Here is a 128,494-nt window from a genome sequence, read left to right on the forward strand (position 1 = left end):
CCACATTATAGGACTAGTAGGAGGCAGCTAGGTGGCAAAGTGGATAGAATTGCTGGTCTGGAGTCAGAAAGATCTGAGTTAAAATTCAGCCTCACACGCTTACTGGCTTTGTGATCTTGAGCAAGTCACTTAACCTCTGTTTGCCTTAATTCACTGCAGAAGGAAATGGCAAACCAATTTATTATCTGCCAAGAAAAACCCATGGACAGTACTGGTATGCTAAGGTCCATGGGATCACAGAGTTGGACACAACTGAACAATAGAAAGGGTTAATGTCAGAGCCAAGACTAGAATCTGGACCTTCTGGCTCCCAAGGCCAGTGTTTTTTTCTATTACACTTCATTGCCTCCCCTACCTGGAATGACCTACCCAGGCATATTGAGAGTTGAACAGAGAGAGAACTAATGTATCTGAATTCCTGTGGCAGCTGGGTCCTACTGGTTTCCTAGTTTTAGGAAGAAGAAATCCTTTTCAGAAAGGAGATGTTTGGGGAAATACCCATGCAGTTCTAAAACTCAAATTGAATAGCTTACATTATATCCTATTGTAGTTATAGGAAAAATGTTCAACAAATCATAGTAGTACTTGTTTTTTTAGGTATCATTGCTTTGGAATCAAGGATCCTCCTGAATACATTTACTTCCCCTTCTTATCACTAGTAAGATATTTAAGGATATTTGCTTTGTGTATGCAAATTTAAAAAATATATATGTGTATAGTATATTTATCCCATGTATACCATAGCATTTGTGCTTCATTTTACTAAAACCCAAGCCTAGCAGTTTCATGATCTATCAAGATTATGAAAATTGGAGTTTACTTATTTATAGTACTACAGAGGATATTTTCAAAATTTCTTAGAAGGTCTATACTGACTATCTTTTGAGGATGCCATCTTGAAGCTACTAATTTGACCCAACTCCAGAGATGACATGGCAACTTTATAAGATCATGACTTGTAGATTTATAGCTGAAACGGACATCAGGGGGCATCAAGTATAAGACCCTTAGTTTATGGATGAGGAAACTGAGGCATAGAGATTTTAAGTGACTTGCTTAAAGTCGCACAGATAGCATCTGAGACAAGATTTGAACCATGGTCTTTCTAGCTACTAAATACAAGTACAGTATCCTCTCTACCATACTACTTGGATTGTAAGGAATCAAGGAATACATAAGTTAATTTTTTTAGTGGGAATGTGGAATATTCCATTACATCAGTGCTCTAGTTATTCTCCAAAAAGATGAATTTTTTTTGGATTAAATTTAAATTCCTAGGCAGACCTAATTTGACCTTCTGCAGTTTGTTGCAAACCTGCTTTCAACCTCATCTGAAATAGCTGAACTGAAATAGCTCTCTCCAAAGTTGTCAAAGATCTGGCCTTTTCTTAGCCCTTATCCCTCTTGATCTGTTGGCAGCATTTGGTGCTGCTGATTACCTTCTCTTTTTGTATATTTTTTTCTCTATGATTTTCTAACACTGCTTTCTTGGTTCTCCTCTTACATCTCCTCATCAATGTCATACTAACTCTTGTCCATCTTATCTTTTTCTCTATATACTCTCATTTCATTTTCTCAACAATTCCCTTGAGTTTAGTCTCTAAGCAGATGATTCCTAGATTTATAACTCCAACCCTAGTCTCCTGAACTCCATTCTCACATTACTGACTACCTATTTAGATGTCTTAGTAGATTTATTGTAGGCATCTCAATCACATGTCTAAAACAGAACTCAATTATTTTCTCTCCCACTCCCACCTCAACTCTCTGTTCTTCCAAACTTCCCTATTATTTTTAAAAATGCCACCATCTTCCCAGTTCTTGTTGGTTTTGCCTTATTACCTTGCCCTCACCCCTCTTATCCTGTCCATTGTCAAATCTTGTCATTACTATGTAACATCTCCTATATAAGTCTCCTTCTTTACTCACACAGTGATCACTAGGTTAGATCTTTATTACTTTTCTTGCTTAGATTATTGCAATAGGCTTCTAATTGGTCTTTCTAGATTGAGTTTCTCTCCCCATTCCAAGAATGATCCTTGTTCTGCTTCTTAGAATCTCTAGTTTTTCAATTTGGAACCATGCTCTAAAAGTTACTAAACTGTTATACACTCTGACCAAACAATACTGCTATAGACCTATACTTAATTTATTTTAAACCCTTACCTTCCTTCTTGGAGTCAATACTGTGTATTGGCTCCAAGGCAGAAGAGTGGTAAGGGCTAGGCAATGGGGGTCAAGTGATTTGCCCAGGGTCACACAGCTGGGAAGTGTCTGAGGCCAGATTTGAACCCAGGACTTCCCGTCTCTAGGCCTGGCTCTCAATCCACTGGGTTACCCAGCTGCCCCCAGACCTATACTTTAAAAAGATCAAAGTGGGACAAAAATGAGCCATATGCACAAAAACTTTGGAGGCTGAATGAACAAATTAAGAGTATATAAATGTAACGAGAACACTATTATTCTATAAGAAATGATAAAAAAGGTATGGTTTCAGAGTTACCTGGGAAGATGTGTAAGAATTGATGCAGAGTAAAATAAGCAGAACCAGTGGAATAATTTACAGAGTTATAAAGAGAAATATCTTTGGAAGACTTAAGAGCTTAGATAAACACACTAACCAATCATAGCTCCAAGAAGAATAGTGAAGCATGCCACTCACCTCTTGTCAGAGGAAGGGATGGACTTAGGGTAAGGGTTGAGATACATATTTTTTTGATGTGGCCAATGTGGGAATTTGTTTTGCTTTGACTATGATTATTCATTCCAAAGGTTTTGTTTTTATTTTTTTCCCAGTAGGAGAAAATGATAATAAGCATTTAATGAATGTTTCATTGATTAATTGATTTAATGATTTTCATTCTATAAAATCTGCATTCTTGTGTTAAACAAAGCTGTAACATTTCACATATTCTACATAAGTATGTAAACAAATCAGAGGGACACAGACTAAATTTTAAAAGGGTTTATTTCCACATTCAGTTAATTTGCAAATGTTCTACATCAGGAAACTGGTTATTTTATCTGTCAGTCAAGTGAAACAATTACTTATGAAGGCATGCGGGAATAAAATGTTTACATCCAGCACTTGTAATTATATGTAATTGTTTGCTCCACTTTGTTAGAGTAATGTTCACCAATCAAAACAACAGACATTAAGGTTGTTTTATTAACAACATTTTATCATATCACATATTACCAAGAATTGTATTAGGAAACTTAGGAAATATCTAATGAAGTGGAAAATAATATGTGCCAGGGAGAAAAGACTAAAAAAATGGGGCTTTTGCCTTAGAAAGATAAAGGGGCTGTGTATAATGGTAAAACAGTAAAATAAGTGTGAAGTGGGTGAATAGTTGCTTAGTCATCAAAAGCTAGGAGACAATGCTTGAATTAAAAGTAATCTTAAAGGTACTGAAAGGAAATCTTGTACTTTGAATGGTCAAGAATGTGGAGCTCATCCCAAGAAGTTGCAAGCTAACTTTAGAAACCAATGAATGAGATGCACATATTTTTTCAGAAAAGATTTTAGATATATTATGGGTTAAATTCCTGATCTATTTGGATAACATCTTAGGAGGCTAGATGGAAATTGTTCTGAGCCAGTTTGGAAATTTTTATGTTCTTTCTTTAATTTTAGGAAGATCCTGCTTTGCTTCGTTGGACTTATGCAAGAACAGCAAATATCTACCCCAATTTCAGACCCACCCCCAAGACCTCACTCTTAGGTGCTCTGTTTGGAATTGGCCCCCTTGTCTTCTGGTATTATGTTTTTAAAACTGATAGGGTAAGTCATAGAGTGTAATGTTACTTTAATAAATGCATGTTGAGTTGTTCAATAGTTAATTGAGTATGTTGTTAACCTCTAACAAGACTACATAAGCATATCAACCCAGAATGTGAAGTCTACCAGTCAACTGTGTGACTCACTCCACAACACAGCATCCAGATTATAAGCATAGTAAAAAAGTGATTGATTAACAAGCTCCTTTTCCCCCTTGAATTCTACTTTTATGAGAAATTATAAATTAGCTGATATTAGGGATTTAAAAAAAAAAATCAATAAGCAGCCCTTTGGGTATACATGGGGATAAATATGCACTTAGCTGAATGTCCATTGACTTTTAAATCTATAGACCAGGAAACCCCCAAATTTAATTCCTTTGCAGATCACTTGTTTAGAATTGAGAAATCATTTTCCTGTTGAATTGTTAAATATTACCTAACCCATAGTATAGCTGATTTTCTGAACCTTTTGTTCAGCTTTTTTTTTCCATTGTATCTAATTCTTTGTAACTCCATTTGGGGCCTTGGCAAAAATACTGGAGTAGTTTGCCCATTCCTTCTCCAGATAACTTGACAGACAGATAAGGAAACTGAAGCAGACAGGTTAAATGACTCTCAGGTCACACAACTAGTTAAGTGTCTAAAGCTGGATTTGAACCTGGGAAGGTGAGTCTTCCCAACTCCAGGGCCCACACTTTTTTCAACTTTGCCATCTGGCTGCCCAAAGAAAATAGCAGTATTGCAATATGAATGGTTAAACAAAACAAATAACATGAAGCATAATGATAGTTTTCTTGAGTGCCAATTTGTGAGGCTATGTGGATTCCCTCCTTTTCTGAGGCATCCTTGTTTTCCTGATCAGATTAAGGCAGTCTGTAATCTTGAGTTAGGGAAAAGTCAGGTCATTGAGCTTTAATTCTAGATTATTTTAGGACTTTGGTTTTGTTCTATTCCAGTTCCTTACTATTCCTCAATTTTTCCTCCTGACTCTTGCAGAAAGGAATTATGGAAAGGAATAATGTCAATCCCATTAGAAGAAAGTATTTCTTTTAGTTCTTTCCAGATCAGGAGAAGGAAGGAGATAGGAGGGCCTGTGTTCTGTACTCCTGTACTCCCAAACCATAGCTCCATTCACAGAGCTTACAAGCACCATCTTCTACATGAGGCCTTTTCTGATTTCCCCAGCTATGTGATCCCCTTCCCTCCCTCCCTTTGAAAGCAAAAATCTTTTCCTTGGTTGATGGATAAGAGAAGTCTATATGCCATTAATTAGATTCTTCTCTTAGCCATTGATAGGGTTATCTAATCCTGGAGGGGGCAAGTTGACAGGAGGATTAGTTTCGTCTTTGGTAGATATCAAGATGACCCTTAGGAAAGAAAGGCCATTAAATTAATAGAATACATTTGCCTGCAACTATCAGATATTTCTCTGTGATCACTTTACTTCTTTAAGATGTTTCTAATTCCTTATATATTTAATATATATAACTGTGTTAGTCACTCTTAAGAATCAATTAATTAATGGGGAAAGGAGGAGGGAGGGAGGGCAAAGCCAGAATGCTGACAGAGAGAGGCAGTTAGGCGTAATAAGAGCCCCTAAATGCTAGTACAAATCCAGGGTAGAAACTGCGTTTCTACCCTGGTGGGGGTGGGGGGATCTCAAAATTCAAGATCCGGGATCTCAAAATTCAAGATCCATACATCCCTGATCCCAGCATGTGTAAACCTTAAAATTTCTTAGACTTATAAATGTTGGAAATTTCACCATTGGGAAATTTCATACTTGAAAAATTTCCTATTGATAGTGGGTCTTGGCTATTGGAATGTGAACCCCATTGGCATGGGAGGTTCCTCCTCCTCCCTTCTTAAGATTACTTTAGGACAGAAACCTTTTGCTGAACAATGGAAAGGACTTTGACCTATGCTTAGGCATAGAACAGGAATTTCTTTGAGTCATGATTGATTTTAGAATTGATACAATGGAGATACTTGGAATGACAGAACCAAGTCTTGGAAATTGCAATCTCCACCCTACTCAGTCCTAGCAGGATTTAGGAAGGGCTGCAGCATAGATCAAAATTTAATTATTCCAATCTCTACCCTACTCAGGGTAACAGGATTTAGGAAGGGCTGCAGCAAAGGATCAAGATTTAATTATTTGAGAATATGACCTCCAACAGACATGTGCAAAGCCACAGACCTCTGGGCGGTCCTGGGTTAAGCTAGAGCCACCATTGGCACAGGGAAAATGATGGACAGTGATTGGTAGATGTGAGAACTGAGGGGAGGGAACTTGGATGTTTTCCTTAAAGATAGAGGGGTCTGAGGACTGAGGGGTGGTTGGAGAGGTGCTCTGAGAAGCTTGCTCTGAAGGAAGCTGAAGGTGGGGGCCCCGGAGACTGTTTCTCCATTTTGGTCACGTGAGTAATAGGGACTGATCTCCTTTCTTTGCCCCAGCTATCTAAGGGCTTGGGCCTAAACAGAGGGGGTATTTAAGCCCTATTCCTTTCTTTCCCCTTTCTCTCTCTCTCTCTCTCTCTCTCTCTCTAATTCCTTTCTTCCTCCTGTTTGTAATTAAACTCTATAAAAGGCTGACGGCTGACTTGAGTTTTCATTTAGGAATTACATAGCTGAATTCCTTGGCGACCTTAAATTAATATATATCAGTCTTTTAAAGTGATTTCCTTGTCACACATGATAGGTTTAACACTTTTGCTGCTGAATTCAGATATATTTCCCATAATTTTTTTTGTAATTAGTTGCTTTCATTATGCAGTGAATGGATTGAGAATAATGTATAGAAGGCTTATATTTTGAGGATTTCTTGTTCCATAAGATTTGAATTGATTTTCAGAATAATAGTTCAGTCATCAGAATGCCAATCATAGTGGATTTTTTTTTTTAAACCCTTACCTTCCTTCTTGGAGTCAATACTGTGTATTGGTTCCAAGGCAGAAGAGTGGTAAGGGCTAGGCAATGGGGGTCAAGTGATTTGCCCAGGGTCACACAGCTGGGAAGTATCTTGAGGCCAGATTTAAACCTAGTGCCTCCTGTCTTTAGGCCTGGCTCTCAATCCACTGAGCTACCCAGGTGTCCCCAATCATAGTGTTTTAAAGGTAAGAAATAGCATTTATAGGTTTAGACAAATTTTTGACAATTACCTAATTTTCCATATTAACAGAAACATCACTTTAATCAGGGTACCACATCCTCTAAATATCTAGTAATTCAGAATTTCATTCTGCTCTTTAACTCTTACAGATACCTTATTGTGACACCTCCCAAAATCTACTCTCCACCTAAGTGTAGCTCTGAAATTACTTCTCAAAATTTTTCATTACCCTTAATGAGTCCCAGGGGCTAGGAGAGCAAAATTTCTGTTCTGAAGGAAGGCTATTAGGTTTCATTAAATTCTGGTAATGTGATATATTAAAGTACCAATGATTTGGAGATCTAAAGGAAGATATGTAGATTTATCACTAAAAATTGTTTAGCTTCTTTTTTTGTGTGTCTAATGTTGTGGGTGGTAGGGATTGTTAAATCATTGCTACTAGTTGGTACAAATAGAGATATAATAAGACCAATGAGGAGAGAAGTTTCTGATTATCCCTTGCTGACTTTGTAATTGTCCTTCTGTTCCAGACCATTCTCAGGGTGTCTGAGATTAAGTTTATAAATTTTCAAACCTTAGTTTGTGGATTGAAATCTATATACCTATCTTTGAGATTAAAAAAAATTTTTTTAATTGTGTTTTGGTTTGTTTTAGGGTATATTTGTATGTTTGATTTACATTTTTTTCCCCTCTTTATAGGACAAGAAAGAAAAACTTATTCAAGAAGGAAAGTTGGAAAGACCACTGAGCATTGTTTCTTGAGTATGTGGGAATGTGGATAACATAAGGATTGTTATGTATTTAAATCACTGTATTGCACATCTTGTCAAAAGACGGATTCTTGCTTAAATAAATTTGATGATACTCATTTAGCAGTCTCTTTTTCTTAACAGTGCCTTATATTTTTCTTCAGAGCTTCCTTCTATATTTTCTCATTTGTTTTCCCTAATAGTAGCATAGATATTCCTATTTTATATTACTTTTGTGTTAAAGCCATATAAAAAGCAAAGAACAGAAAGTATACCACTCTTTTCTATACCTCTTCAGTTTGAGGGTATTCCAACACACCTTGGGAAACTCCCCCAATTCATACTGCATGGTCTTGTTGCTCACTCCCCAAGAATAATCTTTTTGCTCTCATACCTTTTATTCTCTTCCTCAAATTATCCTTTTCCCTGGTAACTGCTGGGCTGTTAAGTGTAGGTGGTGAGGAGGAGGAGCAAAAGCAGATTTACTGCCATTATGATAATTACCCTTCCCAGGAGAATGATGGGCTCTCCAGTAAGTATAGTTCAGATAATTTTTTACTTGAGAGAAAGCTATGGAACAAAATAACTACCTACTGTAGAAACATAAGATTATAGGGTTGGAAAGCAGTTGGTGTGGTCATCCAGGCCATTCTCATGACCCAATTTAGTAATAGTCCCTTTTATTACATCCCAATCAGGATGAATATTTTCAGGCACAGGGAGCTTACTACCTTCCATTTCCAGACAAGTTCTTTATATTGAACTAAAAGTAGCATTTTTGTAACTTCATTCATTGGTTCTGATTTTGCTTTTTGGAATTGTTTAGAACACATCTAATCTCATTTGTATGTAGTTATTTTTCAAATAGTTACAGAGTTCTTATATCTTCCCCAGCTCCTTTGTTTTCCCTTCATCAGCCTAGACATCCTCAGTTCCTTTAGGTGAACTCAAGATACAGTTTGAAGTTCTTGACATCATGGTTTCTTTCATCTGCCTTCCATTGTCATTTAAAAAAAAACTGTTTATAACTGTCAATTTTTAAAAATTAAATATGATCTGCCATGGCATTTAAGAAGTGGCCAACTAGGGGCAGCTAGGTAGCACAGTGGATAGAGTGCCAGACCTGGAATTGGAAAGACCCAAGTTGAAATCTGGTCTCAAACACTAACTCTCTGACCCTGAGCAAATCACTTAACCCTATTTGCTTAGCCCCTGCTCTTCTGTCTTTAGAGTTGTTACTAAGGCTGAAAATAAGAATTTAAGAAAGAAAAAGGAGACAACTTCTTTTGTGTCCTCTGCAGTCACCTTGGAGAGTTTGCCCCCTTTCTCTCACAAATCTTCACTTCCTCCCTGTCTGTTGGGTTTCTTTGCTGTCTACAAACACTCAAATCTATCCATACCTATTAAGCTTTCACTTTAACCTGCCATCCTTTTAAGTTAGTATCCTACGTCTTTCATATCCAAACTGAAGAAAAATAGTACATTCATTTCCTTTCCTACTGCTCATATCAGGCCTTGCACCAAAATCAGTCTTCAGAGCTCATCTCTCAACCAACAGCTCTCTAAATGGAGCAATCATCTTTTCTCTGGTGCATTGGCTAGTCTTTATTTAAGTCCTCTTGTTTCTTGATCCCTATACTCCCCACTGCTCCATATCACCTCCTCTCTGGATTTTTATGACATTACTTTCTCTTGGTTCTCCTTCCACCTGTATGACTGCACCTTCTTTGGTCCTCATGCATGTCTCTTGCCCATTGTGTGAGGATGTCCCCAAAGCTCTTTACTGGACCCTCTTCTCTCTATATACCTCCTCACTGCGAATTTCAAAACTATTCCACTCTAATCAGACCATTCTTTAGAAGATCTGATTTAGCTATTTCCTGATCAATAACAATAGAGATACTTGGAATAACAGAATCAGGTCTTGGAAACTACATTTCTCCTCCCTTCTTAGTTTAACAAGATTAGGAAGGGTCTGCATCAAACTCAAGATTTAATTATCTGAGAAAATGGCCTTCAACAGACATGTGCAAAAAAAAAGTCTTTGATAAGCCCAAAGATCCCAGCTTTTGGGACCAAAATCCACTATTTGATAAAAACTGCTGGGAAAATTGAAAGACAGTATGGAAGAGATTGTGTTTGGATCAACAGCTCACACCCTACACCAAGATAAACTCAGAATGGGTAAATGACTTGAATACAAAGAAGGAAACTAAGCAAATTAGGCGAACACAGAATAGTATACATGTCAGATCTTTGAGAAAGGAAAGACTTTAAAACCAAGCAAGAGCTAGAAAAAATTCCCAAAATGTAAAATCAATAATTTTGATTACATCAAATTAAAAAGGTTTTGTACAAACAAAACTAATGCATTCAAAATTAGAAGGGAAGCAACAAATTGGGAAACAATCTTCATAACAAAAACCTCCGACAAAGGTCTGATTACCCAAATTTATAAAGAACTAAACCAATTGTACAAAAAATCAAGTCATTCTCTAAAAAAATCAAGCCATGTCCCTTGCCATAAATGGGCAAAGGACATGAATAGGCAATTTTCAGTTAAAGAAATCAAAACTATTAATAAACACATGAAAAAGTATTCTAAATCTCTTATAATCAGAGAAATGCAAATCAAAACAACTCTGAGGTATCGCCTCACAACTAGCAGATTGGCTAACATGACAGCAAAGGGAAAGTAACGAATGCTGGAGAGGATGTGGCAAAGTTGGGACATTAATGCATTGCTGGTGGAGTTGTGAATGGATCCAACCATTCTGGAGGGCAATTTGGAACTATGCCCAAAGGGCGATAAAAGACTGTCTGCCCTTTGATCCAGCCATAGCACTGCTGGGTTTGTACCCCAAAGAGATAATAAGGAAAAGACTTGTACAAGAATATTCATAGCTGCGCTCTTTGTGGTGGCCAAAAATTGGAAAATGAGGGGATGCCCTTCAGTTGGAGAATGGCTGAACAAATTGTGGTATTTGTTGGTGATGGAATACTATTTTGCTAAAAGGAATAATGAACTGGAGGGATTCCATGTGAACTGGAACAACCTCCGGGAATTGATGCAGAGTGAGAGGAACAGAACCAGGAGAACACTGTACACAGAGACTGAAATACTGTGGTACAATCGAATATAATGGACTTCTCTACTAAAGGCAATGCAATGACCCAGGACAATTCTGAGGGACTTATGAGAAAGAACACTATCCACATTCAGAGAAAACACTGTGGGAGCAGAAACAGAAGAAAAACAACTGCTTGATTACATGGGTCGAGGGGACATGGCTGGGGATGTAGACTCTAAAAGATCATCCTAGTGCAAACATCAACAGCATGGAAATAGGTTCTGATTAAGGACACATGTAACACCCAGTGGAAGGGAAGGATGTGGGGAGGGAAGGGAAGGAAATAATGTGATTCTTGTAACCAAGGAATAATGTTCTAAATTGACTAAATAAATTTTTTTTTAAATGCTTCCTTAAAATCCTATGCAGGGGCAGCCAGGTGACACGGTAGATAGAGAAGTAGGTTTGGAGATGGGAGGTCTTGGGTTCAAAAACAATACTTCCTAACTGTGACTTTGGCCCCAATAGCCTAGCTCTTACAGATCTTCTGCTTTGGAACTGGTATTTAGTATCAATTCTAAGAAGGAAGGTAAGGGTTTAAAAAAAAAAACCCTGTGTAAATGTGACATGAACAATGGTTAAAAGCACTAACACTTTAAGAATGTATAGTTTTGACTTTTACCAAATATAGACGTCAACTTACCTTCCCCCCCTCCTTGAATGTATTAAGTTTTACTGTTTTTATTAATGTCCAGAGGCCAGTAACTGGGACCAGAGATAATTCCCATCATTTTCCTTTTGGCTGCCTTGTCTCTGCCCCCTCATTGGCCCAGACAGAACCTCTTCATGCTCCATGACTCTCCTGGTCCTGGAAAGACATGGCAATCTGTCTCTCTCCTTCATTGGTATTTCAGGGCCAGCCAGCCTAACCTTCATCTCTTATCACCTGAGAAGCACATGGTGCCTCTCCACACTGAGCTCCCAGCCTCCAGGGCTAAGGAAAACAAAATGAGAACTTCCAGCTCCCCAGGGCTCCTTGGGAGGGAGGTGGGGGCTGAGCTTCTGGAGCTGCAGAAAGAAGCCTGATATACCTCATGCGGCCAGCCCCCCAACTCTAGATGTTTCCAGAGAGTATCTCCTGATCAGTGGCTTCATTTTTCACCCAGCTGGGTCTGGTACAGGAAGGAAAAAAAATGGTGCCAGTGTATTATGTTTTTTCTAAAAAGTATATTTGATTTGCACATGTAAAACCCAGTGGAATTGGGTGTCAGCTGGGGGGGGGGGCCGGGGTGGAGGGGAGAGAAAGAAATGAGTCTTGTAACCATGGAAAAATATTCTTAATTAAATAAAAATTTCCAAATTAAAAAAAAAGTATATTTGACAGTTTTCCATTTTAGAAAAATCATTCACTTCTTACCAAATTTAGACATCTGCACATAACTTTGCATCCATGTAGTAGAGTTCTTAGCCCCGCTACTACTAGAACTGTGGTCTTAAGCCCCCTTAGCCTCTCTGTACCCCACTTGTGAAAAAAGGTGGGAGATTGGGTAGGGGGTTGGATTGAATAAAACTCTTAAGGTTTGTCCAGAGAGTTACATGGCACATTGGATAGAGCACTAGTCACTGGGAAGATCTCAGATACTAGCTGTAAGAACCTGGGCAAGTCATTTAACCTTTGCCTCAAGTTCATCACCTGTAAAATGGGGATAATAATAGCACCTCCCTCCCAGGGTTGTTGTGAGGATCAAATGAGATAATAATTGTAAAGTGCTTAGCCCAGTGCTGGGCACACTTTATAGATGCCTATTCCCTTCAGAGGTCCCTTCCAATGCTTATGTTCCCTGGTGTATTAGAGTAGGAAGAGCGCTGTATTTGGAATGGGAAGACCTGGGTTCAAGTGCCGGCTCCGATGCTTCATCTCCAAGCCTTCGTTTCTTCATCTGTAAGATGTGTACAATAACATTTGCACCACGTGATCAGGCCCCTTACCTCTGAAATCAGGGGCAGACCTCCTTCTCTCCCTTCTATAGACCTCTGGCCATTCTGCTCTTGCTCCTGGATATCCACAGGTTGGGCATTTCAGTGGTTGCAGAGGACTCATCTTGACATCCCTCAGCACCAGGCTTGAATCCTCTCTAACTAACCCCCCTCTAACAGCATTCTCGCCACACTCTCCCCGAGGGCATCCCATCACCCACCTCGCTTACCTGAAAAAGCCTTCCTGTAAGACCCTTGCAAACCACTACTCTGCCCGAGCCGCGCGTGCTCTCAGGTAAAGGCGAGGGCATGGCGGAGGGAGAAGCGTGGATACGGAATTCCGACATCCAGGTTCTAATCTTGCTTTTGCCACGACTTCATTAGGAGACCTCCAGCGAGTCCCAAGATTTTTCAATGCCTACATTTCCGCGTCTGTAAAATGAGGGCGTGAAATAGGAGTTGGACTGCATAGTCTCTGAAGCTCCCACCTAGCCCTGAAGCCCTGCCCTTCTCTGCTAGTCCCTCTGCTTGTTTTCTAAGGCGGCTTACACAGGTTTACTTATTTCATCGGTCCAGAAGAGGGTTTATTCTGAGCTTTTAAGTGGTTCACTGAGCAATCTGGCCTCCCTCTGGAGGGGTCAGATGGAAGGAAGGAACTCTCTCTCCAGTGAAATGACACGATCTGGGATTCAATTCCCAAGGTCACCGCGAGAGAACAAAGCATCGCCATCTTTGGTCCAATTCATTTCTCTTTCCAAAGACGGAGCCTCTTATGAATAGACTTTAACGGTTTCAAACTCAATGCATCTCCAACTGTTTTCATCGCCCGACCTCTGGCAGAATGGACTCCCCTTATGCCAACATAAACCCTTGAGGGGCATAGCTATTCCACTCTTCCTAGCTTGCCCCCCTACTGAGTTCTTTAGGTATATTATTGCATCTACAAAGGCTCCAGCCAAGCTTCATTTTACTCCCCAACCATGTTCTTACCAGATGTCTTTCTTCCTTGTGTGTGTCCTTGTCCACTCATTATTTTGCCCCACTTTCCATTTCTGGAATCATAATCGAATTAATACACAACCACTGCTACTAGAAATAATGTCTCAAGCTACTCTGCTATGGTTACACTTGCTATCCTGCAACTTTTGAGTCCATAATATCCCTCCTTGCCCACAACCCCATTATATGCCTTTTTTCTCCCATTAAAATATAAGCCTGATTGATGGAGATTATTTTCATTTTTGTATTTATACTCCCAGTGCTTAGCAGTTTGGGGCACAGAAAGCATAATAAGAAAAATATCCACTCATTCATTCACTTTTTCTAACCCACTGATCTAATTGCTACTTAAAAGACTGTGGGGAAGGGTGTCAAATAAGAGTAGGGACCAGAAGAAAGGCAGAAAATCTAGTTGGATTATAAAAATCACAACTTGAAATCATATGAGGAAAAATCCCAGATTCCAGGTTACCAAGCAAAGGAAAATATGACCCCAAGCTAGTATTTTTAAATACAGTTGTCGGTGAAATTTCTGCTTAATTTTAAATTACATCATATTAAATAAACTGATACTCTGTCTCAGAAATCAATGATTCTATTTTGTTTCATGAACCAGACACCCTGTTTCAGGGATAGGGTTAAGATGATCTATAGAGTTCAACTTTCCACTGAGTCAGAATTTACGTTATAACATCCCTGAAAGACACCTGACATCCACCTCATGTGTTTAATCACTTTTAGTGATTGGAAGGGAAGAGGGGAGGGGGATCAATCAACATCAGAAGGCAGCGTTTTCTATCATCAGAAAACTCTGGTTGTTGGATGGCAGTTTAGAAGAACATCAATATAAATACAACCCAAAAAGGAAGGAAGGAAAAAGAAGAAAAGAAAGAAAAAAATAAAAGAGAAAGATACAAATAGGGAAAGAGGAAGGAAGGAAAGCAAAGGGAAGGGAAGGGAGGAAAGCAGAAGAAAGAGAGAAGAAGGGAAAGGTAAAACATATCAGCACAAATTAAATATAATAATCCATGTCTGATCAGATACAGGCAGAATATAATAGGAATTCTTCCTGTGATATGGACACTACTTTGAAGACCCTAAAGTTGATGCATCTACATTCTGTTGTCTCTGATTAAACTTATAGTCAATGAAAACCCATCAGACTTTTTTTGATGAGCTGCCGTCAAGGTAGGTGTTTTTTTTTTCTTGTTCTTATGCATTTAATCATTTAAGCCTGCAGATGAGACTTCACACTTATCCCTGTGAAATTATGTTCTGTCGGTTTTTGCCTAGTGTTCTGGCCTGTCAGGATCACTTTATGCCTTGATTCTATCTTCTGTTGTATTAATGACCTCTCCTAGCTTCCTGACATCTACAAATTTGATAAGCATCCCTTCTGTCTTCATCCAAGTCATTGATTGTCCTGTTTGGCATTGTCCTATTCAGCCCACAGAGCCAAGTATAGATGCCTGTGGCACTTCAGGTTAATGTGGTCATTAATCAACAGTCTTTGGGTGAGGTTGTTTAACCATCCATGAATCCACATGACAGGACTGTCATCCAGCCCCATATTTCACCAGCTTAAAAGTAGCTATTTTAGTTTTGAACAATTTTAACTTCTCTGAACAATTACTTTCAATTTGTCCTTTCGCTTCTTCCACTTCTGCATTCTCAGGCAGGCCTCCTTTAGGATCTGGTAATCATTCATGTAGAAGTTCATCAAATCTTAACGGTGAGGATGGGGCAGCCCTACACGAGCAGGAGCCTAGAAGGTGACGTGATTCCAATCCAATGGAAGCCAGTAGTAAACTATCATCAGTGAGGCTATTGAAGGTTACTGAGAGTTCTAATTTGTGGTCCATTCTTGCTCCACTTACCTCTATAGTGATTTAATCCTCATGCAGATGCCCTCATATAACCCTAAAAGCCCAGATATGCATTAGAAGACTTCTCACTTTTGTGCCTTTTTGAACTCCTTAGAAAATGCATGACTTACAAAACTTAAAGAATGAACAAGTTTATTTACAAATGAGTGAAAACAAACAGTTCATTCCATGGGAAATAATGACTCTCCTATATGGACAACATTCTCCAAAAGACCTAAAAATCATCAGTAAGTCTTTGCCTTTGGTGGGATTTGCAGTGGCGACTGCCTCTAGTATGACTTTAAAAGATATATTTTTTTACTGAAGATCCTATCATCATTCCTTGTCTGTATTCTCATTCATGTGTCCTCTGACAGTGTCCCAGAATGGCCTGCCCACCCCTTTCTTCTGTTTTAAGCACATAGCATCAATTGTTCCTTTTTTCAGGGAATCATTTTATTATGAGCACCATAGTAAAAATACGTTAGAGCTTCTGCCTTAGATTGTTACACTTAAAAAAAAAATCCCTACCTTCTGTTTTATAATCAATACTGGGTATTGGTTATAAGGCAGAAGAGTGGTAAGAACTAGATAATGGGGGTTAAGTGACTTGCCCAGGGTCACACAGCTGGGAAGTGTCTGAGGTCAGACTGTTAGACTTTTAAACAAAGCTCCACACCAGAAGACCTCCCATTAAAACTATCCCTTATACTATAGATCCTTCAACCTTTATCCTTAGTCAAAAGTTCCTCCAAGGGTTAAGAATAAAATTCCCTTTGCCTCTTTTATGTGAATCTTCCTCTTTAATATCAGGTTAATTTAGGGCAAATTTTAATCTGATGTTCTTTTTCTCCTAGGGAAATGCTTCCTTCTCTCATTGGCTCCTTCCCCAAATCTAGAGCATTAGTGAAGTCCTTACTCCAATTTTGACCCTTCTAGGGTCAACTAGATTGGTTCAGATTCCTTCCTATTCATAATGAGGGGATGGGATAAAGGAGAGTCAAGCATTCTCAAGCATGGCTAGATATCCCAGGGGATAAAAATTGTACTGTCACCATTACACTGGGTTATCTTCAGATTTTCGAAAGGTAGGTGGATTATGAAATATTTGACTGCTCTTGTAAAAGATGGATCCTTTGGATATGAAATATAAAGTGAAATCTTTTACAATACTATGCAAATTGGCCATTCAAGCTTCACTTCATCCATTTATCTTGGTGCACTATGGGAATCTGAGGTTGTTCCTGGGACTTATTTATGCATAAATCTCATACATATAAGAAAGACTTTAGACACTTTGCCAAACCTCCAAGATAATTTGAGTTTGTGCAATGCCGAGGAAGTGACATGCATTGAAAGATTTGGAAAGGGAAGTTATGATGTTTAAGGGCCAACATGGCGTTACCAAAGGTAGATAATGCCAGGATAACTTAATTTATTTTTCTGACACATTTATAGATTAGGAATATGTGGTAAGTATAATTTGCCTGGATTTCAGCAAAGTATTCGACAAATTATCTCATTCTATTCCAGAAGTCAAAATAGGGAGAGATGTGGGCTAAGGGAGAGTATAAGTAGGTGGATGTGGAACTGATTGAATGTCCAGACTGATGAAGGTCAATTTCTGCTTAGATAAAGGTCTCTCTGAGTTCTGTAAGAGTGTATCTTTGGTCCAGGCTATTTAACATTTTGATTAATGATTTATAATGTAGCTATAGAAAGCATCCTTATTAAATGTGAGATTGCTCAAAGTTTGAAGGGATAATTAACATTTCAGATGCATACTACTTGTATGGTAATAGGGCAAAACACTTAATCTCCCTGGGGCTCAGTTTCCCCATCTGTAAAACGACTGGATGACCTCTGAGGTTCCTTCTTGCTCTAGATTTATGATTCTGTGAGCTATCATTTTAAATCCTCCAACCTCCCTGAGCCTCCATTTCCTCATCAGTAAAATGAAGTTTTTCTAATGTCTGATAAACTCAAAGATCTCAACTTCTGGGCTAAAGACCCATCATTCAAAATAACTATTAGATTTGGTACTATACCTCAAAAGCCATTAAACTGTGCTTGCCCATTGACCCAAATACATGGCTATTAGATCTATATTCCAAAGAGATCAAAGAAAGAGCCAAAGGTCCCATAGGTACAAAACATTCATTGCTGCTCTTTTTTGTGGAGGCAAAGAATTAGAAACCAAGAGAGTATCCATCAATTAGGGAATAGTTGAACAAGTTATAGGATATAAAGCAATGGAATACTATAATGCTATGAAAAGTGATGAAGGGGATGGTTTCAGGAAAAAAAAAAAAACTGAGACCAGTATTAACCAATGAAAGTGAAGTGAGCAGAGCTAGGACAATTAGTAGTAGTCTCTCGGTAACCGAGGATGATGATTGTCTTTGTGCGTTTTCATCTATGATAGGTGAGTGTGCACAAAGACACTTGTGCGTGAAGGAGATTTAAGTGGAAAAGTCGATGCAAAGAGACAGTCCTACTCTCTTGGTGTTGGAAGCCTGGGTCCAGTGGCATGAAAAATTGTTACACCCGGAGACTTCCTCAGCTGCATTGGATGATTGTGTTGTCTTTTGTGCTCCAACACGCCCTAAGCACTCCACAGTGCTTTTCTGCATTGCCATCTCAGCCGTTGAACCTTCTTGTTGGTTTCTTCCGTCTGTTCAGCTGAAGCAGTCTTCACATGCTGGGTGAGCAAAGCCCTAGTTCACCAGGGGTCTATGACCCGACAATAATGTATATAATAACAACAATATCGTAAAGATAAATAACTTTGAAAGAATTACAAACTCTGAGCTATACAATAACCAACTACAACATCTCAATATCTCAACATAGAGAACTGATAGGCTTAGAGTGCAGATTGAAACACATTTTCTTTTCTTTTTTGGACATGATCAACACAAGAATTTGTGTTACTTGAGTATATGTTTCTGTAATGGGTTTTTATTTTACTTTCCTTATCAATGGCTGGGGCAAGGTGGGAGGGAGAGAATTTGAAACTGAAAATAATATTGAATTAAAAAGTCAAAACAAAATAAATTCTGGGGAAACTGGAAAGCAATCTAACAGAAATGAGATTTAGACCAACAACTCACACCATATATCAAGGTGAGTTCCAAATGGATACATGACTTCAATATAAAAGAAATTAGAGGAACAAGGAAGAGAATACCTTTTGAGTCTATCAATAGGAGAAGAGATCATGACCAAACAGGAGATAGAGAGAATCACAGAAGATAAAATGGATAATTGTTATTTTATTGTTCAGTTGTTTTAAGCCGTTTCCAACTCTTTGGGACTCCATTTGGAGTTTTCTTGGAAAATATACTGGAATAGTTTGCCTTTTCTTTCTCCAGATCACTTACAGGTGATGAAACTGAGGCAAACAGGGTTAAGTGGGCACATGGGGTCCCAAAACTAAAGGCTAGATTTGAACTCATGAAGACTAATCTTCTTGATTCCAAGGCTTGTGTTCTATATACTGTGCCACCTAGTTGCCCTGACAGTTGTCATTACATGAATTTAAAAAGTTTTCACATAAATAAACCCAGTTGATCTAAGATTGGAAGTTAACTGAAGGGAAAGATATTTGCAGCAAAGTTCTCATTTCTTAGGTTTATAAGAAATTGATTCAAATTTATAAGAATAATACCCATTCCCCAGTCGGTAAATGGTCAAGGACATAATCAGGCATTTTTCAAGGTAAGAAAGCTATCAATAGATATATTTAAAAACCCTCCAACTTACTACTAATTAGGGAAATACACATTAAAGCAATTCTGAGGTTATAATTTAGACCCATCACACTGACCAAGTTGACCAAAAAAAGAAGATGGCAAATGTTGAAGAGGCTGTAGGAAAAAATGGAACATTGATTCAGTGTTGGTAGGGCTAACTTGTTCAGCCATTTATTACTATGCCCCCAAAGAAATAAAACTATATATATTCTTTATGCATCTATACCACTTTAAGATCTATACTCCAAAGACATTAAAGAAAGAGAAGGACCCACATGCACAGATATATTTATAGCAGCTATTTTTGTGATGATCAAGAACTGGAAACTAAGGAATAACCATCAATTTGGGGATGACTGTACCCCACTAAAGAATTCTTTCTGAATAGAACTTTGGGAATGAAATGTCCCAATATTCATTTGTAAAATGAGGGACTTAGACTCCATTTTCTGTAATATTATTTCTGATTCTACATTTATGATCCTATGATCCACCATTAAGACAAAAACAGTTATATTTGTTGATTATATCATTGATTATAATCTAATTATACTCTTGGGGGGGAAGACATAGACTACATGACGGTATATGAATATATTGGAATACTGCTAAGTTGTAAGAAATGATAAGACAGAGAAACCTGGGGAGAACTGAATGAACTGCTGCAGAGAGTTAAGTCAGTAAATCCAGGAAAACAATTTATATAACAACACTGCAGGAAAAAAAAAACAACCCCCAAACTTTGAACCTTTTCTATCTTGGCTTAATACCATCACCAGCAATGGTGCCAGGAGACTAACTATGGAGCCTTTTGCTGCCTTTTGTGGGAGAGGGATGATGAACTCTCAGTGCAGAATTAGACATTTTAAATGTTTATTATTAATGTGGGAATGTGCTCTGCTTGACTATGGATATTTGTTACAGATTTTTTTTTCCAGTAAGAGAAAAGATAAAGAAGAAAAAATGAAGACTTGTTCATTATAAAAAATAAACTACAAATCAAGTGAAATGAAGGAAATTGGACTAGATAGCCTCCGAAGTCTCTTCTGGTTCTAAATCTAAAATCTTGTGATCGTTTGATTAGTTGAGTCTGATAGTAGATGCAATGTCACTTGGTCAATTGATATTTATCAAACATCTACTATGTGCCATGCACATTGGCATTGGGAAACAAATACTGTACAAAGAAGTTGGTCCCTGCCCTTAGGGAGCTTATAATCTAGCAGACCCAGGGCATGATAGAGTCCATCCAGTCTGAAGGAAGTACAGCCAGATGGGAAATGGAGTGGATGACCTGGGGGTCATTTTAAAATGGAGATTTTTGGGGAGTTCTTCCTCTGTCTTCCAACCTTGCAATCAGACAGGCAGAGAGTATGAATACAGTGATGATCTGTGAATACCAAGGCAGATAGGATCTCACAGAATAATGTTGTCCTCCACCTTTGTAAATAAAAGGAGGGAAGGACACTTTCTGACTTCTTCTTTAGGGTCAAACTTGGTCATTATAATTAAAAACAGCAGCTAGGGTTTTCCTGCTTGTTTGTTCTTTCCAGTTACATTTTGGAATTATGAATTCATGGTTTAAGGTTTCAAATATGAGCCATCCTCCTGCTTTTAGAAGATTCTGAGACAGCTTTACTGTTCAAAGCAAACCAAGCAAGAGCTAAAGATGATTAACACTCAGTTGGAGATTTTGTTTTTATGAAATCAGAATTGAAAGAAATATCAGGAAAAGAAAATGCTTTGGGAGAAAAAACAGTAGTCATCTGATGCATTTTGTGTCAAGAACCAACATCAGTAGATTTGTCTATAATTGAGAGGATACCTTGTACTTTTATACTAAAAACTCTTTAATGAGTCAAGCTGATAAGCATTTTATTAAGGACCTACTATATGCCAGGCACTGAGCAACCTGCTAGGGATGCAAAGAAAGGCAAAAAAGCTTGAGACATATACGTTGACCTTCTATGCTATTTATACCCCCAGTAATAAAATATCTAACATTAGTGTTTCATTGTCATAACAATAATACTGCATAACTTAAATTGTACTTTACTGTCCCAAAGCACTTACGTACATTCATCTTATTTCATTCTTGCAACAAACCTCAGATGAGGAAACCTAATCTTTGATGTTAAATGACTTGTCTGCAATCATACAGAGAGTAAATTTTGAGATCTTGTTTTAGACCCAGATTATACTTACTGCTCTTTCTCCTACATCATGCTGCCTCTTTCTTGACAGTAATCAGAATTCATCCTATTTATTAACTGAGATTTATGGTGTATGTAATTATACACCTATTCCACAGATACCTATTTTAGTCTCATGCTCCAAAATGAAGGAAATGAATACAGTGGCTGGATCATAAGAAGGTTATTTGTTTAGTTTAAATTGTTTTCCATTGGATGAGATTAGGATGTATGCACATTTTGTATTTTACCAACTCCAGAGTGGCAATAATGCACTAACTTCTCAAGGACATTTCTTAGAAAAACATGAGCTATTTTCATTTGAGCCCCAAAGAACATTTTCAGGAAAGTCTCTATGGGTGGTCTTATGCTATCTCCATTTCTCATCTGTTTAAAATTTCTGTTTAATTTTGCTTTTCAAAAAATATCTTTCTTTGGAAGGCAGTTTCTTCCAATTTTTACTTGCTGTGCCCCTAAGAGAACACTCTATTTGCAGTTAGGAGGGCCGGGTTTGAGTTTGAGACTCTACTAATTTACTATGGGTCTTCTAGCAAGTTAAATCTATTCTCTGAACTCCATTTCCCTCATTTGGCAAATGAAGGCTTTGGTAAACTGAAGCACAAATCTTATGGGCCTAAGACCCTCTCCCCACCCCCCACCCCCAATAGAAGAAAACCAGAAAGATATCATGCCAAGCAAAGTCCCTATGGGACCCAAGTCCCTCTTTTCAGTCTAGGGGAGAAAACCAGAGAAGGACTGTGCCTAAAAAAGTCAAGAATAATCCTTATTAAGCAGGAACATGTGAAATTATCCCATTGCTAAACAGTTTGGCTCAGAGATAGGGGAGGATATAATCTCTCTCTCTCTCTCTCTCTCTCTCTCTCTCTCTCTCTCTCTCTCTCTCTCTCTCTTTTCTCTCTCTCTCTCTCTCTCTCTCTCTCTCTCTCTATATATATATATATATATATATATATATATATATATAAACACACACACATGTATTTTATTTATTTATTAACAAAGATGGGGAGGAAAATGGGCTGCTCCAAAGGGGATTGGGACATGCTATGGGCAGAGAGTTCCAGGAACAAGGTCAGGGATTTTCTTGATGGTAAGATAAGCAAAATATTTTATAGGGCCCTAAGGCTAGCTGATACCTTGCCTAGGTCAGTGATAGTGAACCTTTTAGGTAAGGAGTGCCTGACTCAACCCCCACTCCATCCACCAGATGGAGTACTGTGCCTGTCCCTGTCACCAAAATTCCAGGAGTGCCCTGTCCCCTCCCCTCTTATTCCACACAGGGGAAGGAGAAAGTGCTCCTGTTGGGCTGCTGGGTAGAGGGGCAGGTGAGTGAGGACTGACGTCAGCGAGTATAAAGAGGGGAAGGGAAATGGATCAAGCCCTCTGCTCCCCTCTAGCTCTGCCACCTAAGCCACCCACCTTATCCCCTGTGTACTCCCATTGAGCTATTAGGCAGAGGGGCATGCTAGAAAGGGGGAAGGGAACAGCTTTACCTGAATCCTCTGGCTTTCTAGTAATGAACTGGGGGGAGTGGGGTGAGCACATGCCCACCAAGAGTGTTCTGTGTGCCATCTTTGGCCCCTGTACCATACATTTGTCATTACTGGACTAGGGCTAGCTTATGCAGGAACACTTGCAGGGTCACTTCCAGGGCATGCATCCTTGTTTTTATCAAGTTAATCCTGATGTTCCTCATCAAGATATAGAAACCAAGGCAATTCTAAACAACATGAAACCATTAGAAATAGTGTCACTTTGATAGTTTGTACTGGCTTACAGGCAAATCTTGTTATAACCAGGTGGTGGCACTTTCTGGAAACGTTTGGAGGTTTAAGTTGGAAGGCAAAAGTGAAAGGCGAGGTATTTATTCCCTCTTCTGGCTCCTACTCTTGGGATATAGGCATGGGAATTATTCTCAGAGCATACCTCTTCTTTTCCTTAGTCTATATTCTTATTCCTTTAAGCATGAATGGATAAAAAAAAAAGGAAAGGACAACTTGGCTCCCCAACACCCATTCCTGATACCAATCAACATGGCTCCCTAGACGATGATTTTAGCTCAAAGGGAAATAAAATGTAGGATGCAGGATTGCTTAAATTTATCTGGAATTGGAAGTTTATGAGTTATTAATCAAATAAAAATCATGTAAATCCACATAGCTTGGAGTTCCCTGATTGGGAATATCTCTAGCATTTTAAAACAAGATTTGGACCTCTGTCCTGTTTGTCTCTGTGTACCACGAGACTTGGCTCACTATTGTACCTGTAATTTCATATACATGTACATACAAAGAAGTAATGGGCAGCTTAATTTTATACAACAAGCCAGGTAGCTTCAAAGGCCCTTCAAAGATCAGGAATCGTGAGTAACTTATGTAACAGAGAAATCTTGAAATAAAAGCTTGCCATCTTCAGGCAGAGGAGGGAGCCCGTGGGGGACTTAAGCACTTCACCGCCCTTTTGCAGATCTCAGTTCCATTCTGTTTCAATCACCTCCCTTCTTAGGAATCTGATAGGCAGAGGCAGTGAACTGAGAGGAAACTCAAGCCAACTTGACAGCCTAATCTTAGTCTTTCTAAAAACACTGCTTGAATTATGTCTCCCTCTCTCATTTGCCACCAGTCTGCAGCCTACCACCATGATGTTGCTTTCTTGTTCTCCATTCCCCATTCTTCCTCTGCCTGTAGGGAGCTTTTCCTTCCAGTCAAGAGCATCTTCTACTGTCTGTCTGGACTACAGTTTCCATGTAGCTAGACTCCGGAAGCCTTTACTCTCTTCTTGTACATTGGTTGTTTGCCTCAGGACCCTACTATACTTTGATCCTAGGATTTAATATTGCTGTTATCCTTCATTGGACACAAGAGAGGTTTTATAACTCGAAGATCTAAATTCGAATTAAATAAAATAACACATATTAAAAATACAATGAAATTTATGTGCGATAATGGCCATATGTTTACAATAATTAAAAGGTGTAATTATAATTATAATATCATTATGCAATTGTAAAATAACTTTCAAAAAAGGATGAAGCCCAGAAAACAAAAAACATGAATTATGGGACAAGCCCTCAGATTTTATGATAATGGATATTAACCCACCCACTAGGAGACATCATAATCTTGTTCAAACGTCCACACGAAAGGTCAATGTTGTCAATTCAATAGCAAAATGTTCAGCAGGGGGATAAAATTCCTTTTAGATACTGGGGCATGTTTCTCCACTCCGGCAAGTTACAGTACTTCTTGTAGTAAGTGCTGGAATATTTACTCCTTTCTCCATTCATTGCTATTTGATTAAATGAGGAAAATAAAGTGCTACCCCAAAGGATAAGTGTGGTGATGAGCTGGGCTGGTTATTGTGAAAAGCAGCAAAAACAAACAAGGAAACAAAACGGAAAGAAGAGATGGACTCTGGATGGATTATATTTTTCCCCCTTTTCTTGCAATAGGGAGATGGCAGAAAAAGACCAGAGGCCCCATCCTGATCTCAGCTGAGAAACTGGTGGACTGTGGGTTAAGGAATTATGAAGATCAGCAGAAAGTCAGAATGCAAAAGAGAGAGAGAGAGAGAGAGAGAGAGAGAGAGAGAGAGAGAGAGAGAGAGAGAGAGAGAGAGAGAGAGAGAGATGCTTCTATCCCATTGTACTTCCCTTTGAGCCACAGGGAATACTCTTGGGCAGGTGGAAAAGGCACCAGAGAAGGCATTGTACTTGTCAGTGACTGAGAATGTATATATATATATATTGGTGGGTGCTCATTCAAGAATTCTTCTTCGTATCTTCCTTTTAAAAAAAATCACCTGTATTTTTTATTTTTTGCATTTTGAGCCATATGCTCTGGGAAACAGATCTCACTGAGCTTGCAAGGAAAGCACTGCTCTTGTGTTTTCCCAGGTTTCCTGATTCAGGAGGATGAGCCAAAAAAAGAATAAATTCTTTCATATATATCTGGGCATTTTGTATCATGAGAAAAAATAGATACTATTTATATAATGCTTTAAGGTTTGTAAAGCTTTTTATGTATGTTATCACATTTGAGCCTAACAGCAACTTTATGGGATAGATGCTATGGTTACTTACATTTTACAAATATAGAAAGAGAGACTGAAAAAGTTCATGCTATTTGCTTCAGGTCACAGATCTAATAAATGCCAGAGGCACTATTTGAATTCAGGTCTTCATGACTCACAGGCCTAGTACTCTTCCTGCTATGCCAACCTAGCTGTGAGTCTCTGATAGTAGCTTTACAAAATTTTAACATTTGTCTTTGTGGGTCACAAACTTGAGTTTTCCTTCAGAAAAAATAGTGATGGCCACTTCTGCAGAGCCAGTATTATGTAGTGGTAAGAGAATCGGACTTGGAGTCAGAAGACCTGAATTCAACTCCTTGGCTTTGCTATTCATAGGCTATACAACTTTCTTCCCTTGGCATCAGTTATGACCAATAAGATATCTTCCAGTTCCTTCTTATACCTTCCCAGATCAGTTGATCAACCTTTAAGGCATTGGAAGAAGGTGCCCTGTCGCTAATGTCATTGTGGCTATGCTTTCCCAAGCCTCTCTCTGCTTGTCACAAGGTTAATAAATTCTTCACCCTCTTCCCAAATCCTACAAGATTCTTCTGTAGACCTTCAGTGACCCTGACTTTGGCTGAGGTCAGCAACCCACAATGTAATGGAAACTTAGGCAGTTTGTAAAAGAAGACATCGTAAACTGTTGCTAGTAGTAACAGGGTTGTTGGAGAAGTAACATTGTATGCACATCAAATAGGCAGCACTTTGTGGGGAAGTGAAGGAAGCATGGCTTTTCCATTTTTCTTATAAGAAAAACACAGAAAAATACTAGAATAAACTAAAAGAAAAACCATTCAACAATGGAGAGACGAGGGATATGTTGGTAAATGTTTACAACTGGGTCTCAGAAACGAGCAAACAAACTCAACAATATCTGCACATATCCTTTAAAGCTTAATCTGTATTACAAACATTCTCCATCATTTTTTTAATTCTAGACAATCAACAAAACAATAAAAACAACTCCAAATTGTGCAGAGGTGCCCAAACTTTTTACACAGGGGGCCAGTTCACTGTCCCTCAGACCACTGGAGGGCCGGATTATAAAAAACTATGAACAAATCTGTATACGCTGTCTGGGATAGCGGAGGCTACAGCGCTGGCTGTGATGGCCTGTCACACCTTGCACAGGCCCATCACTGCCACCACTATACCGGGCAGCAGGATACACAGGGTGGAATCCCCTCCCCCAGATCACCACTCACCATGCTGACGTCTTCCATTGTGCAGCCACATGATCCTTTGCATGGTGCCTCGTTCTCATTCAGTTACTCTTAGAACAAGGCGCCATGAAAAGGATTATGTCACCGGAAGTAGTACTGTGTGTGAGCAATGCCGCCACATACAGTACTCCAGGAGCACAGATACAGCCACATCCTCTTACTGACAACCAATGAAAGAAGTGCTCCTTCTGGAAATGTGGTAGGGGCCAGATAAATGGCCTCAGGGGGCTGCATGTGGCCCATGGGCTGTAGTTTGGGGACTCCTGCTGAAGTGTTTGTTCACTTCCAAGGTATAAATGCTCACACCAAAAACTGAACTGAACATGTACCTGGGAGGATCCCAAGTCTTAAAAAAATTTTTTTAAACCTTTTTAATGCTTCCCAAACATAGAGAAGCTTTATCTTTATAGAGAAAAAGAAAGCTAAAATATTTTAGGGAGAAACCTTAAAGGAGAGGGCTTTGAAGTACCAAAAATTGTTTTAGTTGCTCTCCTTTCTCAAATCAGCTTATTAGAATGTTGGGGTGCCTTTACGACTCAGCTTAAGCTACTTTCTTCAAGAGGAGAGCTTCCCCAGTTCCCCCAGCTGTTAACGCCTGCCCCTTGGAGTGTTTCTCCTCTGAATGGATTGTGCAGTACCTATTTAGATCCAGGTTGGCTTTCCTATTAAAATGGAAACTTCTTGAGGGAAGGACTATTTTTGGATTTTCCTTTGTATCCCCAGCACTTAACAAAGTGCCTGGCACATAGGAAGCTTTTAATAAATACTTGCTGAGGGGGCAGCTAGTAGCTTAGTGGATAGAGAGTAAAGCCTGGAGATGGAAGGTCTTGGGTTTGAATTTGACCTCAGTCACTTCCAAGTGGTGCAGTGTGCAAGTCACTTAACCCCTATTGCCTACCACTCTTCTGCCTATACTTTAGTATAGTATCAATTCTAAGAAAGATTGTAAAGGTTTGAAAAAAAAATAAAATAAATGCTTGTTGATTGATTGATTGGTAGTTCATCAGGGACAAAGAAAAACACACCAAAGCCTTTTCTTTGTCTAGTTTAAAGCAGCTTAGACAGGGAGGAAGGAAGGTGTGTGACTGAAATAGAGAGAAATCACAGCTGGCAGTTGAAAGATGACTTATAGTAAGTGAGCTTGAAACAAAGAGAGCTCCATAAACTCCAGGAAGGTTTTGATACCAAGCTTAGAATCAGTATTAGTTACCATCAAACATTTCAAACTATCTATATGTAAGATTCCTAAAGAGAAAGGATCAGATTGTGTGTATGTATGTACACACACACACACACACACATCTTGTTTAGTGGCATTCATCATGTCCAATTCTTTGTGCTCAATTTGGGGTTTTCTTGTCAAATATATAGAAGTGGTTTACCATTTCTTTCTCCAGCTCATTTTGCAGAGCAGGATATTAAGGCAAACAAGGTTAAAGGACTTTCCCGGGGTTACCTAGTATTAAGTAACTAAGGCTAGATTTGAACCAGGAAGATGAGTCAGTTGCTGATACTCCCTTCCCCATCCCCCAACTGCCTTGTATTTAATTCCTGTGAATAAGGATTGTTTCATTCTTTGTAGTAGAACCTTCAGTGCCTAGAAGAGGGTCTGGTAAATAGTAGGTGTTTAATAAATGTTTATTGAATGGCTAATGTGATGTGCTTTGTTTGTCTATATATATTTGTAATTTTTTTGGTCTTTTCAATGGGTAAAAGGGGAAGGGAAAGAATTTGGAACTAAAAATATAATAAAATTTAATTAAGAAATGAATATTTGTTGGTTGATTAACTGATACATCTGCAGTTTTTGTCTTATATCTTGGATCATGAGCCCATGGTAACTATCATCACCTATTGGCAATGCACCTACATTTTAAGAGAAAAGACCAACAAGGGGGGAAAACAACACCCTGCCCTGTTTGCTGCTGAAACTGCAAAACTGAAGTTGACAGCATATAGCCAGCACTAAATTAATATTTCTGTAATGATGTCAGCAGCTTTGGCAAAGCATCTGCAGAGAATGGAGAGGCCGCAGGATCCCAATTGTATAGCAAGGGGAGAGATACTTACTGGATGACAGGCCAATTATTGGGGATGGTGACAACCTTGCCCCAGGGACGACATAGAGGGAGTACTTGCTGGAATACATTCAGCCATGGAGACAAAGAGCAGTCATGTGTAAAGTCTGCCTAGCTAATGAAAGGAGTAGTTACTGAATGAAGTGAATTTGGAAGAGGATAACCATATTTTCATGCCATGCTTAGGAGCAAGGACCACAGGTCTCTTGGCAGACTCAACTACAGGTGGCAGGAGTAGCGATGCTTCTTTACAGACTCAATAGCATCAGGAATGTGGAGCTGGAAGGTGAGTACACAAATGGGGCAACTGTTTAGTCTGTTTCTGAGGCCAAATTATTTCCAAAGCAAATAGGAATCAGGGAGTGAAGGCAAATTTATTTTACATGGCATCAAAACCTCTGCTGATTCTGATGAATCTCTCACACACAGTCTCCTTGTCTTGGGCCCAGGAAAACTTTGGAGACAACAGTTGTTCGCTCATGTTTTCCATAAAAATCTCTCTGCTTTGTGCCTCCACTCATGAAAACCCTAGGAATTTCAGTACTGGTTCTATTTGGTTATCACCCAAAAAGCTTTCAGCTACCTTTGGAGCACCCAAGACAAACAGACATTAAATACAACACAGCTTGTGTTTAACCTGATGCAAAGCACAAAACAGGCTCAGTGATTAAGCTCCTCAATCTTAGGAAGATTTTCTATCCTTTTCTAGAGGTATCTAATAACCCTCCCCTCTAGTAGTTCCCACCTTCCTGTAGGACTCATTCCCTCTATGACTCCTAACATAAAAGGACAGGTCTTAGTTACTCCTTGGGCCTTCCCTGTATCTAAGGAATTATAGGATTAGAGATTTGGAACTGGAAGAAACTTAGAGATCATCTTTTCCAATCCTGTGCTTTTAATCAGAAGGGAGCAAATACACAGAAGGGTTGATGATATGATTAAAATCATACATGGCAGAGATTTAAACCTAGGTCCATTGATTCTAAATCCACTATATTCTGTGGCATCCTTCTTCCCCTTCAGGGATAGGCAGATGGTATAGCCTATAGACCTTTATCCAGCTCTAAATGAATCTGCTATCTCTATCCTCTTTCTTGCCTTCTCTCATTGAGGTTCCAGACCTCTTCCTTCTATTATCAAGGTTTTGAATTATTTGCCTTCGCTGGTTGAGCTTCCATCTCTCTTGCCTCTGCCTGATTTCTCTTTGGGGTCATTTCTATTTTTGCTTCTTTATTTATTGTATTCCTTTCTCTTTTTCTCTGTTTGTTCCTATTTTAAAGGCCAACTCTCTTTCCATTTTCTCTGGAAGACCTTCTCTGATTTTTCTTTAAACATCACACAACATTTTGTTTTAAATGCAATTGGAGAGAAACAGGGGTGTGATTTATTGGCAGGGTTCTGGGGAGGAAGAAAAGGAAAGAGAAAGAAAAAAGGTCATCAGCCTTTTTAGTCTTTTCCAACTAGTTCATCCCTTTCCCTTGTCATTTGCACAGAACAATGGAAGAGGGTTAAAAATGGTTCAGTTTGAGTAAATACATCCCTGGAACTATTTGCCTAGCCAAGGGATAATGAAATGACATAAAACTATAAGGGATCTCTGTCTAAAAAACATATGACAGACTGAGGGACCCTGAAGAGACAGTGGGAAAAAATAAGTCGAAGAAGATTTCAAAGAGTAGATGTTAGATGCCTGGGTATCTGTTATCCTCTATAAATAATCTGGATTAAGTAAAAAATTTATTGTCATTAACTGAGAGGATTTCATAGCCATCAGCTGAGGAATTTCATCTCTACTGAATGAGAAAACTTATTGAGGAGAGTTGTAGTACCACCTCTACCCTCCTTTGGTGGTGGGGGGAGGGTGGCTTATTAACTATAGCTCCCGAGAAGACCTTCACTGAAGCATAGGGTTTATGTATTGGGGTGAAATATGGTTGAAAATGTTGTATACCTTTTCTACAGGGAGAGGCTTACTAATCATAGTATTCCTAGTAAATGTTGAATAGGATATTAGATAACCCTGAAGATAACTAGATAAAGACCAGTTGGAGCAAAGATTTGATGTCTACCATGAGAGAAAACAATATCCAAAAAGGAGAAGACCTAGCAAAGAACATTCCTTTAATGATATCACCAGAAGAAACCAGTAGCTTTGCAGTGTTAGAGGCTCAGTTCTTCTCTGCCTGTGTTCTCTATCCACTGAATGTACACCCCCCAGAGGTGCCTTGATTACATGCATTCCCCATGTATGATGCCATAAATGAATTCTATTTAAACCCATTTTTTCCAGCTTAAAGTACATATGAGGGAGTAGAAGTTTTAGGCTTATAGGGGAATGTTCTGCTGTTGTATTGTTGCCATGCCATTGCAATAAACCTTTGCTTGGAACTAAATGTGTTCTTTAGCTGACTAAAAAGAGTAAAGATATAGGTGGGATTTTGGAGAGGATTTGGATTCACAATGTACTCCTAGAGCCTGGGAGAATTTTCTGGAGGACTAGGGAGCTTTGGGTGTCCCACAGTTAGGAGATGAGGACTGGACTGGTGATGTTGCCAGTTAATGAACTCATTGGTAAGCTAATTCCTTCTGTCCACGTAGGTTGGCACTTTCTCTTCAACTTAGAGTTTTAAAGAATTACCTGGGGCATCGAGGATCACATAACCATTATGTGTCAGAGGCAAGACTTGACTGAAAGTCTTCCTGACTCTGAGACCATCTTTCTCTCATGTGAATGTATGTTTATGTATGTGTGTACACACACAGAAATATATAGATATGTGTGCATATGTACATATATGTAATACATGTGTGTGTACATGTCCCTTTTACCTCCACTTGATTCTAAGCTCCACAAGAACAAGAACTTAGTCATAGCTCATTTTAGCTTCTCCCCTAATATCCTATTATACTGCTCTTCATTCAGTAGACACTTATAAGATGTTTGCTCTCTTTATTTTTTGGTAACATTGATAGAAACATCTTGTCCAGGGGGCCAGTGAAGTAGCTCAGTGGATTGAGAGCCAGACTTAGAGATAGGAAGTCCTGGGTTCAAAGTTGACCTCAGATTTTCCTAGCTGTGTTGGACAAGTCATTTATACTCCATTGCTTAGCCTTTACCATTCTTCTGCCCCGGAACTAATTTGAAGATGTAATATAAGGATTTTAAAAAAATAAAAAAAGAAACATCCTATCCAGAACAAAGTCCTGACTTGGCAATACCAAATTTGTATTCAATTCTGGGTATCACATTTTAATAATAATAATAGCTAATATTTATATAGCTCTTGTTATGTTCCCTGGCACTGTCCTAAGTTTTTTTTATTATATATAATTGTAATTATATATAATTATATTATAAATACAATAAATATATTTATTTAATGCATAAATAATATATATTTAATATATAAATAATAATAATAGCTAATATTTATATAGCTCTTGTTATGTTCCCTGGCACTGTCCTAAGTTTTTTTATTATATATAATTGTAATTATACATAATTATATTATAAATACAATAATAATGTATAAATAATATATATTTAATATATAAATAATAATAAATAAAAATAAAATATATAATTATATTATAAATATAAAATTTTTATAATTTTCTCATTTTTACTTCACAACAACTTTGAGAGAGAAGTACTATTATTATCCCCATTTCATACATATGGAAACTGAGAGAACAGAGGTTAAAGTGACTTGTCCAGGATCACTGAGCTCTAAGTATCTGAGGCCAGATTTTAGAAAGAGCATTGACAAGGTCCAGCTCACTGAAAGGGAGGCAACCAGAATGATGGGAGAACTGTGAAGTCATATCAAAGGAGGAGCCTTTGGGGTCCTGGGATGTTCAACTTCAAGAAAAAAAGACTGGATGGAGAAGAGGACAGAATGAAGGACAGTACAATACATTCTGACACTTTCTAAACTCTGAGGACCTGGGTTCAAATCCTTCTGATTCTTACCATTTGTATGATCCTAGGCAAGCCACTTAACATCTCTGGAGCTCAGCTTCCTCCTCTATAAGATGGAACACATGTCCTTTGATTTCAAATTCGGTGCTCTACAACAGTGAGGTCAACTTTAAATAGAAATGGGGACTACTAATCAATACATAAGGGTCACATATTGACTTTTAAATGCAACATTATCTATGCTTTCTTGTATTTTTAAGTTGTTATTCAGTTGTTTTTCAGACCTGTCCAAATCCTTATGACCCCATTTGGAGTTGTCTTGGCAAAGATACTAGAGGGATTTGTCATTTCCTTCTCCCATTTATCTGACAGATGAAGAAACTGAGGCAAACAAGGTTAAGTGACTTGCCCAAGATCACACAGCTAATAAGTGTCTGAGGCCAGATTTGAACTAAGAAAGAGAAGTTTTTTTGAGTCCAGGCCCAGCACTCTATCCTCTGTGCCACATTTATATTTTGTTAAATATTTTCTAATTACATAAAAAAAACCCCACCTCTTACCTTCCATCTTGGAATCAATACCATGTATTGGTTTCAAGGCAGAAGACTGATAAAGGCTAGGCTTAAAGCTATTGGGTTTAAGTAACTTGTCCAGAGGGTCACAGATCTAGGAAATGTCTGAGGACAGATTTGAACTCAGGACCTCTTGTCTATAGGCCTGGTTCTCAATCCAGTGAGCTACTTAGTTGCCCCTTCACCCCCAGATACATTTAAGTTTGGTTTAGACTGCACTTAGGAGTGCTGGGGCTTGGGGTCTGATACCCCACTTTATACTATATAGGGGCTGTTCTTAAAGAATCTTTCTGTGGTATTCTATTGGAACCATGGCTGAAGTCAAGAGCAGGTACCCTGTGACTTCATTAGAGAATGACCCTCAGTGATAGTTATTGCTTACATGGGCATGCACGAAATGGTGAATGAATCAAGGTAAATGAAACTTTGCAATGAATACTTATGCAGGGTTTCCCCAAAGTCTTTTTGCCATTTTAAGCTTCAATTAGCTTAAATCAAATGGCTTTAATTAGCTTAAATAAAATGTGAAAGACTTTCGGGATATCCTGCATATCAAGAATATTTTTTCAGAGTGGGCATTTTCTTCCCAGATATAGTTCACTACTCCTTGGTTCCCCTTGTGAAAACATGATTCCCTACGTGTGGGAGGGTTATCAGGAAAGAAAAGATCACCTAATGGCTAGCCTTCTTCTGATGAGCTCTAACAGATATGTCCATTGGTAGGTTTTTTATAAACCCTTACCTTCCACCTTAGAATCAACACTGGGTCTTGGTTCCAAGAACCCAGAAGAGCAGTAGGGGAGTTAAGTGACTTGCCCAGGGTCACTCAGCTGGGAAGTATCTGAGGCCAGATTTGAACCCAGGACCCCCCATCTCTAGGCCTGGCTCTCAATCCACTGAGCTACCTGGCTGTCCCCTCCATTGGTAGCTCTGATTTCTTTCTACTTTGATCTTATATATGTGTCATTTGCTGAGCATCATTCTCAAGAGTCTGAAGATATCATGGTCTTCCACTGGTGGGGACCTGTCCAGCTGTTACCAGTTGTGCTCCTCCTTTTGGATTTTTGCCTATCATTTAAAGTATCCTTGGCTGGATTGACCCCTGGATCACAGCTTGTGCTTTGGCCTCACATCCGTCACTGGGAGAATAACTTCCCAGCAAGGGCTGTACAGGAACTGACTTCTTAAATCTTCAGGGTGAGTATTTGTATCTTGGAAGTCTACAAATGCTACCAGTCAGAACTTGATTTCTGTTTTTGTTGATTGTCTAGATTGGAAGACACAGGGAATGTGTTAATAATTCTGATTAAACTGCAGTGTGTTGTGGATGTTTTTTTGCCCCTAGAGAATTGCTTATAAAATATTTCCCAGCACACCACTGCTCCTGAGGGTGCACCTAGGCTTGTGAATGGCTCCCGTCCTCCCCTCCACCCTTGCCCAGCCTTAAAGGATTCCTGCTAGACTTCCACTCCTCTCTTCAGAACAAACCTCCTGCCCTCCTGTGCCTGCCACACTCTGCCCATTAGGTCTGATATTTCCACACACTGCAGGTTAGTCTTTATTGAGTAATTAAGCTCACAATAACGGCACTTGCAATCACTTTTGCATTAAGCTCCATGGCTTACTTGGAGAAGGGAGAATGGATAATCGATTTAACCAACTACCCCTAGATTTGGCCAGAGGACAAAGGCTTGGACAACAATATGCCGAGATCCTGATTCTTCCAAGAAAGGCCCTGAACATCCACTCTTCAGGCTCATTTATGGCCGGTGGGGTTTCTGGACTTGGGCGTGAAGTGGCTCCTCAGGGTTTCCCAGCATTTGTAATAGTTCACATCCAAACAGTTGCACATCTTGAGACCCCACTTGGTGACAGCCAAACTGAGGGAGGTCTCAAACATAAATGCCTGGTGGAAATGAGGGGGAAAGGGGGTGGAAGGAGACAAGGGTAAGCATCAGCAATGGAAGGATAAGGTACAAGGTAAGTCATTTTTAAAAGCTAGCATTTATGTGGGAGTTTAAAGTTTGCAAAGTATATTACAACGATTATCTCATTTTTATCTTCAAAATTATTCTCAAAGATTACAGAAAACCGAGGTAAAGAATAAGTGACTTACCCAGAGTTGAGGAAGACTTTATTTATTTATTTTAATTTGGAAATTTTTATTTAATTAATTAATTTAGAATATTTTTCCATGGTTCCATGAATTATGTTCTTTCCCTCCCCTGCTCCCAACCTCCTCCAATAGCCAATGAGCAATTCCACTGGGTTTTACATGTCATTGATCAAGACCTATTTCCATATTATTGATATTTGCACCAGGGTGATCGTTTAGAGTTTGAGTAAGATTTGAACTGAGGTCTTCCCCTTTCCCAGATCAGCAGTTTCAAATCAAATAGAAATAAGTTCCATATAAAAGGACCCATGAGGGCTTCATTCTTTATATTCTCTATTTTAAAATGTAATTTGCTAAATATTTCCCCGTTACATTTTTCATCTGGTTCATGCTATCATTAAAGCCTCTGATGGTGTGTGTGTGTGTGTGTGTGTGTGTGACCTGTGCTCATCCAACTTGGTGTGTAAAATTGGGTTTCTTAACATGGACTTGGATGACCAAAAACAGCGCCATCTTTGTTTTCAATAACCTTTCACTGAAATTGAGCATCCCCTTTGATTTTGAATGGAGTAACAAGTCATTATTCTGAAAAGGAGTCCTCCAGCTTCACCAGAGAGCCAAAGGTGTCCAAAGACACAAAGTTTAAGAATTTTGGTACAGAAGGACATTTTATTGGCCGCTTCACTTTTCTACTGTTTTATGTGAAACCGCAGTGGGGAGAACTACAAATGACAACTCCAGCCTTGACCAAGCCCCGAATTCCAAAGCCAGGAGTTTGTTGTCATTCAGTTGTTTAAGTCAATCTGACTCTTTGTGACCTTTTTTTGGATTTTCTTGGTAAAGATAATGGAGTAATTTGCTGTTTCCTTCCCCAGCTCATTTTACAGATGAGGAAACTGAAGCAAACATGTGTAAGTGACTTTCTCAGGGTCACACAGCTAGTGTCTGAGCCTAGATTTGAATTTGGGAAGATGAGTCATCTTGATTCCAAGCCTGGTGCTCTATCCACTGTGCCATCTATCTGTCCTGAGGCTAGAAGAGCCTTAGACAAAATGTTGGCCATAGATCTCTACCCCTAACATACTCAATGCTCTCATGCTGACCCCTGGTTACCCAGGGTACTCTGTGGTGATGCCCTCCCTGAGCAAAGATGCCCTGTAAAAAATCTTTACTGTGACCTCTTCTTTTATCACCCTGATAGATGATAAATGACAGTTAACCAATTATAAAGCCAAAGGTGCTCATGATAATTCCCTTTCTTATGTATAGGCAGAGACTATCAAAAGGCAATAATTTAAACCAAAGGAGTGTCTTAATTGGTAAGAAGCTGAGATGTCCTTGTAGACTCGGGAATGGAGGTAGGGTATAAGCAGAAGTGTTCTAGAATCAGCTCAAAGGGGCTGAGCAAATTGTTAAATTTTCAGTGTGTGTTTAACACCTTGGAAATCAGCAGATGCTAAAAATTCAGGACTTGATTTACTGTTTTATTGGTTGTCTAGAATTAAGAAAATGATGGAAAAGATGTTACTGATGCAGATTAAATTTACATTGTTTACATCCCCAGCCCTTGCTGGTTGTTAAATATTTGCTGTTTTACTCCTGTATACCATGTTAGGTTCCCTTTGTGGCATCCTGGTCCAGAAATCCCTTGAGGCAGTATAAAGGAGAAGCACCGGATTAGGAATCATTTGGACCTTGGTTTGAATTCTGCCTCTAACACTATCTAGCAATGTCATCTTGGAAAAGTTACTTCCCCTTCTTGGGCCTTCTGGAAAGTGAAGCAGTACAGTTTAGTGGGCACTGGATTTGAAGTCACAAAGACTTGAGTTCAAATTCTGAATCAGATACTTAGCTGTTTGCCTGGGCAAGTCTCAGTTTCCTCATCCGTAAAATGAAAGGGATTGGACTTAATCGCCTCTAAAGGCCTTTACAACTTGATAGTTAATGAGTTGATGATGCTCATAGCAAGGTAGACACCAAGGTGACTAGGTGACCTCTAAGGTCCCACCCAAGTCTGACATTCGAGGACCTTATAACTAATCTACTCGAGTCTTGAGTGCTGAGTTTGGGTTTAGCTCAAATTCTAAATTCTAATGATGGTTTTCATGGCTCAGTTCAGTAGCGAAATACTCACTTGGTAGTCAATCAAGGCTAACTGTTGATTTTGAAAATTAGGTAGCATTTAACTTATTGTTCTGTTCTTTTTTAAAGCTAATTTGCATTTGATTTAGAATAAACTTGGATTTTATAATCAATGGACCCTGCCTGCAAACATATAATAAAACGTATAAAAAAAGATAGTCTATTACTGTAATTCTATTCCAGTTGCATATTCAGGGCAGGGAACACGGAAAATGCAGAACAGACTTTAAGAACCCATCAATTTCTTTCTATGTCAGATGCAAAAGAAAAGAAATACGGATGAAAATATGGTTCATTAGCTCAGGCTGCAATGCGGCAGGAATTCCTGAGCTCTTACTGGTTTGAGAATATGGCCAACAGGTGCCGTTTTACTATCACTGTAGCCCTGCTTTGGGGAGCTCACTTTGCCCTAAAAGAACACAGAGAAAGAGGAGAAATTTGGACAAACTGTGTGCTCAGGACTCTGGGGAGGGGGAAAGGGGTTCAAAAAGACCTCTAACCTAGAATTAGTTATCTTTCTCTGGGCCTTCAACAAATAAAAATGGGACAGTTGGTGGAACTCACAGTTAAGTTGGAAAAAGTTTCATATTCTTTCCAGCCTCAACCCTTTTTAAATGTTTGGATCACTTCTCCTACCCTTGTAGAGAAGAGGCTATATTTCTAGAGTCGGAGGTTTATTAAGCTGTGGCTGTGATGATAGAAGCTAGACCACCAGATTAACACAGCTATCTACCTTCTCTATTATTTATAGTATAATAGCTAACATTTGTGGGCAGCTAGGTGGTGTGATGCATAGATAGAGCACTTGGCTTGGAATCAGAAGGACTCATCTTCATGGGTTCAAATCCAGCCTCAGACATTTACAAGTTGTGTGACTTTGGGCAAATCATTTAACCATGTTTGCTTTGGTTCCTCATCTGACAAATGACCTGGAGAAGGAAATAGTAGACCACTCCAGTATCTCTGACAAGAAAACCCTAAATGGGTCCCCAAAGAGTTGAACATAACTGAATCAAATGAACAACATTTAACATTTATATCATTTATAAGCACTTTAAGGTTTACAATGATATGTATATGTGTATATATATACACACACGCACATGATTTGACCTTCATAACAGCTTTGACATGCAGGTGCTATTTTTATCTTCATTTTAAGGATGAGAAAACTGAGACCCAGAGTGTCTCAGAGTGGTTAAATGACTTGCCCAAGGTCAAAGAGGTAATGCATTCTGGAGGCAAGATTTGAACTGATGTCTTTTTAACTGTAATTCTAACTCCCCATCTACCACACCATCCAGCAGCGGTTTCCCAGTATGATGATTTCAAAATATTAACTGCATCTCTGAATCACTTGCTATTGCCCTACTCATGTCCCCATATGAATCCATCATCTATCTAATCTTAGTCTGTTAGGATTCTCAGCAGGAAGGGAGCCCCTCTCTTGACTGAGACTCTATAACCAATGACAATTCCTTTCCCTTCTCCACGTCACATCCTCCATCGCCATTTTTGAGAGTTTTGTTTTCTGGCTCTTCATTTTATTCTACTTTTCATTTATAATTTTTCCCCTTCTGTTCACTCCTCTCCCTCATTTAAAAGAAAAAAGGAAAAGAAAAGTATTGTAATAAACACATTTCCACATTGTTCATGTCTGAAAATTCATTTCTTGCTCCTCTCCTGTTAGGGAGCCAAGACCAAGGCAGGAAAAAATGAGACCTCACATAGCCTTGATTTCCTGTTTTGTTTCTACTCCATGTGAAAAAAAGAGGAGGTAGAAGTGTCTTCAACCCCTCACTTTGCACATATATGCACATATGTCATATGTATGTACATATAACTTTATATATGTATATATATCATAAAAATACTGCAAGTATCAATCAAACATTTATGAAATCCCTGCTATGTGCCAGACACTGTAAACTGCTGCAAGGGATACACAGAGGGACAAAAGACAGTCCCTGTTTTCAAGGAACTTACAATCTAATAGGAGAGGCAACATGCAAATAAATATATACAAAACAACTACATACAAGGTAAATAGGAAATATTTAACAGAAAGGAGACCCTGGAATTAAGAGAGGCTGGAGAAGGCTTTTAGGAAAAGATGAGGTTTTAGTGTGGACATAAAGGAAGCCAGGGAGGTCAGGAGGTAGAGATGAGGGGGAAGACTGTTCCAGGCATAGGGGACAGCCAGAGAAAATGCCTGGAGCCATGAAATGGAGGGTTTTGTTCATGGAATGAATAGCAGGTCAGTGTCACTGGATCAAGAGTACATGGTGGTGAGTGTGGTGTAAGGAGATGTGTGTGTGTGTATTCCAGTGGAATATAATCCTAAGAGTACATGATGGTGGGTATAAGAAGACATGTGTGTGTTTGAGTGTATGTGTATATATCAGTGTTGGTGAAGACGTGGCACATGTAGAGAGCCAGCCCTTGGGGAGCTTTTCCATTTTTCGAATGCCCCACCCCTCTGTCCAGCTGCCCAAAGCAAGTACTTCCTCCCTCAGCTCTCTCTGGTAATGTTGGGGCTCACACACAGCTGGAATTTGCCCTCTGGGCACTTGAACTTGGAAAAGATTTGCCAAGGCTGGTATGTATATACACATATATGCATGACTATACATATGCACATGCATTTATGTGTATGCATACATATATGTCCATCCATCCACATATGTGTCTAATAGATATTATATATTCTTGTATGTATGTCTGGATCTATAATTGTTTCCACCACTGGAATATCACCCCATAAACTAACTACTTGTGATTAGGTACTGTTTATTGGATGTATCTATATCCCCATTCCCTATTATAAGTTCTTATAGATTGATTAGAGATGAACGACAAAAGTTGGGGCTCACTGAATGGCAATACTGGGACGTAACCTGCTTACTTACCATGGTTCCATCTGCAATTCTCTCTGGCTCCAGCTTGGTCTTGCTTGCCTTCTCAAAACAATCCCCATCTGGTCCGTGAGGTGTCATGGCACTGTGTAGACTGCCTCCTCCAGGCTGGAATCCTTCTTGCTTTGCCTCATAGTGTCCTTTGATCAACCCCATGAATTCACTCATACAGTTCCCTAAGGGATTTGAAATTTGGTTTTAATAGCATAAAGGAAAATAGTTGTAGTGTTTGAAACTAGAGTCCCAAAAGGCTTAAGAGAAAAGCAGGTGAGCTTTAGAGAGTGATAGAATACAAAGGAGGAAAAACAAGAAGGCTCTAGCCCTGGAGTGAGAGGAATTAGGACCAATCCCTCCTCTGATGCTTTCTCTGTGTGTGGCTTTGGGCTAATCACTTAACCTCTCTTGTAGCCTCAGTTTACTGATCTGTAAAAAAAGAAATTGGTCTAGATGACCTCAGGATCTAGGATTCTATGATGATAGACGACAGGTCTTCAATCCTGTGACCCAACATTTTGCTAGAGTCGATGTGAACTTGCACAGGACTTGAAGACATGTGGCTAAGCCTAAAGGAAACCAGGCTGTGGCAAGAAATTTTGATAAAGCTGAAATTTGAGCTGTAACTGTACTTTTTATGCTAGTGGTCCTGAAACATTTAAAACTATACGTCTTGGAAACTTTCTTCTCACACTGACTCTTCCTTGTTCTGCCAAGACTTTTTAGTCTCCATCGCCCTTCTTCTCTTCTCCAGCTATCTAGGTTTTCACCTACCAACCCTTTGTCCTCAAGTCTCTGCAGTTTTATTTCCTCACTCAGTCACCACCTTTGCAAACTCATCTGCCTTTATAAGGCTTCAACTATCACCTCAGAGGGGATGACTCACAAATCTCCACCTCCACTCCTCCTCCTCCAGTCATATATTTCCAACTTCATACAAGATATAGCCACCAATCTCTCTTATCACAATGCTATCTTATTCCTTTCTGATTCTGACCCATCATCATTGGCCACCAACTTCCACAAATGGAGAAAAAAAGAAAAAACAAAAAGGAAAATTAATTTAAAAAACCTCCTAACAACATGTGATCTGTTATCTTCCCTCCCCTTCCCACCTCTCTACATACAAGAGGCTATAGAAAAGCAGCAAGGGTCAAGGAATGGCACAATAAATCATAAATGTACAGGAGGGGACATTTCACTCTCCAGGAGTTCGGGGATGTAGGGGTGGATGGGATGCTCCCTGATCTGTTCCAGATGGTCTCCTGAGATAGTACCTGATAGTCGCATTATCCAGCCTATAGTAACCTCCTTTTTGCCATGATTCTTTCATTTTTCTATCCTAGACTGTCTTGGTCTACATCTTGAGAGAGTCCCTTTGAGTCATAATTCTTTAATATATTTGACCTTAGATTTCATCTTTGTTCAACCCTGACTTACTGTTCCTTTTCAGCCTTAGCTGGCTCAAATCACTTTAGCCAGTTTTCATCAACTATTTGGAAAGTGTTTTCCTAGATTTTCTGTCACTTATGGATCGTCTATACAAGCCTTCCTCAAACCTTTTGGTTTAGGAATCCTTAATACACATAAAAATTATGATGTGGAGCAGCCAGGTGGCTTAGTTGATAGAGGGCCAGGCTTAGCATCAGGAGAACCTGGATTTAAATCAGACACTTCTCTGCATGACCCTGGGCAAGTCACTTAACTTCAATTTGATGATTTCTGAAATTCCTTTCCATCCAAGATCTATGAATCTATGAGTAAATTAGTATGGTTAAAGGTAGTAGGGTTCTTCTGTCTTAGAACTGATACTGAGTATCAATTCTAAGACAGTAAGGATTAAAACAATTAAAAATGGAAGACCTCCTTGGCTTTCATTTATGTGGATTGTATCTATTGACTTTCATTATATTAGAAATTCAAACATCTTAGTATTATTATGAAAATAATTTTGACCTCAAGGGCCTTTTGAAAGGGTCTCAGGGACCCTTGGGGGCCCTGGACCACTATTTGAGGACCTCTGTTTTACATGTGTGCTCTTTTCCCTGTGTCTACTGCTGTAGATAGAGACTGAAATCAACATTACCCTCAGAACTCCCTTCCCTTGCTCTCCTCAAACCCATTCCCAAAAGGCTATTAGCTGGAAATGAAAAAGGACAAATACGATTTCTCTTTTTATAACTGTAAGTAGATAATTAAAGGTTTCTTTTTCCAATGAGAATTAAAAGCTGGAGAAAAAACTATTTGCAAGGTCTTTTTGTTAGCAGGCTGTCCTGAAGTCTTAAACCTCTAAGAGAGCCAACGATATAGCTCTGGATACTTACTGGATGAGCTTCTAATTAGAAGAAAATGTTTGGGGTGAGTTTGAAGGCTGAGTTCTATTGAAACCTCTGTAAGAAGGTCTAACTTCTGACTTATTCTATGTGATTTTGGACAACTCCCTTAACCACTCTGGGCCTGTGTTTCCTTATATATTGAATGAAGAAATTCAACTGGATGATTTCTGAAATTCATTTCATTCCAAGATTTATGAACCTATGAATAAATTAGTAAGGTTAAAGGTAGTAGGGGTAGCTAGGCAGCTCAGTGGATTTAAATTTAAATTCAAATCTGACCTCAGACACTTCCTAGCTGGGTGACCCTGGGCAAGTCACTTAACCTCCATTGCCTATCTCTTACTGCTCTTCTATCTTGGAACCATTCACAGTATTGATTCTAAGATAGAAGGTATGGTTAAAAAAAAAAGATTAGTGAACCACGTTCCTAATTGTACTTAAGTGTATATATTTCCTCAACCTTTGCTTTAAATTCTGTGCTTTCATGATTTAATGGATCTATGATGTCATGAGTATGGGTACTACCCCCTTCCAGAGTATGCAACAACTTCTCTATGTCTTTTTAAAATTCTCCCTATAAGAACCACTAGATGAGTTGGAAGTCCTCTTTTGAATCTATTAATCTCTTAATGGCACTAACAAAGTGTTTTTATTGCTTTAATTCTAAGCCAAAGTTATGATCTATTTGCAGTGTCTACATACATGTACAAACTTATACATGCACACATATAGAATATATGTATACATATACATGAAAGGGAGAGAGAGATTGAAATAGAGAGAGTTTGAGAGAGAGATGAGAGATTGAAAGAGAGTTTGAGAGATGAGAGGTTGAGAGATGAAAGATTGAAAGAGAGATAGAGATGAAAGAGAGAGATAAGATTGAGAGACAGAGGAAGAAAGTGAGAGAGAGAGAGAGAAGGAGGGAAGGAGAGAGCCAGAGACAGGGAGGGAGGAGGGGAGGGAGAGAGAGAGAGAGAGACAGAGAGAGACAGAGACACAGAGACACAGAGAGAGACAAAGACAGAGAGAGACAGAGGAGACACAAAGAGATAGAGAAGAGAGCCAGAGAGCCAGAACCAGAGAGAGAAGAAAGAGGGAGGGTGTCTGCTTAGCACCTAGTACATAGCAGGCACTTAAGAGATGCTGGTGGGGTTGCATTCAGGCAATAAATGCTTTTTCATCAATCTGGTTTTTCTGTGTGGATGGGTCAACTGATTTCATTTGCATAACAATGGCCTTTCCCGAGGAGCCTTGGTACTATCCCAGAGCTTTACTGCAGTAGGTCCCCTGAGACTTCCAGAAAAGGACATTTGGAAAACCTCACCATGGACAGAGAACTCCTTCTCTACTGCCTTCTCGGGCCATTCTCCATGACCCTGGCACACAAGTCAGGTGAGCGTAGATTTCCAGGGCTTCTGCCTGGCTTGCTGTTCCCAGGCAGTGAGTTACTGCACAAAGTTATCCCCGTAGGTACATCTGTCACAGACTCTTGTATTATTTTAACACGTGCGTGGGAGATGTCTTATTTGAGGAGAGCCTTTAAAGCACTTGGATTGTATCTCATCTCCTCAAATGTCATGAGCAGCCTTTGTTCTGCTTTGCTTTGGGAGCAGAGCCCTGTTTTTAGAGTAGAGACATTGGGGGGATGCGGGGGGGGGGTTGGGGGGGGTGAACTTTGGCCCTTGCCGCGGTCCGTCCTGCCTGTGCTTGTTTGATGATGAGGCCATCCAGCTGGTGGCAGCTTATTCCTGCTTAAAGTCTCCAAAGGAGGAGGAAGCTACAAAGCGTGAAGTTGAGCTTTGCAAACCAAGCCTCTGAAATGGGAGCCAAAGTCACCTCCCCCTTCTCTCTGTGTGAGTCCTAGCAAAGTGCCAAGCCATTTTTTGTGCTTGGCTCCGCAGCAAATCTGCTGGAGGCCCTGAGGAGATGACTGTGGCAAAACTCGACAGGAGGCTGGGAGTGTGACAGCCCCAGTAGGGAAGGTGAGATTCTCATCATAGCTCCGCTCTTCTCCTTATCCCCCCCCCCCAAAGAGGGAATGGAGGAAAGGGGATGTTTCCCTATAAAATTCCAATGTCTAAAAGGCAGCCTGGGAGGTAGGTAGTGTACGTAAAGGTTGGAGAGCCAGCCTCAGAACCACTCTGACACTACTGCCTGTGTGACCTTGGGCAAACCCTTCCAGGGTCCTAGGGAGCTCTAGGAGCCTCCATGTTCTGACCTGCATGGGGTCTTCATCTTTGTGTTCCCAAGGATATTGAAATCCTTCTCCTTGTGAAAAAATATCGGCTTGTCATGGGAAGAGACCTCAGAGGTCATTTATTCTAAATCCTACAACAAAGTAGGGAGCTAGGTGGTTCAATCCACTGAGAGCCAGGTCTACAGACTGGACATCCTAGGTTCAAATCTGGTCTTCCTAGCCACTTCCTAGCTGTGTGATCCTGGACAAGTCACTTACCCTCCATTGCCTAGCCCTTCCCACTCTTCTGAACTAATAAAATACAAAGTAAAAGATAAAAAAAACACCAACAAAGTATATGTTCCTACAATGATATCTCCCCATAAGCAACTATCTAGCCTTTATGTGAATCCTTTCAGTGAACATGAATTCACTTTCTCCTTATTTGACCCATTTTACCTGTTTAATTCAAGTTGTTAGAAATTGCTCCTTTATTTTGAACCCAAACTTAGTGTGCTTTGTCTTCCATGCATTGGTTCTACTTTTGGACTAAACAGAACAACATAATGCTTCTATATGGCAACCCTTCAGACATTTGGAGACAGTGATATTGTTCCCCACACCCCCCTCCCACCTCCAGTTTTGCCTTCTCCAGGTTTAAATCAACAAATGCTCATTTGTCAAAGTGCCAAGGACCCTCGCCTCCTTGGGGTCCCTTCTCCTGGACCAGCTGCAGTTTGCCAATGTCCTTTCTGCAATGTGCCACTCAGGACTGGACACAAGATTCTAGATGTGGCCTGACTGGGCCACAGTGCCACTGGACTCCTGTCCTGCGCCTTTCGACTTCTATTAATACAGCCCAAGATTAAATTGGCTTTTTTTGGCTGCCACATCACTGTTGACTCATAAACAGGTTTGCTCCTGGCTCCAATGTGCTCGGTCTCACTCTTTGCTGTGCCAGTGAAGCCTGAAGGTCACCTTCATGGTTTATTGGGAGAGAAGAGCAAGGCAGAAGTCTGCTCTGTTCTGAATGCAAATGTATGTGTCAGTGGGTTCAGCATTGGCATTTTTACATCGCTTTTCACAGATAACAGGAGAACAGTCCTTGCCTGTCTGATTAATGCTGAATTCGGTTAGCTAAGGTGGTTTCAGGCTACCTAGAGGCAATATTTTTTATGAGAATAATTCCCTGCTTAACCCTTAAAATTAGATCAAAGTTGCAAAGCTTTTTGCTTATTGCTGTAGCAATATATTTTGACGTCTTGAGTAAAACTCACTTATAACTAGTAGTTCCACAAATTATTGATTTGGCTCAATGTAATCACCTATTTCTATGTTCGACCCATCTATAAAAAGGAATTGAAATCCATTAAAAATTATAGGAAAAATGTTTATTGAGCCAGCAAGATAGTGGATGAAAGATTCAGAATCAAGAAGGTCTGGGTTAGAATCCTTTCTCACATACTTACTAACAGTATAAGCCACTTAACTGCTCAGCCTCAGGTCCCTCACTGAATAATGAGCCTAATAATATCTCCTGTCTCACAGGGTTATTATAAGTACCAAACTAGATAATGCTAAGTGGACCAACGGATAGAGTGCTAGATCTGGAATCAGGAAGACTTGAATTCAAATCTGGCCTTAGATTGGCTGTGTAATCCTGAGCAGAGTCACTTAATCTCTATTTGCCTCAGTTTCCTCCTCTGTAAAACAGGGATAATAATAGCACCTACCTCTCAGGGTTGTTGTGAGGATCAACTGAGATAGTATTTATAATGTTCTTTGAGAATTTTAAAATGCTATAGAGGTAAACCAATATTATTTTGTTACAGAAGAGCCTACCCAAAGCCAAGCTTGATTTGTTTCTTATTACTTTTTAGTTGGGCACCAAATTTCATTAACTTCAGACCTATAAATTTTATAGGCCTATAAAATATACAAGTTTTGTATATTTTATGAATATCAACTATAAAATCAACAAGAGTTACTAGAGGACAAACAAGCAGACATGAAATGCTGAGACTTTATTGGGTCAAAGCTCACTAAGCCTCATTCAGATAAAGATGGTAGATTGATGGCCTCTACAACTAATGCCTTTTTGCTGATCATAATAGACTAGGAGCCACAGAATCAACTCCCCTCCTACCCTGCTCTGGCAAGTACAACCAGTGGATTTTAAAATATTAATTAATAATATTAAGATGTCAGCATAGATAATGAACACATGATAGGACAAATGAATGAGAGTGTTGCAAAATGAAATGCTGTATGAAGTCAAAGAGGTATGGTTACTATTGACTTAGGGAAGGGAAATCAGGGAAGACTTCATGGAGGTGATGGCATTTGAGTTGGGCTTTAAAAGGTTGTATAGAAATTCAACAGGTTGAGGGAGTGAGGAAGGAAAGGTAAGAGGCCAACATATCTCCTAGAGGTACCTAAGGTCTAACAACAACAAATCAAATCAATAGTCTTTTACTAAATGCCTACCATTTGCCTCACTTCGCCTTTTGTGTGGTAGGCATTGTAAAAGACATGACAAGAATTATCAAAAAGCAAGACAAGACTATCTCCAAAGGACTTTGAATCTAGGCAAGGAGAAAAGATTTGTATAAAAAGAACAATTATAAAACAATTGTTCACTTGTTTCAGTAGCTTCCAACTCTTTATGACTCCATTTGGGTTTTTCTTGACAGAGATACTGGCATGGTTTGCCATTTCCTTCTTTAGCTCATTTTGTAGATGAAGAAATTGAGGCACACTCTATCCACTGCACCACTTAGTTGTTCTTTATAATATAATACATATAATATAATGTAATATAATATGTAATAATAATAATTTAATACAAAACTGTATATGTCTAAGTATATCATACAAGTCCTATTTGGAAGTGAAGTTGGACTTCTGAACATTTTTCCCCATTAAAATCTTTCTTTTCTTTTTTCTTTTTTTTTTTTTTATAAACCCTTACCTTCCGTCTTGGAGTCAATTCCAAGGCAGAAGAGTGGTAAGGGCTAGGCAATGGGGGTCAAGTGACTTGCCCAGGGTCACACAGCTAGGAAGTGGCTGAGGCCAGATTTGAACCTAGGACCTCCCATCTCTAGGACTGGCTCTCAATTCACTGAGCTACCCAGCTGCCCCCAAAATCTTTCTTTTCTTTTAAGAACTCTGTTCAGTCTTTCCATCAGGCTCCTGGATGGCCACACCTTCCCAGGGAAAAGTGACCCTTCCCTCTTTCAAACTCTCAGGTCTCTCTGTTCAACCTTTCCTATGTCTGTCTTTATCTAATGTTAACTTCCATTGTAGTTATCTTTATACATTGTTTACCTACTCCTAGAAGAGATGATTATAAATTTCTGCAGGATAGAAACTATATCATTTGTCATCATTTTTCAATCATGTCTAATTCAATGTCCTGGTCTAATACAATATTAATAAATATTTAGTATACTACATGTATGTGGAATTGAATTGAATGGCAGTTGGTTCCACTGAAAGCAATGACTATAAGGATGGGAACAATTATTGTTAATTATGAGTCTTATGCTTTTAAAAATAGGCATACTTCATTATTATGGGTTCTCCATAAGTATTTTGTGATTGAATGAATTGAGTGAATGAAAAGATGGATGCTGTATTATTGCTTCATTTAGTCATTTTCCTATAGTCACTTAAAACATTTCCCCCTTTTAACTCTATTAACATCACTCATAAAATTATGCTATTGAATTATATAAAACCCCTTTCCTTCACACCGATCAATTTCCTATAAATCATAAACTTGTTTGGTTTTTCATTTGCTTCTGCTCTGGCTCTGCTCTGTGACCAAGTAGCATCCTTTTCTTTTGCTTAGGGAGCAGACACATGCATATAAAAACCTCAGAAGCAAAAGATCAGTCACTCTTAACTAAGCAATCTCTAGGCAACTGGAAATTTTACAGAGAACTCTATACAGACCACCTTGGTCTATTGCCATTGAATTTTTGCCAGCTGTAGCACAATAAAAGATGCTATCATTAAGAACTTCATTCATTCATTCATTTGATTAATATGTACTGAGTGCCTATTTATATGGCACTGCATTGGGTACTTTAGTTTCTAATATACTTGCCAGGACCTGTTCTTGACAATGACTATTCTATATGAAGTCTTTAAAAACTGTTTTCTAAACCCTTACCTTCTGTCTTAGAATCAATATTAAGTATTGGTTCCAAGTCAGGAGAACAGTAAAGGCTATGCAATATGGGTTAAGTGACTTGCCCAGGGTCACACAGCTTGTAAGTGTCTGAGGCTTAGTAAATGTTCAGTCTTATTAACTCCAAATCCAAAGTTCTATCCACTGCACCACTTCTTTGCCACAAGTCCTTGGAGAGGGAGGAGTATATGACCATCCAAGAGACCAGAGAGCAGGGATGAGAGCTCTGTGAGCTCAGATAATCTTCTGAGACAAGACCTGAATTCTCATGACTCTGGCATTTCCAGAAAATGACCAGGCTTTAATTCTAAGCCTTTCTGTTTTTGCTCCCAGAGCCTGACCACTTCATTTGGTTCATCCTTGTTTTTCCAATGCATTTTATTAAGCAAGAAGCTTACTGTGATAATAAGGAGGTCGGAAGGTGTGATCAGCGACTCCCCAGCGAGGTGGGAAGATGACAAAATCAGCAATGGCCACTCCAGGACGAACTGACTTAGCAGTTAACACGGTGAAAATGGATGGATCCTATGAAAATTGAAGGGAGAATTATGGACTCTGATGAGATCGTATTACAAGAAAACACCTGCTCTCTTCTGAGGTAGGTCCTTTGGTTGCAGTTCATGATTTTCCTGGAGATTCCAGTTTTCTGATTAAGCCTCATATCCTGTCCTTCCTGTGGTTACCCTTAGATGTCTAGACCTGTTGGTCCTGATGAAGCAATGATTAGGCCTCTCTGGCTTTCCCCCCTGCTATGTTCTGCAGCAAGGTGGATTAACACCCTGTGAGTGAACCATAAACTGATTTTCATCCCTGTTGTGGTTGTCTTATAGAACATATGGTACATAATATTCTACTGAGCTGAGAACCCGGGGTTCCTGTGGCCCTGCAAAATAAGGACATGGTAACTTTAAGTTAAATAGCAGAGGATTGCCGATAGCCTGAAGGGTCATTTGAGAGGCTCCTGATGAGAAAAGCTAAAATTAAAATCATATGACAATTCTGCATAGAAAAAAGTAATTTCTCTCCAAGATTTCCTAAGCACATCTCTGCTCTCTTCTGAGAGACATGTCTGAGGAGAGTCGTATTACATGTTTTCCTTCCATTTCTTTCTCCAGCCCACAATTTCTAAACTTGAATTCTGGGAACTTAAAAGAAAATTCCTCCCATAATTCTATTGCAATATAATTGGTTCTTTTGTAACTATGTGTATTTTAATGTATACATTTAAAAACATTGTTCTGGAAGCAGCTAGATGGCTCAGTGGATTGAGAGCCAGACCTAGAGACAGGAAGTCCTGGGTTCAAATGTGGCCCTAGACATTTCCTAGCTGGGTGACCCTGGGCAAGTCACTTAACCCTTATTAAATGATCACTCTTCTTCCCTGGAACCAATATATAGTATTGATTCTAAGAGAGAGGGTAAGGGTTTTTAATTAAAAAAACAAACAAACAAACAAACAAACAAACAAACACATTATTCTGTGGTGTCTCTAGGCTTTGCTAGAATGACAAAGGTTAGGAATCTCTGTTCTGTCCTTAAGAAGTACCCAAGATATCACAAACTACAGATTCATGCAAAAGGTGGATAAAAGGAGTTTATGCCCTCCCAGGGATAGAATTATTCAAAGATTGGGTTAAGAGACACATGCACAAGGCCTACAGGAGGGAGGGCTTGGGTTCAAATTTGGCCTCAAATACTTCCCAACTGTGTGATCCTGGGCAAGTCACTTAACCCTGATTGCCTAGCACTTGCTGCTGTTCTGTCTTAGAACTGATACTAAGACAGAAGGTAAGGGCTTAAAGAGAGAGACAGGGACAGAGGAAAGTGGGACAGAGAGAGAGTGAGAGACAAAGACAGAGGCAGAGAGAGACATGCACACTGAAAGGAAATTATAACAAGGGAACAGAAGGCAAAAGAGAAAGAGAGGAAGAAGGAAAGGGACAAAGGTCCAAAGGATGATAAAGGATTTTGAAATCTTTGGGCCACAAAAGATCTAGGCAAGTGCAAAATAGTGAGATAATTAAAAAATTAGCCAAAATGCCAATCCTCAGCCTTGTAATAGTTAACATTTCATAGGAGATGGCACTTAGAGTTGTACAGGATTGTAGAAGTCATTTAATCCAAATCCTTTATTTTCCAGAGTAGGAATCTGAAGCCCTGAGGGGAAATGATTGACTCAAGGACATGCAGGGAATTAGTGGCAGAGCCTGCATATAAGTATGGCTTCTTTGACTTGAAATCTAGCTCTTTTTCCATTACACATGAGAAGCCCATTAAAGGAAAAAGTCGTGCTACTCAATGCCTACTCAACTTTTAAAGCTCCTTTTAAAAAGGTTGCTTCTGGTTGTTATTTTCCCCTTTGGCATTTTTTAAGGAGTTGCTATTTCTCAGACTGATACTTAAGTATTGTAGAAATCAACTGAATTATTGCAAAATAATTCTTCTATCTGCCCTCCTGCCTTCTGCTTTAATTACCACACTGTATTATAGATTAAGTTAATCTAGTATGAAGTAGGCGGCAAATCTTATTACCTTAGTGTCTGGAAAGTTTCCTAACCCTTTCTATTTCTCAGATATTTATTATATGCTCTTAGTATTACAGTCATTTTAAACTTTTCCCCAATGTTAAGAGTGTAAGCTCAGGGAGGGCAGAGACTAATTCTTATTTCTTCTTTGTATCCCTCCAGTGCATAACATAGTGGTGGATGGATACATTGCAGGAGTTCAGAAATGGTTACAGAGGAATTAGGAAGAGAGAAGGAAGGAAAGGAGGGAGGAAATGAGAGGAGAGAGGGAGGAAGGAAGGAAGGAAGGAAGGAAGGAAGGAAGGAAGGAAGGAAGGAAGGAAGGAAGGAAGGAAGGGAGGGAGGGAGGGAGGGAGGGAGGGAAGATTATGAAGTGGTAGCCTTATGCTGTCTACTCTGGAGACCAGTGTCAGAGGTCAATGATCATTTCAATTTGACAAGCTTTATTTTGTTTACTATATAAACCTTGCACTTGGTACTGGTGATACAAAGACAAAAACAAAACAAAACCCCAAAAGCAAAACTCTACTTTGAAAGAGTTTAATTGTGGATGCTGGTTCATCAGAGCTGGAAGGAATCTGAGAGATCATTGAGTCCAATTCTCTCATTTTATGGATCTGCAACATCTTGTTCTTTTGGTTCAATGAGATGTTGACTTGATTTTGGTGAGATACCCCAAAGTTCAGGCTCTGCAATTTTCTTTGGAACTTACTATTAACCCAAAAGCTAAATTCTGTGGCTATCTTATGTTGTAGTTAAAACCACTCAAGTCCTTTTGCATTGCAAGAGGATGCCCAGGGGAAACTGTTTTCATTTCAAAGGCAAAAGATTACCCCCTTCCTCCCAATCCCAAAGACATCTCCCTTCTCAAGACCTACCGCATGGTCATAGGCAACACTGTTGATGACCATAAAGTTCTCCAGGTTGTATTTATAGGGAGTGTAGTTTCCATGCCAGGCAACAACGTTGAATGGAGAAACATCCTGTTTAATGAGAAAACAAAGATTAGCCTGCATCTCTCAGTTATTCAGCTACAGGCAAGCAGAGGTACCACATTCTAATCTGTAGCCTGCCTGCCTTCTTGCTGACCCTTCTTTCCTTCCTGGTTCCCTTGTTCCTTTTATCTCTCTCTTCTTCTCCCATTTTTATTTTGTTTCAGTAAATGAATTATTATTATTAGTTCAACTTTATATGATGCTTTGTTGTTGTTTCAGTTTTGTCTGACTCTTCTTGATTGCATTTGGGGTTTTCTTGGCAGGAATACTGGAGTGGTTTGCCATTACCTTCCCTAGATCATTTTACAAATGAGGAAACTGAGGCAAAAAGGATGAAATCATTTATCCAGGGTTATACAACTAACAAATGTCTGAGGCCAGATTTGAAGTTAGGTTGTCCTGATTCCAGTCTTGGTGCTTTATTTAACACGACACCTAGCTGACACTTTATGGGTTGTAAAAATGTCTTACATACATTGTCTGTTTGATCCTCATAATCTTGTAAGGTTGGTGCTATTATTATCCCCATATTACAAATGAGGAAACTGAGACTAAAAAGTTAATTGATTTTCCCAAGGTCACATGGCAAGTAACTGTCTGAGGCAAGATTTGAAACAAGGTTTTCCTGATGCCACACCCAGCATAAAGAATAATAAATAAATCATAGGTTGGGTATAAGATGCAGAATGATACTAAACAATAACTTAAACATAAAAAGTGACATAAAACATCAAATAGATATATGATATGCATATGTATGCTTATACCCACACATGTATGTGTACCAATAAGGAGATGTGATAAAGGAAATATATTTTAAATGGAAAGCTCAAGTATTAATCTTATATACCCCAAATTCTCAGATATTTTGGGCAGGTCTTTTATGGAGGATCCTTGGGGGGAAGGGCACACTTTTAAAAATTATTCATTATGAAGGATGACTCAATGGGCAAAGGGACAGGACAGGATATATTGGGAAATGAAGGTGATGTTAAAACAAAAAAAAGATAATTTTTCTAAAAAAGGAATGATATAAACAAGAATTGTACATGATGGAATGGCATAGATAAATTGAGGGTGGAGGGTGTACCTATATCTAGAGACCTATGGATCTATTGAAATATAAAAACAAAAAACTAAACCCAAGTTGGTTCAGAGAAAATACTATCATTCTTACCTATTTTACCAACTCATTTCTTTATCTATCTCTATTCCATCCCCCCCAAATAATCCACTCTATTGAGTGATTAAGAAGTATCTGACTATATTCCCACTTGTAGGTAGCATAACTCTGTTTACTAAACAGTTGACTTAGTGTGCTGCCTCTACTTGAATATCAGAGTTCTGTTTCCCCGTTTTCTCCTTTTATTCCAGCACTCTCTATCATACAACCATTGACAAAGAGTTGGAAAGGACTTCAGAATCCATCTAATCCAACCCTTCATTTTGTAGGTAAGGAAACTGAGACCCAAAGAGGATAAGTGAGTGTCTTGGGCAAGGATTCAAATTTAGGTCCTGTGATGCCAAGTTTTTCACTGTACATTACCCTAAGCTGCTTCATATACTCTCTTTCTTTGGACTAGTAAATGGTATTAAGTGACCTTGGGCAAGTCACTTAACCTCAATTACTGACCCCTTGCCACTCTTCTGTCTTGGAACAAATACTTAGTATTAATTCCAAGAAAAAAGGCAACGTTAAAAAATAAAAAAGTATCGAGACTTGACTAGGGAGGTCTCCTCTGTTGGTGAAATATCATGGATGATGGCCAATCCTAGGACCAAAGATCTTCAGGGCTTTAATATTCTGTTGAATGACTGGACTTTGCCAAGTGTCAGTGGTGAGCAAGGAGAAGAGAACAGGAGGGGTAGGTGTTCAGCTTTTAAAAATCTATCATTTTATCTACTTACCAGGAAGCCACTTCCTCATAGTCATCTTTTGAGTGTGTGTACCTCTGGGTGCCCAATAGGATAAAACCTGGAGCATCTGTGATGGTACCCAATAACTTGAACAACTGGGCCACAGGGTTTCAGGACACACCCAAAGTGCTTTGGTGAGTAAGCTTAGTTGTGGTGTTAGTTGGACATGCCTTCTGAATTTTGATCTTACTAGAGATCTTAGGAAGTCAGATCTCACATCTATCTTACATCAGCAAACATTTACTGAATGCTTACTCTGTGTGTGCCCAATTGTGTACATTGTACCAAATATTAAGGGACTCAAAGTATCTACTATGTGCAAGGCACTGGGGATACAAATATGAAGTGAAACAGCCCCAGCCCTTAAGAAGCTAATATTCTCCAGTACCAGAGATGGGAGGTCCTGGGTTCAAATCTGGACTCAGACACTTCCTAGCTGTGTGACCCTGGGCAAGTCATTTGATCCCCACTGCCTAGCACTTACCACTCTTCTGCCTTAGAACCAATCTACACATTGATTCTAAGAGGGAAGTTTTTTTAAAGATGCTAACATTCTCCTTGGATAATGCCACCTTTGGGTGAACTGACTCTTAAACTCTTAGTTAGGAATCGCCTTCAGATCTTTCAGCACATTCTTTTGAATCTTAGAATATTGTCCTGTCTTTGATTTTCCAAGATGGATTTGATTTTTTGCAATAGCCAAAAGTCAATTCAGAACCAAATCTGATGAATAGAAAATATAATTATGTTGAGAAATACAATTTTAAATTTAAAAGATAGGTATGACTCGTGGTTACAGAAGACAGATGATGAAACATACTCCATTTGGTAGAGAAGTGACATATATAGGTGCCAAGTGTTGTATATATTGACCTATGGAGACACTGCATTGGTTAATTGTTTTTTGTTATCAGTGAAAGTTATATGATGATAGACAAAAAGTTATTAGGGAATGAGTAAGAATTTTAAACATTAATAAAGCATTTTGAAATGAATTGGTACCCTAAAATGAGGTGTGTCATGGAAGCGATGAGACTGGTTTTTCCAAGAGGAATTGTAAAAATGTCCTGTGTAATGGCAGTTTCATTGGCATCCATATATCTATCACCTCCCAAGAGGACCTATTTAAGAGGATAATTTTTATTTGGATTTAAACTTATGCATTCTGAGGTGCTGGTTGAAAAACTAGCTATCTCCTTATTGTTACTGAGTGTTCAGTACCTCAGCACCCATAATTTACGAGTTAAATTTTGTGGATAGATGGTACACATTAAGAGGAGGAAGAAAGCAATGAAGATAGGTTAGTTAGCAAAGGAAATTGGATTAGGAGGAAAGACAGTCTGTTAAGATCCACAAGGGGAAAAGGCGTATATTTTAGGCCAAGAGAAAAACTTCAGCAAAGACAAAGAAGAAATATCGAGCATGGTTTATTTAACAGATAGTGGATGGTGATATTATGACAATCATGGTGGTGGAGAACTTAGAGCTGGGGAAGCCAGAAGTTACAAGTGGTAGTCAATGGCCCTAACAGAGCATTAGCTTCTCTCCCACTGCTTTAATGTCAAATGCATTTACTATTTATTCTCTCTGTCTAGTCCCTCTAAAGGCAGCTTCTCTGTATGGAAGCATAAAACCAGGAATAGGCCAAGCCTCTGGGTTGAGGTTTCTAAATTGGGTCTGATAGTATGGGCCTTGAGTTGGAAGGAGGGAGAGCAAAAAAAAAGCCAGGTCAAGCTTTTCGGTGGCAACGTATTAAGGATCTGAGGAGTCTTCTTACCTGGGTAATTTTCCCTCTGTATTTGTGTTTGTATTCCTCAGATATCTTTGAGAAAGTCTTTTTCAAGGCTACACTGATAGCTATTTGGGATCTTAGACACAGAATATACAAAAGAGCTGTACAATAATGATTTGTGTCACAGGGGAGCTCTTGGGTATGCTTATATCAAAGAAACTTGGAGAAGAAATTGCATATATATATATATAAACACACTTAGAATATTTTATTTCAAGGCAATTAAATAAGCATTTATTAAATACCTACTATATTCAAGGCAATGTTTATCTTGCATAGGATTAAAAGTTTGCTAGGATTAATAAATTAATATTAGAATAGTATAAATAGAATAGAATAAAAAGTTGCTAGAATTAAGTTTGTCATGGGCTCTTTTGGGTTTAAAGAGAAAGTTAGGTGGCACAGTAGATATAGTCAGGAAGATGAGTTCAAACCTGACTTCAGATATTTCTTAGTCTCATCTCTAAAATGGGGATAATATTAGCACCTGCCTCCCAAGGTTGTTGGGAGGATCAAATGAGATAATAATTATAAAGCACTTAGCACAGTTCCTGGAACATAGTAGGAACTATATAAAAGTTAGCTATTATTATTATTATTATTATTATTATTATTATTATTATTATTATTATTATTATTGAAAAGATCTTGATGGACCATCTTGGTCATTACAGACCAAGAATCCTCTCTGATAACATCACCAACAAGAAGTCACCCATCTACTCCCTACTGACCTCCAGAAGGGAAGAATCTACTCCCCCCCCCCACTTTGCTAAAGTTTTAGTAATTAGTTTAGTAATTAAACTTAGAAATTAGTAAAACTAAATTAGTAAACTAAACTTAGAAATTAGTAAAAATTTCCCCTTACATTGATCTCAAATTTACCTCAATTCAGCTTCTACATATTGTCCTAAGTTTTGTTTCTAGTGCTTCAAATTTACGTTTAGGCAGGAGACCTAAAATCTTTTTTTTTTTTTTAATAAGCCTCAGCAAAACTTCTTCAAAGGTATTCCCTAAGCTATCTCTTGCAAATAGAAAAAAAATAGCTTGAATGTCAGAAATGTTTATCCAGAGACAATAGTTTGGGGCTTTGGTGCCAAGAATAAGCATTTATTGTCTGAAGGAGTCTCTTGAGAAGGGAGGCCTAGGGAACTAGAATTGCCTCAACTTAAGGAAAGAGCCAGGCATAACCAGGCAGGAGAGGAAGTGTGATCAAACAAAACGAGCACCAAATTTGGAAACAGAAGCCTTCAGCTGTGTGACCCTGGGCAAGTTTCCAAACTTTTTCTGCTTGAGCACTGAGGGGAGAATTAATACCAGATGGGTAGATAGATATTACAGAAGTCAGTTCCAGCTAGGGAAATTTCTGTAATTTCTAGAGTTGTCCAAACAAAGGGATGGATTGCCTTGAGAAGAACATGCTAGAGGTCTTCTAATCGAGAATTGGGTGACCCATAATGGAGGCATTATTGGCAGGATTAATGATTTATTTAGGGGGTTGGATTAGATGATAGATGACCTCTAAGATCTCTTCTAAATGTTTTTAAGAATTCAATTAGACAATAAGGGGAGGTCACTGGAAACTTTTGAGAATGCCACTTTGATAGTTATTGGAGTTAGAAAGCATGTGCATGGGATTATGGAGAGAATGGATAGTGAGAAAATTAAGGCCATTATTCCAGAAGTTTAGTGGTGAAAGAAAATGCATAATTGGGATAATAGCAAGAAGCAAAATGTTACGTCAAGCAATGTTATTTTTTAATTGGAGAAGAGGAATCCTTCCCTGCTTGCAAGAGTCATAGGAAATTGAGAAACATAAAGGATGCTAGGGAGGGTAGGTTCCTCAAAATTGTTCAGCAGTCAAGCATTATCTAGATATTCCTAAAAGATAGGGTATGAATTTTATATGCTGTTTCCTCCTCCTCCTTCTTCTTTTTCTTCTTCTTCTTCTTCTTCTTCTTCTTCTTCTTCTTCTTCTTCTTCTTCTTCTTCTTCTTCTTCTTCTTCTTCTTCTTCTTCTTCTTCTTCTTCTTCTTCTTCTTCTTCTTCTTCTTCTTCTTCTTCTTCTTCTTCTTCTTCTTCTTCTTCTTCTTCTTCTTCTTCTTCTTCTTCTTCTTCTTCTTCTTCTTCTTCTTCTTCTTCTTCTTCTTCTTCTTCTTCCTCTTCTTCTTCTTCTTCTTCCTCTTCTTCTTCCTCCTCCTCCTCCTTCTCCTCCTCCTTCTCCTCCTCCTTCTCCTCCTCCTCCTCCTCTTCTTCTTCTTCTTCTTCTTCTTCTTCTTCTTCTTCTTCTTCTTCTTCTTCTTCTTCTTCTTCTTCTTCTTCTTCTTCTTCTTCTTCTTCTTCTTCTTCTTCTTCTTCTTCTTCTTCTTCTTCTTCTTCTTCTTCTTCTTTTCATCCCTTTTTTCTGTCTCTGTGTTTCTTCCTGTCTCTCTCTCTCCTCTTTTCTTTCTTCTTCTCTCCCTCCTCCCCTTTCTTTCCCTCTTCCCTCCTTCTACTTCTGTATCTCACAGGGAGTTTTAATTTCTAAATTTAAATTTGTTTTCAAAAATCTCCAATACTGCTTCCCCTCGAACTAAGAATAAAGTGATTTTTACCATGTCACTCAGGAGAGGATAGTTCATCTTTGGAGACCAGATAAACTGGTAGTAATGTAATTAATCTAGGAGCTGAAATACAGCAAAGGGAAAGCCAATGATAGCTATAGACATTGTTCCTTTCCTACCTGAGTTTTTTTCCTCGCTGGGAGGGTAGTTCACCACTAAGGCTCTGGTTTCTGCACTGTGAGAAACACATAGGGCAGCTAGGTCTCTATAAAATGTTGGGGTTTCAAGTCATGATATATGTGGGAGATACTGTGGTAGAGTGGGTTAAGTGGCCTTGGGTTCAGAACTCCTGGCTTTGATTCCTGGCTATACAACTCACTCACTCAGAAACTTTGAGGTCATTTACTTGTCCAAATTTCAGTTTCCTTATCTGTAAAATAGGTACAATAATATTGATGCTACCCACAGTGAACATTTATTGTAAAGATCAAGTGAAACAATGCCCTTTATAATTTTTTATATTTTATTATTATATATTATATATATATTATATATAAAAATAATTTAGGATACAAATGAAAGGCAAGTGACTTTGAATCCCACCTCAGACTAATACTAGTTTTGTGACAAGTCCTCCAAGAAGAAAATGCTTTGCAAATTTAAAAGTCAAATTTTAAAAATATATTATTATTACTTGTATTGTTATAATTGTATTGTATTGTTATAATTGCTTATTTATTATTGATGCAGCATCTATATCTGGACCTGATTAATGTATATGTTTTAGTTATATTACATACTAATTATTAATTTAGTATATACAACAATATATACAACACAGATAGGTGTATACAGTTAGAGAAATAAAGCTATTGTTATATATTAGAGAGATGGAGATATAGAAATATGATAGAAATATAGGCTGAGATAAAGACATAGGCATATGGAGATATAATAGGTATAGATGTAAAATCAATAGACAGAGATAAGACAGAAAGAGCTATAGCTAGATGAATAAAGAGATATTGAGATAGACATTAAGAGATATGATTGATAGTCAAGAGATAAAGAGATAGTCAATCTCAGCCCTTCATGACAGCTTCCAATCCTCTATACCACACTGTGCCTCTCAAAGCACACTGTATCAATCAACAATGCTAAGTACGTACTATGTATTGGGTACTTCTGGGTACTGGAAATACAAGTGTAGCATTAAGACAGTACCTCCTGGAGATGGGAGGTCTTAGGTTCAAATCTGGCCTCACATACTTCCTAGTTTTGTGACCCTGGGCAAGTCCCTTAACTCCCATTGTCTAGCTCTTACTGCTCTTCTGCCTGTTTTTTTTTTTTTTTAAAGATAGTCCCTGACCTCAAGGAGCTTATATTTTACAGCATCTTGGATGCTAATTTTAAGTCCCTGGTTTATCTCTACCACATCATTTTTTTTTGAGTCATTTTCCCCATCTGTCACTCCAGGAGAAAATGTCATGATAACATTAGCCTTGGTAAAGTGTAATTAAGAAGACTAATGTGTTATTAAAAAGCATATTATGAACCCCAAATTTAAACATAAACTCTTCTAAGAGTATATAACTCTTTGTATTATATGTGATGTTCTTCTCAACAGTAGAACTAGCCATTAGTTGACTGTAAGAATATTTTGCCAAATGTATTCAGGTGTTCTGATTCACAGAACAATAAAGATTGTTATATGTGGGCTCTCAAAATGTACCCTTAGTACCCTAATGTAATGGCATTTCAGAACAAGTGGTGCCCCCAAAAGACAGCTGAAGCTGTAACTGTAAAGCCTTCGTATCCAAGACTGAGACCTCAGAGATACAGTGTTTTTACATAAGGCCACACAGTGAGTTGATAGCAAAGCCTGAATCAGAAGCCAAATGCTCCATTCGCAAAGGAATAATTCAAAAATTTTTTGGTTATATGATTTAGCATCTCATCTATATGTTATGTTTCCTGCTATGTTCACAGACATTGAGAGTGCTAGAATTTACTTTGCTTCTGGGGGAGATATTTCTCATTACCTGTTTGGCAGCAAAAAGCTTGCCCTGGTACTTATTAATCACAGTGTAACCACTTGGCACTTGACGATCTTCATACCAGGCAACAGGCACCAAGAAATCTCTAGGGTTAGCCAGGCCATTGGCACCTGAAATGAAAAAATACAAATAGCAGTTACATCTTAAATTTCATCTAGATGTTTCCTTGAGTGGGTTACTTTAAAAATTATTTTGTTTTAAATATTTTGTTATATTTACTGTTGTCTAGCTTTTACTGCTTCATATATTTAAAATAAATTATTGCTATTTTCTGTTTCTTACTTACACTTCCATATTATCAATTAATCTTTTCCGTTTTCCTACCCAAGAGCCATCCTTTATGACAACTAGTAATTTTTTAGAGAAAAAAGGCAGTTCTACTGATCAATATATTGAAAATGTCCAAAAATATGTGAAATGTGTAACACCTGTGGACCTCCCATCTCCAGCAAGGGATAGGTAGGGGTATTGACATTCCTCTTGATCTTTATAATTTTGTTACCTTTACTTTTGCTTTTTTGGTGTTTTGTTTTTCTTTCAATTTATAGAGTTGTAGTTAACTACTGCATACATTGTATTCTTGGTTGTGCTTACTTCACTCTGTATCAATTCATATAGATATTCCTATGCTTTTCTGTATTCCTTATACATATCATTTCTTAGAGCACAGCAATATTCCATTACATTAATGCACCAAAATTTGTTTGGGCATTCCTCTTTTGATGGGCATTGACATTGTTTCCAATTCTTAGCTATCACAAAAAGGTGCTGCTATTTATATTTTGGAATATATAGAGACTTTGTTCTTTTTTACTTTACTTTTCTTAGGAATGGAATCTCTGGTTCAAAGAATATGAACACTTTACTCACATGTTATGGAAAATTCCTAACATTTCAAAAGTAATTGTACCATTCACAACACGACTAACGATGTACTAGTGTGCTCATCTTCCCTCTACCCCTTCAACATTGACTATTACTATTTTTGGTCATTTTTTTTTCAGTTTTCAGAATGTCTGATAAAACCTCAATGTTGTTTTTATTTGCATTTCTCTTATTTGTGATTTGGAGATTTTTTCCCCACATAGTTGTGAATAGTTGGCAGTATTTGAAGGACTATTTATTTATATCCTTTGACCATTTATCTAATGGAGAATGACTATTAGTTGTTTTTATTAATTGTTTAAATATCTTTGATACCAAACTTTTATCAGAGAAATTTGATACAGGGTTTTTTTTCTCATCTAATCATTTTTCTCCTTGTCCTAAACTCATTAATGTTACCTGTGAAGAAGCTTGCAGTTATCTCTTTTATCTTTGGTAACTGCTTCTATCTTTTATTTCATTAAGAATACATCTCTAATTCATTACTTTGAGAGGGATATGATCTGTTTTCTTTTCTAAATTTTAAAATTATGTTATTTTAAATATTAAGGGCATGTATCTATTTGGAATGTGATATAGGGTGTGGTGTAAGGTGTTAGTCTAAGTTTAATTTTTGTCAGACAGCTTTCCGTGTGGTGCAAAGTTGTATGTATATTCTTTTGATATCCCATTTAGAAGAATCCTTAAGTCTTTTAACTAGTTTCTCCAGAAATTTGTTCAGTTCTATATTTTCCCTTTTGTTTATCTTTTTGTTAGACTTATACAAAACTGATAGAGGGAAATTGAAGTCTCCTGTTATTATTCAGTTACTTTCTATGTCTTCTTGAAAATCATACTTTCCTTTATGAATTTGGATGCTAAGGCATTTGCAGCATATATGTTTATTAAGGATATTGGTTTATTATTCTAGTTCCTTTCAGCATATTATAGTTTTCTTGTTCATCTTTTATTTTTTAATAGATGTTTTTGCTTTGTATAATAGCAACTCCTATTTTCATGGATTCACTTGATGCAGAGTAAAATTTTTTCCCCATTCCCTGTTTCATTTTGTATGTCTTTATTTTTTAAATGTATTTCTTACAAGTAACAGATCATAGAATTTTGTTTTCTAATGCAATCTGTCCCTCTTTTTTGTTTCATTAGATAATTTAAACCATACTTTTAAGCAATAGGTTTGTATTTCCCTGCCTGTCTCTTAAAATTTTTTGTTATAATTTTTCCCTCTTGCTATAAATACAGTACAATGTCCCATTTTTTTAAAGGTGGTTTTGTTCCTACTGGCTCCCTTCCCCTTCTCCATCCCCGATTCTCATTTATTCCCTCTTTCAAGTTTTTGGTTATTAGTTCCTCTTTGCTACTTTTATCTAGTTATGTATTTCTTCTCCTTTTTTCCTTTCAGTTATTAAAATAATCCTTCTTTCTTTCCCCTTCAATTAGATCTATCCTTTAGTTTTTAATTTTTTATTTTGTGTACCCCTTTCTAAAAAGAATTTTTCTCACTGTCTTCATTGTCCACTTTCTCTTTCTATTTGTTTCATATGATCAAAGCCTCCAAGGTATCCATTCCAGCTCTATCTCTAGGTTCTTTTTGCTACTGCCTTGTAGAGCTTACCCTAAGGATTCCCTTTTCCCACAATTCCTCATTCTCAGAGCAATGTCAGTTTTCATAGATGTCACTATGTATACTGCCTCGTATTAGGACTCCCTTCCCTGCCCCTGCAATGATCTATACCTTCTCTTTTTGACTTTTTTCTCCAATATTTCTCTAGAAATCTCATCCCTGCATCAGTGCTCTTCCTCTCCTCCAGTTGCCATTTTCTCTCAGGGTTCCCAACTCCTCCTCATCTTCTAGGAGAAGTAGCTTTTTAGGTTTCAAATCCCAGAAGCCTCATCCAATGTAAGGTCCTCATCTCTCTTCACCCATAGTAGCATTCATTAGTGGAACCTCTTCCCACCTCCACAATAAGAAATCTTTCCTTTCCCCATTTTTCATTTTTACTCTTTTCTTCCTTGCCCATCTCCTCTGAGACCACAAAGGTCACTTTTCCCTCCCAGCTAGCCCTTGATTAGAAACCATTGCATCACTCACTCTTCTCTATTCCTTTGTTCTCCTCTCCTCCTTTCATATGTTTTCCTATGTTGCAATGTAGTTCCACAAAACAAACATTAACTTGTAGGCAAGGTGTCACCAGGTTTTTTAAATAAATTCCACCTCTTCACCTCTTCATCATTACCTCTTCCAGATTTCTGCCTTCATCCCTGTCTCCTTGTGCTCATTTAGAAAGGAATCTCTTTCTTTTTGTTGTCACTGATGCTGTCTGAATTTATTTACTCTTTCTGCCACTCTGATGCCTAGGGTTTTTGATAAGCAAATGATCCCTTCAGTTCTAAAAATGTTTCAAATTCTTCTGTATTATTGAATGCCCATCTTTTGTCCTATATGGTTAAGCTCAGATTTGCACATTTAAGCTCAGAGATAGACCATCCCAGGCTGCTCCAAAGCTCTTCAAAATATATTAGTCCATTCCCTCATCCTCTTTCTAGTAGGGGCAGAATAATCTTTAATCCTTCCTTCAAATTTTCTTTCCTATGTATTTGAAGGTTTTTCTCTTGATGGCTTGCAGAACTTTTTGTTTCTGAATTGAATTAAAAAAAAAAACCCTTACCTTATCAATACTAGGTATTTGTTCTAAGGCAAAAGAACAGTAAGGGCTAGGTAACGGGGGTGGGGGGGTGGGGTGGGGGGGTAGGTATTAAGCAACTTACCCAGGATCGTACAGCTAGGAAGAGTCTGAGACCAGATTTGAACTCAGGACATCTCTGGGCTTGGCTCTCTATCGACTAAACCATTTCATTGCCCTCTCTGAACTGAATTATTAACTTTAACATTGAAGTATCTTGGACTTTGTAGCCTTTTTCCTTTCTGGGATTGCTCTATGAATGCTTTCAATTGTAATTTCATTTTCCATGTTCAAAAATTCTGGAAAGTTCTCATTGCTTCCTACTTCACTGCTACATGTAATAGTATTTCTATCTATTGCTCCCTTTCCTGTTTATTTGCTGAGATTTGCCTTTGCAGACTCAAGTTTTTCATATTCTGCTTATTATTTCTGCTGTGCAGGACACAAATGCTGTTCTTATAATTCTCATTTCTCTTTTATTTGCTTATTTCTATTTTTTTCCTCATTTCTCTTTTAAACCATTCAGAAACAGCATGTTGTGGTTCTTTGTTCTCAAATTCCACAGGGTTCTCTATCTCACCAAGTTCTGGATCATTTTTTTTCATTTTGCAATATTTATTCATAGATACCCAAGTTCATTCACTAGCTCTAGAGACCTATTTATAAAAGTCTTTGAGAAGTCTTCTGAAATCACTGGTATTTTCATTTTCTCCCTTCCCCCTTCCGTATCTTTCATTCCTGACTCCCTCCCCTCTGATTTTGGTTTCCCTAGGGGATGAATCTCAAAATGTCTTGCCCTTCTCTGACACTGGGCAATTCACTATTCATCAGCCTAGGTCTCTGCCTCAACTGACTCCTGAGTGAACAGAACTGGTCTCAGATGGCGCTTGTGCTCTTTTCCTCAGGCTTGGGTGAAATCATGGGTGCAGACCAGAATAGGAGATAGGTCTGAAGCTCTGATTTCATTGCTATGTGGTCATGATGACAAACCTATGGCATACATGCTAAACAGGGCATACAGAGCCTTCTCTGTGGGCATGGGTGTTGTGGCCCACCAGAGTTATTTACTAGAAAAGCAGAGAGACTCCAGTGAAGCTGCTCCCTTCCCCCTCTCCATCATATCTGAGGATATTACTCACTTCCTCACTGCTCTTCTGCCCAATGGGAATGCCTACTCCATCCCCTCTCTGGGGTAAGGTGGGCAGCTCACAGGGGCAGAGCTGGAGGGGAAGTGGAGTGCTTGGGCCACTCCCTTTTCCCACTCCATGTGTGCCTGAGGACATTCCTTACTTCACCTGCCCTTCTGTCCAGCAGCCCAATGGGAGCACTTCCTCCCTCCTCTTTCTGGAGTAAGAGGAGTGTGGCACTTGGTCTGGGGGGTGGGTGGGACATGGCACACAGTCTCTAAAAGTTTTGCCATCACTGTTATAGGGAATGCTCATAAGAAGAAGCTCCCTCTTCCAATGCAGGTTGGAACCTTTCTATAACTTAGAGCAGGGGTCCCCAAAATTTTACACAGGGGGCCAGTTCACTGTTCCTCAGACCGCTGGAGGGCTGGACTATAAAACTCGAACCCGAACCCGAACCAGGCAGCAATATACACAGTGAGGAATCTCCTCCCCCAGATTGCCACTCTCCATGCTGATGTCTTCTATTGTGCAGCCACATAATCCTTTGACTATGTCACCAGAAATAGTACTGTATGTGAGTGATGCCATGCTTTGCAGTGCCACCACATACAGTGCACCTCTCACTGACCACCAATGAAAGAGGTGCCTCTTCCAGAAGTGTGGTGGGGGCTGAATACATGGCCTCAGGGGGTCACATGTGGCCCACAGGCTGTAGTTTGGGGACCCCTGACTTAGATCTTTGAAGAGTTGCCTGGGATATTGCAAGTCTAAATAACATGTTCAATGTCACAAAACCAGTATGTGTGTCAGAGGCAAGACTTGAACTTGAGTCTTCATGGATTCAAGGTTGGTTCTCTTTTTATTATGTCATGCTGTCACATAAGAATATACCTATGTATGTATGCATGCATAAATGTATATATGTGTAAATATATATATATCAATACTATTCTAGTCCTATGCCAAGCCTTATAGCAATAAATTCTCATGTCAAGCACCCATTTCTTTATCCTCTAATACCATTCCAGGCATTGTATGTAGTAGTTGAACATAAAGAACCTATATTCTAGCGAAGAATAAGGGAAATGGGAATTTAAATTACAAAGTGAAAGGTAAAGGGTATATAGTTTCTCTATTATCCTTAAGAGCCCATTGAGTGATATTTAGAGATAGGAAGTAAGGTTTTACCAATAGGTCCCAGGTCAGGCAACTCAAAGTGGACTCCATAGACCTCTAGGATGTAGCCTCTGGTCTCCTCAAATACATCCACGCTGAACCTCATTCCTCTCTGGAAAAGGAAGCAGACATTAGGGTCTCCTATAAAAGCCGTAGCCACTTTGACAGGGAGACCTCCAGCAGCCCCCACATTCAGAAATCAAAGGTCATGTTTATCAAATAGCTGCATCATGAACAAGAGAATAGAACTGAATTTGTGATCCCACTTGTATCTCCAGACAATCTTGGGATTAGAGGATTGTAGAGAAAGCACCTCAAATATACCTCACCCCTTGATAAGCAGCCCATCCAGAGCAGCTAGATAGCACAGTGAATAGTGCCAGCTCTGGTGTCAGGAGGTCCTAGGTTTGAATCTTCCCTCAGATACTTCCTAGTGGTATGACCCTATACAAATCTGCCAAACCCTTATCACATTTCTCTCTTGGAATTCATATTAAGGCAGAAGATAAGGGTTAAAAAAAATAACCAACCAATCCCCAGGCCTCTACTTTGCCCTGTCTTGATTGAGTCCCACAGACTCACCATCCGCCATGCCATAGAGTGTGTCACCTCCATTGCATCTCCTACTTCCTTTTCCATTTCTTGCTCAGGGAGAGATAATCAAGACAACATCGCCATGGCTACTGTAAAGTAGGTGACCCTCTACTCTCCTATGGCTCTACGAAGGATATCTGGGATTCTGAGCCTTAAAGGGCCACCCTGGCCAAAGCTCCAGTTCCAGGCTACCATTCTCTGGTGCCTCCTCCCATTAATGGCAGCCCCTGGTATCCTGATCCAATTCTATCCTAACCTTCCCTGGTTCCTTTTGGAACCCCTATTCTATTGTTACCAACTTGCCTTTCCTAGTGAATCGGTGGCTTCCCCCATTCACTTGGAATATATTTTTCATTGAATTTCCTATGCACATATTGTTTCCAGCCACCTCACTATAGTCTTTGTGGGCAAAGACTTTGCATTTTGTCTTTGTATCCCAGCACCTAGTACAGTGCCTGGCACACAGCAGAACTTTTCAAAAAATGCTTGTTTGGTTTAATTGAATCAACTCTAGTCCATTCTCTGCCTTGTTTAGACCTAGGTGAAGCCAAGACAGCTTCTTCAGGCTGGATTCAATGAGGTTTTACTCAAAATATCCAACTTCATTCCTCTCTGAATCTCAGTTTTCTCATCTGTAAAATGAAAGGCTTAGACCAGAAGCCTCCAAGGTTCTTTCCAGCCATTATATTCTATGGCCTTTATGGTCAGAATTGCTGAATTCTCCAGATAATCTAGTGTAAGGAAGGCTGCTGAAAGTTGTCAGAAGAAATAATCAATGTGACAAGAGGAAAAGATGACTAATGGGGTTCTGGTGAATTTACAGCTAGAACTTTGGTAGGGAAATAAACTTTAAAAGGACTGAAACACTTAACAGTTTTGCCAAGTTGAAAGTGTTATCAGTGTAGGTAGGTGACTCAGTGGATAGAAAGTCAGAACTAGAGTTGAAAGGTCCTGAGTTCAAATATGATGTTAGATAATTTCTAGCTGTGTGACCCTGGGCAAGTCACTCAACCCAAATTGTCTAGCCGTTACCACTTTTGTGCCTTGGAGTCAATTCTAAGACAGAATGTAAGGATTTATTTAAAAAAAAAAAGAAAGAAAAAGCTATGGTACCAAGATTTAGACCAATAATCTTGCCTAGATTGATCAAGTTAACCAACTTGGACAAAATCAAGATTGGGAGTTTCAGGAGAATGGGTTGGAAAGGAATTAAGGAGGAGCTAAGGCAGAGCAACCAATTAGGGCAGAACAAGCTTAATTCTATGTAAGTCTAATTATATTATCTGTATTGGACTGATCAGACTTCTGTAAACTCTATAACTTTCTCCTTTGGTTTGTTTGTACCTGTATTTTCCCCTGTAGTGCTTTATTTTTTAATTTAAAAAAATCTCTTACATTCTGTCTTAGAATCAATACTAAGTTATTGGTTCTAGGAAAGAGCAGTAAGGGCTAGGCAACTAGAGTTAAATGACTTGCCAAGGTCACCCAGCTAGGAAGTGTCTGAGGCCAGATTGGAACACAGAACCTCACATCTCCAGGCCTGGCACTCTGTCCACTGAGCCACCTAAGTGCCCCTCCTGTAGTGTCTTAAATAACTACTCATCAATTGGGAAGAATTTTGTTTTGTGACTCTATCCAATTTTGGTATGAAGTTGTAGGAATTGTGCTTGCATATGCATATGTGTTAAGAATCAAATGCCTCAGACACTTCCCAGCTGTGTGACCCTGGGCAAGTCACTTAACCCCCATTGCCTAGCCCTTACCACTCTTCTGCCTTGGAGCCAACACACAGTATTGACTTCAAGATGGAAGGTAAGGGTTTTAAAAAAAAAAAGAATCAAAAAGTTTTTTTTTTTCTTTCTCAGCAATGGTAAGAGGTGATGGGAGAGAAAGTAAATGTTTATTGTTTGATAGATTGATAAAAGCATTTATTAAGCAGGGATAGCAAAGATTGCTCAGTGGATAGAGACTCACACCAAGAGATAGGAGGTCCTGGGTTTAGATCTGACCTCAGAGAATTCCTAACTATGTGGCCCTGGGCGAGTCACTTATTGTTATGACTTGGAACCCAAACTTTGGTATTGATTCTAAGATGGAAGGTAAGGATTACAGGAAAAATTAAAAATAAATATTTATTAAGTGTTTTCTAAGTAGCAGTTATGAATATAAACACAAATAAGCCCTCAAGGAGCTTATGGTCTAAGGTAGATGGAGTCAGGGAAGACAAAATATAAAAGGAACCTGAAAAACTGTTAGGGAGAAGTGGAAAAGATTGGAGAGACAGGAGCAGAATGTAGAGAAAACAATTTTAGAATGCCAGACTTATAACAATAATAAATCAAGCTGGAGGCTGGAAAGAGTGGACCCTGCTTGCCCATAGACTTTTTGGCATCTCTTAGCCCCTCGCTCCAGCTCCCAGAGTTGGTGTCGAATCTTTGAAACAGTAAATGGAGAGCAACTAGGTAGCACAGTGGATAGAACTCCAGGACTCACACACACACACACACACACACACACATGCATTATAGAGAGGTTGATACTTAGTATATGAAGTCTAGTACACTATACTAAGTATATATGAATATGTATATGAGATGTAGACTATTTACATAGATGTATATATCTATATCCACGGAGAGAAATATGTATATCTCATATTTAGACACATGTATATTTATTATATTATATTATATGCCGCCACCACCTTTGAAGATGAGCGACGTTGACGTCTTGCTGCTGCACATGAACGCCGACACCAGGCCACAGCCGCACCTCCCATAACAACGGGCGTCCCAGGCCCCATGTGCCACAAACTGTGTGCCTCAGCCTTTGGACTCCAAAGCCACATGAGGGTACACCGTAGATGATAATGCACAAAGACAATGTCATTCTCGATCACTGAGAGACTACCGCTAACTATTATATTTCATATACTAAGTATCAATTCTAAGACAGAATGTAAGGGCTTTAAAAAATCCCAGTAAATGGTTAGGAGCCCTCATCAACTCATGAGTAGACTATAGTAATAGCCCGCTGGTTGTTCTGCCACTTTCAAGTCTCTCCTCACTCCAATCCGTCCTCCATTCATCCATGGAAGTGACGCCACATCTCTACTCAACAGACTTCCAGTGACTTCTAAATCTCTAGGAGCAAATACAAAATGCTCTGTTTGGCATTCAAAGTCCTTCCTAACCTGGTCCTCTGTTACCTTTCTGATTTCCACCTTCCTCTTAATTTCCGGGCCTTCCATCTGGTAATTATTTCCCATTTATCCTACATGTAGCTTGCTCTGTAAATATGTGTTTGCATGTTCTCTCCCCTAGTAGATTATAAACTCTTTGAAGGCAGGGACTGTCTTTTGTCTCTTTTTACATCCACAGTGTCTGGCACATAGTTCTTCCTTCCTTCCTTCCTTCCTTCCTTCCTTCCTTCCTTCCTTCCTTCCTTCCTTCCTTCCTTCCTTCCTTCCTTCCTTCTTTTCTCCCTTATATTCTTTCTTTCTTCCTTCCTTCCTTCCTCCTTCCCACTCTTTCTCTCTTCCTTCCTTCCTTCCTTCCTTCCTTCCTTCCTTCCTTCCTTCCTTCCTTCCTTCCTTTCTTCCTTTCTTTCTTCCTTTCTTTCTTTCTTTCTTTCTTCTTTCTTTCTTCCTTTCTTTCTTTCTTTCTTTCTTTCTTTCTTTCTTTCTTTCTTTCTTTCTTTCTTTCTTTCTTTCTTTCTTTCTTTCTTTCTTTCTTTCTTTCTTTCTTTCTTTCTTTCTTTCTTTCTTTCTTTCTTTCTTTCTTTCTCTCTTTCTTTCTCTCTTTCTTTCTCTCTTCTTTCTTTCCTTTCTCTCTTTCTTCCTTTCTTTCTTTCTCTCTTTCTTTCTTTCTCTCTTTCTTCCTTTCTTTCTTTCCTCTCTTCCTTCCTTCCTTCCTTCCTTCCTTCCTTCCTTCCTTCCTTCCTTCCTTCCTTCCTTCCTTCCTTCCTTCCTTCCTTCCTTCCTTCCTTCCTTCCTTCCTTCCTTTCTCTCTTTCTCTCTTTCTCTCTTTCTCCCTTCCTTCCTTCCTTCCTTCCTTCCTTTCTTTCTTTCTTTCTTTCTTTCTTTTCTTTCTTTCTTTCTTTCTTTCTTTCTTTCTTTCTTTCTTTCTTCTTTCTTTCTTTCTTTCTTCTTTCTTCTTCTTTCTTTCTTTCTTTCTTTCTTTCTTTCTTTCTTTCTTTCTTTCTTTCTTTCTTTCTTTCTTTCTTTCTTTCTTTCTCTCTCTCTCTCTCTCTCTCTCTCTCTCTCTCTCTCTTTCTTTCTTTCTTTCTTTCTTTCTTTCTTTCTTTCTTTCTTTCTTTCTTTCTTTCTTTCTTTCTTTCTTTCTTAGAATCAATACTGTATTTCCAAGGCAGTAGAGTGAGTAGCTAAGCAATGATGGTTAAGTGACTTGCCCAGGGTCATACAGCTAGGAAGTGTCTGAGACCAGATTTGAACCTAGGACCTCTTGTCTCTAGGCCTGGCTCTCAATCCACTGAGCTACACAGCTGCCCCAATAGTTGGTACTTTATGATTTTTTTTTATTAATTAGTTGATTTATCCAAATGCCTTCTTGCTTTTGCTAAATTTAACCTAAACCAGATGGAGGGGGGGATGGGTTGGGCTGGAAAGGATGGATATTTTCTTTACCTGAATGACACAGATCTCATTGGGCTCCACCAGCATCTTCCCAAACTCAGTGTAAATGAGAAGCTTCCCTAGCTGTGGAACTAAAGAGAAAGACACATTCAGGATTCCAAGAAGCAAGAGATCCTTCCATCTCTGCAAATACAGAAAACATAGCTAGGCTTAAGGGTGAACCTCTTGTTGATAAAAGGTGTTAGATTCAGAGCCCTGCAGGCTGACACCCAATCAAAGAAATGAACTGAACAGCCTTCCAGCAATACTAAGCACATTCTTGGAAATTCTTGGGTACAGTTTATCTTGAAGTTTAGTTATTGGCAGTGGAAAGGTGAGGAAAGAAGGAGAGTGAAGGATAAATCTGGCATTTATTTGTTCCCTACAGTAACCCTAGGAAATAAGTTTTATTATTATATCTGTTTTGAAGATGGGGGGGGGATGAGGCTCATAGAAGCTAAATGACTTGCATGGTTTATTGTCAAATGGGTAGTAAATCTGAGGCAGGATTTGAACTCAGGTCTTCCTGACTTCATATCCATCACTTTATCCAGTGAAGTGGAGACAATTCCCATTTGAGATAGTCCTGGAGAGGCTATCTTAGCCTTAGATTATGTCTGAACCTATAAATTCAGGGGAAGTCTAAAAAGTTCCCTAGGAATTTGATTTGCCACAAACAACAAGGGCAGAGGTTTGGTCTGGCATTGTTCTTTACCCACTCCTCACCTGCCCCAAGTCCATCTCTGATCTGTTCTCCCTTCAATGCTGGGCATTAGAAGGACTCTTTGAACCAGCAGAGAATCCACCAGTATAATTCAGACTCTGGAGTGCCTGACACAGGAGTGCTCTAATTCAGAATGGCTTGGGTCCAAATCTAAAGAGGTCAGCTATATCAAACGTTATGGCAATGACTTGGCTCACAATTCTCCTGGGATTGCTTCCAAGGCTAATCTGATTGGCAGAGGGTAGCTTTCCTGGAGAAAGTCATATATCTAGGTTTGAAATCTTGGTGTCATCCTAGACTCCTCTCTCATCCCATTTATGCAGTTGGCTTCCAAATCTTGTCATTTCTACCTTCTCTACATCTCTGGTCTAAGTTCTATTCTGCCTACTCACACAGTCATCACTCTAGTTTAAGTCTTCATCACCCCTCATCTGGACTGTTTCAAAAGCCTTCTAATCAGTGTCCCTTCTCGAAGTCTCTCAATATTCTACTCCATTCTCCACAGAGCTGCCAAGATGATTTTTACCTAATGTGAAAATCTGGCCATGTCATCAGTTTACTCAGTAAACTCCTCCCTATTCCTCCAGGATCAAATTCTTCTGTTTGTCATTTAAGGTCCTTCACAAGCTGGCCCTTGGCTACCTTTCCAGGCTCCTTATATACATTTCTACATACTCTATGATCCAGTAACAATGGCTTACTTACTGTTTCTCACTGACAACACTCCATCTTTAAGGCTTGGTGTTAATTATTCCCCAAGCCTAATATGTTCTGTCTTCTCACCTTAGGAACTCTGGCTTAGATTTAGTTCATACCACCTTTGGAGGAAGCTTTTCCCTATCTCCAAAGATGCTATATATCCTTCCTCTCAAAGGTGACTTCCACTGACTTTGTATGTATCTGGTATGTACTTAAAGGCAGCAAGTTGGTGCAGTAGATAGAACACTAGGTCTACTCATCTTTATGAGTTCAAATCTAGCCTTGGATATGTACTAGCTGTGTATCCCTAGCCAAGTCACTTAAACCTGTTTGCCTCAGGTTCCTTATCTGTAAAATGAGCTGAAAAAGGAAATGGCAAACCACTTCAATGTCTTTGCCAAGAACAACTCAAATAGGATCATGAAGAGTCTGATATGACTGAAACAACTGAGTCACAAGTATGTACCTAATTATTTACTTGCTACCCCTCCCCCCAACACTAGAATCTAAGCTCTTTGTGGACAGAGACTGTTTTTTCTTTCTTTATATTTCCAGCCCTTGCCAAAAAACAGGTACATAATAAATATCTGTTGATTGGAGTTATTTTTACAATCAGAAAATTTAGACCCATGTTGGTGAACCTATGGAACACATGTTAGAGGGTGCCAAAGGGGGCTGTTCCCTTCCCCCTCTCCACATACGCCTGAGGACATTTCTCTCATCACCTGTCCCTCTACTCAGCAGCCCAATGGGAGCATGTCCTCCCTCTCCTGTCTATAGTAAGATGGGGGTCGGGGGAGATGGGGTGGGAGCTCACATGTAGTGTGAGGGTTGAGGTTTGGGTACTTGGTCTCTAAAAGATTTACCATAACTGATCTAGACCATTCATGAAGAACAACCCTCAGTTCAAATCTGGAGGGAAGAGGATGGTGAATTCTACTCACTGAAAGAAAACCAAGGAGAAACCAGGTAGCACAGTGGATTGAGTGCCAGGCCTGAAGTTGGAGGAACTTGGGCTCAAATTTGGTCTCAAATACTTCCTAGTTGTGTGATCCTGGGCAAGTCACTTAGCTCTGTTTTCCTAGACTTGCTTCCTTTCTGTCTAGGAATTATTATTAAGACAGAGAGTAAGGGTTTAAAAAAAGAAAACCAGAAAGTACTCCAGTACTACCATGGGATCAAAGAGAATTCCACCAGAAGGCTTCATTTATGATATATGAATAAAATAAGGCTTGGAATTCTTTAAGTCTGTTGGTCGGCAGACAAGTTGCTCATAAATCAGGTCTATCCTTGTTTACCTTGACTCCTCCACCCATAGATGGCAAGATAAGGAACTTTTGAAATAGATGAATCTACTATTGTGGTAAATTCATAGCATACTATAAAAAAGAGGGAACAAGCTGGGTATAGTGGAGATTAGCAGCCCTCTTTTTTTAACCTTTTTACATGGGAAAGTTCATGTTCATAGTGTCTATCAAGTCCAGTGTAGCTAAAAATAAAGGTCTAATAACAGCATTTTGATCAAAACAGGCTGGAAGAAGAAGTCATGACTTTTTGGTAGGGAAAATAGGGAGTATACTTGGAGACATCTTCACAAATATACCAAAATCCTTAGTGTAGTGGAAAAAAGCAATGAATTTGTAAGTCAAAGGATTATGGGCTCAAATTCTGATCCTAGTTCTATGTGACCTTGGTAGTCAGTTAAGCTCTTTGGGCCTTGATTTTCCCATTTATAATTCCCTAAGGCCCCTTTCTGTTCTAATGCCTAGTTGTTGAAAGAAAACCTTAGAGGTGGCAGCTAGCTCACACAATGGATAGAGTTCCAGGCCTGTAGTTGGGGGGGACCTGGGTTCAAATTTGGCCTCAGTCACTTCCTAGCTAAGTGACTCAGGTTAAGTCACTGTATCCCATTGTCTAACCCTTGCCATTCTGCCTTAGAGTGGTTAAAAGGGCAGAAGGCAAAGGTTTAAAAAAAGGAAGGAAGAAAGGAAGAAAGGAAGAAAGGAAAGAAAAGAAGGAGGGAAGGAAGAAAGGAAGGAAAGAGGGAAGGAAAGAAGGAAGAAAGGAAAGAAGGAAGGAAGAAAAGAAAAAAGGAAGGAAGGAAGGAAGGAAGGAAGGAAGGAAGGAAGGAAGGAAGGAAGGAAGGAAGGAAGGAAGGAAGGAAGGAAGGAAGGAAGGAAGGAAGGAAGGAAGGAAGGAAGGAAGGAAACCTTAGAGATTCTATCAACTAAGAAAAAAAGGTTTGTTTTAGATTGTCTAAAGGTCAAATTCAGATGGATGTAATCATTCGGGTGATTGTATATACATGTTGGTGTGTATACAAATCATGTATATATTTGTTTGTATAAATACACATGCATATATATATGCATATAATATGCAGATTGTCCACCCCTTATTGTCCCATCTTTTCCTGGGTAGTGGTCAAGTTAAATTGTACTCTTGTACTAGTTTATCATATCTTGATCTTTTTCATCATGACTTTTTTTTCATCCATACATTGCACTGATCTCCTGAGCTAGGTCTCTTGTGAAAGAATAGCAGAGCCCAGTAGGGAAGACATATACATCAAAAGGAAATATAAGATGGATTTGTTGAGGAACATCAACCATTGTTTCTGGACCATTAATGGACTTCAGGCATCAGTTGACTATAAGATTAAAGAATTGAAAAATTCAAGAATGCAGGAAATGAGTTATTTATGAATTACTAGGAAACAGAAACAATAATTTGTGGCTAGAGACCACTAAAGAACCAGGAAAAGACCTCTCCATAACTCACCAATCAAGAAATCACCATCTGAATTGTAAAAGCATCTGGAAAGAAGGTAGAAAACAGTTTTTGAGAAGTTCAATATCATACACATAAAAGCACAGTAAGGGGCAATATGGTGTTCCTGAAACCAAAAGAGATTTGGAGTCAGAGATTTTAGGTTCTAGTCCTGGTTCTGCCACCTTGTTGCACCCATGAGATCTTCAACAAGACTCTTTCTGGGTCTCAATTGACTTATCTATAAAATGGGGGTGGGAGTTTACTAGATGACTTATAAAACCCCTTCTAGTTCTAAAATAGCTATATGACCCTAAATGTATCAAACATGACATATTAAATAAAGAGATGGCCTCATTGTCAAGAAGAACTGGATTCAATGCCGGTCTCTGACACAGACTGGTTTTATGACCCTGGATAAATCACTTACTCTCTTCATGCCATCAGACAACTCCAGTACTCTTTTTTTTTTAAATCCTTACCTTCCACCTTAGAATCAACCCTGCACATTGGTTCCAAGGCAGAAGAGTGGTAAGGGCTAGGCAATGATGGTTAAGTGACTTGCCCAAGGTCACACAGCTAGGAAGTGTGTTAGGCCACATTTGAACCTAGGACCTCTAGGTCTGACTCTCAATCCACTGAGCAACCCAGCTGTCCCCTCCAAGACTCTTAAAGTGGTTGGAGACAGATCTACATTAGTAGGAGGAGTTCTTAAATGAGAGTTTCCTACCTTATGAAATCACAGATCTGGTCTTTCCTCTAGGAAAGGCTGTGGGGTAACTTAAAAGGAGAGGACCATACCTTCTGATAAAACAAGTAGAAAAGAAGAAGAGCCAGGGGATTTTTTGAGGCACTAATAATGAGGGAGGGAATAAATCTATAGGATTACCTAAGAACATTTGCCAATTCTTTGCCTACATATAAGCATACTGCTAGCAGTGTAGCTATATCCTCAAAGTAAATCATTTTTATTTCCAGAATGCTTATTTGTTAAAGCCTGAAGGAGAATAAAGTAGGGTTGCTTCAAAAATTCCCTCTTACATCCCTCCTTCCTTCCTTCCTTCCTTCCTTCCTTCCTTCCTTCCTTCCTTCCTTCCTTCCTTCCTTCCTTCCTTCCTTCCTTCCTTCCTTCCTTCCTTCCTTCCTTCCTTCCTTCCTTCCTCTTATTGAGAATCACTTTTAATAAGTTAATATCATAGACTTATTTTAGGGAAGAGGATTTACAATGATTGCTGATTACCTACCTTATAGAATGAGAAGTATAAGGATTATGTAGGGAAATATGGGATGGATAAAATCAATACACCTGTATTCATGCCCAGATTCTGACTATACACAAAAATGGGAAAGTTACTTATCTGAAGCCCAATTGACTCATTTGTAGAACAGAGACAATAAACTCATATGCACTTCTTGCCTTGAGGGTTTTTTTTTTGGAGGAAGATACTTTAAAGTTTAAAACAGTATATAAGAATGAACTATTATTACCTAGGGGGATTTGTAACTGTTGACAAATTTAATTATTTAATTGGTCATCCTCAAGGACAAGCATGACTCAGTTTCTTCATTTGTAAAAAGCATAATTTGCTCTAGATAATCTCTAAGGTCCCTTCCAGGGGCAGCTGGTTGGCACAGTGGATAAGAGTGCTGAGCCTGGCCTAAGGAAGGCTTGCATTCAAATTTGGCCTGTCACTTACTAGCTGTGTGACCCCTAGGCAAGTCACTTAACCCTTTTTGCTCCAGTCAGTCATATAACCCACTATATGATCTGTCCTAATTGGAAATCTTAGTATAAGAACATCCTCTGGTATTCAACAGGGAGCTAGTTGCTTACCTGTTAACCATAGAAGTATTACAGATGAAAATGTGAATGGCAATCCCATTATTGGACTTAATATCTCCAGCTCCACACAAGGTATGAAGTCCCTAGGGAACAAAGGTCACCCCCACCAGAAAAGAAGGGTTAAAATTCAGGGCTTGTGGAAAATGTCAAGTCATTTGCATTAGGGATTGAGCAACTAGTTTCAACTTTGAGATAGGCAAAGACTCAAAAGCTGACTGAAGAACCCAAGATGTCTTATGTCCATACTCCTTCTTTAACCTCTAGCTATTATGTAATAGGTAGCTGGGTGGTGTAGTGGATAGAGCACCCAGCCTGGAGTCAGGAAGACTCATCTTTCTAAGTTCCAAACTATCCTGAGATACTTCCTAGTGTTACCTCGGGCAAGTTTATGCCCCAGTTTCTTCATCTCTAAAATGAGCTAGAGAAGGAAATGGCAAACCATTCCATAATATTCACCAAGAAAATCCTAAAGAGATCATGAAGGGCAGGACACAACAGCAAAATGACTGACCACACACTATTATGTCATATTTTTTTTAGAAAATATAGGCAGCTAGGTGGTACAACAGGTAGAGTGTCAGGCCTGGAGTTGGACGGAGCTCAGTTCAAATCTGGCCTCAGATACTTCCTAGCTAGTGACCCTGAACAAGTCACTCAACCTCATTTGCCCTCTGTGTTAGAGTTGTTACTAAAACAGATTAAAAAAAAAAAAAGATGACTAGGAATAGTGACACATAATCTGAGGACTGAGATATTCCCAGCAGTTGGGACCTTGTGATATTGCTCAAACTTCATTTTACTCCATTGTCAGGGTCCTGTTTATAAGTTAAATCCTGAGACAGGGCTCTTATGTATGATGTCTCTATACCACTGCCAAGGAAAGCAGCACAGAGAGTTGATTCCTGTAGCAAGACTCTACAGTGGGAAGCCCTGGGAAACTGAAAGAGGGATGGACTGACATAGAAAACTCCCCATCCCTGCAAGTACTGAAGCAGAGATTGAATATTCTGCTATAGAATGGAGTGCTGTAGAAGGAATTACAGAACTTGGTGAATGTTGAATTTGATGACCCTTAAATTTCCCTGAAATAATCAATTCATGGAAAACCTTCCCTAAACCTTAAAGCACCATACAAATGTAAGTTCTCATTGTTGTAATGATCAGTCCAACTCCAATGTTCTATGACTTTCTCCATGTGATCTTAGGTAGGTCATTTCAGGTCTCCAGGCTTCCTTTTCCTCTTTTCCATAAGGAGAGTATGAATTAGATGATTCCCTAATCTCTGTGGAGGATCATGAGATCACAAGTTTTAGAGCTAAAAGGGACCTTGGGATGATCTAGTTCAATGCCCTCACTTGTCATAAGGAAAATGGAATAATATAAATAATATAAACATGAATTGATAATAAGTGTTAGTGGCAAGCAAAGGATGAATGTGTGACTTTCTTTCAAAAAGGATGTATATTTTAACAGCTACTATCAGCTAAAGGAGAATACATAACACAGCGGCAGGCATGTGAGGGCCATATTTGGGTCAGAGAGAGGCTTTTGATGATTCTCTACTCCACCAAAAATGTGACTGCCTTCATGTCAGGCTGACCTTACTTGGTACCCAACCTGCCAATTGTTGGATTATCATTTACTGAAGGAATCTTCCCCACCAGAATGAAAGTTTCGTAAAAGTACAGACTATTTATTATTTTTTTTTTGTCTTTACATTTTCAGCCTCCATCTCCTACCCCTTGGAATATGGTAGATACTTAATAAATACTTGTTGGATGAATGGATATATGAATGAATAGAGCACAGAGCAGAGGAGGGCAGGAATAGGGACTTACGCTCACAAAATCCATTTTTTTCTGGGATGCTTTTGGAATCTCAAATGGCTTCCACCTAAGCTGTAAAAAAAAGAAAAAAGCATAGACAAGATAATTATTTCACTAAGGTGAGTTAAATGTTTTTAATAAATGGTGTCTACACCAAGGAAGATGAAGCATGGAACCCTGACTGCTGGTGATTCAGTTATTTTGAAATTGATCGTTATTAGCCACTTTATTTCAGAGGCACTAACATGATTCAGAAAAAAAAAAGGAAAAGAAGCCACTCGTTTTTCGAATGACTTGTGTGGTAGCTAGTGGCTTCCGTTCCTCCAAGTGGCAGAATGTGGCCCTTGATTCCCTTGCTTTCCCCTTCAGATGCTGGCTTTCCTTTTTGACATTCTGCTCAGGCAGATCAGAGAGTTTCAACTGATTCTATTTTTTATGCTATTTATAATCAGCTCCCCTTCCTGGCACACTAACTGCTCTGTGTGGGCTCCCAACACTGCAGAGGCTGCCTGGGGCTGCTTTTGCTTTCAGCCCTCGTAGTCCTGAATTATGACTTCAAAGGAGTGAAAAAAGCATTAAGTCTGGGTGACTAGGGGCAAGCCAGTGGCCCTCTCTGAGGCTCAGTCATATTTGTAAAATGAAGAGGTTGGACTAAGAGATCTCTAAGGGCCTTTCCAGTTCTGACATCCTTGTGATTCTGCAAATTGATAGGAGGTTTTATCAGTTATAGAACCTGTCGTTCTGTTCCTTCTCCAAGCTTAGGATTTGTCCCTTAGGCTACCTGGCAGTTTCATTTGAGTCATGACAATATTTGATTTGTTAATTAGGCAATATTTAACTTATTAATTAGACAATCGAAAGAATCAGAAGATGTCAGCAGGCTAGAGGCCCTGCCAGATGGGCCAGCCAGCCCAGCAGCCCAGAGCTTCATGATTTATTAATCAGCTCCGCATTTGGTTTAACAGAGCAAGGTGATAGCTGTCAGAGATCGATAAACACCAAGGTCTCTGGGCCCATCTGCTTCTAGAGTGACCCTTGTGCCTCAGCTCCCCTTGCACAACAGTTCAGATTGGCCTGGCAACCAGAATCCCTGCTCAGAGTGTCTCCATTAGTCCTGAACAGCGGGTGGTGCTCATACCCCGTCACTGCGTGCTACATAAAGTGAGTCAAAAAGGTGGAGAGAATATGGTTGGCAATTATTCTACCACCTACCCACAGTCATGTGGTAGTCCTGATTTTTACAAACAGAAAGAAGGTTATCATAATTGGGAAATATTCAACTGGGGAATTTAAATTATACAGCTGTTGAATTCCTCATCCCCTCTACTCCTGGCTTCTAGTGCCTGTCCTACCCAAAACTATGCTTTTTATTTTTAATACATACATATGTTTACATGATTTGAAAGAACATAAACTTCTTGAGGGTATGAGCTAATGTTTTTTATCTCCATGTTTCTAGTACTTCTCACTTTGTATGGTTTATATCATACAATTAATACATATGTGTTGATAGCTTGCTTGGGAACGACATATACCTAACACATATTTTTAAATGTATTTCAAGGATCCATAATTTCATTGGTGTAGATATTCTGCCCCACACAGATAGGAACTAGCCTTCTCTCTCCTTCCTCTCTCCCTATTCCACACCTCAGGAGAAAGTTTGTGAGTTATAGGACTATAAAAAAAAATCATCACCCAGTGACCAACCAGGAGAAGTGATGAGTCTCTTCAGTTAGCTAGGATGAGCCTTAATTGCCAGGCATGAAGGCTTTCCATGGGTTCAGATCTGAAGACTTTCCCTTTGAAGGGATCTGTCATAATTCACTCTCTTTTGCCACAGCCTTTGACAATCTGCACTCCATGATAAGGCTTGGGAATAAGATTTTGGTAAAGGGTTTTCTTTTTTAAATCAAAGGAAATGATGACAGCTCAAATCTCACCTTCTGAAGGAAGCCTTTCCTATCTTCCCCTACTACTAGTTCTTTCCCTGGTAGATTGTTTTGCCATTTCCTTCTCCATCCCATTTTATAGCTAAGGAAACTGAGGCATATAAGGTTAAGTGACTTGCCCAGGGTCACACAGCTAATAAGTATCTGAGACCAGATTTGAATCCAGGAAGATGAGTTTTCCTGACTCCTGGCCCAGAACTCAATTCACTGCACCACCTAGCTACCTAGGGAAGGTGAATAAATACAACAGATATATAGGTGAGGACTTCTAGCTTATAGTATTATAGCCTTATTTCTAAGAGGGCAGCTCTCAGGCAAGGGAAAAAAAAGATTTTAAGGGGAAAAAAGGGAATAGCTTGTGAGGAAGTAAATATACTCTTAATTGGGACTACTTCCCAAATGATACTTTATGATCCTCTGTCAGTGAAGGCATTTCCTCCAAGGAGAGAGATTTTCAGGAAGGATAGTGCAGGTTGGGGTTATGTGACCTTCCTCAATTAGACAAAGCAGAATTGGCCAAATGGAAAAAGATACACAAAAAATGCACTGAAGAGAAGTCCTTCTTAAAAGGTAGAATTGACAAAATGGAAAAAGAGGTACACCAAGTCACTGAGAAAAAAGAACTATTTACAAACTAAAATTGGCCAAATAGAAAAGGAGGTGTAAAAGCTCACTTGGGAAAATCATGTCTTAAAAATTTGAATTGGGCAAATGGAAGTTAATGACTCCATGAGACATCAAGAAACAATCAAAGTCAAAAAAGAATGAAAAAATAGAAGAAAATTTGAAATATCTAATTGGAAAAACAACTTATGTGGAAAATAAATCCAGGAGAAATCATCATTATTATTATTGAACTACCTGAGAGCTATGATTTTTTAAAAAGAGTTTAGACATTATCAAGAAATTATCAAGGAAAACTACCCTAATATTCTGCAACAATAGGGTAAAGTGGAAATTCAAAAATCCACTGATCACCTCCATAAAGAGATTCCAAAAGGATTACTCCTAGTAATATTATAGTCAAATTCCTGAACTCCCACAGAGAAAATATTGCAAGTAGTCAAAAAGAAACAGTTCAAATATTGTGGAGCCACAGTCAGAATGAGATAAGATTTAGTAGCTTCCATGTTAAAGGAAAGGAGGACCTAGAATATGATATTCCAGAGAGCAAAGGAGCTAGGACTTCAACTAAGAATCACTTACCCAGCAAAATTGAATATAATTCTTCAGGAAAAATAAAATGGTTATGTAATGAAATGGAGGACTTTCAAATATAATGAAAGGACTAGAGCCGAATGGAAAATTTTATTCTCAAATGCAAGACATAAGAGAAGAATATAAAAGCAAACAGGAAAGAGAAATGAAAATACATTTAATAAGGTTAAGGAAGGGGCACCTCAGCTGAGGTGGCTCAGTGGCTTGAGAGCCAGGCCTAGAGACGGGAGGTCCTACGTTCAAATCTGGCCTCAAATACTTTCTAGCTGTGTGACCCTATGCAAGACACTTAACCCCCATTATTGTACATCATTACATGGGGACATGATTCTTATAATTCCAAGGAACTTTTTTATTATTAGGAAAGTTAGGAGCATACATATAAAGGACAAAAGTATGACTTGAATATGACTGGATGATATTAAAAAGTAAAATTAAGACATGAGAAAGGGGAATGCATTGGGAGGAGGAGGAGGAGAGAAAAAGAATGGGGTAAAATACTTCACATAAAAAATGCATGAAAGAGCTTTTAGAGTGGAGGGGAAGATGAAGGATTTCTGGAGGGGAATACATGAACCTTACTCTCATCAGAATTAGCCTAATGAAAGAAGAATATACACAATAAATAATGGGGAATTTGGGGAAGGTGGTGGTCAGAAACTAAACAAGGGGAAATAAGAGGGAAAGTAATACACAGAAATCATAGTGATGCAATTTTTTTTATAAATTCTCTCTAATAAAGGTTTCATTTCTCAAATTCAAAGAGAAATGAGCCAAATATATAAGAATATGAGCCATTTCCCAATTGTTTAATGATCAAAGGATATGAACAGACAGTTCTCAAAGGAATTAAAAATCTCTTTAGTAATGCAAAAAAATTCCAAATCACTATTAGAGAAATGCCAATTAGCCATACACCTATCAGATTTGCTATTATAACAGAAAAGAAAAATGACAAAACTTGAAAAGGATGAGGGATATTGAGATAAGAGGGCACTGTTGGAAGTGTTGTGCACTAATTCAATCATTCTAGAGAGCAATTTGAACCTATGCCCAAAGGGGCAAAAACAGTACATATCCTTTGACCCAACAATCCCATTACTAGGTTTGTATCTCAAAGAGATAAAAAACAAAAGGAGAAGGAGCTATATATATACACAAAAATATTTAAACTACCTCTTTTTGTGGGGGTAAAGAAATGGAAAGTGAGGGGATACCCATCAATTGGGGAATGACTTAGCAAGTTATAGTAAGTTGTAATAGAATACTATTATGCTATAAGAAATGATGAGCAGTGGGGGCAGCTGGGTAGCTCAGTGGATTGAGAGTCAGGTTTAGAGATGGGAGGTCTTGGTTCAAATCTGGCCTCAGACACTTCCCAGTTGTGTGACCCTGGGAAAGTCTTTCCTAGCCTAAGTTTCTTCAACTATAAAACATCAGGCAGCTGGGTAGTACAGTGGCTAGAACATGGAGTTGAATCCAGGAAAATCTCAATTTGAATTGAGTTTAGGTACTATCTCCAGAGTGAGCATGAGCTCACCCAAGTCTTCCTTCCTGGCTTTAATACTAGTTCTCCATCCACTTCACCATGCTGCCTCCTTTAAAAGGTGAGGAATGGATAAGAACGGAAAAGCTACTTTAAGTTTTCAGATGGGAAGGGAGGTCTGAGACACAAGAACAAGCTCTTCACACCTCCTTGACTGAGGCTGGGGGGCATATTGCAGGCCATTGAAAGGTGGCAGATAAAAAGTGAACAGGAAAATGAACAGAATTGTTGAAGCATGAAGCATGAAAAGAATATCAACATATCAAGATGGCATCAATGGAGAGACGAGAGAATCATATGAGCAAGAACGCTGTATGTGTTTAGCAGGGCAAAGAATTCAGAATCATGGATGAGACTGGGTCACTGAGAGAGGATTACAAAACTATTGCTTTAGGGAGCAGCTGCATAGCTCAGTGGATTAAGATCCAGGCCCAGAGATAGGAGGTCCTGGGTTCAAATTTGTCCTCAGACACTTCCCAGCTGTGTGACCCTGGGCAAGTCACTTGACCCCCATTGCCTAGCCCTTACCACTCTTCTGCCTTGGAGCCAATACACAGTATTGACTCCAAGAGGGAAGGTAAGGGGTTAAAAAAAACAACCAAAAACTATTGCTTTGGAGCAGCAATCCTTAACAAAAGGGCATCTCACAGAACATATTTGTGACTGCAACGAGGACCAAAGAACAGGAAAAATCTGGGAGCAGAAATTCACTTGGTGGCTGCTAACATGTAAGTTAGCCAAAAATCTGAAAAATGGCAGAAATGAGAAGTAAAAAGGCCTTGGAGAAGGTCTATGGAAATGGCCTTCCCTCCTCTCATAGATGAAAACACACAAAGACAATCGTCATCCTCGGTTACCGAGAGACTACTACCACCTCTCCCTACAGATCTGGGGTGTCCTGTGGGACATGACTGACATGATCAATACTTTTTCTGGACTGCTCTTCTATTTTTAAAAAATCTTTTGAACAAAGGATAGCTCACTGAGTGAGAGAAAAGGAAGAAAGATATATTTAGAAATGAAGGTGAGATAAAAACAAAAAAAGTCAATATAAACATTTTTTTCAAGAAAAAAATATAAAACAAGATTAGATGAAGGGAAATGGACCAATGCAGCTCTTAGGGCCACTAGTAGCAGATAGCAAGCCTACACTTACTAGTTGTGTGACCCTGGATAAGTCACTTAACCTCAGTTTGCCTCAGTTTGTTTATTTGTAAAATGGGGATAATAGTAGCACCCACCTACTAGGGTTGTTGTGAGAAGCAAATGATATTATAATTATAAAGCTCTTAATAGTGCCTGACACATAGTAAGTACAATATAAATGCTAGTTATTATGATCATTATTATTACACTTGGGAGCAAAGACTAAAAAGAACTGGTCTCTTAGTCACCCAATAGAAGATAATAGTTTTCAAATTAGAGGAGGCTGGAGAAAGACTCCACCTGCCATAGGAAAAAAGGAGATTAAGAGTTCCTCCTTATAGAAATAATGTAATACCCTGAGAGCAACCACAAAGAGTCAGACACAACTAGAAAATAACTCAATGACAAAAACAAAAACAAAATGTAGAGGAAGAGTTGCATTGTGGCTAGAGAGCTAGCTTCTACCAAAAAGACCTTTGACATAGACTACCATGGGCAAGTCACTCAGTGCTCAAAGAAACCCTCTTAGGCTACAATGCAGCAAAAGGGCCAATTTACAATGGTAGAGGGAATTGCTTGGGTCAATTGCTTTCTTCCCTTCCCTTCCCTTCCCTTCTCTTCCCTTCCCTTCTCTTCCCTTCCCTTCCCTTCCCTTCCCTTCTCTTCCCTTCCCTTCCCTTCCCTTCCCTTCCCTTCCCTTCCCTTCCCTTCCCTTCCCTTCCCTTCCCTTCCCTTCTCTTCCCTTCCCTTCCCTTCCCTTCCCTTCCCTTCCCTTCCCTTCCCTTCCCTTCCCTTCCCTTCCCTTCCCTTCCCTTCCCTTCCCTTCCCTTCCCTTCCCTTCCCTTCCCTTCCCTTCCCTTCCCTTCCTTTCTCTTCTTTTTAAAAACACCCTTACCTTCTGTCTTGGAATTGATACTAAATATTGATTCCAAGGCAGAAGAGTGGTAAAGGTTAGGCAATGGGGTTAAGTGACTTGTCCAGAGTCACACAGCTAGGATAATTCTGAGGCAAATTTGAACCCAGGATCTTGCATCTCCAGGCTTGGCTCTTGGTGCACTGAGCCATCTAGCTGTCTTGGACAATTATTTTAGAAGTCCAGTGCTGGTTCGCTCTGAACATCCTGTGCTTTAATTAGCATGACTGAGTTACCTGATTAGGATCCGGTTCTACTTCATCCCAGTTATGAGTGAGCTGACCTTGGTCAATGGATTCAAAAGGCTTGTGAGAGACAGAAGGTAGAATTCTGTACAGCCAGCTAGGAGAGAAAAGAGAAAGTAAAAGATTTAGAGAACTTCATGAATGATGTAGAATCCTGTCCAAAAGCCATCTGGGTGAGTACACATGTGAGTAGCAACAATCAGATTTCTTGTGTCCATTTGTGGCTCCATGGTGGTCACCTACTTTCCCTACCTTTCTCTTTGCTTCCTCCCCCTGTCAAATGCTACAGTGTTTGGTGTACTGATTAAGGCAGTGAAATAGATTTATGAGTTGGCATGACATCTGATGACAGGCAGGAAGTGAAGAATTATATCAAACTTTAACTTCACGGTTGCCTCAGTTTTCTCATCTGTAAAATGAACATATTGACTCCCACTGTTCCCTCCAGCTATAAATCCTATAATATTGTGATTCCATTTTTGTTGTTCAGTCATTTCAGCTGTGTCTGACACCTCCTGACCTGTTTGGGGATTTTCTTCGTAAAGATACATTTCCTTCTCCAGCTCATTTTTTCAGATGAGGAAACTGAGGCAAACAGAGTTAGGTGACTTACCTAGGGTGACACAGTTATTGTCTGAAGCCAGGTTTGATTTCAGGAAGATGAATCTTCCTAACTGTAAGCTTAGCACTCTACTGTGCCACCTAGCTTCTGTGATGTCATTGAGGAAGCCTATTAAAACTGTTTTAGTTTGAATATTAAGAAACAAATGTTATTTTAGTCTTGAATTCTTCTCTCAAGTTTAATCCCTTTCTTTTAGGAAAGCATATAAACAGATCAAGACCAAATGGTAAGGTCCCAGAAAGTGAATTAAGGGAGATAACCAAACAGAGCTAGAACTACTTCCTCATTCTAGAATGGTCCCCAGCACATAGTAGACACTTAATACGGGTTTGCTGACTTGTCTGGTTAATATCCTTGCCTTTCCCCTTCCTTTAAGCAGAGAAAAATTGTGATCCATCTAAGGACAGTGACCTTTCCCTTTTCTTAGAGGTATTAAGGTATTGATCAGAGCAAAGAGATCCCCTTAATAATTTCAGGAGAGTCCTTGAGATGAGGAGTCAGGGACATGAGTGGTTTTTCTCCAAGTGCAGTTCTGAAAAGATTAAATGACTATTATCCTACTAGCTGGGTTAGAATGTTAACCCCGAACTCTGTTTTATCATATTGTGACATTTTCCTCATTCAAGATTTCTATAAATGTTATTTCAAAATGTTTTGATGTGTCTGATGGTATGCAGGAAAAATTCTGACAATCTGGACATTTCTCTACAAGCAGAACAATGCTTGAATTTAGAATAATGTTAAATTAATGTTTAAAATGTTTCTGGCAGATTTGTGCCTGAAATGCAGATTATGGCATTTTTTTTTACACCATGATCCCTCCCAACTAAAGCTATAATTGGAATTTGGGGATGGGAGAATCCTTTGTAGGGTTTCTGGTGACAGCATACCAACGTTCTGGGAAAAGTCACAAAAAAATTAGGGGTTGAACTCCTTATATTCTTGAACTAAATAACAATAATGAGAACTAGGGACAGCTAGGTGGTTCAGTAAATAGAGAGCTGGGCCTGGAGATGGGAAGTCCTGAGTTCAAATGTGACCTCAGACACTTCCCAGCTGTGTGACCCTGGGCAATTCACTTAATCCCCATTGCCTAGCCCTTACCACTCTTCTGCCTTGGAACCAATACACAGAATTGATTCTAAGAGAGACGGTAAGGATTGGGGGGGGGGGCAATAATAAGAACTGATATTTACATGATGCTTTAAGGTTGCAAAAACACTTTCTGAACATGACCTTATATGATTAATCTTCACCATGACCTTGTAAGGTAGGTTTTACAAGGTATTATAGCTCCATTTTAAAGATGAAAAAACTGAGACTTTGGTTAAAAGTGACTTATTTAATACCTAGAAAGGTTTGTTAAATGTTTTACAAATATTATTTTATTTTATCCTCACAACAAAGTGCTTTACAAATGGTATCTAACAATACCCTTAGTAGGTAAGTGCTATTATTATCCCATTTTACTGATGAGGAAACTGGAGCAGAGGTTGTCTCACTACTACTACTAATCACAATAATAATAGTCGTCATCATCATCATCATTCTCACAGCTAGCAAATAGCTGGGGCCAGACTGGGACTCTGGTCTTCTTGACTCCAGGTCCATCCATTATACCATCTAGCTCACTTTCCCATGGACACCCAGAAGGACAAACAAATGATGACCCTTGCTGGTAGGGCAGTGGGAATATGGTGGAGCATGTATGGTCTTTGAGGGAAAGTGCTATTTTGTTCTGTTTTGTCTGTGTGGCCATTGCCTCTAAGTGCCTCTTAAAGGCCAAAGTTGAGTCATTGATTGATTGATTGGACTTGGATTCAGAGACTTAGGCTCTAGTCTCAGCTCACCACTAATTAACTCTGTAGTTTGGGGCAAATCCCTTTTTCTTCTCTGTTCTATGGTTTAGACCATGTGATCAAGGAACTTTACAGCTTGGAATTTATGATACTCATTGATTACTTCTAGAAAGACCAGGCCAATTATCATTATAAAGTAATCAGAGATCTTGGACCACCAACACTGGACTGCCTTCCCTTCTTTTCATTTTCCTTTCCACTGTTCTTCATTTTTATTTGTCTTGCATTTTTTGTCTGACAGTTGTGTTTGTTTGTCTGTTTTTTAAGCATTTGGGAGGGGGGTTTGCTTGCCATCCCGTCTCCTAGTCCTCAGCACTCACCCATCCCATTCTGTGTCCTCTGACTTTAAGTGAGAGAGAGGAGTTTTTAGTTTTGTTTCTTTTTTCTCCTTCGCAGCAGAACTTGTTGTTTTCAGTGTTGGTAGGACTAAAAGATATTTGAGCCATATTTGAGCAGAGAGCATAAGTTATTATAAAGTCAATACCAGACAAAGGTAACAATGAGTCTTGTTTTCTCCATGATAGTGAGGGAAACACTAGACATCACCAATTAAGCGTACAGCGGTGTACATCTGTGGAATAATAAAACACTTCGAAATTCCAGGGGGATCACGGAATGATAGATTTGGTCGTAAGGGAACTTAGAGATCATTTGTTTTATACACAAGGAAATTAAAGTTCACAAATGAAGTGATTTGTTCCAAGCTAGGCTAGGAGAGCTGAAATCTGAAATCAGGTTCTTTGACTTCAGAGCCAGTATTCTTGCCACTGAATAACAAAGCACGGAAGCTGAACAGCTTATTAAAACAATTTGGGGCTGCTGTCTGAGCACCATTTTGGATGGATTGCTCAGCACCTAACGGGTCAAATAAATAGTTCCTTTAATAAAAACATATTCAAAAAACAGTCTCCAAAGCAGTTAAAATTAGACTAGAAAAATGGAAGCAAGTAAAGGCTGCCAGGAAGGAAATTAAAAGAAAAAAACAGTTGACAGAGAGGTTCCTTGGGAACCCCAAAATGTTTTAAAGAGTCTGGCAAACTCTCTGTTAAATTCCTAAAAACTGCTTTTATATTCTTTTTGCCCAGAGGACCTATGTCTGAGTTCCAAATCAATCTACCCAGAGGTAAAGTTCACTGAAATTGTCCATTACTTCTGTGCTGACAATAGTGCAGAAGAGTGTTTGGGAGAAAATATGGGTTTAAAATATATATAATTTATATCTGTGTGTGTGTGTGTGTGTGTGTGTGTGTGTGTGTGTGTACGTGTTCAACCCAGTGCCTTGAACTGGGTTCCAGACACTCAATAAATGTTTATTATATATTAGGTGTTTAAAAAGATATTTATTATATGTTGTTCAATTGTTTCAGTGGTTTCTGATTCTTCATGACCCTGTTTGGGTTTTCTTTTTTTCATTTCTGTGATGCTTTATTTTTATCAGTGAAAATGGAACCTCACAATTTGAAAACTAAGACCACCTCTCTGGCATGAATCATGAGACAGTAGTAATGACCCTCAAGAAGTACAGTGAGGTGACCCAGTGAATTTAGAACCCTGCATTTGGATCCAGGAGGATCTGAGCTCAGATATTTTTTTAAATGATCTTTTTTAAATTAAGTATATTTAGTTAATTAATTGATTTGAAATATTTTTCCATAGTTACATGATTCATGTTTTTTCCTTCCCCACCCTCAACCCCCTCCCATAGCCAACACTCAATTCCACTGGGTTTTACATTTGTCATTGATCAAGACCTATTTCTATATTATTGTTAATTGCGCCAGGGTGATCATTTAGGGTCTACATCCCCAATCATATTCCCCCATTGACCCATGTAATAAAGCAGTTGTTTTTCTTCTGCGTTTCTACTCCCACAGTTCTTTCTCTGGATGTGGATAGATTCTTTCTCATAAATCCCCCAGAATTGTCCTGAATCATTGCATTGCCACTAATGGAGAAGTCCATTACATTCAACAGTGTATCAGTCTCTGTGTATAATGGTCTCCTGGTTTTGCTCCTTTCACTCTGCATCACTTCCTGGAGGTCGTTCCAGTTCACATGGAATCCCTCCAGTTTATTATTCATTATTTTTAGTATTCCATAACCAATAGATACCACAATTTGTTCAGCCATTCCCCAATCGAAGGGCATACCCTCATTTTCCAGTTTTTTGCCACCACAAAGAGCACATCTATGAATATTTTTCTACAAGTCTTTTCCCTTATTATCTCTTTAGGGTATAAACCTGTTTTGCATTTTCTTGGCAAAGATACTGGAGTGGTTTGCCATTTTATTCAACTAATTTTACAGATGAGGAAACAGAGGAAAACTGGGTTAAGTGACTTGCCTAGAGTCACATAGCTAGTAAGTATCTGAGACCAGATTTGAACTCAGAAAGATGAGACTTCCTGACTCCAGGTCTGGTATTCTTTCCACTGGACCATCTAGCTCACCATTTTAATAATATAGCAGGTCCTTTATACATGTTTATTAAATAGTAGTAGATGTTTAATAAATGTTTATTACCCTCAAGACAACACACAACAGGAAATAGAAAACCAGGGAGTTACAAAGAGAGAAGATATTACGGAACATTGTGGAGAAAATCCAGAAAATCAGGAATGAAGCCTGGTTGCAAATAAAGACATGGCTGTCCTGAGTATTTTCCTTAAAATGGAGATTCTAGGATAGACCAATCAATTAGAGAAAGGAATAGCAGAGGCAGACTGTGTTTCTTGTGTGAACAAGTTATGGGTACAGTGAATATGCAGGGTGAGGAAAATACTAAGGAATGGTGGAAAATCTTGGAAGAATCAGGAGAAGAGACTGGAGAGGAATGTAGACTTCTGAAAGATAACCCCAGTCTTTGACTGTGGTGGTTAGTTGTCTAGTCATTTTTCAGTTGTGTCCAACTCTTTGTGGCTTCCTTTGGGTGGGGAGGGGGGAGGCAGTCTTCTTGGCAAAGATACTGAAGTGGTTTGCCATTTCCTTCTCTAGCTCATTTTACGGATGAGGAAACTGAGGCAAAAAAGTTGAACAACTTGCTCAGGGTCATACAGCTAGTAAGTGTCTGTGGCCAGATTTGAACTCAGGTCTTCCTGACTCCAGGTGATGCACTAAGCTGCTCTATAATATCCCTCATAGTTCAAATTCCAGGTTCTTGAGAGAGATTACTTCATGCAACTCAATCTATGCCTATGATGGTTTCCCCAGTAGGGATTTTTCTGTTTTAGCTTTGGTGTCCCCTGTTCCTCATTGGAGGGTTGCTAAAAAGGCAAGGGAGACATGCTTGGGTTTACGCAGTGGTTGAGTCAGTTCATAAAGCTCATTGGGCTGCTCCGCAGAGATTTAATTCTGTTTCAGGGAAGAATGCCAGCTCCTTAATGAAGCTCTGACAGCTCCTTTCCAGTTTTCTGGAAGAGACTGTGGCTTTGGCTACTGGTAATTACTGCTGAGTGATGTGAGCAACAAAATATTGAGCCCAATTCTCCCATTATTTTGATGGTTGCTAAGGCCAAATAAATGGTGTAGGTAGGTAGAGCCAAGCTCTATAAATTAGGGCATAATAGATATTGCCTGTATTTTTCAACCTTGACTTCCTAAATACTGTTCTTTTCTGTTTGTCCCCATCACAGGAGCCCAGGTTGGGGAATTTAACAATTGTGTCCGAGCAGGGTCCAAGATGAACTTTACCAAGGCTAGAGAAGATTAAACTATTCATTCATCATCTTCTCCCTCATTTATTCATTCATTCTTATTAAGTGTCTGCTATGTACAAAGCACTATGGGAAGGAATAGGAATACAAAAACAAAAATGAGGGGGCAGCTGGGTGGCTCAGTGGATTGAGAGCCAGGCCTAGAGATGGGAGGTCCTAGGTTCAAATCCGGCCTCAGCCACTTCCTAGCTGTGTGACCTTGGGCAAGTCACTTGACCCCCATTGCCTAGTCCTTACCACTCTTCTGCCTTGGAGCCAATACACAGTATTGACTCCAAGACAGAAGGTAAGGGTTTAAAAAAAAAAGAACATTCCCAGGCATGAAGGAATTTAAACAACACCCACAGATATGTAAACGAAAATTAAATCAGGGATCATTTCATGTAAAAGACATCACCTGAGTTGAGCTTTTAAGAGAGCTAGGGATTCCAAGAGGTAGATCACGGAAAGGAGGGAGAGCATTACAAGCAAAGACTTGGAGGCAAGAGATGGATTATTATATAATGGGTACAACTAGTGAGTCAATATAGCTGGGATATGGTGTATGTGAGGAAGGAAGGAAATAAGCATTTATTAAGCACCTACTATGTGCACCATACTAAATAATTTACAAATATTATCTAATGTTATCCTTTCAACAATTCTAAGAGGTAGGAGCTACTCACAGATGGGAAAACTGAGGCAGATGGAAGTTAAGTGATTGGCCCAAGGTCACACAGCTAGTGAGTATCTGAGGTTGGACTTGAACTCATATCTTTCTGACTCCAGTCCCAATGCTTTATCAGCTGCACCTTCTAACTGCCATGGAGGAGTGTAATGTATAGTAATCCTGGTGGTACACTGGAGCCAAAGTGCCAAGGACTGTAAATGCTAAAGAAAGAGATTTGTATCATCTCCTCTGGTGATATGGAAACACTGAAGTTTCTTGAGAAGGGGAGTACCATCCTCAAGCTCATGCTTTAAGAACATGCATTTGTGCCTGTCTAGGTAAAGGCAGACTCCCAGTGTGAATGTACCAAGAGCAAGAACCAATAAGTGCCATGGAATTCAAATGGCCAGCTCGGGTGAGATTCAGTGGCAAAGGCGAAAGCTGAGTCAAAACTAGGAATTAGGACAAAGCTTAATAGTAGCTCACTGAGAAGTGATGCTCAAGTTTCAGACTGTAATCATTTGTTAACAGAGTCCCAGTAACAGGGGGTCATTTGAGACTAAATCATCTCAATTTGCTTCACTTAGGAGGTCTGTAGACACATGCATGGGTTGGTGTCCTCCATTTTCTTGGGAAAACTCTTCAGCTTGAGAATTCAGACCACTACCTGCATGGACTGAGGCACTGAGCACATCCCTTTGTAGGTGAATTAAGTGACTTAGTGAAGAGAGTGCTGCCGAACCTGGAATCAGTTGGAACTGAGTTCAATCTGACCCCAGACCCTTACTAGTGATATGACCCTGGGAAAGTCACTTAACCTCTGCTCGCTTCAGTTTCTTCATTTGTAAAATGGTACCTCCCATACTGTAAGAATAGTACCTCGCAAGGTTGTTGTGAGGATTCAATGGCATAATAATTGTAAAGCTCTTGATACAGTGCCTGGCTCATAGAAAGCCAGATATAGATATAAATATAGATGTCAATATATCTTAGTTATTATATTATTTTGTTTTGGTTGTTTGTTTATTTTTACTCATGTCTGATTCTTTCTGACCCCATTTGGAGTTTTCTTGGCAAAGATACTGGAGTGGTTTGCCATTTCCTTCTCCAGCTTATTTTAAAGATGAGGAAACTGAGGCACACAAGATCAAATGGCTCTTGCAGGGTCACATAGCTAGTGAGGGTCTGAGGACAGATTTGAACTCAGGAAGATGAGTCCTCTTCACTTCAAGCCCAGCATTCTATTCACTGTGCCACCTATATGCCTCTATATTATTATTATTATTCACTTGCAAATTATCCATATTGAAAATATGTGATTAGGTTTTCAACACAGTAGCATTATTGATATTATTACAGTAACCACACCTCAACTAGCCTGTATCTTTACCCAAATGAAACATAATCTAAGAACCATAAAGGAAACAAAAAAGCCTCTGAAAAAATAAGATCAGTATCATAAAATCTATGAGGTAGAGCTCATACAGTTAACTCTCATAGGGAAATGTTTCAAAACACTCAGGAGACAGCTTAATAGTTCAGTGGATTGAGAGCCAGGCCTCAAAATGGGAGGTCCTGGGTTCAAATGTGGCCTCAGATACTTCCCAGCTGTGTGACCCTGGGCAAGTCACTTAACCCCGATTGCCTAGTCTTTACAATTCTTCTGCCTTGGAACCAATGCACAGTATTGATTCTAAGACAGAAAGTAAGAGTTTAAAAAAAACCAAACTCTCACTCAGAGTCTATTAATTTTTTATCCCTAATTCTTACTTATCTGGTTTATAAACCACAGATTAGAAGTAATAGATTAGGACAAGAGAAAAAGAATCTCACAAGCAGGCATAATGACAGCAAGAGATTGGGAGAGGCAGAAAAACTATAAAAACTAGATACAAGGACTCAAAAAGCACAGCAGTTTGGGGATAAATTTGTGTTTAAGCAAATAGTCCTATGTCTGTCTCCTCCATGAGCAGCATCACACTAGAATTGATTTTTACTGCAATAGAATCTATGACTGGAAGGAACCTTATTTGGCACTTCAGCCCTCTGCCCAATACCTAAAATCCTTTTAGAGGATCTTTGCCATTCTGTGACTTTGAGCCTGTATAGTGATAGGATGTGTGTATCCCATCAGGGAAGCACATTCTTTTTTTGGATAACTTTAATCATTATAAATTCCTCCTACTGAACTGAAATCTCCCTCTTTCATCCATTGGTTCCAGCTAGAGTTAGGGCTAGAGAGAACACTAATTCCTTGCCCACAAGACAGAGGGTCAGAGGTCTACATAGTGGTTATATTTACAAAAATTATACAGTTTTCCATCTTAGTCTTCTGAAAAAGCCCAAAGCTGAAATAGCTATAGTTGCTTCAACCCTTCTTCATATATATATGATTTTTGAGCATCTCACCATCCTGTTCACTCTCCTTAGGACATGCTCCTGCCTGTATATCCCTGGGTGGCTTGTCGATATCCCACATGTGGCCCCAGAAGAAAGCATAACACTGCAGAAGTGATCTGACAAGTGTATGCTGGAGAGGAACTATCACACTGGATCCTAACATCAAGAAAAAATGAATGATGTATATGACGCTCTGCTTAAGAAGGCAGACATGTATAGAATATATTTTCAAGGATTTTCTACCCTAATATGTGAAATTTTTAAATTATGATTTTAATATTTTATTATTGTCTTCGATTTATCCCTTCTACATCATTTATATATAATTGTTTGCATATTGTCTCCCACATTAAATTGTGAGCTCTTTAAGAACAGGGGCTGAGGTTGTTTGTTTTTGCCTTTTCCCCCTTAGCCTTACTGTTAAGCACAGTGCCTGGTACACAGCAGGCACTTAATAAATGTATCTTGACAGATCTAGAGATGGGAGGTCTTGGGTTCAAATTTAGCCTCAGACACTTCCCAGCTGTGTGCCCCTGGGCAAATCACTTAACTCCAATTGCCTATCCCTTACCAGTCTTCTGCCTTGGAACAAGTACTTAGTAGTATATAAGAGGAAAGATGGAGGCTTAAAAAAATACTTCATGACTTGAGTTGAGATTTATCTTCAACTGCCCAGAAAACTCATCTATCCAGAATGATTCATTCTATCAGGGTAGCTGAGATGCTTCATCTCATTAGCTTCTGTTCTTTTACTAGATTACTAAAACACAAACTATCTATTCTTTTGGCCAGAAGTTATTGGTCTCATTAGACTGTGAGTTCCATATTTCTTTTGGTGGCCACTTTCCAACATCTTTTTTGGTTCATCTTTATAATGATTATAAATATTAATCCCTTTGTTTATCACATTTTGAAGCTAATTGTTGTGGAACACCCTTGCCAACATTATTATGTCTGTTGGCATAACCCACAACAAATGAGGACATCTCACTTGCTGCCATTTTTATTAATAATAGCAGTGATGCTGATTACTGTTATTGCTTCAAATCATATGCTTTTTTTTCTCATATTATAGTATTGACCAAATGTTACAGAGTTGGAAAGAGCTCTGGAAATGGAATCAGAGAGCTGAATTTGAATTTTAACTTCAACTCAGTCTACATGAATCCTAGCTTTTCCCCCTGTAAACTGGGAACAACCTACTTGCATTCCCAACTTCACAATAATATTATGAAGAAAGTGCTTTGTAAACTTCAACGTTTTATATAAAGGTGAGGTAGTAGCAGCAGTATACAAATGTGAGGGGCAGGTGGAAAAAGAAAGAGGAAGAGGAGGAGGAGGAGGAAGAAGAAGAAGAAGGAGGAGGAGGAGGAGGAGGAGGAGGAGGAAGAGGAAGAGGAAGAGGAAGAAGAAGAAGAAGAAGAAGAAGAAGAAGAAGAAGAAGAAGAAGAAGAAGAAGAAGAAGAAGAAGAAGAAGAAGAAGAAGAAGAAGAAGAAGAAGAAGAAGAAGAAGAAGAAGAAGGAGAAGAAGAGGAGGAGGAGGAGGAAGAGGAAGAGGAAGAGGAAGAAGAAGAAGAAGAAGAAGAAGAAGAAGAAGAAGAAGAAGAAGAAGAAGAAGAAGAAGAAGAAGAAGAAGAAGAAGAAGAAGAAGAAGGAGAAGGAGAAGAAGAGGAGGAGGAGGAGGAGGAGGAGGAGGAGGAGGAGGAGGAGGGGAGGCAGGGAGAGAAGGAGGAGGGAGAGAAGAAAGAAGAGCTAAAATATACATGGTACCTTACAGTTTATAAAGTACTAACGTGCAAACTAATTTCTTTACATATTTAAACATACTGTTACATCTAATCCTCACAATTCTAAGAGGTAGGCATTATTATGATCATTATTTCTATTTTACAGATGAAGAAACTGAAGCATGCAGCAGTTATTTGCCCAGAGTCACACAGTAAGAATCTGAGGCCAGGTTTGAACTTGTCTTCCTGACTCCAAGCCCAGTACTCTATCAGTGCCACCTAATTGCCTAGGATAAAAATGTGAAGTGGTAATGGGGGTGGTGGTAATATGGGCATCCTGTATAAAAAGCAAAGTATTCTAGTTATATGCTATCTGACAATTATACCAACAGAGAGCCCTATGGCATAATGAAAAACAATGTGGCCCTAAGCTCAGGAAGACCCGACCTGAAATAGTACCTCTGATTATTTACTAGGTCTGTGACCATGGCCAAGCCCTTCTTATCTGTCAAATGAAGATGCTGGTTAAACCTGTACTATCAACTTCATGGTCCCATTATGAGGTTCAAATGAGATAATTTATATAAAGTGCTCTGTAAGCTTCTAATGGCCGGAAAAATGACCCAAAGATCTCAGTGAAGTTTTAGCTTAAATTAGGACTACTTAATTATTATTATTTTATATGTAAAATACAATTGTTATTCATCTTAAAACCTTGAAGTGCTGTGGCCCTTATGATTTCACTATAAGAAACTCATACTACCTCTCTAGCCTCAGTTTCTCCATCTGTAAAATAAAGAGATTGAACTTGATGAGCTTTGAGATTTCTCCTGCTCTGAGATTCTATGTTTGTGAGGCAACTTTGGCAGAGTAGATTTGAAGTCAAGAAGACCTGAGTTTAAATTATACATTAAACACTTACTATTTATGTGAGTCTGGATTAAACTCTTAAACTAAACACTTCAGTTTTCTCAGCCTCAGTTTCCTTATCTGCAAATGGAGATTAATAGTGCCTTTCTTGTGGAATTGGGGGGGGGTGATCAAATGAGATAATGTATGGTAAGTGTTTTGCAAACCTTAAAGTGCTAAAAAGAAATGTGAGCTATGATTATGATGATTCTGTGCTTCCGGTCCATCCAGCAAGCCTAGGATACTGAATGTGACCCATTTATTCAATGAACTATTCTGCTAGAACACTGACATTCCAAAGAGCTGCATATTTGGGAAGAGTGAAAAGGTTAATGCACTTTTGAGAAACAGGAGGTGTGAAACAGCCAAATGACCTGTGTCAAGGCTTTCTATGTCCATCCTCATTTCTTATTTCTTGCCAGCTACTGGATTTGTGAGGGATGGAAGCATGCCAGGCTTACAAGAGGACCATGAGTCAGACCGTAGCTTCTGTTTTGTCAGTATTGTTGCTAAAAGAGTCCAACTGTTTGTCAGAGAATGGGAAGATTACAGTCCTGAAATGAGCTGCAGTCTCTGCTCTATTACTAGGCCAACTCTGCTGAGTGAGGACCTTGCCCTTAGTGATATTAAATTTGTCCCATAGACTTGATAGTGGATCACAGATTGGGGGCAGCTGGGGAGGAGGAGTGGGAAAAGATGGAAGATACTAAGAGTGTGTGAGCATGTTTGGAGAAGGCACCAAGCTGGGGATGAAGGGATTTCAGGGGGGAGAGCTTAAGGTTCAGTAACAAGGTTCCTATTCAGGACAATCTTAGAATTTCTGGTTTGGGTTGGGCCATTTATCTGGTCTCTGCAACTCTGGCAGCTTCAGCTTGGTGCTGATTTGGATCATTTTCAACTACCAGACAAGGCTAACCTTGAGCAAAATTGGGTTTATCTCCACAGCCCAAAGTCTCTTCTTTTTCTGCCCTACTCAGACACTGCTTTGTGCTTTGTGGGGAATGGAAATACTGTCCACAAGTGGAAGTCATCCACAGTTAAATTTCACTTGGGCAAACAAGGAGGGTGGATTAGAATCAAATTTCAAAATCCTAGAATCCTAGAATTCAAGCTCGAAGGAACCTCAAGGCCCATTCAGTTCAGTCTCTCAATTTTGAAAATGAGGAAACTGAGGCAGAGAGATTGAGTGACATGTCCAAGGTCAAACAACAAGTAAATAAGCATCTGAGATGGAATTTGAACCCAGGTCAATCTGATTCCTGCCTTATGCTATACCTCAGTTCAATTCAATTCCCGTTACATTTACCAAGTACCACTCCATGCAAAGCATTCTGCTAGACTTCAATGAGTTATGCTTTGGTCAGTGCAACTGTTCCCTCAACAAGTGCAGATGAAAAACCCCTCCCTCTTTGACTCAGTAGAGAGTCCTGGAGATGATCTTCAAGAGTTTCTGTGACCGGAAGAAGAATCACCACATGGCCAACTTGATAACTAACTAGTCTCTACAAATTTAACTAACAGAATCTAATCTATATTGTCATGCACACTGAGAACCCAAGATCTAGAGGCAATGTTGCATGATAGGTGGAGAAATGGCCTGAGAAGGAAGAGTTTCTGCTTCTTACGGTACTGGTTCTGAGACCCTGGACAAATTATTTAACCTCTCAGTGCTTCAGGCAAGCCTTTAGGATTAAATATTACTTGCAGTGATCAAAGGGAACCTGTCACTGGGAGTTTCCTATCCAAATGAAATTTATTATGAATTCAGTGGATATGTTGAGGGGCGAGGAAGAAAGGAGGGAGGGAGGAAGGAAGAGACAGAAAAGGAGAGGGAAGGAAGAAGAGAGCAAAAGATGTAGGGAAGGTGGAGGAGGAGGAAAATAGGGCAAGAGGGAGAGAGATAGAAGCAGAACTCTGGAATAAAGATAGGTCTTGTTTGGTCTTTTTTTTTAATCCTAGCCTAAACCCAGGCTATTTCAGCTCCTTGGATCTTGTCACTGCCACATTTCTAACCTCTCCTATCTATCTCAGTTCCTAACTCTCCCCTGGCTCTTCCTCCCTTGGTTTGGTCCTATTAAATGCCAAGCACCATGCTATATGATCAGGATAAAAATGCAAAATCAAAGACTCTGCTACTTTCAAGATTACATTAGATTGCTGTAAACTCTCCCACCCTGAGCAAACCCAGCCCCACCATCATTGTACCTACATGACCATAACCTGTGTTGTCAAGGAGTCCATTGGTTCTCCCTCTTCCCTATCACTTACAAAAAGGAAATATCCAATTGTTATCGCTTAGAAAATGGTAAAAAAAAAGTCAAGTCTCAGAGACCATTGGCCTGCCAGTGGTGCTACTAACACGTAATTACCCCCTCACTCCTCCAACATCATCTCTAAAAGAAATAGATACAGCAACAGATCAGCAGGGCCTTACAATATGATCCTGATCCTTACGGGACACAGGCATGAAAATTGTTTCCTGGTCCAGGGACTGCTTGAAACCCCTGCCTGATCCTAGGTAAGATACATGAAATTCATACTCCTGGGGAAGTGGGATGAGTCATGCTCAGCTGCAGAGGCAGTAGCTCTCCTTTGGATATCCAGCAGTCTTGATAAATAATTGTATGGTAAACACAGTCCAGACTCAGAGCTGGCATACTAGATAACTTCAGAAAACTGAAACATCTCCTAAGTGGAGATGACAACCAGCAAAGGGCGGAGGCCATCTGCTGGTCCTTATAGCACCTGCTGTCAGCTGGGCAGGCAGTACTCAATGTCACTATGCTCATTAGTGGAGCTCTCCTTCTAATAGCCCTGGTGCCTTAGCACCAAAAGTATTGGTGGCCCCTTGATAGTCCCCCACTCTCTTAATGGCCAGGCATTCTGCATTTGTCAAGGCACTCAAAACAATGAATCAGCCATGCTTTTCTGGGTGATTTTCATCATATGGATTTGATGGTAGGGGTGAATAAGGAAGATGGCATCCTCAGGAACAAATAACAAAACAAAGGAAATAAAGCGAACTTCCTTTCCTAGTCTTCACCACGATTGAAGTAATACTATTTAGTATTTCTATCATGCTTTAAGGTTTGCAGGAGAATTTATAAATAGTATCTCATTTGATCTGCAGAACAATCCTGAAAGGAAAGTAATAACACTACCCCTATTTTATAAATGAGGAAATTGAGACACATAAGAGGCTAAGTGATTTGCTTAAGATCACATAACTAGGGGGCAGCTGGGTAGCTCAGTGGATTGAGAGCCAGGCCTAGAGATGGGAGGTCCTAGGTTCAAATCTGGCCTCAGACACTTCTCAGCTGTGTGACCCTGGGCAAGTCACTTGACCCCCATTGCCTAGCCCTTACCACTCTTCTGCCTTGTAGCCAATACACAGTATTGACTCCAAGATAAGATAAGGGTTTAAAAAAAAAAGATCACATAACTAGTAATGTCTAAGGCTGGATTTGAAATCAAGTCTTCTTTTATCCAGGTCCAATTGTGTCTACCTACTATCCTACTAGCTGCCTCTGAAGTCTTCCCAAGTCCCCTGAAAGTTTCCATGCCACCCTGATTTTACATGTTAGGGAATATTTTTCACATTTCCCAGGTTCTTAGAACTTGTTCCAGTTATGGAGGCTTTTGCAGATGTCAAAAGCCACTTGGGATGACTCCTAACTGAAAAATCTAGAATGTTCTGTCACTGACCTAAGCTTTGCAGTTGTGTGTGTCTTCTCCCATGGAGCAGCTCTACATGACTCAGGGGAATTCTCTTGGAACCTATAACACTAAGTTGCAGAGAAATCAATTTTGGCACAATATAAAGAAAGAACTTTCTAATTATTGGAACATTCTGAAAATTGAATAGGCTCCTTTGGGAGTAATGAGTTCTCCATCACTGGAGAATTTCAGGAAGAAGCTGGGTAACTTTCAGGATGGGTAGGTTCTTGCATCAGGTGGAATATTGAACAAGATAATAATAGCTCACATTTACACAACACTTTAAGGTTTTCAAACCCCTCCAATCCTACGACATAGTATCAGTATCATCTCCATTTTAAAGATGATGACACTAAAGGTCAGATATAAGAAGTTATTTTCCCAGTGTTATATATTAAGTGACATAATGGGAGTGGGGGAGACTTAAATTCAGATCTTTTGACTTTAGATACAGTGGTCTTTGCACTATTCACAGACCTTTAAAGTTCTTCCCAACTCTTAGATTCTGTAAATGTATGATTCTGAAAATATATATCACTCTGAGACTGCCATTTTTTATTGGCCATTTGACTCTGTCAAGCCTGAGGGTGAGTCAGGCCTAGGGGACTGGAAGAGTCAAGTTATTGTCAGAACCTTGGACAGAGGCTCTGGAAAGGCTGAAAATAGGGAGCAAAATTTGAAAGGGATAGTCCTGGGAGCTAATTTCTCTGTTGTGTGGCAATTTTGGATGTTCCCAGGCAATGAAAAGGGTGTGGGGGAAAATATTAAGGAGGAAGAGTGAACCTCTGCTCCTGTAGAGCTTGTAGCAGTTTTGCTTGCTTCCAATATCACTCAGACCCAGGATTCCCTAGCATTTATATTAGGATCTTTTTCAGGAGGTTATAGGTAGACTCTCCATTTCTATTTTCCCCTCTTGCTCAAGGATATCAGGGCAGTTTTCTCTGGTGATTTCTTGTAATGTGGTGTCCAGGCTCTTTTATTTTATCATAATTTTCAGGTATTCTGATGATTCTTAGATGGTCTCTCCTAGATCTATTTTCCAGGTCAGTTGTTTTTGTAGTGAGATAGTTCAGATTTTCTTTTATCTTTTCATTCTTTTGATTAGTTTTTACTGTTTCTCTATGCCTTATGGAGTCATTAGCTTCCATTTGCTCAACTCTAATCTTCTGAGAGTTATTTTGTTCCTTGAGCTTTCATGTTTCCTTTTCCATTTGGCCCATTCTAGTCTTTAGGAAATTGTTTTCTTCAGTGGTTTTTTATGGTCTCCATTTCCATTTGGTCTACTCTAATTTCCAAGTTGTTGGATCTTTCTATCATTTCTTTTATTATTTGATTATTAACTTCTTTTCAAGTTCTTCCAAGAGGCCTTTTAGGGTTTGACATCCTTTCTCACTTTCCTTTGAAGTTTCACATGTTTCCTTTTTGTTATTGTTGTCCTCTTCTGAGTTTATATTTTGATCTTCCCTGTCATGAAAGTAACTTTCTAAAGTTAAGTTTTTTTCATTGTCTTTTGCTCATTTTTCTAATAATTTTTTCTAACCCCCCCCCATGTATTGGGGTTCTGCTCTGCTCCTAGGGTGGAAGGAGTACTGTTCCAACCTTGTAGTGTAGCCTTCTCTGGTGCATTGGGTAGGTCCAGCTGTCTTTGGTTACCTCCAAGTGTGCTTCTAGGACTAGACAGGATGGTTTCTTGTAGGATAGTTTGCAGCAGAGTTTTCCAGGTAGACTCCACTCCCCTTGCTTTTTCCTGTTTCCCTATTGTCTCTTATGTACAGTAGTTCCCCATTCTGCTGTCTCATTGCCTCAGGCTATTTGTCAACTCCAATGGCTTCCCCGCACACAGACATTTTTCTTACTTTAGGCCACATGGAAATAGGTAGGGTTGGTGTTGAGCTGTTCCCCATCTCTGCCGGTTTTGTTTCCTCAGGCTGCATATAGGGCTGTTCCTGGCTCTGAAGTTTTCTTACCTCAAGCCTCCATAGGACTGGTCTTGGGCTGGTCCTGCCCTGCTACCACTCCCATTCCCTCATCGTTTTTATTGCCTTAGCCCCCCCCCCCCAGCTGTGAGTAGGGCTGTGCTGGGATGTACTCATCAAGGTCCCCCCAGGCACTCTACTCACTGGGCTATTCTCCCCTCTCACTCCAATGAGACATGTCCCTCCTGCTTTCCTTTGGTTTGAGGCACTTTATTTTATATTTTTATATGATTGAAGGGTTTGGGTGAGCCAAGCATCCTTTACTCTGCCATCTTAGCTCCCAGCATCTCTGGTTCTTTAGTATTTAGGATATGTATGATTGCATACTTGGGATTCCTGGGAAACTGACCAGAAATGGGCATGTCACTGTATGTCTCCACTAGTATACTGCTCTCTGGGAAGTAGCCAGGGGAGTCCCTCATGAGTGTGTGTAGAGTGTTTCCCACTGAACCCCTCCCTCCCACAGGCATTTTGTGTGCTTTAGCTATTCTTGACATATCCATTACTAGTCTTTAGGTATTAGATAAACCTAAGATAATAAAGCCTTTCTGAATTAGCCTAGGGTTACAGCTTTATCTTAGAGGTAATTTTCAGATAAAACCCAAGAGCTCTTGGAATCAGGTTTCCTTTATACTCTATCCCCTTTCCTCTCCCAGTATTGTGATCATAGATTTGAGGAGGTTACTTAACCTTTCTTTGCCTCAGTTCACACATCTGTAAAATGGGAGAACTGTACTGAATATCCTCCATGGTTCCTTTCAGCTTGAAATTAGATTCTGTCATTTCATGACTGGGAATGTATGCAACTGAAAATGTCTTGTTCTCTGAGGAGAGGAGGAAGCTGAGCTCTGACCTAGAATTTTCACTTAGTCTACACAGTGGAAGCAATAGTCAGGATTTCCATACCTTCTTTTGTTGCTACTTCGGGGACAAGTGAATGCTGATCCTGAGAGCTGCTCAGCATACAGGTTATATGGACAGACCTGAGGATTATTCTGAAATGTTAAAAGATAATAAGTAATTAACAAAAGTATTCCAGTCATTGAGCACTCTTACATTAAAATATAACAAAATCCAATTCAGGGAGACCCATATCCTCATAATATGGCTCACCGCCCCCAACCCCAGTCAAGTATAAATGTCTGTGATGGCTCAGGATTGTAGAGGACTGATTTCATGAACCCCTCAGCCCTACACCCATACAGGAAAGGCTACTTTGGGGTTAGATCAGCTATTAGTTTAGCGGACATGTTCTCGTCCCAACACCCACATACAGGGAGGCCCTACAATTAACTCATGCCATACATATGGAGCCCAGTGCACAGATTATGACAACCCCTATTTGCCCATTGTTCAGCCAATGGTCTACATGGTAAAACAATGCCAATCAATGAATTAACAATCATTATTAGTCTACTAGGTGAGAGGTATCTTTTCAGACATGAGGGATGTAAACAAAAATTAAAAAAAAACTCTCTACCTTCAAGGAACTTAAATCCGTCTGCAAAATTCTATATGGGTCCCACTTGTTTTAGTGACTAGCTAAGGATTACATGAGGATTTGGCCACATGATAATTAAGCCTCCTTTCTCCAATAGAGATGATCATCATCTATCCTGAATACTCAGTACCTGTCCCTCTGGCAAGGCTCCTGGGCAGCGCGGATCCTCTGAGGCAAACTCATTTCCAAATCCTGACATGTACTGCATTCAAAAAAGAAACAACATATCAGTGAATTAAAGAACCTGGATTTTTAAAAAGTGTTCTCTAATTCTGACAACTGTGTCCACATGAGAGCTAAAAAAAATTAGCTCCCAATGGTCCTTTGGGTGATGACTCACCATCTCTACTTCTCACCCGCTTTAGCACCCATGAGTCTTCACTGTCTCACCTATTATCTATTTCCCCACCCTTTCTGACATCTGCTAAGCTGTATTTTTTTCTCATCCAATAACTCATAGAGTTAGAAGGGACTGGCTAAATCATGTAGTCCAACCCCCTACCTGAAGTAAGAATTCCCTCTATCACACACCTGACAAGTAGTCGTTAGTCAAACTTCCTCTTGAATCCTTTATTATGGGCAACTCACTCTCTCCTATGATTTTATTTTCAGATGGCTCTTTTTGTTAGTAAGTTCTTGCAACGGTCTAAAACTTGCTTCTCTGTCACCTCTACTCCCCAGTTCAGTTTCCTGGAACAGCAATGGACATATCTAATTCCTTTTTAATAGCAATTCCCTTTTCAAAGACACACTCATCCTCAATCTTCTTTTCTTTCAGCTAAATTTCTACCATTTCCTTCAACCGATCTTACAGGACAGAATTTCAGGAGTGGCAGTAATATTTCAAGGGATGCTCAGCAGTCCACCAATGCAGGTGATTCAGCTACTGGTCTTTATCTTTGGAGCGTATTTTGGTATGGTCTCTATAGAGGACCATCTCTATATATGTGCATGCATTTGTCTGTCTTGGCATATTCTATGTTTATAAATCTTTTCTTATTTATCATGTAGGATATAATACTGTTCTTATCCTCTTAATGTCTTTTTAAACACTTACTGCATTTTTCAGGGCAGCTAGGTAGTACAGTAGATATAGTGTCAGGCCTGGAGTCAGGAAGACCTAGGTTCAAATCTGGCCATAGGTACTTCCCAGCTGTGTGGCCTTGGCCAAGTCTCTTAATTCTGATTATCTAACCCTTGCTATTCTTCTGGATGAAAAATGATACTAAGACAGAAGGTAAAGGTTTTTGGGGTAAAAATCTCTTGTATTTTTAAAATTAACGACCTTTTATTTTCTCTCCATCCCAATTTTCTTCCACTGGGGAAAAAAAAAGAACAAAACACTTGTAACTAATATGCACCACTAAGCAAATCTATGTTGGTCATATCCAAAACTGTATGGCTTATTCTGTATCATGAGCTCACTGTCTCTTTGTCAGGAAGTGGGGAGCATTCTTCATCTTTGCTCCTTTAGATTTATGGCTGGCCATTGCATTAAGCAGTGTTCTAGAGTCTTTCAGAGTTGTTCATCGTTTCTTAATATATATTTTTTAAACCTTACTTTCTGTCTTAGAATTGACACTAAGTATTGTACTAAGGCAGAAGAGCAGTAAGTTCTAGGCAATCAAGGTTAAGAGGCTTGGACTTATCCACGGTCATACAGTTAAGAAGTATCTGAGGCAAGATTTGAACCCAAGTCTTCCTGACTCCAGACCTGGAACTCTATCCACTGTGCAATGTAGTTTATCTTTTTCTTAATATCTTTTTAAAACTTCTCTTAGACCTTTGTCATTGTCCTGTTACCTAGATATCTATATTCCCCCAAATTCAATCTAGAATCATCCTACTCTCTTCTCGACACAGCTGATACTTTCACTGGGATAAATCATCTAATTTCATGGCTCAGAACCCTCCGTGGATCCCTACTGCCTGCTGATTAAAGTACAAATGCCTTAGCCTGGCATTTTAGACCTCTGCCATCTGGTATTTCTCTAACTTTACAAGCTTATTTACAATTCTCTTCAGTGCACACTAAACTCCACCAAACTAGACTATCTGCTCTCCCCTCTATGTATTCAGCACTTTCTTGTCTCTGAGCATGTGTTCATAAGGTTCCCTGGCTTGGAATGCCCTTTCCTTTCATTATCCTCTTACTCTACTTCCTTTGAAATCCTGCCTCTTCTTTAATGCTCAGCCTGAAAGCTTCTTCCTCCCCAAATCCCACTGATCCTCACCCTATGGCCTCTCCTTCCTCCGACCTCCAATAGTCATGTCCCTTTCTGTTGTTGCTGAGTTATTTTTCAACTGGACCTGACTCTTTGGGACTCCATTTGGAGTCTTCTTGGCAAAGATACCAGAACTGTTTGTCATTTCCTCCTCCGGCTCATTTTATAGATGAAAGAACTGAGGCAAACAGGATTAAGTGACTTGCCCAGAGTCAAACCGATAAGGGTTTGAGGTCAAATTTGAACTCAGGAAGAATTTTTCTGATTCCAGGCGCAGCATTCTTTCGTCTCTGCCACCTAGATGTATACCCCTTTCTTTGTCTTCTAATTCTCTCCAATGGCTTTTATTCAATTCTATTCCATCCTATCAGATTCTATGATGCAGTCATTATATTCCCTATTTGTGACTGTATTACGTGTTCCCAGAACTCCAAGAATTTGTAATATAATAGGAGAGGGATGGAAGGCACGCATATCGTATCTAGAGAATATGAAGTAGGATGTGGCTAGGACATCAGATATTCAGAGCTGAAAGAAATCATTGCTGGGTGGAGGAAACGGATCAGGTGACATCTGAACTGAGCCTGGAGATGGGTTATTTCAGAATTCTGTAAGAACTCCACTATTTCCTCTACTTCCTCAGCATTCATTCTTGTCTGGATATTTAAGTGGAGAGAAGGGGATGGACACAAGATATGTTACGGAGACATGTCCGAAATGACTTGATAAGTAGTAATATGTAAGGGCTGTGTAATCAACAAAATCTAAAATGTTTCAGGTGGTAAAAAGTTCAGTCCATATATCATTCCCTACATATTCTCAGAGAATATTGCCTTAACTCTGTTTCAGGCCCTTATCTGTAAAATGACCAGGAGAAGGAAATGGCAAGCCACTCCCATATCTTTGCCAAGAAATCCCCCAATACAGTCAAAAGAGTCAGCCATCACTACACCTCAACAACAACAACGATGGGCCAGACACTGTGCTGTGGATACAAAAAGGGGCAAAGAATAGTTCTGCCTTCTAGGAGCTCACTTAATGGGGAAGACAACAAGCAAACAAATACAGACAAACAAGTCAGATACAGGTTAAATCTGAAATAATTAAAAGAGAGGAGCAATAAGGAGATCAGCTAGGGCAGCTAGGTGGAGGTTTGGTGGATAGAACCCAGGCCTGGAGTCAGGAAGATTGATCTTGGGTTCAAATCTCACCTCTGACACTCACTGTGTGCCCCTAGTCAAGTCACTTAATCCTATTTGTCTCAGTTTCCTCATCTGTAAAATGAGCTGAAGAAGGAAATGGCAAACCACTCCAGTATCTTTGCCAAGAAAACCCCGAATGGGGTCACAAATAGTTGGCCATGAGTGAACAGCAATAAAGGGGATCAGTGTCACTGGATCAAATAATAGTCGCTGGAGAAGAAGGTGTAAGAAGACTAGATGGGGGTTATGAAGCACTTTGAATGCCAAACAAAGGATTTGGCTGAATGGAGATGGATTGGAACATGGAGAAAGTTGATGCAGGAAGCTAGGGTAGGAGCTAAGAACCCTGGGCTTAGGTTCCATCTCTGACCCATAATTGGGTGGAGGACTCATCCCACTGCACCTTAGACAGTAAGATCCCTAAAATGTTCCTCTTTCCTAAACTTCAAAGGAGACAAATTGAGAGTCAATGGCATGGTCTCATTTTCTCTCACATTCCCAATTAAACTTCTCTAAGAATTCTATCAATCACTTAGAGATCCAGGCAACTCCCCAAGCTGCAAAACAGTTGCCTCTCTACATTGGTAGAAGAAATTAATTCACCAGGAGTTCTCGACAATAATAAAATTGTAGATCTTCTTCCTCCCCTCCCTCCCAAGAGTTCTTTTCTAGGAGGGTAGGTGGATAGCTATGAGTAGATCTGTTTCCCTCCTTGCCTAGTGAGGCAGCATGAGATGGCATATAGGACACTGGATATAAGGACATGAAAACCTGGGTTCAAATCCTGCCACAGAAAGGGCAGCTAGGGAGCAGAGCACTTTAGATGTAGCACCAGATCTGGAGTCAAGAGGAGCTGGATTGCATTATGACCTCAGATACTTCCTAGCTTCCTGGGCAAGTCACTTATCCTCAATTGCCTCATCCCAGCCTCTCCTCTGTCTTAGAACTGATATTAAGACAGAGGATAAGTTTAAAAAAGTCTACCCCAGACACTCACTAACTGATCTCTCTGTTCCACAGTTTTCTCCTCTATAAAGTACAGGAGTTGGACTTCTTGTCCTGTAAGATAATTTCTAGCTCTCAATGTACCACCCCATGATTCCTTGCATTCCTTCAGTGATCACTAAGCATGAGTAGTCAATACGCCATATCCATGCTGGTGGCCCTAGTAAGTGCATTCTGCCTTCAGTTCCTTTTCAAATGGAAATGAACCCTAAGTTGATCAATTTGCAGAATCATTCCAATTTTTAAAAAAAAGCCTTTGAAAAGTAGTTTAGCAGGAGAGAAGGACTGAGGTATTTTTTTCCCCCAAGAGACGAAATGCACTAGCAATTGCTGCAGCCACAGACAGAAGATTATGTTTTCATTCGAAGGGCCTGGATGTGTGAATGCTGTTCAGGCAAATAACCCCCTCTATTTAGAAGGGCTGTCACATGCAAAATCTCTGCCCCGTCAACTGGTAAAAGTGAAGCAATTTGTCTGCTTTCAGACATGACTGCTCTCTCTATCTGCAAGTTTATCAGCCAGAGGAACACTGAGCTCCATCAGGTCCAGACTGGTTAAGGCCAGCAGCGTGGGTCTACACGGACTCATCTTTGAGGAAAGGACAAAGGACACAGCACAGTATTTGGTTCTCCTCTTCACACAGTGTCCTCCTCTCAAAGCTAATGGATGTGACATGAAGGGAACGACTTCGAGCTTTGCCTTAGCCATGAGTTGGATGGACTCTCAACTGGCTGGCCAAAGGGGGGAGCGGTGGAAAGTCATGTGAATGTGGTGAGATGGAGGGATCAGAGACCACCTCATGTCTGAAAGTGTGAGCATGGCATTCAAGACAAAGGTGCCACACTGCAGCCATAATAGGAGAGGAAAGGGGAACTGTGGTCTGTGGAAAGGGAAGAATGGAGATTGCCTTCTAGACTCAAAAGCCAACAACAGGAAGCTATAGATGCTCTGAACTCTTGGCCTCCCAGCAGACATGGCTCATAGGTCTAGAGCTGAGAAAGACCTCGGAGACCATCTAGTTCAGCCTCCTCATTCCTTTTAATGATTAGGAAACTGAAGCCCAGGAGGTGAAGTGACTTGCCCTGGTCACAGAAGTAAGTAGCAAAGGTGAGATTTGAATCCAGGTCATTTGACTCCTGATTCAGTGCTTTTTCCATCATACCACATTGCTGAATTGTACATATGTTGGAATGAGGAGGAAAAGATTGTCGCTAGAGAATTTGATTTGGATTGGAGGGTTTTTTTTAGGGGGGGGGGTATTTATTTCCTAAAGAAATAGCATAGTAGAAAGAGTTCTGGATTTAGAGCAGGAGGACCTGGCTTGAATTTTGATGATGACTCTTACTATCAGTATGACCTTGGACAAGTCCACTTCTTTTGACTTTAGTTTCCTCATTTTTTTAAAATTCGTATGGTTCTGTGTTAGAATTAATACTAAGTTGGGACAGCTAGGTGGCTTAGTGGTTGGAGAACCAAGCCTAGAGACAAGAAGTCCTGGGTTTAAATTTGGCCTCAGACATTTCTCAGCTATGTGACCCTGAGCAAGTCACTTAACCCCCATTGTCTAGCCCTTACTGCTCTTCTGCCTTGAAACCAATACAAACTATTGATTCTAAGATGGGTTTAAAAAAAAACACACATGCAAATACCAACAACATGGAAATGGGTTCGAATCAAGAATACTTGTGATACCCAGTGGAATCGCGTGTCGGCTAAGGGATAGGTGGAGGGGGAGGGGAGAAAATGATCTTTGTCTCCAATGAATAATGCTTGGAAATGACCAAATAAAATAATGTAAAAAAAAAAGTAAGCTACTGTAAAAACAAAACAAAACAAAACAAACAAACAAACAAACAAAAACCCACAAAAATCTAATACTACTTATCAGTTCCAAGGTAGAAGAGCAATAAGGGGTAAACAAATGGGATTGTGACTTGCCCAAGGTCACACATTTAGGAAATATCTGAATCCAGATTTGAACCTAGGACCTCCTGTCCTCTAAGTTGGCTCTCCTCATTTGTACGATGAGGCAATTAGACTTGAGCTCTATAAGGTCCTTTCCAGCTCTAAATCTGTGATCTGATAATCTTATGATCTTGTTTAGAGTCCTGGCTGTGCCACTTACTACTCCTGGTGACCTTAGGCAAGTTGCTCAGCCTCTCTGGACCTCAGTTTCCTCACTTGTAAAACAAAGAGGTTGGGGGAGCTGTCCTTGCAGTTCTAGGGTCTAGGAACCCTTGCACAGTTGGAGGGTTGGACAGCAGCCATATGGTGCCCAGGGAGATTCTGGTTCAGAGTTGGCCTCTCATGCTTAGCTGCATTGCTTTGGCAGCAGAGAGGGCTGGGAAGTTGCTGAGTCACTGTTTGCTAAATAAGTTAGTTATCCAAAGCCACTGTAATAAAAATAAAAATCTGAATTAAGTGTCTTTAGATTTGCCAGAGGGCTGCGTACTTCCCTTTTCCATTGCTTCAGAGGGAGGGGAGATGGTGCCCTGACTCTGCAGTCAAGGCCAGATTTTGAACTCTGGATTTATTTACTGCAGGTATTAGGGGACAGGACTTGGATCTTGGGCTCCTAGGTCTAGACCTATAAGGGACGCCACCCATCATCTAATGCAACTCCCTCATTTTACAGATGAGGAAAATGAGGCCCGAGGGCTTGCCCAACACCACGCTTCCACTGTCATGTTGCCACTCTCTTCATCTATGATAATTTCCCTCCCCTTTAAACCACTTCATCTGAATCATGCAAAAGCCTAATCACAGAGCTGAGCAAAAGGTCTGGGTTGCTTTCCAGTGAGATCTCTTAGCCATTTCATCCAACCCTTTTTTTTTTAAGGTGAATTATTTCCAAGAGAACTTCACAGGCACAGTATTCTCCGGATGATTTGGAGAACAAGTACCTGGACAGATTGTGTTGTGTGTTAATTCAGAATGCCGGCTCCTTGGCAGCTCCCAAGCATACTTTCTCATTCTCACCTACCCCCCAGGATATTTGTTTATGAACCAGAGTCGTTTGATGAGGCAGTTGCTTTTGGCTCTGTTCCTCAACATATCACCCCAGTAGAGGGAACAGATGGTCCATCTTCCTATCTTTTCATTGGGCATGAGGTAGAAATGGAGTGGGGTGGATGGGGGAGGTTGCAGATCTTAACTACCTTCTCATATTACTCTCTTGTACCTCTTATCCCCCAGCAAAACCAGGCTATTCTACAACTTTTTATCATGGCTCAAGCTTTTCTTCTTTTGTATCCTTACTCTTATTATTCTCTATCGCAATATCAAGGTTGTGATGGTAAATATTTAACAACCAGCCCTCTGAAAAACAAAATGTGCCCAGGACAAACATTTAAGTTTAGTTTACATCACCATTTTTCCCCTTCACTTAATTGAGTCCAGAAATCAGCAAAATAGTAAGTCAAGACCTATTTGAAGCCTTTGCCCCATCCTGGAGTATAAATTCCCACAATGAAAATTTAACCATCAGCTCTCTCTAACCCACACAAGCAGACTCCGGCATATCCCTTATAGTGTCTCATTTCTGAGTTCACTTGTTGAATTCCTACCTTTCCTCTATATCTCTAGAGATATTAGTAGCATCATGAATAGAGTCAGATTCAGAGAGGAAGACCTAGGAGCAAGTCCCACCTCTGACACAGACTGGCTGTGTGATTCTGGGCAAGCCACTTAACCTATCAGTGTCCAAGCAACTCTCATTTGCAGAGAAAGGGTCAACCTGAATTTGGCAGAAGGAATTTCCTCATCTGGGACTTTCTCATACCAGTGAAATCACAGATCTAGTTCCTATCTCTTGATAGCTCAAATAACTTTGCATCTCCTCTATGAAAACTTCCCTGCTCTCCTTCTGCACGGTAGTCCTCCCAAATCAATTAATCAATCAACAAACATTTATTAAGCCCAACCCATTTGCCAGCCACCATGCTAGGAAATGGGGATACAAAAATTTGTGAAGACAAAATGAGAGGATATATGTATATACCGATAGGCATCTACCTCTCTGTACATACATATGCATCCCTTTTAAGATCAGTAAGTCCAATTTTATTCATTACTCTTTCCTCCAGTTCCCTTGCTTCACTTCCCTTATTCTGCTAGTCTTTTCTTTCCTTTCCTCATTTCCTTTCTTTTTTTTTTACCTTTACTTTCCATCTTAGAATCAATGCTGAGTATTGGTCCCAAGGCAGAAGGGCGGTAATGGCTAGGCAATGGGGGTTAAGAGACTTCCCCAGGATCACGCAGCTAGAACCTGTCTGAATCCACATTTGAACCCAGAACCTCCTGTCTCTAGGCCTAACTCTCAATCCACTGAGTCACCCATCTGTCCCTCCTCATTTTCTTTTGTTCACCTCCACCCACCTCATGTATGTGTGTGTATAAACATACATACACACACATATATATATATACTTGTGTGTGTTTTCTTATATATATATATATCCACACAAATATACATAGATATAAGTTTTGTTATTGTTTGTGGCTGTGGTTTGAGCGATCTTGGACAAGACCAGTTCCACTCTGGTGGCCAGCTTCCTGGAGCTGCATCTCTCCCAGTTTAGCTCGCTTGACCTTCTATGAACAGCCAAACCTCCCAGGCCCTGGGCTTACAGAGGCTCTTCCTCCTGTGGTTTTGTTGCATCTGATGCAAATGGGACCTTAAGAATTCATTTCATTTGAGTCTTTGTTTTGACATCTTGACCGAAATAAAGAGATAAAAGCTGAGAAACATGAAAAATTAAATGCTGTATCACCATCATCCTAATCAATAAACATCATGGCATTCCTTCCTTTGGATCCCTGGGCTGACCTCCAGCACTAACCTTTCAGGAGGGAGATTAGACAGCAGGCAGGGATGAATGCTTTTGAAGTCTAGTAGAGAGGGCAGAATATAATTTACATTGGTGGGCTGCTGGAGCAGTGCATAACAAATTGTTCTATAACTACAACCCACTAAGAGTTGAGAATCATTTATTTATAAATGGTAAGAATGTTTCTGGCTCCCACTGAACGTCCCCTAAGGGGATTTTCATCAGGAAACAAAGTTTCCTAGAATAAATACTTAAGTGAACTTCAAAAAACAATAATCTACCCCTAAACAAGACTTTTTGAAGCTATTTCTAATAAAGAAAGGAGGTAGAAAGTAGAAGAAAAGACTTAAATAAGAGGGACTTTGGATACTATGCCTAGCTGTGCGAGGATGAGCAATTCACGGTTTCTTGTCTTCTCAGTTTGTTCCTACATAAAATGTGGGGATTGGTTTGCACTGTCTCTAAGCTTCCTACCCTCATAAACTGTCTGAGATTCCAGAGAACTGAAATCTTAACAAATATTTGAATGAATAAAGCTTTCTTTGCAAGCCAACCTGAGAGTTAGGAAACTTGGATTCAATCAAACACTAAAATTACTTTGGGGTATTCCTGATACTATATGTATATTTAGCACTTCTGATTGAAGCAGGAAGAGCAAAGATGATTTTTTTTCATTAGGGCCAACAATCCCAAAGAAGTAAAGTTATTTGAGGGTTATATCCCCATCACAAACCTCCTCAAAAGACCTTTGGGTTTGAGGCAGGAGGTTTTTTTAAATGGGATGGAAGGAGAGATGAACAAAAGAAACTGAGGAAAGGAGAAAACATTAACAACATGGGAGAGAAAGCAAGAAGGAGAGAAATGGGACAGAGTAAGAAATATTCCTGGATTTACTGATCTTAAAAGGGATACAGGAGAATCAAAACAAGACCAAGTGAAGGACAGAGACTTGCATTTACAAAATCTGACAGATTTTTGATAACATGAAGACAGAGGCCAGGAATGGTCTGCATGTCTGCGATTTCTCACCCCTGAAGCAGGGAATAAAGGACAATTTAAAAGACTAAGTGCAATACCTCTACTAGGTCTGTATCCCAAGAGATAAAAGGGGGGAAGGGGGACAAGGAAAGGACTTTTTTTTTTTAATTTGTTATCAATAGACTTTTATTTTTTTTTTACATATACATTTGGATTTATTCCCTTTATTTTTATGCTACATATAGTTATATATGTACTTTTCTCCATAATTACAATGTGTTTTTTTTTCTTTTTAAATATTATTTTTTATTTGGTCGTTTTCATACATTATTCACTGGAAACAAAGATCGTTTTCTTTTCCTCCCTTCCCCTTCCCCCCCCACCCCCCGCCTTTCCCTCTCCCGTAGCCGACGCATGATTCCACTGGTTATCACATGTGTTCTTGACTCGAACCCATTTCCCTGTTGTTGGAGTTTGCATTATAGTGTTCATTTAGAGTCTCTCCTCAGTCTTATCTCCTCCAACCCTGTAGTCTAGCATTTGCTTTTCAGCGGTGTTTTTACTCCCACAGTTTATCCTCTGCTTGTGGGTAGTATTTTTTTTTAGATCCCTGCAGATTGTTCAGGGAAATTGCATTGATACTAATGGAGAAGTCCATCACCTTCAATTGTACCACAATGTATCAGTCTCTGTGTATAATGTTTTCCTGGTTCTGCTCCTTTCGCTCTGCATCACTTCCTGGAGGTTGTTCCAGTTCACATGGAATTCCTCCACTTTATTATTCCTTTTAGCACAATAGTATTCCATCACCAACATATACCACAATTTGTTCAGCCATTCCCCAATGAAAGGACCTTTTTGTACAAAAATATTTATAGCCGCTCTTTTTGTGGTGACAAAGAATTGGAAAATGAGGAGATGACCATCATTTGGAAAATGGCTGAACACATTGTGGTATATGATGGTGAAGGAATACTGTTGTATTCCATCATTGTATTGTATCAGGATGATTTCAGAAAGGATTGGAAAGACCTTTGTGAACTGATGCAGAGTGAAAAAATCAGAACCAGGAGAACATTGTACACAGAGACCGATACACTGTGGTACAATTGAATATAATAGACTTGTCTACTAGCAGCAATGCAGTTACCAGGACAAATCTGAGGGACTTATGAGAAAGAATGCTATCCACATTCAGAGGAAGAACTGTGGGAGCAGAAACGCAGAAGAAAAACATATGATTGATCACAAGGTTTGATGGGGATATGATTGGGGATGTAGACTCTAAATGATCACTCAAGTGCAAGTATTAATAGTATGGAAATAGGTATGAGTGATGATACATGTTTGAACATGAATCATGGAACCATGAAAAAATACTTTAAAAAAATTTTTAAAGAAAAGAATTTTATTCACCTCTAAAGAAAAAACTGTTGGAGTAGAAATGCAGATAAAAACATGATTTATCACTTATTTATCTGGGTATATGATTTGGGGGCTTTCATTTTATAAGATTATTTACTTACAAAAATGAATAATATGGAAATATGTTTTGTATGATGATGCATGTATAACCCAGATTGAATTGGTTGCCACCTCTAGGAGAGGGGAAGGAAGAAGGGAGGGAGACAACATGAATCATATAATTTTGGAAAATGTGTAAATTTGTTATTAAAAAATAAAGATGAAACAGCAAAAAAAAAAGACTTAAGTGCCTTGATAGATAAATGATTGGAGTTGTTGAACACTTTTCAGAATTGTAAACCCTCAATAACCATTTAAAATATCTTCCAAATTACTAAAAAAAGGAAATACAAATTGAAACAAATTTGAAGTTTCAACATTTAGCAAAGTGGCTATTGATATAGACTTAAAATTTTTTTAATTTAATTAGTTGATTTAGAATATTTTTCCATGGTTACATGATTCATGTTCTTTCCCTCCCCTCCTCCCACCCTCCTACTGTAGCGATGAGCAACTCCACTGGGTTTTACATGTGTCATTGATCAAGACCTATTTCCATGTTATTAATATTTGCACTAGGGTGATTGTTTAGAGTGATATAGACTTTTTATATTGAAATATTCAATTATCACATTGAATGAAAGAGATGCTGTTGAAGGGGCTATGGAAAGAAAGGCACACTAATACAGTCTGAATTGATCCAGTTTTTCTAGAAAACAATTTGGAATTATTTGGAAAGTCATTAAATATATATATATATATATATATATACCCTTTGTTCTGCTGATCCAGGGACTGGGCACACATCTTAAGAAAGATAAGTTAATATTTCAACAATATTCATAATGGTACTTTTGAGTATCAAAAATTTGGAAACAAATATGGGAATGATTGGAAAAATTGTTCTATGCAAATATAACAGAATGCTATTATGCCTTGAGAAATGACATAGAAGTAAATCAGAGAAATATAAGACTTGTATGGACTAATGAAAAGGGAATTAAGTAGAACTGAGATAGCAAAATGTAATAATATAAATGAAAACAAAACAAAACTCTAAAAACCAGCCAAAGTCTGATTAATTGTAATGACCAACTTGGCTTTAAGAATTATAAGAGCTCGGGGCCCATGGGTGCAGAATGTTGCATTTACTCTCAGGCTCCTCTCCCACCTCCTTTCTACTTCCTTTGCCCGAGCTCCTGTACCCTAAAAGGTTTAATTTTCTCCTTATACTGACTGCCACATCATCTTTTGCTGCTGTCCCTATATCTGAGGAGGGAGCTTTGTGGAACAGAGACATAAAGAGGGGACAGATTCTGCTTCTGCTTCTAATCAGACAGGTATGCCCAGGAAAGTCTTTTACATCTGTTTCCCCATATCTAAAAGAAATATAAATATAAAGACATGGCTTGGAACAGTGGAAAGAGCACTGCAATTAGGAACCAACAGACCTGGGTTCAAATCCCAGTTTACTAGCAAGTATTACTGGTAACACTAACCAGTGCTATAAACTTGGACATAGATAGAACTTTAACTCTTCTAATCTTTGTAAAATGGGGAGGTGTCAGATTAGGATTCACTAAGAATGAGTTGATTTATCCTTACTTTTAAAAAGTTTTACTGTCGTCTTTGCCCCTATACCAGTCATTTCCCCCAAAGCCCTCCCCATCATCTTCTTCATCACCCACCCTCGCCCCTCAAATCCCCTTGAAACTAAGGAAAACAGGGAAGAAAAACCAACTGGCAAAATGAGTTTGGCTAATAGTTTATACAATATTTTGTTCCACCTATCTTTGAAGAATGGAGAAGACTCTATTGTCCTCTGATGCTAGAGGGTATCAGGACCAGTCATTGCAATGAATTGGAAATATATATATATTTGAAAAGCAGTCACTATTATAATATCTAATAATTATATCATATGACGCCATTCCATTTCAGATGATCCAGGAGAGATGAGGCTGTCTGGCATTCTGAGATCTAAAAGTTCAGGATGTTCTCTTCCTCCCCTTCCTTTAAGGATTATCCTCCAAAAACTTCTCCCCTAGGGGAAAGATTGGCGTGCTTATTACCTACAGTTCCATTTAAGGCTGGACAGAACAAGCAGCTCAATGTAATCGGGTGATTGGGACACATCCCCTACCCCAGCCCTCTCCTCCCTAGTCAGTTCCAAGAGCAGGAGAAGGTGTGTCAAGCCTGGAGTGGGCAGCTGTGAGCAAAGTCAGTGTTGGGAGAACAGCGTCCCTGCTGCTGCTGCTGCTAGTCTGCCCAGGCAGATAAGGCACCAGGCAATACCAAGCAGCCAAAGCTGACCCCCGGAAGGAAAGTCCCTAGTGAGGGGAGGGGGTGGGGGGGATTGATATTTCAGGTTTTCTATACCCAAAGGCATCTAGGAGCCAGTGGAAGATAGTGGAAAGTACAGTGTTGTGGGAGTTAGGAAATGCATCCCAGTCCCACCTCTACCATTCTGGGACTCGAGGCAAGTTATTCCTCCCCTCGGTGTCCTCAGTTTCCTAATTCATTTGGTCCTAAATGATCTCTGAAGACCCGTCCAGTTCTAAAATCCCACAGTTCTGTGTCAATGCAAAGTCAGAAATAATTCTTAAAAGAACAAATTAGCTCCCTCTTTCCAGAATTCCTTGCTGTATTATCGCTGTTCAGACTCTTTGTGACCCCTATTTGGGGTTTTCTTGGCAAAGATACTGCAGTGATTTGCCATCTCCTTTTCTAGCTCATTTGACAGATGAGGAAACTGAGGCAAACAGGGTTAAGTGACTTACCCAGGGTCCCGAAGCTAATAAGAGTCTGAGGACAGATTTGAATTTAGCAATATGTCTTCCTGACTCTAGCCCTCTATCCACAGTGTCACCCAGATGTCCAGTTGCTATACAGTCTATGTTATATAATTACCGTAGAGTGAGATTAAAATCTATCCATAAAACCTTCCAGATGATTTCTTACCTTCAAATCCGCCAGCATTTTCCTCTTGCAGGTTTTGGAGGCTTCACCAAACCCAAACACGAAGGGAGTATTTGGCTAAAATGCTGCTTTTTTGCCAGGAAACAATTCTTAGTCCAAACTCACTCTTTCCTTCTCTCAAACTGTCTCTCATTCGTTAGTGAACTACTACGAGGAATTTCTAAACTGCTCGGTGTGCAGGTGATAAAGTCCAACAAACTTTACCTCAGGTTATTGACATTGCTTTCCATGCTTTGTGCTTAAAATCAGATATAAAACTGTCTCTGAGTGGTTGCAGGAAGGATGGGGCTTCCTTTCCTTTGGGGCTATTATTTTCCTGGGGAAAAAGGAGATAGGCTAAATACTGAGTTGAGTGAGGGGAAGACGAAAAGGCCAGTACAATGTAGTAGTCATCAAGGCAGTGGAATCAAAGACATTCTTGTTGGATTTGTCTGTAGTCTTTTAAAAAATGAACCCCAAACCACTTTTCTTGTCCCCCCTCCAGCCCGACTCCACTTTAGGGAAAAAAGAAAGAAAACCCTTATGGTAAATATGTATAGCCAAGTCAAATAAATTTCTATATGGTCATTAAACCACCCCGAACTCTTACCTTTTTGTCTTAAGACTGATAAGTGTCTCTGCCTTGTCTGTTCAACCTCTCTAGTCCTTCTCCCTTACCCATTGCTCCTCAGGCTTTAGCTCCCCTCCATAGGTGATTAAAACCCAGGTGAGAACTTTGTACAGAAAGATAGGAGAGGGCCATGGCTGGAACAAGGACCAAACGTGCCCTGTAGGAAAATGGCTTTGGAAACTGAGTAGACTGGGTGGGAGAGAGAGAAAAATTGAAGAACGAAGACCAATCAGGAGGCTGTGCAATAGTCCAGGCTGACTGGATTCTAAGGGTGTTGAAAGGAAGCATCCGAAGATGGCAGAGAAGGTACACAGACAGACCCATTTGATCTTCTCCAAATTATCCCCCCCAAACCTATGACATAACACCTCAGACTGAATTTTGGAGCAACACAACCCCCCCAAAGATGGGGTGAAATTTTTTTCAGCCCCAAACAACTTAGCAGGTTGGCACAAAAGATCTATGCCCAGGGGTGGGAAAAGAGCCCAAAGCAGCATGCCAAGGCAGGCCCCCACCACAGCAACAGGCCATCGGGGCATCTGAATCGATGGCAAAGGCTTCCAGAGCTCTCAGCCATACAGTAAGGAGGATGGGAGAAGAGTACAGAGGTCCCTTTGTTGGCTCTGGGTGCCCATAAGCAGATCCAGGGCATGTCCTAGTTTGCAGTCTCAGGATGAGGAAGGGGCACAGGGGAGCAGGGGACCCTGGTCACAGTTTCAAGAGATAAAAGAGTGCTTGTGCTTACTTACAGACCACAGCACAGACTAGAAGGGTATTCAACACACTTCTCCCACCATGAAAAATCTGCAAGTTTGTAGATCCCCAGAGCTAGCTCCGAAGGCAGCTGCACAAAGAACTTGAAACTTGGAACAGGATTCCCTTCACCACAGGAACAAAGCCCAACTTTAACTGTTTTTTAAATTAAAAGAAAAGGAAAAGGCTGTGCAATGAACAGAAAACAACAAAAAAGAAGCTCAACATAGGAAGTTATCTTAGTGACAGGGAAGACCAAAATACAAACTCACAAGAAGTCAACAAAGTTAATACTCCAAGAAAGATAAGAATTGCTCTCAAAACCAAAAAGAATTAATGGAGGAGCTAAAAAATGATTTTGAAAATGAAATAAGAGAGGTAGGAGAAAAATTGGGAACAGAAAAGAGTGTGAAATCATGGGGAGAAAAGAGCGAATGGCTTGCTAAAAGGGGCACAAAATTACTGAAGAAATTAATCATTTGTTAAAATTAGTAGGACAATTGGCAAAAGAGTCACAAAAATCTGCTGAAGAAAAGAATTTTGTAAAAAGCAAAATTGGCTTCATGGAGAAGGAGGTACAAAATCTCACTCACGATTATGGAGCCACAGTAAAAATAAGTCAAGATTTAGCACCTTCTACACTAAAGAATCATAAAGCCTGAAATAGGATATTGCAGAGGACAAGGGAGCTTGTATTTGGACCAAGAACCACTTACTCAGCAAAACTGAACATAATTCTTTAGGGGGGAAACATGGTTATTTAATGAAATGAGGACTTTCAAATTTGATGAAAGGACCAGAGCTGAATGGAAAATCTGACTCTCAAATACAAGACTCAATAGAAACATTGAAAGGTAAATAAGAAAGAGAAATCAAAAGGCATTCAATAAGGTTAAGTAGCCTACATCCTAAATGGAAAGATGATTCCTATAGCTCCTACGGACTTGTACATTATTAGAGCAGTTAGAAGTAGTATACATAGAGAGGGGGCAGAGGTGTGAGTTCACGATGATAGGATGAGGAATGTATTGGAAGAAAGGGAGAGGGAAAAATGGAATGAGGTAAATTATTTCACATAAAAGAGGCATGACATAGGGGAAAATGAGAGATGAAGAGGGCAGCATGTGAACCTTACTTTCGTCAGAATTGGCTCAATAAGGCAGGAACATACACAATCAATAGAGTATGGAAATCTATCCTACCCTATGGGAAAGTAGCAGGGGAAGGGTATAAGAGAAAAGAGGGAAAATTGGGGGATATGGTGGTCAGAAACTAAGAGGAGTAAATAGGATGGAGAATAATACACAGCAATCATAATGGTGCAACAAGTCTCTCTAATAAAGGTCTCATTTCTTAAATACAAAGAGTAATAAGTTGACTGAATCATTCCCTGATTGATTAATGGTCAAAAGATATAAACAGGCAGCTCTCAGACAAAATAATTAAAGCTTTCTTTAGTCAGGCAAAAATACTCTAATTCAGTATTAAATAGAAAAATGTAAATTAAAATAACTCTCAGGTACCACTCTATACTTATCAAATTGTTTCTTATGATAAAAAAGGAAAATGACAAAACTTAGAGGGAATGTGGGAAAATTGAGACACTGATGCATTGTTGGGGGAGTTGTGAAATGAATCAAACTTTCTGAGAGCAATTTGGACCCATGCCCAAAGGGCTATAAAAACAATACATATCCTTTGATCTACTAAGTTTGTACCCCAAAGTGATTAAAAAACAAAAAGGAGAAGGACCTACATGTACAAAATTACCCAAAGCAGCTCTTTTTTTTGTGGGGGCAAAGAATTGGAAAGAAGTGAGGAATGGCTGAATAAGTTATAGTATATGATCATAATGGAATACTATTGTGCTATAATAAATAATGACAGGAGGAGCTCAGAAAAATTTGGAAAGACTTATAGAAACTGAAGCAGAGTGAAGTAAGCAGAACCAGGAGAACATTATACACAGTGACAGCAATGTTGTATGAACAACTGTGAATAATTTAGCTATTCTCAGCAATACAATGATCCAAAACAATTCCAGGACTCATGATAAAAAAAATGTCATCTGCTTCCAGAGAAAAATGTTTGTAAAAATATATTTATACGAATTAGTTAGATGGTTTTGTTGTTGTTCAATTGTACTTTTCATGACCCCATTTGGAGTTTTCTTGACAAAGGTACTGGAGTTTGGAGCTATTGCCTTCTCCATCTCATTTTACAGATGAGGAAACGGAGACAAACAAAGTTAAGTGACTTGCCCAGGGTCACCCAGCTAGTAAGTATTGAGGCTGAATTTGAACTCAGGTTTTTCCGACTTTTGGCTGGGTAATCTATCCACTGTGCCATCTAGTTGCCTTAGTTAAGTGGTATTATGGAACTAATCCATTGATAGTGTCTGAATCCAGACCAAATCAAGCTTTTTTTCACTTTTTTTCTTAAACTTTTTTTGTTCAAGTTTCCTTCCACAAAAGGATTAACATAGAAAACGTTTTACATGATTGCACATGTAAAATCTATATGAGATTGCTTACCATCTCAGCAGTGGTGAAGGGAGATGAGAGAGGGAGGGAGGGAAGGAATTTGAGACTCAAAAAAAATTTTTTTAATGTTGGAAATGTAATTGGGGGGAAATTAAATTAAGTTTAAAAAAAAATAAAGCCTGCATCAGTTGATGATTTTGTGAGTGGAGAGAAGGAAATGTAAACATTTCTGATGGCAGAAACAATAAAATCTGGTAACAGATTGGATAAGTGAATGGACAAAGAAATTGAGAGTGACACTGAGATTTGAGGTCTGAGCAATTAGGAGGATGATGGTATCCTTAGAAGAAACGAGGGTTTTTGTTTTTTGGTGGGGTGCAGATAATGAACTCTGTTTTGTACATTTTGAGTTTGAGTACATCCTTATATATTCTAAAGACTTATTGAACAGTTACCAATTTCAGTGTAGCCTTAGTAATTTGAGGGAGTATCCTTATTCCAATTCCCATTCGCACTGAGTTGGGTTCCCTGGAGCAAGGCTACATGTCTCCCTTGGGGAAGGAGAATTCTGGATTGTTGGAGTACCTTTCTCTAATGCTATTGGCTGGAGCCAATTCTAGTGTTTTCCCCAATATCAATATCCAGTTATAGTTAATTGCTCCCTATATCATCAATACCCTTTGCTGGATTAGTTCCTTAATACCATAGTAGATAGATAGTACATCCAGCCCAGAGTCAGGAAAATATGAGTTCAAATTCAACCTCAGAAATTTATGAGCTGTGTGACCCTGGGCAAGTTGCTTCACCTTGTTTGCCTCAGTTTCCTCATCTGTAAAATGAGTTGGAGAAGGCAATAGGATCTTTGCCAAGAAAACCCCAAAAGGAGTCATGAAGAACATAATTGAATAACAACAAAATCACCTAATTAATACATTCATTTTTACAAACATTTGTAAAATATTTGTATACTACTGAGAAAACAGCAAAAATCACAGCTACAAAGCATTTCCCTTCCAACACCTGGGGGTACATTCTCCTGTATACTACTTCATATAGTGTATTAAATGAATTAAATTAAATTAAATAGGGTACATTAACTATGGGCTCATATTTAAGGCAATTTCCACATATTATTTGCCCTACCAACTTCATTTCCAAATGGACAGTTGATGTGAGTTGCTATCACTCCCTTTTGGAAGCTTTCTATCCCCTTAGTCACTGGAGACTCCACTCCTCATGAAGCTTGGCTGTCTGCAGAACATGGCATGAATTCAAGCTCTTACACAAGGTAGGGCTCACTTTCCTGACCTGCATTTCACAAGGTCATAGCTGCCTAAAAGGAGGAGAAAACACAGACACACACAGACACACAGACACACAGACACACACACACACACACACACACACACACACACACACACGAACAGGCAGGTGCTAGTACCTTCCAGATGATTGTACTAGTAATAAATTAAGAGACTGAATTCTGTTGGAATCATCTTTGAAATGTATAGATAATTCTCATGATTCCCATTGCTTTCTGGGTTAATAAATGGCCTGTCCTATATTTGATTCATGCTTTACACTGGGATCCTTTTTTCCTTCTTTTCAGAGTGGTTGGCCATTTCCTTCTGCAGCTCATTTTATAGATGAGGAAACTGAGGCCAACAGGGTTAGGTGACTTGCTCAGGGTCACACAGCTGGTCAGTGTCTGAGGCCCAATTTGAACTCTGGAAGAAGAGTCTTCCTGGCTACCCTGCTCAAATAGAGTTACTCTATCTCCATCTTGTTCCAAAGGTAAATCATTGCCTAATAGATGAGCTGTGCAGCTTGAAAGTATTTCCTTTGTGTACTAGTTTTTACTTTATTTTTATTTTGGGGTTTTGGTTTTATAGGAATAATCTCTTACAATAATATAAGTAAGATAATTCATGTATAGCCCAGATCAAATTCTTTACCATCTCTGGGAGAACAGAGACACAATTGGGATCTTATAATTTTGGGAAATGTATATTGAAAATTGTTATTACACGGAATTGGGAAGCTAAAATATTTTTAAATGAATATTTGCTTTCGAGTACATTTTATTCAAACAGAACATTGTGTTCACATGAGCAAAATCACACCTCTAAGGGTTGTTGGCCAGAAGAGTCGGGGAAATAGGCTTATTATTCTAGAACAACATATCAGAATGCTATTTAATTCAAAATTAAATGAACAAGTAGCACGGAATAAGGGATAAAGTATTAGAAATCAAGAAGAGCTAGGTTCTAATTCTGTAATTCTAATTCTGTTCTAGTTGCGAGAACAAGTCACTCAATTTGTCTAAGTCTCAGCTTCATCTGAGGGAGGGTAAGTGGTAGAGCGGATAGCATGCTGGACCTGCAGTCAGGAAAATCTGAGTTCAAATCCTCCTCGCTCAGATAAGACTAATTATGTGCCTGACCAAGGCACTTTCATCTGCTTCAGTTTCCTCATTTATAAAAGGGGGTTCCTAAGAGTACCTCCTAGGACAGTTGTGAGAACAGGATCATATTTGCAAAGTGTTTGCCAACCCTCCAAATGCTCCATGTTGTTATCTCTCTGTTACAGTTCATCATTCATATTCAGGATCTTTAGCCACTCCACAGGCAACTGTTTCCACTTTCTTACAATCATGAAACATGAAGATATTTTTGTAGGATCTTCCTGCCTTTTCCCTCCTTGGCGTTTATGCCCATCCATCCCCCAGACCACAAATGGTTGGAGTCAGTTTTTCTCACAAATTATTTTCAAACTATTCCAGCTCCAAATGATTTCCCAGAATTGTTAGACGAAGTTCCCAGCTCCATCAACTGCCCTGGAGTAGGTCTTCTTCCTATTCCTCCCTCTGCTCCAACACAGCCCCATCTTCGGCCACCTTGGCCATGGGGATGCCATTCCTCTACTATGATTTACTGCTATTCTGATGTGGAAGGCTGATGTTCTCTCTCTGGCCTCCATTCAGTCTGGGGCCAGAAAGTCCACCTTCTTCTACCTGCAACAAATGCTTCCTAGAAATCCAGAGTTAGACAGAAGAGGGTTCTCAGAGATCCTAGAGGTCAGCCCCCTCAGCTTACACATGAGGAACATCTAGCTCACGAAAGTGAAATGACATCCAAGCTCACACAAGGAGGAAGTAGTGAAGATAGGCTTCAGGCTAAGAGCCTCTAACTCCCAATTCAACCGTTTTTCCATCTTATTGCTCTATAGCCCCAGACTTAAAGAACAGGGGAACTAGGGAAACCCCCCAGGAATGACACAAGTGATAAACCAAAAGGAAAATGGTGATATGCAGGGTAATACATTTCTTTTTAAATTAAATTAATTTAATTAATTCTAAGACAGAAGCATGGCAAGAGCTAGGCAATCAGGGTTAAGTGACTTGCCCAGAATCACACAGCGAGAAAGTATCTAAGGCAAGATTTGAACCCAGATCCTCTTAATTCCAGGCCTAGTGCCCTATCCACTGTGCTATCTGGTTACTCCTTGAATTTACACACACACACACACACATATATATATATATATATATATATATGTATATATATATTTAAATCCTTACCTTTCATCTTAGACTCAATACTAAATATTGGTTCCAAGGCAGAAGAGTGATAAGGGCTAGGCAGTGGGGATTAAGCAACTTGCTCAGGGTCATACAGCTAGAAAATGTCCAAATTTGAACCCAGGACCTCCCATCTCTAGGCGTGGTTCTCAATTGAGTGAGCTACCCTCAAATTTACTTTCAACCTTGCCTCTTAAACCATTTTTCTTAGTGTCCAGTGCACTCATGACT

General features: G+C 39.4%; 2 protein-coding genes across 2 annotated transcripts in view; one reads left to right on the forward strand and one right to left on the reverse strand.

The window, feature by feature from the left end:
• NDUFB4 (NADH:ubiquinone oxidoreductase subunit B4) overlaps positions 1–7,766 on the forward strand; it is a 10,263-nt gene extending 2,497 nt beyond the window's left edge. The window contains exons 2-3 of the mRNA XM_001370843.3: positions 3,641–3,787; positions 7,598–7,766. Coding sequence (XP_001370880.1) covers positions 3,641–3,787; positions 7,598–7,660 — 210 coding nt within the window. The 3' untranslated portion in view covers positions 7,661–7,766. The remainder of the gene's footprint in view (positions 1–3,640; positions 3,788–7,597) is intronic.
• A 27,164-nt stretch (positions 7,767–34,930) lies between these two features.
• HGD (homogentisate 1,2-dioxygenase) lies at positions 34,931–121,014 on the reverse strand. Its single transcript, XM_001370868.5, has 14 exons — positions 120,820–121,014; positions 106,286–106,357; positions 105,561–105,649; positions 87,074–87,179; positions 80,075–80,134; positions 78,228–78,319; positions 76,406–76,440; positions 72,214–72,293; positions 66,987–67,086; positions 61,088–61,212; positions 52,677–52,781; positions 49,672–49,798; positions 40,564–40,745; positions 34,931–35,302 (listed from the first exon to the last, which is right to left on the reverse strand). The coding sequence occupies exons 1-14, from the start codon at positions 120,835–120,837 to the stop codon at positions 35,153–35,155; spliced, it is 1,341 nt and encodes a 446-aa protein (XP_001370905.4). The 5' UTR covers positions 120,838–121,014; the 3' UTR covers positions 34,931–35,152.
• Positions 121,015–128,494: the final 7,480 nt, after the last annotated feature.

This window comes from Monodelphis domestica, chromosome 4 (assembly GCF_027887165.1).
Source record: "Monodelphis domestica isolate mMonDom1 chromosome 4, mMonDom1.pri, whole genome shotgun sequence".
Classification (NCBI taxonomy): Eukaryota; Metazoa; Chordata; class Mammalia; order Didelphimorphia; family Didelphidae; genus Monodelphis; species Monodelphis domestica.

What these genes read in the sequence shown, in the direction of transcription:
- HGD (XM_001370868.5), bottom strand. An exon ending in AGATGGTGATTTCTTGATTG is followed by an intron (nt 72,294 to 76,405) that starts GTGAGTTATGGA and finishes CTTTCTCTTTAG; the next exon opens with TTCCACAGCTAGGGAAGCTT. An exon ending in CCGACCTCCTTATTATCACA is followed by an intron (nt 40,746 to 49,671) that starts GTAAGCTTCTTG and finishes CAAATCCCTTAG; the next exon opens with GGAACTGTATGAGTGAATTC.